At 37.7% G+C, this 144179-nt stretch overlaps 4 protein-coding genes across 18 annotated transcripts; 2 read left to right on the forward strand and 2 right to left on the reverse strand.

The window, feature by feature from the left end:
• The first annotated feature begins 34645 nt into the window (after positions 1 to 34645).
• On the forward strand, positions 34646 to 38183 carry LOC104088840 (uncharacterized). Of its 4 annotated transcripts, XM_070188705.1 has the most exons (6): positions 34646 to 34946; positions 36055 to 36226; positions 37042 to 37131; positions 37376 to 37462; positions 37546 to 37605; positions 37695 to 38183. In XM_070188705.1, exons 4-6 carry the CDS (start codon positions 37393 to 37395, stop codon positions 38090 to 38092), a joined length of 528 nt encoding a protein of 175 aa, XP_070044806.1. In that variant the 5' UTR covers positions 34646 to 34946; positions 36055 to 36226; positions 37042 to 37131; positions 37376 to 37392; the 3' UTR covers positions 38093 to 38183. The 4 variants fall into 4 exon arrangements, with proteins under 4 accessions (XP_070044806.1, XP_070044804.1, XP_070044805.1 ...); XM_070188703.1 differs by lacking the exon at positions 36055 to 36226 and having other exon boundaries at positions 36408 to 37131; XM_070188704.1 differs by lacking the exon at positions 36055 to 36226.
• A 1935-nt stretch (positions 38184 to 40118) lies between these two features.
• On the reverse strand, positions 40119 to 41215 carry LOC138902001 (uncharacterized). The gene is made up of 2 exons (XM_070189806.1): positions 40375 to 41215; positions 40119 to 40267 (listed from the first exon to the last, which is right to left on the reverse strand). Exons 1-2 carry the CDS (start codon positions 41213 to 41215, stop codon positions 40119 to 40121), a joined length of 990 nt encoding a protein of 329 aa, XP_070045907.1.
• Positions 41216 to 41275: 60 nt separating this feature from the next.
• On the reverse strand, positions 41276 to 42646 carry LOC138902002 (uncharacterized). Its single transcript, XM_070189807.1, has 2 exons — positions 41770 to 42646; positions 41276 to 41655 (listed from the first exon to the last, which is right to left on the reverse strand). The coding sequence occupies exons 1-2, from the start codon at positions 42644 to 42646 to the stop codon at positions 41276 to 41278; spliced, it is 1257 nt and encodes a 418-aa protein (XP_070045908.1).
• Positions 42647 to 44650: 2004 nt separating this feature from the next.
• LOC104106196 (uncharacterized) lies at positions 44651 to 82148 on the forward strand. 12 transcript variants are annotated; one of them, XR_011412412.1, is made up of 7 exons: positions 44651 to 47352; positions 47914 to 47988; positions 48087 to 48214; positions 48419 to 48537; positions 49093 to 49164; positions 81246 to 81416; positions 81894 to 82148. XR_011412412.1 is itself a non-coding variant. In XM_070188701.1 (5 exons), exons 2-5 carry the CDS (start codon positions 48492 to 48494, stop codon positions 81958 to 81960), a joined length of 252 nt encoding a protein of 83 aa, XP_070044802.1. In that variant the 5' UTR covers positions 47359 to 47988; positions 48087 to 48491; the 3' UTR covers positions 81961 to 82148. The 12 variants fall into 12 exon arrangements, 2 of the variants coding, with proteins under 2 accessions (XP_070044802.1, XP_070044801.1); XR_011412410.1 differs by having other exon boundaries at positions 47914 to 48214; XR_011412409.1 differs by having other exon boundaries at positions 48087 to 48537.
• The last annotated feature ends 62031 nt before the right edge of the window (positions 82149 to 144179 follow it).

Genomic DNA, 144179 nt, shown 5'->3' on the forward strand with positions numbered 1-144179 from the left:
ACCATTATCAAACTCAATACTCATAAATCACTACTTATCACACTCCCCAAAATACACCGCAACCTACTCCCGTTCCACAAAACTTAACTAATGATCACCCATATATCCAAGTTCCAGGAACTCATCAAAGCAATCCGATATATGTAGAAACCATACCCCATACAATGCAGCAAACCCTATACAAACCTGAACCGACTAAGAAGGACCTGCTCATTAGAAACATGGCGGAGGAACTCAAGAAACTCATAGGGAGAGCCTAGAGTGTTGAAGATGGGAAAGGCGTTTAAGGTTTGAATTACAAAGATCTGTGTATTCAACCAGATGTGGAACTACCAGAGGGTTACAAACCTCCAAAGTTCAAAATATTTGATGTCAATGGTGATTTGAAGGTGAATTTAAGAACATACTAAGACAAGCTTGCGGGAGTTGGTAAGAATGAACAAATCCGCATGAAGCTGTTCATGCAAAGTCTTACAGGAGATGCCTTCTCTTGGTATATCAGTCAAAACCAAGAGAAGTGGGAAAATTGGGTAAGTATGGCATCCAACTTCATGGACAGATTCAAGTTCAACACAGAAAATGCGCCAGGCGCTTTCTATATTCAAAACTTCAAGTAGAAAATGACAGAAACCCTCCACGAGTATGCTACTCGTTAGAGATCAGAGGCCGCAAAGGTAAGGCCAGCACTCGAAGACGAACAAATGAAGTTCTTTGTTAGAGATCAAGATCTGCAATATTATGAGAATCACAAGTTCTCAGACATCATCAAGTTAGGAGAGAGAATAGAAGAAAGAATCAAGAGCGGGATGATGACTAATTTTGAGGCGCTGCAAGCCATAAATAAAGCCTTGAATCGTGAGGTATTTCAAAGAAGAAAAAAGTGGGTGCTGTGATGGTAGCTCAGGGTCCTAAGTCTCCCCTCACATACCAAACACCTCCACTCACATATCAACCCTCACCCCAAAAATATCAAAACCCTGTCACTACCTACCATACCTACAACACCCAGCCTGCATATTACCATTCACCTCCACCCGCCCGCCAAAACTTCCCAAAGCCACGTCCAAATTTAGACCGCAAAACTCATAGAAAATATACCCCAATTGTTGAACCCATAGCCCAAGTGTATGAGAGACCTAAGGTCGTTGGTTACGTCACCCCTATTCCTGCAGTTGTTATGAAACATCCTTCCTAATGGATCAACCCCAACAAAACATGTGCTTATCATTCAAGCATGAAGGGCCATACCATTGAGAAAAGACGTTGATCAGCACTAAGGTTATACAAGCAAAGGAAGTTGCACCGAATGTATGCAAAACCCTCTCTCGGATCACAGAGGTGACAGAGTGAACGTGATAGAAACTGATGAGGTATGGGATCAGGAAGGGTCCATCGGACCCATTCGAGAGGGGGACACTCCTAAAACATCTCCGGTCACCCTCACGCCAGTTTTGGTACAAACTCAGGCACCATTTGAATTTGAGGTGGCTACACCTTTCACTGTAATGGTAGATCCCACACCATCGTACAAGTCTGATGCCATCCCATGGGATTATGTTGCGGAAGCAAGAAGAAAGGGAAAAGCTAAAATGGAAGAAACAGGTGCCGCACAAGGTATGACTAGAACTAGCAGAGTCTACACACCTGAGAATCTGGGTGGAACAAGTAAATAAGCTGCACCTAAACCGCATGTTGTTAAGACTGGCACTGACGACCTTTGGAGGAAGATACAAGCAAGGGAATACTCCGTTGTTGACCACTTGAATAAGATTCCTGCTCAAATATCTATTTTATCATTGTTGCAAAATTTAGACGCACTCAAGAATGCCTTGATGAAAGTGTTAAGCGAAGCTTATGTACCTGCCAGCATCACTAGTGGAGAGATGGATAACATGGTGGAGTAGGTATTGGAGAGTCACAAAATCACTTTCCACGAACATGAATTACCGCCAGAAGGATTGAGTCACAACAAATTGTTGAACATCACAGGGAAATTCGAGAACAAGTTCATTGCCAGGGTCCTGATAGATGAAGGTTCAAGTCTGAACATATATCCACTGACCACTCTGAAAAGATTGCATAGGGCCTGCACGAAATATGAATGGGAAGCATAAATGTGAAGACATTTGACGGATCTCAGAGAGCCACTATCGGGGAAATCAATCTTGATCTACAGATGGGTTCGACTTGGTTTGATGTTGAGTTCCAAGTGCTAGATATATCTTCTACTTACAACCTATTGTTGGGACGACCTGGATACATGCAGTTGGGGCAGTGGCTTCTACTCTGCACCAAGCTGTGAAATTCGAATGGAATCATTAGGAGGTGATCATTTATGGACACAGAAATAACCCTATCTACACCAGCCATACCGTTTCAATCCTCAAAAACAGGAGGAAGTTGGGTGGAGTAACATATCACCGCATTGAGAGGGTAAAAGCAATTGAAAATGATCGATGGTGGAACAAGAAGATAGAAAGCATATTGTTGCGGACTGGATATGAACGAGGCAAGGGTCTTGGTAAAAAGCTAAAGGGGATCACTAAACCCATACAACCACAATATCATGGCACGACCTTTGGACTCGTGTATGAATATACCATACAAGAACATCAGGATTGGATACCACCATGGTGCGCCCATTATCATCCGCTGGAACAACATATACCACCTCTGCACCAGACATTCCATCAGGCAGGCATGATGTGGGGATCCAAGGAAGATATGGACTACAGTGCAATTGTTGAGGAGGAGGAGAGGATGAAGACCTTACCATTCAGACAATGGAAGAAGGAGTTGTTCCTAAGAACTGGACCGTTGCACCATCCTGGGCTCACCGAGTTCCTGGGTAGCGTGGCAAATTAGCATGACTTGATTTCAAATTGTTTTGAGCATTTAAGACATTTTCAGTATTTTATTTTGAAATAATTACTCGAGCTATCGAGTCGTACTTCTTGACATTTTAAAGTTTTATTAATGCATTATTGCTTTCCATATTTATTATTATCTTTTAACATTCTTTTCAGCATAATTATTACATATCCTAATGAACCTACGACTGTAACATGTAATGCGACAACACAACATAAGGACAGTGATTCAGAAGATCTGGAAGATGATGTAATACCTGAGGAAATTGTCGAAGAAGTAGAGAATTTTGAAAACAAACCAAAGTCTAATTTGGAGGAAACTGAGGCCATTAACTAAGGGGAGTCTGAAACAGTCAAGGAAACTCGTATCAGAATTCATCTATCACCGTCAGAGAAAGAAGAGTATGCCAAGTTCCTAAAGGAATATAGGACATTTTCGCATGGTCCTAGGACAATATGACTGGGTTAAGCACATCCGTAGTAGCTCACAAGCTACCCACCAATCCTATGTGTCCACCGTTAAAATAGAAGCTCAGGAAATTCAAGCCAGATATGAGTTTAAAGATAAAAGAGGAGGTCACCAAACAAATTAAAGCCAAGGTTCTCCGAGTGGTCGAATATCCGACATGGTTAGCCAATATTGTGCCGGTTCCAAAGAAAGATGGAAAAGTTAGAGTATATGTCGATTACCGAGGTCTGAACAGAGCAAGTCCTAAGGATAATTTCCCATTGCCTAACATACACATATTAATCGACAACTACGCCAAACATGAACTCCAATCCTTTATGGATTGTATCGTAGGATATTATCATATCTGGATGGACGAAGAGGATGCTGAAAAGACTGCCTTTATCACACCATAGGGGGTATATTGTAATAAAATAATGTCATTTGGTTTGAAGAATGTTGGGGCCACCTACATGAGAGCCATGACGACTATCTTCCACGACATGATACACAGGTAAATAGAAGTGTACGTAGATGATGTTATCATAAAATCTAAAAGGATCTCATATCACATAACAGACCTGAAGAAATTTTTCGATCGGCTTCAAAAATACAATTTGAAGTTGAACCCTGCAAAATGTGCCTTCGGAGTCCCTGCTGGAATGTTGTTAGGTTTCATCGTCAGCCGCTGAGGTATTGAGTTAGACCCATCAAAAATTAAATCTATCCAGGACTTGTCAATGCCAAAGAATAAGAAAGATGTGATGAATTTTCTAGGACGCCTCAATTACATCAGCCGTTTTATAGCACAATCAACGGTGATATGTGAGGCAATCTTCAAAATGTTGAGGAAAGATGCTACAACAAATTGGACCGAAGTATGCCAGAAAGCCTTCTACAAAATCAAGGAGTATTTATCTAAACTGCCCGTATTGGTCCCGCCAGAACTAGGAAGACCTCAGCTGCTTTATCTGTCCGTGTTGGATGGAGCCTTTGGCTGCATTCTAGGGCAACATGATGAAACTAGGTAGGAAAGAGCAGGCGATATACTATCTGAGTAGGAAGTTCACGCCTTACGAACCATGGTACTCTTTGTTGGAACGCACCTGCTGTGCTTTGACATAGATAGCCCAGAAGTTGAGACATTATTTCTGTGCATACACTTCATATCTCATATCAAGGATGGATCCACTAAAATAAATCTTTCAGAAACCCATGCCTACGGGTAAGTTAGCAAAATGGCAAATATTGCTGAGTAAGTTCGACATCATCTATGTAACTCAGAAGGCAGTCAAAGGGCAAGCATTAACTGATCACTTGGCAGAAAACCCTGTAGACGGAGAATACGAACCATTGAAGACGTATTTTCCCAACGAATAGGTGTCATTTGTAGGAGAAAACATTATCGGAGCATACAACGGTTGGAGCATGTTCTTCGACGGAGCAGCAAACTTTAAGGGAGTGGGCATCAGAGCTGTCTTAGTATCAGAAACCGGTCAACATTACCCCGTATCCGCAAAACTCAGGTTCTCGTGCATCAAGAATATGGAAAAATATGAAGCCTGCATTTTTGGGCTCAGGTTGGCCGTCGATATGAACATTCAGGAGTTGTTGGTAATCGGAGATTCTGATCTATTAGTGCACCAGGTTCTAGGAGAATACGCTATTAAAAACACAAAAATATTACCATACTTGCATTGTGTACAAGAGTTGATCAAGAAGTTCATAAAGATAGATTTCCAACATGTTCCAAGGATTTAGAATGAGTTTGCAGATACATTAGCCACCTTGTCTTCCACGATACAAAATCCAGACAAGAATTTCATCGATCATATCCCAATAGGAATTCATAAGTAGCCAGCTTATTGTGCTCATGTTGAAGAAGCGTTTGACGAAAATCTGTGCTTCTACGACATCTAGGAATACTTAAAAAAGGGAGAATATCCAGAGAATGCTACACACACTCAGAAGTGCACGCTCTGAAGATTGGCCAATCATTTCTTTCAAAGTGGAGGAATTCTGTATAAAAGAACTTCTGACTTGGGATTATTGCGATGTGTCAATCCCAAGGAGGCATCTACATTACTCGAAAAAATACATGCTGAAACTAGCGGACCCCACAGGAACGGTTTCGTTTTGGCCAAGAAGATATTAAGAGCAGGGTATTTTTATATGACTATGGAAACATATTGCAACAAATATGTTCAAAAGTGTCACCAATGCCAGATATATGCTGATATGATACAAATACCGCCTAATGAACTCAATGCAACGAGTTCGACCTGGCCTTTCTTTGCTTGGGGCATGGATGTCATCGGACCAATCGAACCTGCTACTTCAAACGGACATAGGTTCCTTTTGGTGGCAATAGAAAATTTCACAAAATGGGTTAAAGACTCATCCTACAAGGCTGTAACTAAGAAGGTCGTAGCAGATTTTGTTCGGACCGCATTGTTTGTCAATTTGGAGTACCCGAGTCAATAATTATTAACAACGCCGCCAATCTTAATAGTGACTTGATGAAAGCTATGTGTGAAACAATCAAGATCAAGCATCGAAACTCTACAGCATACAAGCAGCAAATGAATGGAGTCGTAGAGGCTGCCAACAAGAACATCAAGAAGATATTAAGGAAAATAGTGGACAACTACAAGCTCGGGTATCGCACCACTGTTCGCACGTCCACTGGGGCAACCCCCTACCTACTAGTCTATGGTATAGAGGCCTTTATCCCTGTCGAAGTAGAAATTCCTTCCCTAAGGATCATACAAAAGGCCGATCGGAATGGGTACGGAACATGTATGCACAACTAGCTCTCATTGATGGTAAAAGAATAAATGCAGTATGTCACAGTCAACTCTACCAGGATAGAATGGAAAGAGCTTTCAATAAAAAGGTTAGGTTAAGGCAATTCACACTGGGGAAATTAGTGCTAAAACGAATCTTCCCACATCAGGATGAAGCAAAAGGAAAGTTCTTACCCAACTAGCAAGGCCCTTATATGGTCCATTGAGTACTATCAGGAGGAGCCCTTATACTTGTAGAGGTGGATGGAGAGATTTGGCCAAAATCTATCAATTCGGACACAGTCAAGAGATACTATATTTAAGGCTATGTTTGCACTTTCTATTTGATGTGACCTGAACTACGCCTGACCTGATTCCCGTTTAAGAGAGGATGCATAGGCAACCTTATGGGTTCTGTCACATCATAATAAAATCTTCCTTCCACTCTATGGTCAGAAACCGGGGCGAGATTTCGAGTTTGTCAGATCTTATTATGTCAAGGATCACCAAGAAGAGTATTGCAAGAAGTAAGCATTAAACTGGGGCAGAATTTTGAGGAGGGTCCTAAAAATTCCGAGTTGAGGAGGTTGCAATGTCTCAAAACGTGTCACAGTCTCTGATTCAAACATTATTTGCATCATCACACATTTTGAACGAACTGCATTTTTATATAAACGACTTATCACAAATGCATATTTTTTGAAAATTTCATGTTCTATAGTAGCTAGACGTTACCCAGGGTGACTCAAACAAGACCTCAAGACAAAACAAAGAATCAAAGGCACGAACCAACCTTTTCCCCATAACTCACGATTTTTCTTTGGATGCAGGCACAATGAACATAACAAGCACGTCCGCAAATATATACATACAATAAGATCACTATCTTCGCACCAACAGAAGTCACCAAGCACAAATGCGTCAAGCAAAGAATTATTTTCCCGGTAACATTTAATCATTACTCTTCCTGCATAGGGCTAAACACTTCCCCCATCATTGCATAAGGCTAAGCACTGCCTTCCCTTGCATGAGACTAAGCATTGTCTCTATTATTTGCATAAGGCTAAGCACCGCCTCCATCATTGCATAAGCCTAAGCATTGCCTTCCCTTGCACGAGACTAAGTATTGTCTCCATTATTTGCATGAGGCTAAGCATTGCCTCTATCATTGCATAAGGCTAAGCATTGCCTTCCCTTGCACGAGACTAAGCATTATCCCCATTCTTTATATGAGGCTAAGCATTGCCTCCATCATTGCATAAGGCTAAGCATTACCTTCCCTTGTATGAGACTAATTATTGTCTCCATTCTTTGCATGAGGCTAATCATTGCCCTCATTATTGCATATGGCTAAGCACTGCCTTCCCTTGTATGAGACTAAGCATTGTCTCCATTCTTTGCATGAGGCTAAGCACTGCTTCCATTATTGCATAAGGCTAAGCGCTGCCTTCCCTTGCATGAGACTAAGCATTGTCTCCGCTACACTGCATGAGGTTAAGCACTGCCTCCATTATTGCATAAGGCTAAACACTGTCTTCCCTTGAATTAGGCTAAGCACTGTCTCCATTCTTTGCATGAGGTTAAGCATTGCCTTCGTCATTGAATAAGGCTAAACATTGCCTTCGTTCACATATGGTTAATCATTTCCCTCATTATCTACGTAGGGCTAAGCACCACCCCCATCTCACACAAGGTTAAGCACGGCTTCTCTTCATTCTCGCATGTGGCTAAGCATTGCTTATTTCCTCTATCGAACAATCAACATCGCCACATCTTTGCATTTCATGGGCTGAAATATTGCCACATTGTTTGAAGTCATCATAGTCTGAAGGCATCATCCTCATAGCCCGAACACATCATGCCATGGCCAGAGGATCTCTCAAAATTGCATATTATTATTCAAAGGTATCATAATCCAGAGGCACCATCCTCATAGCCCGAGGACACCATTTCATGGCTTGTGAATCCCTTATCATTCGCTTCATGGCCCAGGACGTCATGGTCTAAGGACATTATCCTCATCGTCCAAAAGACAACTCTCATGGTCCGAAGGGAATCTACATCATGTTTAAATTTCCGCAATAACTATATATATTCACGTGCATCATGTTTTAAGTTTTACAGGTAACTCGGGAGGTACTTTCTACAAACAGGAGCAATTCTCACTCTGGTTTCCGTTCACAAAATTCACATCCTTCGATCACCTCAAACATAACCGATAATCAGTAATAGACTACCCCTTGTTCTATAACTGTTCAAATATCTGCCTTATACATCCGCACCGATCAAATTTGAATTCATAGCTCCTCCTGAAATCATCCGTTGATCACGAGAATATCGCATCCAAAAGGTCTTTTTGGAAACCTGCGACTACTCTTACAACAACTCCATCGGTTTCGTTCGTCGTTGGATCCAGAACTACACAAAGCCTGATTCCCGTAACAAAAGGGATATGTAGGCACTCAAGAACTAGGGTTCGGCCCCCATTATTTCAAAACACATCATTCTCCACTCATTTCGGATAAAATTGGTCACTATTTTCTTTACCCGACAACCCTTTCATCATTCCCGAGTAAAGAGGGGAAGTTGTTGATACCCAATTTTACCCTCATATTTTTATAATTGTCATATATGCTTTTAAAATATCATTCCTGCATCATCACCAATTTACAAGAGTCATATAAGTATTTTCTATAATTTTTCATAATTTATAAAGCTTTAAAATTGATTTTTCTTGCATTTAAATTACTTGAACATTTATTAATTAACCATTTAAATTATTTTATGATGAGTTAATCATCATAATTTAATATTTTCATCTACATATATGTTTCATAATATTTATACTTTATTTTATATAATTATATTGGTATTTTTTAAGCTATTGACAAAACTTTGCAATAATAGCCTATATGTTATGCATAATATATTTATTACATTATTCATGCTAAAATAGAATTTTTATATTTTTATAATGTTAAGTTATTATTTTTAATCATTTTATTGCATAAGTAATATTTTATTATTTATTAGTTATTTTATTTAAACAATTTTGTATATTTAATTCGTAGCCCAATTTTAGGCTAATATTCAGACCAAAAACAGGCCCAAAACATTTGGCCCATGCCCAGTTCACTCTTCAACAACCCATGACCAAACGACCCTCTTCAAAAATTGGTCGTGGCACTGTCACGATCCAAAATCCCACTACAGGAGTCGTGATGGCACCTAGTCTCTAAGACTAGGTAAGCCGATTACCATTGCATTTTTGAAGCCATTTTAAAAAAAAAATAAGTAATCAAAATTAACAGCGGAAATAATTACAATATACAACCTCCCAAGACTGGTAATACTGAGTCACGAACTCTAACTGAATACATGGAATGATCACAAGGATCGAACATACAATACTGTTTGATTACAATTTAACAGTACAATGAAATGAAAAAACTCCAAGGGACTAGGACGACCAAGCAGCTCTACCTTGAATCCTTACAATCCCACTTAAACTCTGCTCAAGTCCGTTATCTTCAATACCCGGCTCTGCACAAAAATGGGCAGAAGTATAGAGTGAGCACACCACAGCGGTGCCCAGTAAGTATCAAGACTAACCTCAATGGAGTAGAGACGAGGTACAGTCAAGACACTCACTAGTCTAAACACATGTGCAATATAATATACAAAAATAATAGGAAATAAATAATAATAATAATAAAGGCAGTATAAAACAACCAGTGATATGCACAACAGACAACAGGAATACCATTAGTATCACTCAGCAATTAATAAACACAATTACACTCAATTAAATCAAGCCTTCAAATAAATGTCTTTCACATAGTTCTTCCAGATAACTTTCTTTCAAATATAATTTTCTCAAATATTTATTTTTCAAATATAATTCTTTCAATAATATTTTCAAATACAATTTCCTCAAATAAATATCTTTCAAAATACAATTCTTTTATATGATACTTTCTAAGTAAAAATCCTTTCAAATAAATATTTTGAATATAATTCTTTCAATTAAAAAGTCACCATGTGACACCTCATTTCAAAATCATCAAAATACGGGTCTCAACCCATTTTCATATTTTTCGTAAATACGGGTCTCCACCCATTTTCATATTTTCACGGCACCTCGTGCCCATAATTAAATCATCATATTTGTCCGGCACCTCGTACCCTCATTTCATTTCACAACTGCACGGACAATTCACGTGCCAAATATTATTATCATTTCATCACAGCACCTCGTGCCCACATTTTATATCACAACTGCACGGACAATTCACGTGCCAATATCCCCATTTCATATCACCATTCATGGCACCTCGTGCCCACATTTCATTTTATAAACCGCCTGGCAATAGCCACAGGCTCCCAATTTCAACAAAATCAGATTATTATCAATTTACTAACAACAAGACAAGTTGCACAAGGTATAAAAATAAACACAAGAAAATTCACAACATCACATGAAAATTTTCAACACCACAACCCCACATCATCACATATCGTCCCTGACAATAGCCACCCTTATCGCTCATATTGCCACCCTTATCGCTCCTATAGCCATCCTTATCGCTCCGCCCAGACAATAACAATAGCCACCCTTATCGCTCCTATTGCCACCCTTATCGCTCTGCCCAGACAATATCAATAGCCAACAAACACAAAAGTGAAATGTCACCCTTATAACCACATAATATCAACGGTGAAATGCCATCCTTATATCCACATAATATCAACGGTGAAATACCACCCTTATCTCCCCAAAATAATAACTCACACAACACAATAATTTACACAGAAAATTATCACAACAACATAACAAAAATCAATTCATATCACAATTTGCCCAATGGCAACAACCAAATTCCAAAGCTACAACCAAGTCAATTAATTTCACAGCAAATAACCAAATGCTCCACACAATGTATACAACACTCAAAAACAATCAATAGAGATAGAAATTACTCAACATAAAGCAAAGTCTTCATAAAAGATCAAATTTTCAATAATTATATAAACACCTCTTCTTAAGCTCATTTAATTAATTATTTACAGAGGGAAAAAATCCAAAATGAAATTAAATTCCAATAATTATCAAGCCAGCAAATTCACGAAAATTTCATAAATAATCAAATAACAATCACATCAAATTGTCATATAACAATAGAGTCAACAACAAGGGTTTAGGCACAACAAGTAGATGATTAAATATGTGCCAACAATTATCCAATTTACTACACAATATGCTCAAGACTTTAACTCATTAAAATTTGTACATATAAACCAAGTATGTACTCGTCACCTTGCGTACATGGTTTTCAATTACCCAAGTTGCACATAAGACTCAATGCCTAAAGGGAATTTCCCTCACTCGAGGTTAAGCAAGACACTTACCTTTTGAAGTTAGGCCGATATTCCAAAATAGCCTTCTTGCTTGAATTTACCTCCGGAAAGCTCATATCTATCCAAATTAATTGTATAACTTCATTAATATTCATCGGAAACAATTCCAGATAATAATACGTCGACTTAAAAATTTATTCCAAAAAGTCAACAAAAGTCAACGCGGGACCGCCCTTCGGAACCCGACATGATTTTCATAAAATTCGAACACCCTTTCCGATACGAGTTCAACCATACCAATTTTATCAAATTCCAATAACAACTTGACTTTCAAATCTTAAATTCAAGTCTTTGAAGATTTCTACCATTTTCAACCCAATCTATACCCATTTGAACTCAACAATCTTTCTATAAACCTTATTGATATGTATAAATGATACTATTACACCCAATAATCATACTCTTAATCACCCATCTTTACTCAAACTCAAAATTGAAGACTAGGGGTTAGAACCTTACCTCTTGGGTGAAGATCTTGTGATATTTCCTCGTTGGATTTCAAAGCTTGAACAAGATCTTGATGAACAAAGTACTTGAGCTTCTTTCTCTCTCTAGAACACTCTCTCTTCTCTCTAAAAATATCAAATTTTTGCTCCAAAATGAGCTTCATGACTTATTTATCGAAGTTGGGTCGGGTTATAACAATAGAAGAATGGATACTGCAAAAATTCTGGACCAGGCGACAGGCCTGGCCTCGCCAGGCTAAAGCCTGGTTAAACTTGGCTTTTGGCTGGCCTCGCCAGGCTAAAGCCTGGTATTACACCTGGCCTCACCAGGCTAAAGCCTGGTTAAACCTGGCTTTTGGCTGGCCTCGCCAGGCTAAAGCCTGGTCTTACACCCGGCCTCGCGAGCTCTGTAGCAAGCTACAGGACAGCCTTTGGGTATTTGATCATAACTTCTTGTAGGAATGTCCGAATGATGAACGGTTTGAAGCGTTAGAAACTAGACTCGAAGATCTTTCATTTTATATGTAGATCATCACATAACTCCATATATATATATATATATATATATATATATATATATTCTCTTTCAAAATTAGGTCTTGTGCGAATTCACTTGAAACTTTAGTCTTATGAAATTTCCAACTTCTACATTCGATACTGAAACCTATCGAATCAAGTCCGATTGACCTCAAATTTTGCACACAAGTCATAAACTATATAATGGACCTATTCCAATTTACAGAATTGAATTCCGACCCCGATATCAAAAAGTCAATCCCTCGATCAAACTTTCCAAATTAAACTTTCGGTATTTCAAGCCTAATTCCTCTACGGACTTCCAAATAATATTTAGGACACATTCCTAAGCCCAAAATCACCCAAATAAGCTAGAGGAACCGTCATAACTCCATTCCGGAGTCATTTTCACACATTTCCAACTACAGTCAAAATCCTAAAACTTAAGCTTCCGTCTTAGGAACTAAGTGTCCCAAATCACTCCGAATCATCCGTAATTCAAACTCGAACACACACGCGGGTCATAATACATATTGTGAGGCTGCTCAAAACCTTAAGTCACTGAACGGGGCGTAAATTCTTAAAATGACAAGTCGGGTTGTTACACGACTTTAACCCGCTCCCCTTTTGATCTTGGCTGTTGATCTCAAATGATCAACGACCCAAATTAAGTCGACCCCTCTCCTTATATCCCTCCCCATTAAACCCTTGAGACGATTCCCGTCTCTGCCACCCTCAAACACTCCAAATCATTCTTCCCCCTAAGAAACCCTTGCCGCCCCCATCTCTAACCATTCTCCCATTCCGTCTTGGCAATGGAATTTCCTTGTGATTCATCTTCCTTATTAGTGTTACCGTCTTAGTGTATATGCAACAATGGTGTTACTTAGTACTTGCCTAAACATGGAAAATACTATCTCTCAAAATCGGGCCCGTTCAACTTCAATCTCTAAGATCTGGGCAATATCTCGTCCATATACACGGAAAATGGATTGATTTCTCACACCATCAGACTAATTTTCAAATATTCAACTCTAATGAGGGTTTGGATTTCAATTCCTCCCTTTTACCGGCTCTATTATTGATTACATATGATATTTTCTTTCCTTATTTGTGTTTGATTGATTATATTTCCTTGTTTGTTCGTTCAATTTCTACTACTATATAAGCCCCTCCCCATTCCCCTTCTAGGTCTCAACGACTATCATTAAATCACTGCAAATACTCTCGCACTCTCACTTATTCTATTGTTCTAAACATGAGACCTTGGACGGCTCAAAGCCAAGGCTATTAGAATTTGATTGTGTTCTTTTCTCAGTGTGAGCACTGCCCGGGGTTCACTTGAAACCCTTGGGAACTCTGACGCACTGGGATTTTTGGATTCTGCTGCTCTTTGCTACTAATAATTGAATTGTTGTTGGAAATTGCTCTTCTCATTTGCTTGTTCGTTAATTTGTAACTAGTAAGTACCTTTGACTCTCGCAATTATATTCTCTTTTTCTTATTTTCATGCTCTGCATATCTATGTCACTTAAGCTTTGGTGGACCAATATGCTACTATGTTGTCTCTGTTTGTGGTCCACTTTTCTTTGAAGTTATCATGTAGCCCTGTGTTTCCTAGTATCAGAACGTGCATAAAGCTCTAAGCTTTGATGTATGTCCATGACTTCTGACTATCTTAAGCCTGCTTAGCCTAGTGTGTTTGTGTATGTTTGAATGCTTATATCTGGTACATGTCATGAGTTCATCTCTCTGCTTGTTTCAGATTCTTGTGATAGACTAATTCGTGCCCAGAATTTGTTCTAATGTATTACTTCTTATTGAGTCATTCATGTACAACTTATTAACTTTCTTATGGTTGATCCATGCTCATGTAATTTCTAAATGCCAGTATTGCCTGAACTTCTAAACAAAAATGACATGTTGCTATTTGTAAATGCTAATGTGTGCTCTTTTGACTTGTTCAATTATGTGTTCTTCAAATATTGCCTAAGACTTCAATATATAGCCTCTTATTCTATATGTGGTTAACTGATATAAGTCCTGATGCCTGCCTACCCTATTAATCTAGAGTTTACATGTTTCACCTACTATGAGTTCTGGTAATGTTTATGAACTTTTGTGTTATGACTGATGCTCCGCGTGTTAAGTTTCCCATGTTCAACTAAGTTATTGCTTGTCAACCATTGTGGACTATGCCCACTAGCCTATTTGTTATGTTGTTTGTGATCATACCTTCACTAGGCACTCATGTTATAACTTCCATGTGAAGACTAATATTTCACTTGTTCCTATCTTTGATTCTGTTGGACCTTCATGTTAAAACTCTTATGTCTAAAGTCCTCTAGGCTAATTCTTGTAACGACCTGACCGGTCGTTTTGATTATTACAACCCCGTTTCCCCATTTACTGCTAAAATTGTACTTTACAGTTGTTGTATGACTTACCGGGGTAATTGGTTTGGGTTCGGTGAGGTTTTGAAATGAATTGGAACACTTAGTTCCAAGGTTTAAATCTAAAGTTAAAATAGTGACCGAATATCGACTTATGTATAAACGACCTCGGAATAGTGTTTTGGTGATTCCAATAGCTCTGTATGATGATTTTGGACTTAGGAGCATGTCCGTAAAATTATTTGGAAGTCCGTAGTGTAATTATGCTTGAATTGCCGAAAGTTGAATTTTGGGAAATTTGACCGGGGGGTTGACATTTTTATATCGAGTTCGGAATCCGATTCTGGAAATTGGAATAGGTCTGTAATGTGAAATGTGTCTTGTGTGCAAAATTTGAAGTCATTCCGGAATGATTTGATGTGTTTTAGCACAAGATGTAGAATTTGGAAGTTCAAAGTTCTATGATTTTCAATTGAGGTGCAATTCGTATTTTTGATGTTATTAGGTGTGATTTGAGGCCTTGAGTAGGTCCGTATTATGTTATGGGACTTGTTGGTATAATTAGTTGAGGTCCCGGGGGCCTCGGGTGAGTTTCAGATGGTTAACGGATCAAATTCGGACTTAAGGAAATATTGGAACTGCTGCCTACTGGTGTGATCGCACCTGCAAAGATTTTTGTCACAGATGCGAAGCCGCATGTGCGTGAAATAAGCCACAGAAGAAGCCAAGAGTGGGACTGGTCAGTGCTTGTAGGTTTGAGGAATTTGCCGCATCTGCGAGGCCGCAGGTGCGAAGGTATTGGCGCAGATGCGGACTGGGGCTGGCCTGGGGCAAACGCAGGTGCGAAGGGTTTGCGCATCTGCCAGCCTGCAGATGCAAGGTTTTGGAAGGTTGGCATTGTCCACAGGCACGCAATTTGTTCCGCAAATGCGGATGCGCAGGTGAGAGCCCAGGCACCGCAGGTGCAGAAATGCCTGGGCAGTGTTTAAAAATGAGGGTTCCAAGATTTTTCTCATTTTAGACATTTTGGAGCTTGGTTTGGGCGATTTTGGAGAGGAAGTTTTCAACACAACTTGGGGTAAGTGTTCTTAACTCCCTTGTGATTATATTCTATTAATTAATCTTCATTTTTGGTGTAAGATTATTGAATCTTCAAGAGAAATAGAAGGAAATTTCTGTAATGTCACAAAATGTATTTTTCAAGTTTGAATACCGATTTGGAGTCGGATTTGAGTGAAATTTGTATGGTTGAACTTGTAATTAGATGGGTTATCGTATTTTGTGATTTTGTGGGATTTCGAGACGTGGGCCCTACGGGTGATTTTTGGGGCGTAATTTCGGATTTTGTGGAAATTATTAGCATTTTGATATGTTCCTATAAATTGTGTGGACTGAATCAAATTAATTGTGGTAGATTCGAGTCGTTCGGAAGTTGATACGCGCAGAATGGAATTTCTGGAGGATTGTTTAGCTTGCTTGACATTCGATTCGGCTTGTTCGAGGTAAGTAACTCTTCTAATCTTGGAGCTGAGGGTATGAACCCTAAATATACGTATTATGTGAATTATTGGGAGGTGACGCACATTCTAGGTGACGGGCGTGTGGGCGTGCACTATAGAAATTGTGACCTAATTGTTTATGTGGAATTTTGTAGTTAAATAATCTTGACATTTTCATGCAGTTTTATGAGTTAAAGAAATTGAGCTGAAAAGCAGATTAAAAATCATGTTGAGGCTATGTGCCCGTATCATTGGGACGCACAAAGATCATATTGCAGTGAATTATTTGTTTTAAATTGAAAATTCATAATCAGTCATATTCATTTCAATGCATATCATATCTCAGTCTTTGTTGTTATTTATTGATACATCATATCATCATTTTTGGGCTATTTTATATTTTCATGACATTGTGAGCCCGAGAGATTGGAGAGATTGATGACTGAGTGAGGCCGAGGGCCTGATTGTGAGAATGATTATGTTGGATCGGGCTGCGCGCTGCAGTAAATGTTGGATCGGGTTGCACGCCGCAACAAGCCTTCGGGTCATGATATTGGATCGGGCTGCACGCCGAAGTAATATATGGATCGGGCTGCATGCCGCAGCAGTATTGGGTCGGACTGCACGTCCCAACAATATAGCGCTTGGGTTGTAGGAGCCCCTCCGGAATCTGTACACACCCCCAGTGAGTGCAGGTACCTACTGAGTGCGAGTGTCAAGTGCCGTGTGCCGAGTGATGAGTGACTGGGAGGCATGAGTGATTGTGAGATATGCCCGAGGGGCTGTTTATGAGTGATTGTGAGGTAAGCCCGAGGGACTGTATACGAATGATTGTGAGGTAAGCCCGAGGGGCTGTTCATGATTTTATCACTTAGTTGCATAGCATTGGCATGCACACATGACATACAGGCATAGAGATGTATTTTCCTCATGCTATACAACATCACATCATTCATGATTTCTCACACATTTTGACAGATGGGCATAGTGATGCATTTATTTTTACACGGGTTATCTGGAAGGATAATGAAACATCTCATTTATTATTGAAAAGAATTTTGGGAGAAATTATTATTTTCAAACGTATTCATATTTTGACAACTTCGGAAAATGATTTGGGTTTTCACTGATGTACTTGAAAGGAAGAACTATTATTTTTGAAATCATGATTTGGCTGAGCATTTTATCTCTGAGTTTCTTCTGATATTATTTGCTTTATATTGTTACGGACTGTTGTGAACTAGTGGTTTTGGACCCGACCTTGGTGGAAGCTCGTTACTACTTTCAACCTAAGGCAAGATTTGTTACTTACTCAGTACATGGGGTCGGTTGTACTAATACTACACTTCTGCACATTGCGTGCAGATATTGGTTGTCGTTGTTGCTGTGTTCGATGGTTGCCGGATTGGAAGATGTACCTGCATTCCGGTTGTTGCTGCCTCTTGTTCATGGTAGCCTTAGATTCATTAAAACTCTGTTTATGTACTTTTCAAATAGATGATGTATTATTTCATACCAACTTTGTATACTCTATTCTTAGAAGCTCATGATTTGTACTACCAGTTCTTGGGAAAATGTAATGGTTTCATATATTTTCTTTAATAATTGTTTTGTTAAGCTACATTGGAATTGGATAGTGAATAGTTGGCTTACCTAACCGGTTGGGTTAGGTACCATCACGACTAGTTGGATTTTGGATCGTGACAACGTGGTATTAGAGCTCTAGGTTCATAGGTTCTATAGGTCATGAGCAAGTGTCTAGTAGAGTCTTGCGGATCGGTATGATGACGTCCATACTTATCTTCGAGAGTCTACAGGGCATTTATGATATATACTTCCCATCTTTCTTTCTTTATCGTACGGGATTGATTCAGCTTGAGACATAACTCTTTGAATTCCTTCCACGTATTCGATTGCGCACATGAGCGCTCGGTATCAGCTGTGTATTGTCGGCTTGTGATTTTAGGGATGATGTGCGAGATGTGTATTCTATGTTTTGGTGATGGGCCATTCTGGAGGACTTGAGTCCATTGTTGGACCGCAGCTTAAGCTTGGTAGCTTCAGTGGTAACTTGTACATTTGGATTCATATGTTCGGTAATGTCCCTATGAGTGGAATTTGTGGCTCGATGAGCTGTGGAATGGCTTTTTGATGAGTATGATGTAAAGACGGGATGTGTTAAGATGATTTGAATATGACGAGAAGTGTTTCCTTGAAATGTAAAGGAAAGGCCATTGGGTGTTTGATTTTTGATTTGGTGTGGCATACAGTTTCGAGTATGAATGTTTTGAAGGATCTTTCACATTGTTAAATTTTGGGGTAAATTAAATTCTCATGTCTTGTTAATACGTTTGGACTAGGAAGGATTAAGTGATTGCGTAGTAATTGTGGCTGCGAAAAGATATAACAAGATGCCAATTTGAGGCTAGGAATGTGGGTTATCTCATGGAGAGTAATCTACGTAGGTGTGTTCCTTGTAATGTGAGTGAAGGGTTTCTTTTCTGCCAGTGGGGCATATGTGTGGAGATTGAAATTTGAATCTAGCTGAGAAAGTCGACTTAAGTGTCTTGGGAATGACTGCGAGCTTAGCGATTATTTGGGGTATTTTTATGGTTGGTGTTATATGAGCTTGAGAAGAATTTTGTGGCACGAACTACGGTATTATGACAATAATATGGTATGAGTATTGTGAATTATAGAGTGTTTTAATCTATGGCTATGAGCCAAGTGGGGGAGTCCGCTATTAACAACTTGATTTCATGGTTAGGTGTTAAATTTTAATTTTGGTCTGAGGCATACTTGTGGGTTGGTTATGACTTGCAGAAGTTGAGATCGAGGATGACTCGAATAAGGAAATTCCTGGTTAAGGTTTATATTGCACGTATGAGTATATGAAAATCGTGGGATGAGTGAGTTGTTTTTAGTGAATGATGTAGTGCGCACGGAGTATGAATTTGATATGTGGTGTTAAAGTAGAGTTACTTCTTCGAGTGTTGTTGTTCTAATGGGGCACGTATCTTTTGGCCCATTTGGGCGGTGCAATTAGATTTGAGCAAAGTGGGTGACTCCCGAGAAAATTCTAGTGGGTTTGAGAATTCTATATGGCAATTGAGAATGTTTTCGGACTTGCGTATGGATAAAATCTGAGATAGTCATTTGGTGGTGCCTGGACTTACGGAAATTCTGTATGACTATAGATTCTACATTTTTCTATAAGGAAGATAAGAATAACAATTATAAATTCACATAAGGTATTCTTAGAGTGAGAGTTACAGTTGTGGTATTTTTGAAGGTGCGTAAGAAGAATACAGTTGCTTATGGGTCGTAGGGCGTTGTGGTTCTATGCTAGGTTTGTGGGTGAGATGTGGCTAAAGATCGTGGCGTTTTAGCAAGGCGAGGTATCAGTCTGAAGACAAATTCGGAAGAAACCCGGAGAAATAAGACAACTAGGTAGTAGGTTGGATCAGTATAGTAATGGATAGGATCGGTTCTTTGGGTGCTTATGATGTGGGGGTTTTCTACAGGTGCTTTATGGCAATACACCAGGGCTTGGCGACCTGCGTGTCTTGGTTGATATAGAGAGGTTCACTCTGATGGCTTGATTATGTGCAAATATATTTCAAAGCATTCTCGGGGATTTCTAGCACGGGTTGAGATGGGTATTTTCCTACCGGCCTGAGGAGCATGTTGAGTATTGTAATTTTCTATCGGATGGGATCAAATGGAAGGCTTCTGGCTGATCGGATAAGTATTTTTCTTCTGAGTCAAAATGATTATGAGGTTCTCGTATATTTCAAATGATAGCATGATAGATGTGGTGTGTTGTGTGGGATTAAGGTTGGCTTGTGCAAGGTCATGATTTAGCTTTGAAAGGGAGGTCATAAATTCTTAGAGGGCATGAACAGTATTCGATATTTAGATGAATATTATAACTATTTGGTATTACGTTAGTAGAGGGTACATTCCAAAAAGGCACACTATGTTTTGAATTATGGATATTTTATAGGTATAGCAGCACTTTCCTGGTTGATCGACTGTTGATTCTAAGACGTTGCTATGTGACATGAAAGAATAGGAGAAATATTCCTCGTAGAATGATCGTGTATGAGAGATATGTAAGACAATCGGGCGATGGAGATGGAATCGAATAGGGTGATTCGCGTATTCTATGGATTTGGAGATTGGGAGTCCTCAGGAACATATTGTTTCCTGGTTGTGGACTGTGAAGTTGTGGCCGGAGCTAGCCAGATGATAGAATGTGTTGTGATTAAGTCATTATGGATTTTTCGGAGGGATTTTTATCTATTTGTGGGTAACTCAAATTGATTTGGGGGTCCATTGGTAGGCCCAATTAAGATGTGTCATCGGTTGATGTTGAACTTATTTGTGTTCTGAAATAATCTGTGAGTTACTCATTTATGCTACGAGGAGTTATGATTCATTGGTTATGTGCACAGGTGGTGCGGTTCTATTTGAGCCTTATAGCGGAATTTGAGCGTGATGAGTAATTGGGTATTGCATGATCGATAGCGTAATAGTTATGTCCTTTTAGGTTTCGTGTGGTATTTTTGTCATTTGCCTCTCTGTCATTATTAATTTGGAGCAGGGTGGCTCGGGGTATATAATATGGACCAACGTTTGGATGGGGTCATGCATTGCAGCAGAGTTATGTTAAGGTATGAACCTTGTGTTAGGATCGGGTGATGGTTCTACGGTGTATGGTGAATTTTCCACATTTCGTTGTGGTGGTACTTGTTAATCTGGCGGGGCAGTTCTCTCATTTGAGTCATTTTCCTTGACTGGGTACATTTGAATTGTTGCGTATTGGTGCACAGATGGCACGGGTTGTGGCTCTGAGTTATATTGGTGCGGCATGTCTGTGGAATAGTTGTGTTTAGTAATATAAGGCCATTAGACCTAGAATGGGTACTATCATGTTTGATTTCGGTATATTCAGGAGTATAATATTGAAAGCCGGCTCAGAAAGTGATTATGGTTCTGGTTGGGGCGAGAGAGCTCCGTGACTTGTTGATCTGGTAAGTGGTCATGAAATTTCGCATGTTTCCTTTATTATCAATAGTGTACGAAGGTTTTGGGATGAGGTTTGGTTCGATATGGGTTTAATACTAGTATGTGGTTGGTTTTGGAGTAGTCACTATGATCAGGAATGGTACTACGAGCATACGAGTTGTGTAATATGTTAGGTGATTATGTCAGTTGTTATGGTGATGGATATGGCTTGATACAGCTTGTTCAAACTCATATAGCGTGTAAATGTAAGATTCATGGCTTGAAAGAAATTTTGAAGGTTGGGAATTGAATTCCAAGGTTTTTGGACTAAGGTTAAATTAAGGACTTTCAGTTGTATTGTGTTGTCAGGCCTATATGGAATAGGGTGACGTGAGATCACCCCGGGTATGTGCGTGGTAAGGTGGAATAGAGATTTGAAGGTTAAGAACAACTCTTGGCACGTTCGAGGACGAACGTATGTTTAAGTGGGGTAGAATGTAACGACCCGACCGGTCGTTTTGAGTATTATAACCCCGTTTCCCCATTTATTGCTCAAATTGTACTTTACAGTTATTGTGTGACTTATCGGGGTAATTGGTTCGGGTCTGGTGAGGTTTTGGAATGAATTGAAACACTTAGTTCCAAGGTTTAAAGCTTAAGTTAAAATAGTGACCGGATGTCGACTTATGTGTAAACGATCCTGGAATAGAGTTTTGATGATTCCAATAGCTTCGTATGGTGATTTTGGACTTATGAGTGTGTCCGTAAAATTATTTAGAGATCTGTAGTGGAATTAGGCTTGAATTGCCGAAAGTTGAATTTTGGAAAGATTGACCGGGGGTTGACTTTTTGATATCGAGGTCGGAATCCAATTATGGAAAATGGAATAGCTCTGTAATGTGAAATGTGGCTTGTGTGCAAAATTTGAAGTCATTCCGGTTTAATTTGATGTGTTTCGGCACAAGATATAGAATTTGGAAGTTCAAAGTTTGATGGTTTTGAATTGAGGTGTAATTCATCTTTTTGATGTTATTAGGTGTGATTTTAGGCCTTGAGTAGGTCCGTATTATGTTATAGGACTTGTTGGTATAATTGGTTGAGGTTTCGGGGGCCTCGGGTGAGTTTCGAATAGTTAACGGATCAAATTCGGACTTAAGGAAATACTGGAACTGCTGTCTACTGGTGTGATCGCACCTGCGAAGATTTTTATCACAGGTGCGAAGCCGCATGTGCGTGAAATAAGCCACAGAAGCGGCCAAGAGTGGGACTGGGCAGTGCTCGCAGGTGCGAGGAATTTGCCGCATCTGCGAGGCCGCAGGTGCGAAGGTGTTGGCGCAGATGCGAACTGGGACTGGCCAGGGGCGAACGCAGGTGCGAAGGGTTTGCGCATCTGCGAGCCCGCAGATGCGAGAAGGGCGCCGAAGATGCGAGGTTTTGGAAGGTTGGCATTTTCCGCAAGTGCGCAATTTGTTCCGCAAATGCGGATGCACAGGTGCGAGCCCACGCACCGCAGGTGCGTAAATGCCTGGGCAGTGTTTAAAAACGAGGGTTCCGAGATTTTTATCATTTTGGAGCTCGGTTTGGGCGATTTTGGAGAGGAAGTTTTCCACACAACTTGGGGTAAGTGTTCTTAACTCCCTTGTGATTATATTCCATGTATTAATCTTCATTTTTGGTGTAAGATTATTAAATCTTCAAGAGAAATAGAAGGAAATTTCTATAATGTCACAAAATAAATTATTCAAGTTTGAATACCAATTTGGAGTCAGATTTGAGTGAAATTTGTATGGTTGAACTTGTAATTAGATGGGTTATCGTATTTTGTGAGTTTTATCAGATTTCGAGATGTGGGCCCCACGGGTAATTTTTAGGGCGTAATTTCGGATTTTGTGGAAATTATTAGCATTTTGATATGGAATTAATTCCTATAAATTGTGTGGACTGAATCAAATTAATTGTGGTAGATTCAAGCCATTCGGAAGTTGATACGCGCAGAATGGAATTTCTGGAGCATTGTTTAGCTTGCTCGACATTGGATTCGGCTTGTTCGATGTAAGTAACTCTTCCAATCTTGGAGCTGAGGGTATGAACCCTAAATATATGTATTATGTGAATTATTGAGAGGTGACGCACATTCTAGGTGACGGGCATGTGGGCGTGCACTATAGAAATTGTGACCTAATTATTTTTGTGGAATTTTGTAGTTAAATAATCTTGACATTTTCATGCAGTTTTATGAGTTAAAGAAATTGAGCTGAAAAGCAGATTAAAAATCATGTTGAGGCTATGTGCCCGTATCATTGGAACCCACAGAGGTCATATTGCTGTGAATTATTTATTTTAAAATAAAAATTCATACTCAGTCATATTTATTTCAATGCATATCATATCTCAGTCTCTATTGTTATTTATTGATACATCATATCATCATTTTGGGCTATTTTATATTTTCATGACATTGTGAGCCCGAGAGACTGGAGAGATTGATGACTGAGTGAGGCCAAGGGCCTGATTGTGAGAATGATTATGTTGGATCGGGCTGCGGGCCGTAGTAAATGCTGGATCGAGTTGCACGCCACAACAAGCCTTCAGGCCATGATATTGGATCAGGTTGCATGCCGCAGTAATATATGGATCGGGCTGCACGCCGCAGCAGTATTGGATCGGACTGCACGCCGCAATAATATAGCCCTTGGGCTGTAGGAGCCCCTCCGAAGTCTGTACATACCCCCAATGAGCGCAGGTATCTACTGAGTGCGAGTGCCGAGTGACGAGTGACGAGTGTCGAGTGATGAGTGACTGGGAGGCAAGAGTGATTGTGAGGTATGCCCGAGGGGCTGTTTATGAGTGATTGTGAGTTAAGCCTGAGGGGTTGTATATGAGTGATTGTGAGGTAAGCCCGAGGGGTTGTTCATGATTTTATCACTGAGTTGCATAGCATTGGCATGCACACATGACATACAAGCATAGAGATATATTTGCCTCATGCTGTACAACATCACATCATTCATGATTCCTCACACATTTTGACAGATGGGCATAGTGATGCATTTGTTTTTACACGGGTTATCTGGAAAGATAATGAAACATCTCATTTATTATTGAAAAGAATTTTGGGAGAAATTATTGTTTTCAAACTTATTCATATTTTGACAACTTCGGCAAACGACTTGGGTTTTCACTGATATACTTGAAAGGAAGAAATATTATTTTTAAAATCATGACTTGGCTGAGCATTTTATCTCTGAGTTATTTCTGGTATTATTTACTTTATGTTGTTATGGGTTGTTGTGAATTAGTGGTTTTGGACCCGACCTTGGTGGAAACTCGTCACTACTTTCAACCTAAGGCTAGGTTTGTTACTTACTCAGTACATGGGGTCGGTTGTGCTGATACTACACTTCTGCACATTGCGTGCAGATATTGGTTGTCGTTGTTGCTATGTTCGATGGTTGCCGGATTTGAAGATGTACCTACGTTCCGGATGTTGCTGCCTCTTGTTCATGGTAGCCTTAGATTCATGAAAACTCTGTTTATGTACTTTTCAAACAGATGATGTATTATTTCATACCAGCTTTGTATACTCTATTCTTAGAAGCTTAGGATTTGTACTACCAGTTCTTGGGGAAATATAATGGTTTCATATATTTTCTTTAATAATTGTTTTGTTAAATTACATTGGAATTGGATAGTGAATAGTTGGCTTACCTAACGGGTTGGGTTAGGTGCCATCACAACTAGTTGGATTTTGGGTCGTGACAATTCTAGATCATGCTTTACTTTGAAACTCTATTTGGAGTTGTTTGCTAGCTTATGATGTTCAATCATGTCACTTTGAACTTGTTTATGGAAATACAGCATGAGCCTACCTTATTTCGTCTAATCCTGTCTTTGTGACTTAGTATATAGTTGTCACTTGTATGATAAAGTTTGGCATCCATTTGGGTGAGTAAGTTATTAGTTTGGCCCTGGTATGTTGGGCTTGCCTTTGGTATTTTGGGTCTGAAGCACACTGTCTGCACCTGGAGTTTGAGCCTGCAGTTCACATGAAGTTCTAAGCATAAAGCTATAACGGTGCATGTACACTGCTGGAAATCAAAATCACTTAGAAAGTATGCTTATAGGACTTAACGGCTATAATGCTTCTTCACTCTAAAATTGTCCAGTTGCCTAAATCTGCCCGCGTGAATTTCTTGCTTATGTGTGGAGGTAAACTTGAGCCATTTGTTGTCTTTATGTGAAGTCCTATATGTTTTAAATACGTGATTAAATTTATCATTTTGACCATCCTAGGTAAAGTCTAGAATCACCCAATTAGAGGTCCAAAGCCTCCTGGACCGCAGGTATGGGACGGGTAGTGCACGCATAGGGTACGGTGTAGAATTGAATTAGAGTGCCTTTAAGTAACAACTTCAACATAGTAATTGGGTAGCAAGAGATGATAGTTTATGCCCGTTGAATGATATGAACAGCCTCTACCTTAAGGGAGTTGCGAAGTATTATTTATGTTGCACAAGGTGATCCTTTAGGCTAAAAACTTAGGACCCCCCTTTCTTTACATACTTGTTATTTACACTTAGTCACCTAACATAGACTACTGTAGTTGTATCCTTGTAATCATTAAAGATTTTTACCGATTCTCATGTGTTATGATAAAACTCTTCGGCTTCTATATTTTCCTTTGTTTATTCGATCACCCAGCCTAATCACATAATTCACATAGTTTAAAATTTGGTCGAGACCCACAGTTGTGGACCTCGAAGACTGCCTAACACCTTCTCTTTGAGGTAATTTGAGCCCTTACCCGATCTTTGGTGACACAGACTAGTCAAATAGAGTTATTTACAAATAGGTGCCCTAAGGCACCTTAAAAATTATTAGGTGGTGGCTCTTCTCTTTCAATAACTCCCTTTAAAAGAGTTGTCACAAGTCGAGCCCCGCTTTTCTGAGAAAACGGGGCGTGACATCATCTCCTTCTCTACTTAAATGATTACTTTTGTAATTCTACTTTTTGTTACTAATGATTCCCCCAAATGTTTTACCTACCCTGTTACCCCTCATATCTTGTCTTTTTCAGCTTTTTCACACTTCAATCAAGCACTTTTAAATTCCGTTTCTTATATGTCAAAACCTTTGACGAGCTAAAAACACAACACAAAATTATGCTCGCTAGTCGAATATAGTATAGAAAATATTATATCCACACGGATTAGATTTAAAAAGTATTTTCGTAGCTTCTAGTTTTAATTTCTATTCAAAATGATCAACAATTTAGAGTTGTGTTATTTAAAACTAAATTTTACTTAATGTCTAAACTATTGGCTAATGACAATCGCAATAAGAGTAAGCAAGAAGATATCAAATGGAGAAAATAGGGGTTGATTGGATAGGTGTAAGATACTTGTTTGGGAATTAACTCTAGTTACTTCACTTCTATGGTTCAAGTGAGTCTCTAGAATTCACTCTATTATGTTCAAACATTATATAGAAACTCCTCTCTCGATTAACTCTCAACCTTACGATATGAACTAAGTTAAGCTTGATGAATATATGCAAGAATTCGTAGTGGATTGATCCTTAGGAGAACCTCTTTCGATTATCCTCCTAACTAGATCTAAACAATAATTCAACTAGCCTCTTTCGATTACTAATAAGAATCAATGAATTCAACCAATAAGATAATGTAGAACATCATAAATTATGCCTCTTCGATTACATAAACAAATGAATATATATGCAACAATAAAAATACCCAAAATGATTCAATACATAAAACTAGAGTTAATATCTACAAACAATTCTCAAAACACCAAATCCATCAATCCCTAAGGAAGAATTACTCCATGGATATGGAGAAATTTATCACAATTAAGTTTAAGTCAAGAGAAAACATAAAACATCCAAACCCTTGTATTGAGTGAGGATGAATGGTGAAATCCTTGTGCTCTTGCTTCTCCCTCTTCTCCTTAGCTTCCTTAGGTCTAAATTATGTCAAAAGTCCCCAAAATAACGTTTTTCCATGTATATATACCAAGTAGGGTCAGGCCCAAACACATACACCTTCTCCTACACGAAAAAGGACACTTTTCTCGGACATGACATGCGCGGCCGCACACCTGGAAGTGTGCCCGCGCACTTGGCCCACTTTTCACACGGTTCTGCCCTATATGCACAGTCAGTGCGCGGCCGTGCTCTTTCCGTGCACTTGTTACCCTGTTCCAGTGGGAATGTAAAAATATACAAAACATAAAGTTGTATCCCTTTGAATGGGCTTTCCAACAATATATTGTGGAGCCCAAACAGAGTTCCGAACGAATTGTTATATGCAGTTTACTAGACACTGCGCAGTATACCTGCTCGATTCTTCGTTCGTTCTAAACTATCATCCGTTGATCCCCGAACACGATCCTAACTTAATTCATTAGGCTTTTACTCAGACTTCAAAGCTCCAAATCACTTGAATTCATTTCATAACATCTACATAGCTCGGAATCACCCCTACAAGGCATAAAACACAAAATTAGTGCAAAACACTAGCGATTAATGCTCAAACTCAACTAAGGTGCAATAAATTGGAATGTAATAATCGACTAAAATATGAGATTATAGCCTACCATCAACACCCCATACTTAAACCATTTCTCGTCCTCGAGTAATCAAACCACACTTTATATAGACACAACCTTACTAAGTAACTCTCCTAAATTATTACACCATGAATATTTAAAATAGACTAAGCAGAATAGTGTAACATCTTCACCTCAAGATTTGACTCACAAGTACCATGCATTATTCACAACCCTCTCACTTACTCTAACATAGAGGTCAATGACATTACCTTTCCTTCAATCATGTGCCCACACACAACAATAGAGAGTAGTTCACACACAATAAAAATTATGAACAATCAGGAACTCAAGATATAAAGAATTTACTCACTCTCAGAAATAATATTCATATGCCACAAAAGATGAACCATAAGCTTGCCCGTAGTGTACTACTCTACTAATTGAGCTCATTCAGTTAAGGATCAAGTAGGACTTTTAGCTGGTTGTAACGTAGGTTGCGGGACGGGTAGGATACATTTAGATATAAGAGTGACTATACCTCCCTAAGCACTTTAATACATACATTTCATTGTTCAAATCCCACACTTATGTCAAACCATACTCCACCTTTATATCAACATGCATTAACTCCCCAAATTATTTAAGCACCATTACATCAAGAGTTACCACTTATCAATGAATCTCGTTCACAACAATATAACTATTTTTTTTATTTTTCCTTTTCAATTCAAGTGGCTCTTATTTTTTTCAATTCATTGCACCTTTCTCCTTATTTCAATAGTTCCAATCAAAAGCCAAACCAACCACCCAACACTTCAAATTTTACAAAGTTCATAATAATTTCAAGTGCTCATGAGAGGTAATTGGTTCAAATAGAGGATCAATTCAAACAACTGGGTAAGGCTTGTAATGTGGTTGCCAAAGAAATAGGATTACATGCTCAATGGGGTTAACTACGATTCCATAACAATTTGGTGAGTAAACACATATATCTTGCTCAACAAAGAAATGCCTATATCACTTCTAAAACTGAATAAAACTACTATTTCGCTTCCCAAACACACGGGGCAAGTTCTAGACAACAAATGCAATGCACAGAATCATACAAACCTCCCATACACTTGGCGCATAACTCACTCAGGGTTGGACTCATCAAGACACACTAGTCAAAGCAGTTAAGCAAAGTTAAGATAATACAGTTTAAGGTACTTATACAAGAGTCAAAAGCAGAGCCTAAGCATCACAACTAAAGCACTTACTATTCTCAAGTCATGATCAAGTCAAGAGATATTGCTTCCATTTCAAATCATAGCACAAGGTTTTTCTACTTCTAAAAACAAAAAGCTAACTATACCCGGTTAAAAAAAAACCCTTGAAAAAGAACTGCTGCATAAAGAAAAATCAAGGGGTAATTAATACACTAACTACAAAAGAAAATCTTTTTGTATTTTTCTTTCCACTTAATTCCCTCAAGAAACCCGTCGAATGATATCCATCGTTGAGAAAAATAAAAAAAATTTAAAATATTTATGGTTGTTTTTTTAACTTTTTCTCACTCTAACTACTTAAAAGCACAAAACTAAACTAGCACATATACATACAACATACAAATATCCCCCATCCCACACTTTAAGTTGTGGCATGTCCCCATGATATACAATTAAAAAGCATAAGGTAAAGGAAACTTCCCTGAACTTTCTTCTTTTCCGAGAACTTATGAACTTCACCCCTAATTCTGAGTTCATTCCTCGTTTTCGCTCCTTGAGATTCTTTATGGAGCTCCTTAAACCCAATTCTTCCAAGGATACCTGCAAGATCCGCTCTTTTTTTTCTTTCTTGTCCTCATCTTGAGCGGTGAATTACTTGTTCATGATGATCCTTAACTTATTTCTGCATTCTTTCACAGGATCAATCCATACATATTCCTGTAAACCCCAAAAATAAAATCCATATGATCAAGGTTAGAATAAGAAAACAAAGAAGAAAGGTCAAGTGAATATTCCTCTAGTATGTCCAAGATTATTTGTTTCGCATTCTCTTCTACCAAATGTTGCAAATGTGGAAAGGTGGATGGAGGTTTGAACTCTTCTTCCGTTGCTTCACACTCAACCACATCCTTATTCTCGATCATGTCAGTTGAATCAGAGTCTTCTTGTACCGTAGAAATCTCCCTTTGTAGACGCTCATCCTCTTGAGTAGCTCATTCTCGCAAGGTATCTCCTCCATATATTCCCCGTTACAATGCAATGAGCTTTCTGAAAGTGTACTTATTATTTGACTCACTTGCATTGTTAGGTTATTAATGGCTTCATCATCTTGTATAAATCTCTCTATCGGCTTATTTATGAACTTATACACAAGCTCTTCCAAACTATCATTCTCCCCTTGAGGTGGTTGTGTCTAATTTCACTTTCACTATAATAAAGGTATTCATCCCAACCAGAGTCAAGATTGTGCCCATATGAATTCTCATACTTGTACGAACTAGAAGCAGAGTGAGACTGTTCAAAATACGAACCATAGGAAGAATACATACTTGTTTGATAGTCAACCCATAGATGATTTCCACCGTATTTAAAGCACATAGCAGACCATTGATAATATTTAGCTGCTAACTCATCAACCGTCTTCTTAGGCTGGTTGTACTCCATCTTCACACCATTTAGAGCTCAATATCTACAGTATCTTCTCCAACTTTTTAGGTACTACAAAACAAATCTTGAAAAGAAGTTAACAAATAATGAAAATAAATAGAAAGGGAAAAAGGAAAAAAAATAAAACCTAATTCCTGAATTAGCACCACAAACTATTTCAAACACTGTTGATTGCCAATCCCCGGCAACAGCGCCAAAATTTGATGACCTAAAAACACAACACAAAATTATTCTCGCTAGTCGAATATAGTATAAAAAATATCGTATCCACAGGGATTGGATTTAAACAGTGTTTTCGTAGCTTCTAGTTTTAATTGCTATCCAAAATGATCAACAATTTAGAGTTGTGTGATTTAAAACTAAAATTTACTAAAAGTCTAAACTATTGGCTAGTGACAATCACAACAAGAGTAAGCAAGAAGATAACAAATGGAGAAAATAGGGGTTGATTGGATAGGTGTAAGATACTTGTTTGGGAATTAACTCTAGTTACTTCACTTCTGTGGTTCAAGTGAGTCTCTCGAATTCACTCTATTATATTCAAACATTCAGTAGAAACTCCTCTCTCGATTAAGTCTCAACCTTACGATATGAACTAAGTTAAGCTTGGTGAATATATGCAAGAATTCGCAGTGGATTGATCCTTAGGAGAACCTCTTTCGATTATCCTCCTAACCAAGTTTAAATATAAATTCAACTAGCCTCTTTCAATTACTAACAAGTATCAATGAATTCAACCAATAAGATAATATAAAACATTACAAATTATGCCTCTTTCGATTACATAAGTAAGAGAATATATATGCAATAATAAAAATACCCAAAACGATTAAATATATAAAACTAGAGTTAATATCTACAAACAATTCTCAAAACACTAAATTCATCAATCCTTAAGAAAGAATTACTCCATGGATATAGAGAAATTAATCACAGTTAAGTTTAAGTCAAAAGAAAACATAAAACATCCAAACCCTTGTCTTGAGTGAGGATGAATGGTGAAATCCTTGTGCTCTTGCTTCTCCCTCTTCTCCTTAGCTTCCTTAGGTCTAAATTATGTCAAAAGTCCCAAATATAACGTTTTTCCATGTATATATACCAAGTAGGTTTGGGCTCAAACACATACACCTTCTCCTACATGAAAAAGGACACCTTTCCCGGACAGAACGTGCGCGGCTGCGCACCTGGAAGTGTGCCCGCGCACTTGGCCGCGCACTTTTCACACTGTTCTTCCCCATATGCTCGGTCAGTGCGCGGCCGTGCAATTATCGTGCATGTTTCACCCTGTTCCGTTAGGAATTTGAAAAACCGTAAAACATAAAAGTTGTAGCCCTTTGAATTAGCTTTCCAACAATATATTGTGGAGCCCAAACAAAGTTGCGAGCTAAAGGTTATGTACATGCTTCTAGACGCTGCACAATATGCATGCTCGATTCTGTGTTCGTTCTAAACTATCATCCGTTGATCCCCGAACACGATCCCGGCTTAATTTCTTGATATTTTACTCAGACTTCCAATCTTTAAATCACTTGAATTCATTCTATAATATCTACATAGCTCGGAATCACTCCTACAAGGTATAAAACATACAATTAGTGCAAAACACTAGTGATTAAAGCTCAAACTCAACTAAAGTGCAGTAAATTGGAATGTAATAGTTGACTAAAACATGAGATTATAGCCTACCATCAACCTTCCTCCTATTATAAATCTTCCTTACATCCAAGTTAGGTTCATGCTATGTCCAAAGAGATTCAAACTCTTGAAACTAACAGGACTTGGGAGGTGGTAGAATTACCTAAAGACAAGAAAGCTCTACCTTGTAAATGGGCTTACAAGGTAAAATATAAACAAGATAGGTCGCTTGAAAGGTATAAAAGAACGATTGGTTGTAAGGAAGGACATACAAATAGAATACATAGACTTTACCGAGTATCTTGTAATTCTATTTTTGTTACTAATGTTTCCTCCAGTTGCTTTACCTCCCCTATTACCCCTCATATCTTGTCTTTTTAAGCTTTGTCACACTTCAACAAAACATTTTTAAATTCAGTTTCTTATATGTCAGAACCTTCCTCCTATTATCAAACTTCCCCAGGTTAGGTTCAGGCTATGTCCAAAGAGATTCAAACTCTTGAAACTAACAGGACTTGGGAGGTGATAGAATTACCTAAAGACAAGAAATCTCTGCCTTGTAAATGGGTTTTCAAGGTAAAATACAAACAAGATGGGTCAATTGAAAGGTATAAAGCACGATTGGTTGTAAGGGGGACATACAAAGAGAAGGCATAGATTTTACCGAGACCTATTCACCGGTGGTGAAAATGACTACTACTAGGTGCTTATTGACTGCGACAATTAAAACAAAATTGGGAAGTTTTTCAACTAGATATTAATAATGCCTTCTTGCATGGTGATTTACAAAAAAGAATTTTACATAAAATTTCCCGATGGCCTCTCCCCTCCTCCGCCTAATCATGTGTCTAGACTCAAGAAGTCACTTTATGGGTTGCGACAAGCATCAAGACTGTGGTATGCCCGACTCATCGCAACCCTAAACATCAAAGGCTTCTTGCACTCACTCAATGATTACTCCCTTTTCTTTAAACATTCAGAGGGGAAAACAACTTTCATTACAGTTTACGTGGACGATATACTACTAATAGGGAATGATCCATTAGAAATTGCATCACTCAAATATTTTCTTGATTCTAAGTTTAGAATTAAAGATTTGGGTAAGGCTCATTATTTTCTTGTTTTGAAAATCATTCGGGAAACACAAGGAATAATTCTAAGTCAACGAAAATTCACCTAGGATTTGCTGACGGAATTTGGTTGTCTGGCCATGAAGCATATTTTTGCTCCAATTGATCCCTCTTGTCATAGTCGTATGGATGTTGTCCACTTCTTATCTGATCTCACATTCTATCGAAAGCTCATAGGTAAGTTGAATTACCTCACTCATACCTGTCCAGATCTATCCTTCACAGTACAGCTTCTCAGCCAATACATGCAAACTCCTCGAGTTCATCATTTTGAGGCTGCAATACGTTGCCTTCGTTTTCTCCTCACAGATCCGAGTTTAGGCTTGTTCTTGTTTCTTCATCATCGTTTACTTTGGTAGCTTTTCGTTACTTCGATTGGGGCACGGAAATCCATTAGTGGCTATTTTATTTCCCTAGGTAGGGTTCCAATCTCTTAGAAATCAAAGAAACAATCTTTGGTTTTTCTATCCTCCGCGGAGGACGAATACCACTCAATGTGTCGCGTGATTGTAGAGGTCACATGGTTGGTACGAGTTACATAAGATCTCTTCGTTTCTCCTTCTTTGCCAGTGTCTCTTCACTCTAATAGTCAAGCTACGATACACATCACCAAAAGTTCTGTCTTCCATGAATGCACCAAACACGTTGATCTCGACTGTCACTTTGTGCACAACAATACCTCACCAAACTTATATCTTTGTCGTATGTACTTTCGATTTCTCAGATTGTCGATATATTTACAAAATCCCTTTCTGGGACTTCACACAGATCCATTTTGGGCAAGTTGGAGATTGTTTCATATCCCTCCAACTTGAGGGGAAATGTCTGTGATATGACGTTCATCAAAAGATGAGGATAATTTGTAACCAAAACTTAAAGAGAAGGAAGGTGGATTTGTGAAGAATTAGTTTGATACAAACAAGGTTAAGTGAAGCTCTTGTCTGAAGAGGTTTTGATATTTAGTTTAAGCTTAATACAATCGGGTCAAGCAGTCATTGGACTCAAATTATTTCTCGTTTGGGGCCCAATACACTGAAGCCCACTCAGATTTTCTAGAAGGAATTAGAAGTATCTAACCAGAAAATAAATAGTATTTGTTTTTCTTTATTTCTGTATATATCTAGTAGGTACTTATATCTTGACAAATAAACATAGGACATGTGAATAGTTAATTATACAAAATATTCTTTCATTATTTTTCTACTATCTAATAAGAGGCAGCTAGCAGGCACCTGGACGACATGCCTGCCTCCCACTTAAGGGTAATATTGTCTTTCCATCTAATTTTTATTAGCTTCGCTTGGATTATATCGACCACTTTGGAAAACCTGGCAATCACCGCTTCTTTGGCTTCTGTCTTCTTGCTCTTCTTGTTCTTATCGGTGCCAGGCAGACACCCCCTTGAGAAACTTGGCAGATGCAGGTTCTCTGTATCAAAAACCAATCTAGCAATAGTTTAAAAGCTCCAGCGTCTGGAAATTGCAGCTTCCCAGTTCCACCTTTTCGTTCCTTGCAGTTCCTGATCTTATCTTAGCACTTTCGCCAATTTTTCTCTTTGGCTCATTGTTTCTTGTGAGTTTTCTTCTTCTTATCTTCTGTTTCTCTATTTAAATCTTTCATGGCATACTAAGGCTTTACTGCACGGAAAGTTTAATGTGTCTATCACCTTTGTTCTTTAGGTGTTCGACGCAATTCCTGAATGAACTACTATTGTTTTAGGTTTAACTACACCTAACAAGAGCTCCCTTCTCTTGTTCCTTTCGTGCACCCCAAATCACTAAGCTAAAGAAATTATATCGTTTTTGGATGACAAACAACTAAATGAACGTTGATGTGTTAAAGAAGAAGAAAGAAAGAAAAGAATAAATTGTGAACAATTTCTGATGGTAGGTGTGCTAAATGGAAGAAGACAAAATTCTACCTTACATTTGAATCATGTGGTTAGAAGTGAATGATTTTTTGGTCTTAATAAAAGAAAAGCGGAGCTCCTACGGCATTTGGGGCAGTTCAAAAGCAAATCAATTCCCCAAATTGAAACTTCTATTTCGTCGAATGGATCGAAGCAAGATTTTGATAGGTTCAATATGTGTCCATCGCCTTTGTTCTTTAGGTGTTCGAGGCAATTCTTGAATGAATTAGGCTTTTTTTTTATTTCTACTATTTTTGGGGGTATAGCTGGCTTAACTAAAGGGCTCTCAAAAGTGTACGAATTGAACTAAATTATCCATGCCTTGTGTCTTTTTCTCAAAAAGAAGAGAAATTTCAATATTAAGTTTGCGATAAGCACTTTAATTGCCTGTTTTCGCCACTTGGTCTTTGTGGGTGACACTTTGAAACTTAAAGTAACACCTGCATGTAAAGTTACCATCTTATTTTCGATGATATTGTGATATAGATAGAGCTATTTATTTTTGGTTCACATTGATAAGCTATTTCACTTACGTAGAAGATAATATTCAGAACGATGAGAAGAAGATGCTATTTTAGCCGTAGAAGCTACTAAATACCAATTTGAGTCTGGTAGCATCTTGATTTCTTGATATAGGACATAGAAAAGAAAAAACTAATTTCTCATGAAACACTATTCTGCCTTTCCTATAGATTACATGCATATACTTATTTTATGTACTTAGATCCTTTCTTACTTTTAGTTTTCTTGGCAATGTTTACGAATAAGCAGTGCTTAAACATCGTAAACTTGTTTACGAGCTTCTTATAAGACCAACAGAAGATTGGATTACATATTATGTAATGACACGTTTTAAATTGGCTACGTACCCAACTCTGAACGAAAAAGAGCTACCAAGATTCCAAGAGGATATCCTGATTTGAGAACTATATATTCATTGGAAGTAAGTAGTGTGTTGTTGTTTTAGCTCTTCCTGTTCTTATCTTTATACTTTGGTGAATTTTTCTGTTTGGATCGTTGCTTTCTTGTCATCTTCTGTTTCTCTGTTGCATTTTTTATGGCATGCTAAGGCTTTGCGCACATGAAGTTTAATATGTTAGTCGCTTTTGTTCTCTGTGCTTCAGAAAATTCTTGATTGAATCAGTCATATCATTGGCGGTAATTTTGATTTTGGATAAGCGGTGACACATTTTTTGGCTTGAATATTTCATGAAAAATTTGGGCTGAAAATATTTTTCAGATAAAAAGAAGTTGAACTTGTATAGCTGATGGATTCCAAAGAACCAAACAAGTGCTCTTACGCGGAAAAAAGAAAGGCTGCAATGCAACTCAAACGGCGTGATACGCAAAGCCAAATATCTGCTCATAGCGGGGAAGCGATGTTGCTATCGCGACGCATGAGAAGAAAACATTCTACTAAGCACAGCCTTCTTCAAAGCCCGTTTTTTGCTGTCCCACAGCAATCAACATCATCTTGGGACAAAGCAGGATTTCTAAAACAAACTGCTCTTAACATACGAGAACCTCCTTCACTTCCTGAAAAAGATTATATTGTTTTACTCATATTTACACACCATATATTATTAATGCAATGGTGCTTATGTATTTTGCTTGGAAACTTAGTATGATACCTTATTTATCTTATATGTGCTTATAAACTAAAATACTCAAACACTGCGTGGTCTATTGCACTTTATTTTGCACCTACAGAGGCTTCACTATACGTTTTTAAACGTCTTTGCTATTCTGTTTTTCTAGTAGTCGGCCATCAAGCTTGCACGCCTACATCGTGGGATAATTTAGAAAAAGGAAAGGGTATATTGGATCCCCCTATCATTTGTGAAACAGGTAACCATACGAGAACCCCTTTCGCTTCCTGAAAAATGTTATATGTTGTTGTACTCATATTTATACACTATTTATTATTAATATAACGATGCTTATTTTGCTTGGAGATTGGAGATTATCACAGCTTATTTATCTTATATGTATCTATAAACTTAAAAACATAAATACTACGTGCTCTTTTAATTTTGCATCTATTAAGGGTTCGTTGCACGCTTTTAAACATCTTGGCTATTCTGTTTACCAGCTGCTACCTTAGCCTGTATGCTTACATCATCTCCTAATTTAGACAAAGGAAAGGGTATATTGGACCCCCCCATCATTCGTGAAACAGGTAAACATACATTCAGATTATACTCTTTTCAGAATGACATATTGTTTATACATTACTGTAAATTGTGACTATTTGTATATTAGGGTCCACATCGGGTACATCTAACCTGCGTCATGTTATCTTGAACACTGTTCCAATCAAAGGTTTGCACAAACTTAATGTTACAATCATGTCCACCATACGTATGCCTTGGTGCTCTTTTTTTCCCTAATGATACTTCTTATATATTCAGCTCATAGGCGGGCCAGAAAGGTGTGCCTGGTCACTAAAGAGCAACGAAGTGAGTATGTTGCTCTAAAAAGGGTCCCAAACTGTCAATTCTGTCATGCAAAGAAGTTTGAATATGAACCTCCAGGATTTTGCTGTAACAGTGGTTCAATAAGGTTGACATCTCATAAAATGCCAACTGAATTATCGGAGTTATACTTTGGAAATACTGAAGAATCTGAAAATTTTCGAACTTATATTAGAACATACAATAACATGTTTGCATTTACTTCACTTGGTGTCAAGTATGATAAAGAGCTAGCGAGAAGAAATTGTGGTATCTACACATTTAGAGTCCAGGGACAGATGTATCATTTTATAGATGATTTAGTTCCTTCCAATGAAAAACCTAGGAATTTATAGCTGTACTTCTACGATAATGATAATGAACTAGCCAATAGGATGGCTTGTTCGACAAGAATTAATGAATCAATTGTGAAAAAGTTGATGGACATATTGAAGGTAAAATCATATATTATTTTTCTAAAATCTCTTTTAAATGTTCCCCAATTATCTGATTTCTATATTGCTCTTAAATGTCACTTAACCTTAGATCAACAAACATATAACTTACCCAGTACATAAGAGATTGCGGCATTATGGCTTGAAGAAAATCCTAGAGACACATCTGCACCACATATTTGAATTATTATTATGGATGTTACGATCCGTTGCAGTATCCATTATTATTTTCCTTTGGTGAAAATGGATGACATTGTGGAATTAAAAAAATTATTCAGACAAAAAATTCGAAACGTAGAGCTTACTGCGAACATGAACAATTGCCCAGTATATCAAATACGTGTTCAGTTGATGGATTCCTTGATATGGAAGATGAATCACTACAAAGAGGAAAACGAAAAAGAGATACAGTGTCTTGTCGAGAGTATTATTGTTACAAATTTCAACTAAGAAATAATGAAACAAATGAAGTGCTACATTGTGGGAGAATATTCTAACAATTTATAGTAGATATATATATATATATATATAAAGCTTAAAACGCAAAGATTAGACTTTTTCTCATTTAATCCAGATTTATTTAGAATTGAAGTCTTGCAAGGACTCCTTGATATTTTAAGATGTGGTGAAAGGGAAGCCTCTAAAATTGGAAAGAAAACATTCCTTCATGTTACATTTATAGGGGGACCAAGGGACATGCGACGACGATACATGGATGCTATCACATTGGTACAATATTTTGGAAAACTTGATTTCTTTATAACAATGACATGTAATCCTGCTTGGCTAGAAATAAAAGAATATTTATCGCTGGCTTGATGAGGTACAGAACAGACCTGATTTAGTTAGTAGAGTTTTCAGAGGAAAGGTAGAAGTATTAAAGATGGATATATTAAAAAGATAAATCTTTGGAAGAGTTGCAGCATTCATGTATACTATAGAATTTCAAAAACATGGTCTTTCACATGCTCATTTCCTTATTATACTTGCTGATGAACACAAATTATTGACTGCTGAATCCTATGATAAATTTGCCTGTGCAGAATTGCCTGATTCTATCGCGATCTATATTCACTTGTTATTAAACATATGATGCATGGTCCTTGTGAAAAGTTAGATCCTACAAATATTTGCATGAAAAATAATAATTGCAAATTCAAGCATCCAAAAGATTTTGCTGAACAAACATCAAAAGGGAATAATTCATATTCAATATACAAAAGGAGAAGAATCAGAGAAGCTGTAGAAATAAGAGGTCAGTTTCTGGATAATTCTTGGGTTGTTCCATACTAAGTTACTCGGATTCGGGTGCAGGTGTCCGACACGGGTGCGGATCCAAAGGTCGGATCTTTCATGGTCTAAATTTTAGGATTCAAGGATACGGATCTAGGTACGGGTACGGGTGCGGAGATTCAGCAAAAATAAGTTAAAAATCTAGAAATATAGTTATAGAGATATGCATAATTATGAGAGATTATATGGAAAACTTACGTGTAACTTGTGCTTTGTAGAGTGTAGTAATTGAGTCATTTAGTTTTCAAGTTGTAGGCAGGCACGTAGACACTCTCCAAAATGGCATGATTCATTAATTTTCCTACAACTCGCACAACAAAGTATTAAAATAAGTTATTATAAACTTGTTGAAATATAACAAATAAAAGTTATAAAGAGATTTAGAGATACAAAAGAAATGAAACATACCTCCAAAGCTAGAACTTAGAACTAAATAGACAAACATATATTCAAGAGTCACTATTCAAAAGTTTTAAATAATTAGCTATTCAAATTAAGTTACTCAAATAACCACCAAAAAGTCTTACAGAAATTGTAAGTTCACAAGTTCATAGACAAAAAATAAGTACATAGCATACACATTTAAACTACGCTAGATTTGTCACTTGAAACATTGTGCATGGGTACATTCTATTCAAAGGTCATCTTCCTCAATCTCTTCAATGTCAACTTCTTGCAAATCTTGAACTTCCTCTTCAAAGAAGACTCCTTCTAGTTGAGGTTCGTCTATTGACAATTCAACTAGATCATTGATACTTTCATCAATATTAAAATAATCCCCACCTAAAACAACACCAAAATAAATTTAGAAGATTGTGAAAGGAACTTATCATGCTAAAGAAATTACTCAAGAAATATCAAATCATGGATATGTATGTATACGGATATACCTAAATCCCAATATTTGCTTGGGCCATTTGTATACTTTTCCTTTCTTCGAGAGAGCAAGCGGAGATTATAATGGATAAAAACTAAATCTTCGGCTCTAGAAGTAGCTAGCTTGTTTCTCTTGATGCTATGAATCAATGAAAAAGTACTCCAATTTCTCTCGCAACAAGATGAAGAAGCTAGCTGGGAAAGCAATTTGTAAGCCAGACTTTGTAAAAGTGGAGCATTTACACCATGGTTAGCCCACCAAGATAAAGGCTCCTCATACCCCATAACATCAATTACATGAGGCTCACCAAAGTAACCATTCCCACAACAAAATGCCCCATGCTCCAAAGAAGCTTTCTTTAAATCATTCGGATTCTTGAAATATCTTTGAAAGCATTTGAGCCTATTTTGTGAAATTTCTATATCTTCATTAAGAGCAAATCTTCTTAACCCGTTGCTTTCACCTTTAAGCCATGACTCATGATAATATTTTGGAACCAATGAATGTGCCATGCAATGCAATGGAGTATTACTCTTATTCCACCTTGCCACAAGAATTCCTTGAATTGTAGCAAAAACATTCGATTGGCCGGTAATAAGATCTTTCCCCTCATGCTTAAATACAATCACCTTCACCTTTTCAATCATTGTATCCCACATGTCGTAAATAAGGTGCAATTTTGGACAATCAAGGTCGGCACTTCTAAGCGTGGATACAATTGGCTCTGTACACCTCAACAAGTATTCAATAGTATCCCACCATTCATCATCCATCACAAGAGATTTTATTTCGCGCGCTTTAGCTTCAATTACTTTATCTCCTTTATAATTCTTCCATTCGTCATCCATCACCATTTTTTCCAATCCCACATGTCGTAAATAAGGTGCAATTTTGGACAATCAAGGTCGGCACTTCTAAGCATGGATACATCTAAGCATGGATACAATTGGCTCTGTACACCTCAACAAGTATTCAATAGTATCCCACCATTCATCATCCATCACAAGAGATTTTATTTCGCGCGCTTTAGCTTCAATTACTTTATCTCCTTTATAATTCTTACATTCGGCATCCATCACCATTTTTTCCAATGACGATTTAACTCTATGAATACGAGAAGTCATAATAATATGGGAAGCAAATCTTGTTTCCGCAACTTTCAACAAAGATAACTCCGAATACTTTTGGAAAATGGCAAGCGCCATGTCATGATTCACCACAAAATTCTTTAAGCTACTCACTTGACCAATCGACTTTAATATCCATTCGCAAATTTTAAAGTGAGTTGATTTTTCTGAAGGTTGACACATACTTTTAAAAGCAAGATTCAAACAATGAAAAACACATGGTGTCCAAAATATGTGCGGAAAAATTTGCTCAACAATAGAACCGGCAAGCTTCATATTACCTGCATTATCAGTGATAACTTGGACAACATTCTCTGCATCGACATCTTCTATGACTTTAATAAATAACTTAGCAATATATTCACCATCCTTAATAATCCCACTTGAATTGATTGATTTTAAGAATATTGGTCCGCCACTAGATGCTCCCATTATATTTATCAATGGTCGCCTTTTAATATCTGACCATCCATCCGAACAAATCGACAATCCTTTTCTTTTCCATGTATCTTTAATAGGTTGTAGTTTTCTATTAATATGAGCCTTTTCTTGGGCCAAAAGAGTTGTTCTTAACCTATTAAAAGTTGGCGGAACATAACCAGGCAAAGAATTTGCTGCCAAAAACTCCAAATATTTTTTATAGTAAGGAGAAGTTGCAAGGTTAAATGATAAACTTGATGCGTAGAACATACGAGCCGCCAACTTGTCGGCAATGTTTCTGTTACAAATGTTAAAAGATTTCTCTAGTGCTCCACCATTTGAACCTTTTCTTTTTTTCAGTTGTGATAAGTCTGAGCCTTCCGGTAGAGATACATAATCTGCCTTTTTTCTTGCATTCAGTTGTGCGTCAGTTTTTTTCTTTTCAGCTTCTTTGTTCTCCATCTTCAATATTGCACATACATCATGAGTAATCTCTTTGCATATAGCAAAGCCATGACCAGAGATCTTTAGAAGATGTGCTTTAACTTTAGAATATGAACCAGTAACTTGTTTATTGCAAAAATTACAAGACCACACTCTGTTTCCACCTCCATTAGGAGGAACTGAAAGAACTTTAACATGATTCCATAAGGGTTTGTCATCAAAATCTGATGCAACACTTTTTGTTGGTCTTGAAATGCCTTTTCCTTTTTGTTTCACAGCTGTTGATGAAGCCATTTTAAGGGATATAGGGTGAAGAAAAATTCTAAAATTTTTCGGCTATGGATTCAAAGAAAGTCGAGATGAAGCAGAGAGAGTGAGAATGGCTTGTTTGTCTATGTTTTTGGACAAGAAAATTCATTCAATGAGAAAAAAGATATTCTGATGGAGAGATGGGTAGTTTACGATGACAATAGACTTATTGGACAAATAATTCATTAAATAAACAAAAAGGTATTATGATGGGTGGAGTTTATGATAATAATTTACTTTTTGGACAAGATAATTCACGTCACTTTTCATGGGATAGTAAAATATTGCATTAAATGATGTTTGTTCCATTTAGTTTTATCATTTTAATTTGGAAATATTTTTTAATTTTAATAGAAATATAATTATTAATCAAACTCCAAACCCTAAACTCCGAAACTAAAACCTCAAACCCCAAAATCATATAACCTTAAACATTATTTAATTACATATGATATTGTGTATATTTTATTATTGATTAAATTTGTCGATTAATGTGATTTGTCTGAAAGCTATATAACCTTAATCATGAATAATTAATTATATTTAAAGTATTTCAATAGATCAATATTAATTAGCTCGATATTCTAGAACTTGTATTGATAGAAAGATATTTCAAGCATTTCAATAGCTCAATATTAATTGTATAAATTAAGTGTTATTAAGTTCTCTCATTCTTTGTTTATTTTCTAAAATTCGCTAATATTCTTCTTTGTCATATTTCTAAAGTATTTCGATATTCTAGAACTTGTATTGATAGAAAGAATCAAACAATCTAACAAGAGGGATCCCTAATACGATAGTGGATATATCTTGTTATCGGTCAAATTAGTGAGATAAAGTCAATTGTTATTTCCAATCAAACATCTATTTAGATTTCAAGTATTTCGATAGTTTATAACTTGTATTTGATAGGAAGAATCAAATGATCTAACAAGAAGAGTTCCTTAGTCAATTAATGTGATTTGTTTGAAAGCTATATAACATTAACCATGAATAATTAATTATATTTCAAGTATTTCGATAACTCAATATTAATTGGTGGTGCTAATCAAATATAATTTAAGAATATTCTTCTTTATCATTTTTTAAAATTATTTTAGCTCATTCTCAAATCATGTAATTTATAATTAGTCTTAAAATATGTGTCACAACATAGCATATAGTGGAGAACTAAAGGGTCAATTCTATTATGTACAATTTATAAATTTTCATGATCTTCGCGAGAACGTAATTTGTCAAAAAATTTACATGCTAATAATTAATTTAGAAATTATCCCCCGTTTCTTTGAGAAAGAAAATATTTATAAATAGTATAATTAGGTAAATTAATAAAATTTGTTTATTTAGAGCATATACTTATTTAATATATATGAAGTTTACTCAGATAAAAATATGTGTCTTTAAAGCATATACAATTATATTTAGTTTACAATTAAATAATTATTTATTATTTTGATTAAAACTATAACTATTTTTGGTACAATTAAAACTGTAATTTTTATAAACAAAAAACTATTGAAGACATATTATATGTAATGTCTATCTCGGCAGAATATTAGCAAACATATACATATCAACTAGTAATAAAGTAATCAATTCCTAGTTAGTCTAAAGTCTTCTTTTTCCTTATTCTCTGCATTCCTGTCTTCTTCTTTGTCTGGTCTAAGTCTTCTTCTTCCTTATTCTCTGCATCGCTGTCTTCTTCTTCTTCCCCAACAAAATTTTTTCCATGTTTCTGCTTTTCTCCAGTAGAACAAGACCCGGGCCTTTCAAATAAGCTCAGTCCAGTAGTCCACCACCCATCTTCAACTTCTCTGCCCTAAAAAAAATATTATAGCTCTTAATTTCAGAAACCTGTAGCATGAACAAGAAGATTGATCAAGACAAAAAGTTTCAAAACGACTAGTATAAATTACTACATAGCAGTGTAATGGAAGGTATTTCGTTTTCCATCTCTTCAAATCTTTACTTAGGGAAATCAATTCTCAAAAATTTTCCAAAACGTTTGGTCAACACACCCGATCTCGTTTGACCGGATCCAACCCAGATCCCACACCCTTACCCGTGTCAGTGTCGTGTCGACACGGGTATGACACCCAAATTGCCAAGTCCGAGTAACTTAGGTTCCATATAATCCATTTTCCCATGCAAGTATAATTGTCATATGAATGTTGAAGTTTGTTCTGATATCAAAGTAGTGAAATATATTTACAAATATATTTGCAAAGGACACGATAAAATTGCATTTCATATACATGATAATGATACAGATACAGACATAGATGAAATAAAAGAATACCAATCTGCTAGATGGGTTTCACCTCCTGAAGTTGCGTGGCGACTATTTAGTTTTCCCATAAGTGAAATGACTCCAACTGTTTTTCACCTTCAGTTACATTTGGAAGGACAACAATTTGTCTCTTTTAAAAGTATTGAAAATATTGATAGAATACTTAGTAATCCAATGATTCGAAAAATAATGTTAACTGAATTTTTTGTTATGAACAGAACAGATAAAGATGCTATGCAAATGTTATTATTATATAAAGAATTTCCTGAGTACTTTGTATGGTCACCTAAGGAAAAAATGTGGACACGTCGAAAACAACGTACTGTAATGGACGTGTTGTAACATATCATCCAAAAAAAGGAGAAAGATATTATCTTAGATTATTGTTGATGAACGTTAGAGGACCAAAATCATATCAGGACTTACGTAAAGTTGACGGCAAATGTTGTAGTACATTCAGAGAGGCCGCAGAAAAAAGAGGATTGTTACACTGTGATAACAACTTAGTTGAATGTATATCTGAAGCTACAAATTATCAAATGCCATATAGTTTAAGGCGTTTGCAAGCAACATTATTGGTGTATTGTAATCCTGCTAATCCAACAGAACTTTGGAAACAATTTGAAGATTCAATGTCCGAAGATTTTAAGATTTTACCTAGCATGAATGCTAAAGATATTCGTTTTATGGCTTTAAATCATATCAATGATATTTTGCACTTGATGGGACATGATATTAATGAATATAATCTTATTCCTGAGAAAATTAAACCTTCAGTTGTTGCGAGAGAAACCAATGACTGTCAATTTGAAAGAAACATCATTGTTAGAAAAGAAGATTTGCTTCTAGAGAGAAAATTAAATACCGAACAGTGAAAAGCGTATGACACGATTCTTAATAGAATATTTTCTAACAAATCAGGAGCATTTTTCATTGATGGCCCCGGAGGAACTGGAAAATTTTTTCTATACCGTGCTTTATTAGCTGCTGTACGATCAAAAGGTTTTGTCTCTTTAGCAACAAGTTCAGGTGTTACAGCTTCGATCCTCCCAGGAGGACGAACTGCTCACTCCCGTTTTAAATTTCCTATTGATATCGATGAACAATATTCTTGCAACATTAGTAAGCAAAGAGCACTTGCAACTTTAATACGTGATGCAAAACTAATTGTCTGGGATGAAGTATCTATGGCAAAAAAGAAAGTGATAGAAACTTTTGATATTCTCATAAAGGATTTAATGGATACAAATGCTCTATCTGGAGGAAAAGTGGTCGTTTTCGGTGGTGATTTTACACAAACTCTCCCAGTTGTTAGGAGTGGAAAAAAAAAAGATTTTATTCAACAAAGCTTATTATATTCTGAAATTTGGAATCAACTCGAAAAACTACAATTATCAGAGAATATGCGTGCAAAGACAGATCTTACGTTTTGTGAATATTTGATGAGAATAGGAAATGGACAAGAAAAAACAAATATCCATGACAAAATTGAAATCCCTAATTGTTTTGTTATCCCTTTCATTTCTGAAAATCAATCATTAGATCTGTTGTTTAGAGTTACTTATCCAAATCTACATACATGTTTTTATGATGCATCTTCTATGACTTGTCGTGTAATTCTGACAACCAAAAATGACTTTGTTGATGAAATAAATGATTTGCTCATAGCTCAATTTCCTGGTGATCCTAAAACATATGTTGCATTTGATGAGACTATTGAGGCAAACGATCAAAGTCAATATGAAATTTTTTTGCATACTTTACATCCTGCTGGTTTACCTCCCCATAAATTAACCTTGAAAAAGTATTGTCCTGTTATGTTGTTACGAAATTTAAATCTTTGTGAAGGTTTATACAATGGTACACGACTTATATCTTGTGATCTTCGAAAACATGTTATAAATGCTAAGATTGCCACTGGGGACTTTAAGAATACACATGTATTTATTCCGAGAATACCATTTTTATCATCAACAGATGAAAAATTGCCTATTCCTTTCAAAAGAACACAATTTCCTTTGAGATTATGTTTTGCTATGACAATAAATAAAGCTCAAGGTCAAACGTTGGACTTCGTGGGAGTTTATTTACGTGAACCTGTTTTTTCACACGGTCAGCTCTACGTAGCGCTATCGAGAGCAAAAAGTTCCAATTGTGTAAAACTATTAATTAGACCACCTACATCAGATAGTGATGATGATCATTCAACTTACAATATAGTATATGATGTGATCATTCAACTTACAATATAGTATATGATGAAATCATTCAAAAAGCTTTTGCGTAAATAGTTCCACAGGATGGCCCCAACTTTTGTTGTTGTCATACGCTCACATAATTCATGGCAGGTTGGCTTGAGGTTTTGCATAGTCGTAGGAATAACTCTAGTGTTGTTGCAGAGGTATTTTTACCTTTACCTGTATGCTTATTGTTCGTTTAACGAATCTTGTTGAAACAACGTTTTTGCACCTCTACTATGCAATAACCAAGGATTAACGTATCTGCTTGCAAATCCTTGCAAAAACTTTTATGTTCTAAAAAAATGGAAAAGTTTTCTGATGTGCAACCAATAGATCAATGTTGTATCTGCTTGATTTTACTGTTTCTATGGTATTTATAGTCAGTTCCATCTCTGTCTCATTTTGTCCATCTATCTTGCTTTCTTTTTCTTGCTTCAATATTATTTGATAATCTAGATGCATTTTCTTGCATCAATAGTATTAGGTTCTTTCATGCCAATACTTTAGAATATTATAAGTGCTGCATGATGAAAAAAAATAAAGATTACTAACAGAAAAGAAAAAACAGTGTTATAGCTCATATATTCATATCATTTGGATACTTTCTTGGTGATGTACTTGAAAAACTTGGTGGTTGTTTTAAAATTTCTTTTTCTATCAGATTGATTGTCGCTTAATTGTTGTAGAATACTCTACATACTGATTCTTTTGTGAAAAACCAGAAAGAATTGGAGTTATACTATAACACAGTTAGTCCCAACTCCGGACAAAGGAGGAGCATTTACTGTCTCTTAAAAGTAAGATCACTGACTATATGTATATGTATCAAAATTCTTACCAACTTTACCTTTACTGTGACTAACTTCTACTTTCTTTTGTCTCATTTATTAATTAGGAATTGCATTGGCATTTGAACCCACTTAGCTCCGAAGTTGTAGAGATTTGAACAGTCAGAACATAAATAAGAGCTTTCATTGGTTGTGGATTAGCATCCTGCTTAACGTATTTGTGGACGAACTAAAGGTCTGTACATATACAATGAGTATTCATATTCTCAACGACATTTGTTATGTTGATTTTGCGAAGCTTTTTAGGTGTCTTTCTGTTGATGGTGCCAATCGTTCAATTTTTACTCTATGTTGTCGGGTCATGTTCTTGCTGAGCATGTAATTGTCTTATTCTATTTTCCTCAGAGATTGTTGATTCGCAGATTTTGTAATTTTGTAGATTCTTGCCTCAGCAAGTATCTGCCACGATAAAAAAAGGTAGTAAAAACAAGAGAAGAACATTGATGTGATCAATGTATTTGATGAAATTCTCCGATGAAAGGAAGATACTTCTAGCAAGTATGTTAACCTTTTCAATGTTAAACCTCAATATTTCTTCTGTCATGTTACTCTCAATATTATACTTCATATAAAAAAACATATATCTTGGATCAGAAAATGATGACCCCTAAGCTATACAAAATGCTTTTTGAATTTTACTTTATATTTAGGCCTATTTCATTGGGGAATTAACACCCGCACTACACCTTTATTTTATCAAAACACGTGTAGATTCATTATTTAAGATATAACTCATACTGTTGTCCAATTCATCTATTTCTCTCTCCTTCACTGCTCTCTATCATTTTCTTCTTGCTTTGCGACTTCAAGAGATCAAAGTTGTCATCTTTCACTGGGTGAATTTTTCAATTTTTCTGGGCTTCTCAGATTTGTATTTTTGAGTTTTTTTTATGTTCAGATTTCTCTCATGATTTTTTTATATTTTTGTTGCTATAATGTTCTACCTCTGTTGTGTTTGTTAGGTCTGGTAAGTTTTCTACCATGTTTGTTTCTTTCTTGTGCTGTGTTCTGGATTTCACTCCTGCAATTGCTTGAAAGTTTTGTCATTTTTAGGACCGCAAACTAAAGCTGGAAAAGATTTGAAAAGATCAACATATCTTTGTGATGTTGCTGACCACAACTCAGGTGAATTAGTAGTCAGATGACAATTTCAATGTTGGACTTGGGTGACCAAATCCTTATTTGGAACTACACTTTTCTTTATGAATCCTGGCAACAAAAGGATTATCAACGTTAGCAATTCTTCTTGAATTACTAATATGCAGAAGCCTTCGGTTGAATCGATTGTAAATAATTTAGCATACGGTGGACAAGGGCGGCCCAACCTCATCGGAGGCCTAAAGCAAAATCTTAAGAGAGCTTATATATATATATATATATATATATATATATATATATATATATATATATATATATTGAACATCGTTTTTAAAAATATTAGACAAGTGAGAATGTAGAATTAAAAAAATGAGAACTTAGTTTTATAAAATACAGAAAAATTAAATGAATTTAACGTTGATTGCATCACAACTGAAATGGGAGAACCCAAAAAACATAAGTGATTCCTTTTTTTTAGTAAGTCCCTTTCTATATTTGGTAACAATTCAACTTTAGATTTTTCTTTTTACCATTAATGAGATGATTTCTCGCCCAAAAACTTCTATGATTTATTTAAGATTATAAGTTTCAAAAGCCTTCCTTTATTTCATAAAATCCATGTGACACTTTCATATAAATTGGGACGGAGAGAGTATAATTTATGTAAGAAAAATAAATAATAAGTTAGATTATTAGATATAGTTACGTGACCAACTAATGAATAAAAAAATATAATTAAGTAAAATAAGATTGACAGAAAACTATTTTAGTTATATTAATTAGAGGAAGAAATCGAGTTATTAAAAATCAATATGACAATAAAAAAAATAAATTTATTAATAATAAAAAATAATTATATAAATAATATAAATATTAATAATTTTGAGGCCCTTAAATATTTGGGGTCTAAAGCAAGTGTTTCACTTGCTTTAGGATTGGGCCGCCCATGACGGTGGACAGGTAGCTGCTCAGAGCTTCTATAGTGTAAATTAGTTGATCATTCTTCTGTGTGCATCAATTTGACTTGCTATAAGTGCTCCATGCTTGTCATTGTGCATTACTCAGTTTGCCAACTTCTATTTGGCTTTTCCAGCACCTACGCTTTGTGTATCATTAGATGGTGTCATGGTATTTGTGTTAGTCCCGCCAATATTATTGTATTTGTAAATAATAATTCTGGAAAATATAAGTTATCGTAATGAAACAGTAATTAATTCGAGCCCACTGAATTCACAGTGTTTCCTTAAGGAATTTAATCCCCTCCTAGTACCTAAGGTTATGGATTATTTCCTCCCAGGATAGAACGAATAACACACTGGTGTAGCGGTACTTCAAACCCCAGTGTTTCAGCGAACACAAAGTTCGGTAGCAAATCACACTTACAGTTGCTTTGTTTGAAGTTAAAACAATGCAGAACAAAGTAGTAGAAACTCAGAAAATCGTATGGAAATGCTGAGAGGAAGGAGTGCAATGTATAGCCAAAGTTGAGCGTTTTCAGTTGGGTGTTTGTGTTGTGTTTTTGTGTCTTTCTTCAACAGCTGCTGCACATATATATAGCAACCAGCTTTGAAGATGAACGACCCTCCACCCTCCATGGTGGAGCATGCACTAGCTTGTTTGTGGAGCAAGCACTTGGCCATGGTAAGAAGAGCATTAGGCGGCTGCTATTGCAGCTGGTGTCAATACACGGATTGGAACATATCCGTTACAAATGCGGATAATCTTACGTTAATATTTACTATTAACAAATAAATTTGGTCCAAAAAATTAATCAATCAATCGATCATTTGACCAAATCTGAATCCGAATCCGAATCCGAAGCCGAATCCGAATCCGAAGCCGAAACCGAAACCGAGCCGAGCGAGCGACGCCGACGACGGCGCGAGGCTTGCTTTCTTCTTAACTCTTTAAGAGCTAAAAGAAGAGCAATTATATATATACCCACAAAAAATCTTTTCCTCTTCCAATATGGGCCAATGTCTCATTGTCAAGAGGGGGAAACTTAAAATTTTACTCAAAAATTTTATTTTTCCTCCATTTCTCATTCACCCTCATTTTAAGACTATTTCATAAAAACCTCAACAACCCCCCACATGAATGGGGAATGGCTATATCACGGAAGTATGCATGAAAAACTGTGTGATGCAAGCAAGGATTAATCGCATCTGGATAAGTAGGTTTCCCTTTGAACTTTTCGTAGTAAACTTATGTCGGATATACTCGGTCAATCGGTAGATTTGATATCTTTGAACCGTCGATCTTTGGTGTATACCTAGACAACCATAAGTCACACAATCAACCCTTAACCATCTTTGGTTCTCATTGTTGTGTTCGTTTCAGCCATGAACACCGCCTGGTTTCATAAGTGCATAGAGAATTGGCCTTACAAAGTTCTCCTTGAAACGGCTAACACTTCACACTTACATAGGTGATTCCTAAACGTGTCATCCTGTAGATACACTATTTGATATACCCCGTATCAAATTTAGAAATCATTAAAAAGCCTTAATGCTTTATCCTTGGTACTGAACATTGTCTCATCACGAGAACGGACTAAAATTTTATTTGACAATGTTGAACCGTCATTAATGACTTTGTTTGATCTCCTTGAACCTAGATCTTGGGATCTCCAGTCTTCTAGGTAGAGTTACCGCCACAATGACTTGTTCTCGGCCATAGCCCCATTCCCCTTGATGATTTCTCAACTACCTCTCTAGTTAGGCCTTTTGTAAGTGGATCCGACACATTATCACTTGACTTTACATAGTCAATCGTGATAATTCCTCTAGAGAGTAATTGCCTAACGGTTTTATGTCTTCGTCGTATATGACGAGATTTACCGTTATACATAACGCTCCCAGCCCTTTCAATTGCCGCTTGACTATCACAATGTATGCATATTGGTGCCAACGGTTTGGGCCAAAATGGAATGTCTTCCAAGAAATTCCGGAGCCATTCAGCTTCTTCACCGGCTTTATCTAAGGCTATGAATTCAACCTCCATTGTAGAGCGGGCAATACATGTTTGTTTGGACGACTTCCAAGATACCGCTCCTCCACTAATAGTGAATACATATCCACTCGTGGACTTAGAATCAGTTGAACCGGTGATCCAATTTGCATCACAGTATCCCTCAATCACCGCAGGGAATTTACTATAGTGCAAGTCAAAGTTCTGGATATGTTCTAAATATCCCAAAACTTGTTTCATTGCCACCCAATGAGATTGGCCTGGATTGCTCGTATATCGACTCAATTTACTTATAGCACAAGCTATATCTGGTCGTGTACAATTCATGATATACATTAAGCATCCCAACACACGAGCATAATCCAATTGTTATATGCTTTGGCCTTTATTCTTTGCTAATGCAAGATTCACGTCAATTGGAGTTTTTGCAACTTTAAAGCCCAAGTGCTTGAATTTTTCAAGTACTGTCTTAATATAATGAGATTGTGACAATGCCAGACCTTGAGGAGTCTTATGGATCTTAATTCCCAAAATTAAATTAGCAACTCCCAAGTCTTTCATATCAAACTTGCTATTGAGCATACGCTTAGTAGCATTTATGTTGGCAATGTCATTACTCATTATCAACATATCATACACATATAAGCAAACAATGACTATCTGATTTGTAAAATTTTTAATGTACACACATTTATCACATTCATTTATCTTAAAACCATTTGACAACATTGTTTGGTCAAATTTCGCATGCCATTGTTTGGGTGCTTGTTTTAGTCCGTAAAGAGACTTAACAAGTCTACATACCTTCTTTTCTTTACCTGGAACCACAAACTCTTCAGGTTGTTTCATGTAAATTTCTTCCTCCAACTCTCCATTTAAGAAAGCCGTCTTAACATCCATTTGATGAATTTCAACACCATACACTACAGCTAATGCTACTAACATCCGTATGGACGTAATTCTTGTAGCTGGAGAGTATGTATCAAAGTAGTCTAGACCTTCTTGTTGTCTATACCCTTTGACTACGAGTTTTACCTTGAATTTATCAATAGTGCCATCATCTTTGATTTTTCTCTTAAAAATTCATTTAGAACCCAAAGATTTATTTCCAGGAGGACGATCAACCAATTTCCATGTATGGTTGTTTAATATGGATTCTATTTCACTATTGACTGCCTCTTTCCAAAACAATGATTCGGAAGAAGTCATAGCTTCTTTAAATGTTTGAGGTTCATTCTCCAATAAGAAAGTCACAAAATCTGGTCCAAATGAAGTAGACGTTCTTTGACGTTTACTACGTCTTGGATCCTCCTGATTATATATACTTTCTTTTGTTTCTTCCCGAGGTCGTTTAGATCCTTCACCAAACGACTCACATTCCTCTTTATACGGATATATATATTTTCAAAGAACTCAACATTATCTGATTCTATAACCGTATTATTATAAATGTCGGGATTTTCTGATTTATGAACCAGAAATCGATATGCTTTACTATTTGTCGCATATCCTATGAAAACACAATCAACGGTTTTCGGTCCTATCTTTACCCTTTTGGGTTTAGGAACTTGCACTTTTGCCAAACACCCCCACACTTTAAAATAATTCAAGTTGGGCTTCCTTCCTTTCCATTTTTCATATGGAATGGATTGTGTTTTGCTATGGGGCACTCGATTTAATATTCGATTAGCCGTAAGAATGGCTTCCCCCCACAAGTTCTGTGGCAAACCAGAACTTATCAACAACGCATTCATCATCTCCTTTAATGTGCGATTCTTTCTTTCCGCAATCCCATTAGATTGGGGCGTGTAAGGGGCTGTTGTTTGATGAATAATTCCATATTCTAAACATATTTCTTCAAAAGGAGATTCATATTTACCACCCCTATCACTTCTTATCATTTTTACTTTCTTGTTAAGCTGCGTTTCAATTTCATTTTTGTATTGCATGAATGCGTCTATTGCTTCATCTTTACTATTCAGTAAGTAAACATAGCAATATCGAGTACCATCGTCAATAAAAGTTATAAAATACTTCTTTCCACCGCGAGATGGTATTGACTTCATGTCACAAATATCTGTGTGAATTAAGTCTAAAGGATTTGAATTCCTTTCAACTGACTTATAAGGATGTTTAACATACTTAGATTCCACACATGTTTGACATTTTGATTTTTCGCATTCAAACTTATGCAGTACTTCCAAGTTAATCATTTTCCGCAAGGTTTTATAATTGACATGACCCAAACGTACATGCCATAAATCATTTGACTCAAGTAAGTAAGAAGAAGCTGAAATATTATTATTGTTTTCCACAACCATTACATTTAGATTGAAAAGGCCTTCGGTGAGGTAACCTTTTCCTACAAATATTTCATTCTTACTTATGACAACCTTGTTGGACACAAAAACGCACTTAAAACCGTGCTTAACAAGAAGTCCAGTAGAGACTAAATTCTTTCTCATTTCGGGAACATGAAGGACATTGTTCAAAGTCATGACCTTGCTAGAAGTCATTTTCAGAAATATCTTCCCATATCCTTCAACTTTTGTTGTTGAAGAATTTCCCATATAAACTGTCTCTCCGGGTCTAGCAGGAGCATAAGTAGCAAAAGCTTCTCTAACTGCACAAACATGGCGAGTGGCTCCTGAATCAAACCACCACAATTTAGGATTTTCCACCAAGTTACATTCAGAAAGCATGGCACACAAGTTATCAACATCATCATGCTTTACTACCATGTTTGCTTGATCCCTTTTCTTGTCTTTCTACGGAGCACGACACTCCGTAGATTTGTGTCCGATTTTCCCACAGTTGTAGCAGTTTCCACTGAACCGCTTCTTGCTTGGGTTGTATTTGGGACCAGAAGCATACTTCCTCTTTTTGTTATCTTTAACAATATTTGCTCCCATTATTGTTGAATTTCCACGGCCTCTCCTTTCAGCAGCTTTATTGTCCTCTTCGATTCTCAACCGAACAATGAGATCTTCAAGGGACATTTCCTTTCGTTTGTGTTTCAAATAATTTTTGAAGTCCTTCCACAACGGAGGCAACTTCTCAATCATTGCTGCTACTTGGAATGCTTCATTGATGACAAGACCTTCAGCAAGTAGATCATGAATAATCACTTGCAATTCCTGAACTTGGGTAATAACAGACTTGCTATCTACCATTTTGTAGTCCAAACATTTTGCGGCAACGAATTTCTTCATCCCGACATCTTCAATTTTTTATTTCTTTTCAAGCGCATTCCACAATTCTTTTGACGTCTCCACGCCACTGTATACATTATACAGATTATCATCTAGTCCGCTAAGGATATAATTCTTGCATAAAAAATCAGAATGCTTCCACGCTTCAATCACGATAAAGCGTTCATTCTCTGGAGTTTTATCTGGCATATCAGGAACATCTTCCTTGATGAACTTCTGTAGACATAACGTAGTTAAGTAGAAGAACATCTTCTGCTGCCAGCGCTTGAAATCAATACCGGAAATTTTTCCGTGTTTTTCTGCCGGTGCCAACGCCGGTGTTCGGCTTGTCGATACGTTGGCAGTCAGCGTCGGAACAACTTGGTTTTCGCTTTCAGTCGTCATTTTTTCCTGTAAAAGAATGACACAAACAAACGTTTAATAAACGTTTTCAAACTGGAGTAAAAATCACGTAGATTTTAATCTCCAACAAAACGCCACAAAGGCTTTACTCTCCAAAACGGGAGTACACAAAACCACAAAGGTTTTAGTTTGCAGAATAATAAGAATAACTCAAATACAGAAATAAATATTAAATTTCTTAAGATTGTTAGTCCCGCAAATATTGCTGTATTTGTAAATAATATTTCTGGAAAATATAAGTTATCGTAATGAAACAGTAATTAATTCGAGCCCACTGAATTCATAGTGTTTCCTTAAGGAATTTAATCCCCTCCTAGTACCCAAGGTTATGGATTATTTTCTTCCAGTATAGAACGAATAACACACTGGTGTAGCGGTACTTCAAACCCCAGTGTTTCAGCGAACACAAAGTTCGGTAGCAAATCACACTTACAGTTGCTTTGTTTGAAGTTAAAACAATGCAGAACAAAGTAGTAGAAACTCAGAAAATCGTATGGAAATGCTGAGAGGAAGGAGTGCAATGTATAGCCAAAGTTGAGCGTTTTCAGTTTGGTGTTTGTGTTGTGTTTTTGTGTCTTTCTTCAACAACTGCTTCACATATATATAGCAACTAGCTTTGAAGATGAACGACCCTCCACCCTCCATGGTGGAGCATGCACTAGCTTGTTTATGGAACAAGCACTTGGCCATGGTGGGAAGAGTGGAGCAAGCACTTGGCCATGGTGGGAAGAGCATTAGGCGGCTGCTATTGTAGCTGGTGGTCAATACACGGATTGGAACATATCCGTTACAAATGCGGATAATCTTACGTTAATATTTACTATTAACAAATAAATTTGGTCCAAAAAATTAATCAATCAATCGATCATTTGACCAAATCTGAATCCGAATCCGAATCCGAAGCCGAGCAGAGCGAGCGACGACGACGACGACGCGAGGCTTGCTTTCTTCTTAACTCTTTAAGAGATACAAGAAGATAAATTATATATATACCCACCAAAAATCTTTTCCTCTTCCAATATGGGACAATGTCTCATTGTCAAGAGGGAGAAACTTAAAATTTAACTCAAAAATTTCATTTTTCCTCCATTTTCCATTCACCCTCATTTTAAGACTATTTCATAAAAACCTCAACAATCCCTCACATGAATGGGGAATGGCTATATCACGGAAGTATGCATGGAAAAACTGTGTGATTTGCAAGCAAGGATTAATCGCATCTGGATAAGTAGGTTTCCCTTTGAACTTTCCGTAGTAAACTTATGTCGGATATACTCGGTCAATCGGTAGATTTGATATCTTTGAACCGTCGATCTTTGGTGTATACCTAGACAACCATAAGTCACACAATCAACCCTTAACCGTCTTTGGTTCTCATTGTTGTGTTCGTTTCAGCCATGAACACCGCCTGGTTTCATAAGTGCGTAGAGAACTGGCCTTACAAAGTTCTCCTTGAAGCGGCTAACACTTCACACTTACATAGGTGATTCCTAAACGTGTCATCCTATAGATACACTATTTGATATACCCCGTATCAAATTTAGAAATCATTAAAAAGCCTTAATGTTTTATCCTTGGTACTGAACATTGTCTCATCACGAGAACAGACTAAAATTTTATTTGACAATGTTGAACCGTCATTAATGACTGTTTGATCTCCTTGAACCTAGATCTTGGGATCTCCAGTCTTCTAGGTAGAGTTACCACCACAATGACTTGTTCTCGGCCATAGCCCCATTCCCCTTGATGATTTCTCAACTACCTCTCTAGTTAGGCCTTTTGTAAGTGGATCCGACACATTATCACTTGACTTTACATAGTCAATCTTGATAATTCCTCTAGAGAGTAATTGCCTAACGGTTTTATGTCTTCGTCGTATATGACGAGATTTACCGTTATACATAACGCTCCCAGCCCTTCCAATTGCCGCTTGACTATCACAATGTATGCATATTGGTGCCAACGGTTTGGGCCAAAATGGAATGTCTTCCAAGAAATTCCGGAGCCATTCAGCTTCTTCACCGGCTTTATCTAAGGCTATGAATTCAGCCTCCATTGTAGAGCGGGCAATACATGTTTGTTTGGACGACTTCCAAGATACCGCTCCTCCACCAATAGTGAATACATATCCACTCGTGGACTTAGAATCAGTTGAACCGGTGATCCAATTTGCATCACAGTATCCCTCAATCACCGCAGGGAATTTACTGTAGTACAAGTCAAAGTTCTGGGTATGTTCTAAATATCCCAAAACTCATTTCATTGCCATCCAATGAGATTGGCCTGGATTGCTCGTATATCGACTCAATTTACTTATAGCACAAGCTATATCTGGTCATGTACAATTCATGATATACATTAAGCATCCCAACACACGAGCATAATCCAATTGTGATATGCTTTGGCCTTTATTCTTTGCTAATGCAAGATTCACGTCAATTGGAGTCTTTGCAACTTTAAAGCCCAAGTGCTTGAATTTTTCAAGTACTGTCTTAATATAATGAGATTGTGACAATGCCAGACCTTGAGGAGTCTTATGGATCTTAATTCCCAGAATTAAATCAGCAACTCCCAAGTCTTTCATATCAAACTTGCTATTGAGCATACGCTTAGTAGCATTTATGTTGGCAATGTCATTACTCATTATCAGCATATCATCCACATATAGGCAAACAATGACTATGTGATTTGGAACATTTTTAATGTACACACATTTATCACATTCATTTATCTTAAAACCATTTGACAACATTGTTTGGTCATTTCGCATGCCATTGTTTGGGTTCTTGTTTTACAACATTGTTTTCCTCCAACTCTCCATTAAAGAAGGTCGTCTTAACATCCATTTGATGAATTTCAAGACCATACACTACAGCTAATGCTACTAACATCCGTATGGACGTAATTCTTGTAACTGGAGAGTATGTATCAAAGTAGTCTAGACCTTCTTGTTGTCTATACCCTTTGACTACGAGTCTTGCCTTGAATTTATCATTAGTGCCATCATCTTTGATTTTTCTCTTAAAAATCCATTTAGAACCCAAAGGTTTATTTCCAGGAGGAAGATCAACCAATTCCCATGTATGGTTGTTCAATATGGATTCTATTTCACTATTGACTGCCTCTTTCCAAAACAATGATTCGGAAGAAGTCATAGCTTCTTTAAATGTTTGAGGTTCATTCTCCAATAAGAAAGTCACAAAATCTGGTCCAAATGAAGTAGACGTTCTTTGACGTTTACTACGTCTTGGATCCTCCTGATTACATATACTTTCTTTTGTTTCTTCCCGAGGTCGTTTAGATCCTTCACCAAACAACTCACATTCCTTTTTATACGGATATATATTTTCAAAGAACTCAGCATTATCTGATTCTAAAACCGTATTATTATGAATGTCGGGATTTTCTGATTTATGAACCAGAAATCGATATGCTTTATTAATTGTCGCATATCCTATGAAAACACAATCAACGATTTTCGGTCCTATCTTTACCCTTTTGGGTTTAGGAACTTGCACTTTTGCCAAACACCCCCACACTTTAAAATAATTCAAGTTGGGCTTCCTTCCTTTCCATTTTTCATATGGAATGGATTGTGTTTTGCTATGGGTAACTCGATTTAATATTCTATTAGCCATAAGAATGGCTTCCCCCCCATAAGTTCTGTGGCAAACCAGAACTTATCAACAATGTGTTCATCATCTCCTTTAATGTGCGATTCTTTCTTACCGCAATCCCATTAGATTGGGGCGTGTAAGGGGCTATTGTTTGATGAATAATTTCATATTCTAAAAATATTTCTTCAAAAGGAGATTCATATTCACCACCCCTATCACTTCTTATCATTTTTGTATTGCCTGAATGTGTCTATTGCTTCATCTTTACTATTCAGTAAGTAAACATAGCAATATCGAGTACCATCGTCAATAAAAGTTATAAAATACTTCTTTCCACCGCGAGATGGTATTGACTTCATGTCACAAATATCTGTGTGAATTAAGTCTAAAGGATTTGAATTCCTTTCAACTGACTTATAAGGATGTTTAACATACTTAGATTCCACACATGTTTGACATTTTGATTTTTCGCATTCAAACTTATGCAGTACTTCCAAGTTAATCATTTTCCGCAAGGTTTTATAATTGACATGACCCAAACGTACATGCCATAAATCATTTGACTCAAGTAAGTAAGAAGAAGCTGAAATATTATTATTGTTTTCCACAACCATTACATTTAGATTGAAAAGGCCTTCGGTGAGGTAACCTTTTCCTACAAATATTTCATTCTTACTTATGACAACCTTGTTGGACACAAAAATGCACTTAAAACCGTGCTTAACAAGAAGTCCAGTAGAGACTAAATTCTTTCTCATTTCGGGAACATGAAGGACATTGTTCAAAGTCATGACCTTGCCAGAAGTCATTTTCAGAAATATCTTCCCATATCCTTCAACTTTTGCTGTTGAAGCATTTCCCATATAAACTGTCTCTTCGGGTCCAGCAGGAGCATAAGTAGCAAAAGCTTCTCTAACTGTACAAACATGGCGAGTGGCTCCTGAATCAAACCACCACAATTTAGGATTTCCCACAAAGTTACATTCAGAAAGCATGGCATACAAGTTATCAATATCATCATGCTTTACTACCATGTTTGCTTGATCCCTTTTCTTGTCTTTCTACGGAGCACGACACTCCGTAGATTTGCATGCTTTACTACCATGTTTGCTTGATCCGTTTTCTTGTCTTTCTACGGAGCACGACACTCCGTAGATTTGTGTCCGATTTTCCCACAGTTGTAGCAGTTTCCACTGAACCGCTTCTTGCTTGGGTTGTATTTCGGACCAGAAGCCTTCTTCCTCTTTTTGTTATCTTCAACAATATTTGCTCCCATTATTGTTGAATTTCCACGGCCTCTCCTTTCAGCAGCTTTATTGTCCTCTTCGATTCTCAACCGAACAATGAGATCTTCAAGGGACATTTCCTTTCGTTTGTGTTTCAAATAATTTTTGAAGTCCTTCCACAACGGAGGTAACTTCTCAATCATTGCTGCTACTTGGAATGCTTCATTGATGACAAGACCTTCAGCAAGTAGATCATGAATAATCACTTGCAATTCCTGAACTTGGGTAATAACAGACTTGCTATCTACCATTTTGTAGTCCAAACATTTTGCGGCAACGAATTTCTTCATCCCGACATCTTCAGTTTTATATTTCCTTTCAAGCGCATCCCACAATTCTTTTGACGTCTCCACGCCACTATATACATTATACAGATTATCATCCAGTCCGCTAAGAATATAATTCTTGCATAAAAAATCAGAATGCTTCCACGCTTCAATCACGATAAAGCGTTCATTCTCTGGAGTTTTATCTGGTAGATCAGGAACATCTTCCTTGATGAACTTCTATAGACATAACGTAGTTAAATGGAAGAACATCTTCTGCTGCCAGCGCTTGAAATCAATCCCAGAAAATTTTCTGGGTTTTTCTGCCGGTGCCAACGCCGGTGTTCGGCTTGTCGATGCGTTGGTAGTCAACGTCGGAACAACTTGGTTTTCGCTTTCAGTCGTCATTTTTTCCTGTAAAAGAATGACACAAACAAACGTTTAATAAACGTTTTCAAACTGGAGTAAAAACGTTTAATAAACGTTTTCAAACTGGAGTAAAAATCACGTAGATTTTAATCTCCAACAAAACGCCACAAAGGCTTTACTCTCCAAAACGGGAGTACACAAAACCACAAAGGTTTTAGTTTGCAGAATAATAAGAATAAAACAAATACAGAAATAAATATTAAAATCCTTAATATTGTTAGTCCCGCCAATATTGCTGTATTTGTAAATAATAATTCTGAAAAATATAAGTTATCGTAATGAAACAGTAATTAATTCGAGCCCACTGAATTCACAGTGTTTCCTTAAGGAATTTAATCCCCTCCTAGTACCCAAGGTTATAGATTATTTTCTCCCAAGATAGAACGAATAACACACTGGTGTAGTGGTACTTCAAACCCCAGTGTTTCAGCGAACACAAAGTTCGGTAGCAAATCACACTTACAGTTGCTTTGTTTGAAGTTAAAACAATGCAGAACAAAGTAGTAGAAACTCAGAAAATCGTATGGAAATGCTGAGAGGAAGGAGTGCAATGTATAGCCAAAGTTGAGCGTTTTCAGTTTGGTGTTTGTGTTGTGTTTTTGTGTCTTTCTTCAACAGCTGCTTCACATATATATAGCAGCTAGCTTTGAAGATGAACGACCCTCCACCCTCCATGGTGGAGCATGCACTAGCTTGTTTGTGGAGCAAGCACTTGGCCATGGTGGAAAGAGTGGAGCAAGCACTTGGCCATGGTGGGAAGAGCATTAGGCGGCTGCTATTGCAGCTGGTGGTCAATACACGGATTGGAACATATCCGTTATAAATGCGGATAATCTTACATTAATATTTACTATTAACAAATAAATTTGGTCCAAAAAATTAATCAATCAATCGATCATTTGACCAAATCTGAATCTGAATCCGAATCCGAATCCGAAGCCGAGTAGAGCGAGCGACGACGACGACGACGTGAGGCTTGCTTTCTTCTTAACTCTTTAAGAGCTACAAGAAGAGCAATAATATATATACCCACCAAAAATCTTTTCCTCTTCCAATATGGGACAATGTCTCATTGTCAAGAGGGGGAAACTTAAAACTTTACTCAAAAATTTCGTTTTCTCTCCATTTCCCATTCACCCTTATTTTAAGACTCTTTCATAAAAACCTCAACAATCCCCCACATGAATGGGGAATGGCTATATCACGGAAGTATGCATGGAAAAACTGGGTGATTTGCAAGCAAGGATTAATCGCATCTGGATAAGTAGGTTTCCCTTTGAACTTTCCGTAGTAAACTTATGTCGGATATACTCGGTCAATCGGTTGATTTGATATCTTTGAACCGTCTATCTTTGGTGTATACCTAGACAACTACAAGTCACACAATAAACCATTAACCGTCTTTGGTTCTCATTGTTGTGTTCGTTTCAGCCATGAACACCGCCTGGTTTCATAAGTGCGTAGAGAACTGGCCTTACAAAGTTCTCCTTGAAGCGGCTAATACTTCACACTTACATAGGTGATTCCTAAACGTGTCATCCTGTACATACACTATTTGATATACCCCATATCAAATTTAGAAATCATAAAAAGCCTTAATGCTTTATCCTTGGTACTGACCATTGTCTCATCACGAGAACGGACTAAAATTTTATTTGACAATGTTGAACCGTCATTAATGACTTTGTTTGATCTCCTTGAACCTAGATCTTGGGATCTCCAGTCTTCTAGGTAGAGTTACCGCCACAATGACTTGTTCTCGGCCATAACCCCGTTCCCCTTGATGATTTCTCAACTACCTCTCTAATTAGGCCTTTTGTAAGTGGATCCGACACATTATCACTTGACTTTACATAGTCAATCGTGATAATTCCTCTAGAGAGTAATTGCCTAACGGTTTTATGTCTTCGTCGTATATGACGAGATTTACCGTTATACATAACGCTCCCAGCCTTTCCAATTGCCGCTTGACTATCACAATGTATGCATATTGGTTCCAACGGTTTGGGCCAAAATGGAATGTCTTCCAAGAAATTCCGGAGCTATTCAGCTTCTTCACCGGCTTTATCTAAGGCTATGAATTCAGCCTCCATTGTAGAGAGGGCAATACATGTTTGTTTGGACGACTTCCAAGATACCGCTCCTCCACCAATAGTGAATACATATCCACTCGTGGACTTAGAATCAGTTGAACCGGTGATCCAATTTGCATCACAGTATCTCTCAATCACCGCAGGGAATTTACTGTAGTGCAAGTCAAAGTTCTGGGTATGTTCTTTATCCCAAAACTCATTTCATTGCCATCCAATGAGATTGGCCTGGACTGCTCGTATATCGACTCAATTTACTTATAGCACAAGCTATATCTGGTCGTGTACAATTCATGATATACATTAAACATCCCAACACACGAGCATAATCCAATTGTGATATGCTTTTGCCTTTATTCTTTGCTAATGCAAGATTCACGTCAATTGGAGTCTTTGCAACTTTAAAGCCCAATTGCTTGAATTTTTCAAGTACTGTCTTAATATAATGAGATTGTGACAATGCCAGACCTTGAGGAGTCTTATGGATCTTAATTCCCAGAATTAAATCAGCAACGCCCAAGTCTTTCATATCAAAGTTGCTATTGAGCATACGCTTAGTAGCATTTATGTTGGCAATGTCATTACTCATTATCAGCATACCATCCACATATAGGCAAACAATGACTATGTGATTTGGAACATTTTTAATGTACACACATTTATCACATTCATTTATCTTAAAACCATTTGACAATATTGTTTGGTCAAATTTCGCATGCCATTGTTTGGATGCTTGTTTTAGTTCGTAAAGAGACTTAACAAGTCTACATACCTTCTTTTCTTTACCTGGAAGCACAAACCCTTCAGGTTTTTCCATGTAAATTTATTCCTCCAACTCTCCATTTAAGAAGGCCGTCTTAACATCCATTTGATGAATTTCAAGACCATACACTGTCGCTAATGCTACTAACATCCGTATGGACGTAATTCTTGAAACTGGAGAGTATGGCACACAATCTATCAGCATCATCATGCTTTACTACATGTTTGCTTGACCCATTTTCTTGACTTTCTTCGGAGCATGACACTCCGTAGATTTGTGTCCGATTTTCCCACAGTTTTAGCAGTTTCCACTGAACCGCTTCTTGCTTGGGTTGTATTTCGGACCAGAAGCCTTCTTCCTCTTTTTGTTATCTTCAACAATATTTGCTCCCATTATTGTTGAATTTCCACGGCCTCTCCTTTCAGCAGCTTTATTGTCCTCTTCGATTCTCAACCGAACAATGAGATCTTCAAGGGACATTTCCTTTCGTTTGTGTTTCAAATAATTTTTGAAGTCCTTCCACAACGGAGGCAACTTCTCAATCATTGCTGCTACTTGGAATGCTTCATTGATGACAAGACCTTCAGCAAGTAGATCATGAATAATCACTTGCAATTCCTGGACTTGGGTAATAACAGACTTGCTATCTACCATTTTGTAGTCCAAAAATTTTGCGGCAACGAATTTCTTCATCCCGGCATCTTCAGTTTTATATTTCTTTTCAAGCGCATTCCACAATTCTTTTGACGTCTCCACGCTACTGTATACATTATACAGATTATCATCCAGTCCACTAAGAATATAATTCTTGAATAAAAAATCAGAATGCTTCCACGCTTTAATCACGATAAACTTGGTTTTCGCTTTCAGTCGTCATTTTTTCCTGTAAAAGAATGACACAAACAAACGTTTAATAAATATTTTCAAACTAGAGTAAAATCACGTAGATTTTAATCTCCAACAAAATGCCACAAAGGCTTTACTCTCCAAAACGGGAGTACACAAAACCACAAAGATTTTAGTTTGCAGAATAATAAGAATAACACAAATACCGAAATAAATATTAAATTCCTTAAGATTGTTAGTCCCGCCAATATTGCTGTATTTGTAAATAATAATTCTGGAAAATATAAGTTATCGTAATGAAACAGTAATTAATTCGAGCCCACTGAATTCACAGTGTTTCCTTAAGGAATTTAATCCCCTCTTACTACCCAAGGTTATGGATTATTTTCACCCAAGATAGAACGAATAACACACTGGTGTAGCGGTACTTCAAACTCCAGTGTTTCAGCGAACACAAAGTTCGGTAGCAAATCACACTTACAGTTGCTTTGTTTGAAGTTAAAACAATGCAGAACAAAGTAGTAGAAACTCAGAAAATCGTATGGAAATGCTGAGAGGAAGGAGTGCAATGTATAGCCAAAGTTGAGCGTTTTCAGTTTGGTGTTTGTGTTGTGTTTTGGTGTCTTTCTTCAATAGTTGCTGCACATATATATAGCAGTTAGCTTTGAAGATGAACGACCCTCCACCCTCCATGGTGGAGCATGCACTAGCTTGTTTGTGGAGTAAGCACTTGGCCATGGTGGGAAGAGCATTAGGCGGCTGCTATTGCAGCTGGTGGTCAATACACGGATTGGAACATATCCGTTACAAATGCGGATAATCTTACGTTAATATTTATTATTAACAAATAAATTTGGTCCAAAAAATAAATCAATCAATCGATCATTTGACCAAATCCGAATTCGAATCCGAATTCGAAGCCGAAGCCGAGCCGAGCAAGCGACGACGACGACGGCGCGAGACTTGCTTTCTTCTTAACTCTTTAAGAGCTACAAGAAGAGAAATTATATATATACCCACCAAAAATCTTTTCCTCTTCCAATATAGGACAATGTCTCATTGTCAAGAGGGGAAAACTTAAAATTTTACTCAAAAATTTCATTTTTCCTCCATTTCCCATTCACCCTCATTTTAAGACTCTTTCATAAAAACCTCAACAATCTCCCACATGAATGGGGAATGGCTATATCACAGAAGTATGCATGGAAAACCTGTGTGATTTGCAAGCAAGGATTAATCGCATATGGATAAGTAGGTTTCCCTTTAAACTTTCCGTAGTAAACTTATGTCGGATATACTCGGTCAATCGGTAGATTTGATATCTTTGAACCGTCGATCTTTGGTGTATACCTAGACAACCATAAGTCACACAATCAACCCTTAACCGTCTTTGGTTCTCATTGTTGTGTTCGTTTCAGCCATGAACATCGCCTGGTTTCATAAGTGCGTAGAGAACTGGCCTTACAAAGTTCTCCTTGAAGCGGCTATCACTTCACACTTACATAGGTGATTCCTAAACGTGTCATCCTGTAGATACACTATTTGATATATCCCGTATCAAATTTAGAAATCATTAAAAAGCCTTAATGCTTTATCCTTGGTACTGAACATTGTCTCATCACGAGAACGGACTAAAATTTTATTTGACAATGTTGAACCGTCATTAATGACTTTGTTTGATCTCCTTGAACCTAGATCTTGGGATCTCCAGTCTTCTAGGTAGAGTTACCGCCACAATGACTTGTTCTCGGCCATAGCCCCATTCCCCTTGATGATTTCTCAACTACCTCTCTAGTTAGGCCTTTTGTAAGTGGATCCGACACATTATCACTTGACTTTACATAGTCAATCGTGATAATTCCTCTAGAGAGTAATTGCCTAACGGTTTTATGTCTTCGTCGTATATGACGAGATTTACCGTTATACATAACGCTCCCAGCCCTTCCAATTGCCGCTTGACTATCACAATGTATGCATATTGGTGCCAACGGTTTGGGCCAAAATGGAATGTCTTCCAAGAAATTCCGGAGCCATTCAGCTTCTTCACCGGCTTTATCTAAGGCTATGAATTCAGCCTCCATTGTAGAGCGGGCAATACATGTTTGTTTGGACAACTTCCAAGATACCGCTCCTCCACCAATAGTGAATTCATATCCACTCATGGACTTAGAATCAGTTGAACCGGTGATCCAATTTGCATCACAGTATCCCTCAATCACCGCAGGGAATTTACTGTAGTGAAAGTCAAAGTTCTGGGTATGTTCTAAATATCCCAAAACTCGTTTCATTGCCATCCAATGAGATTGGCCTGGATTGCTAGTATATCGACTCAATTTACTTATAGCACAATATATATCTGGTCGTGTACAATTCATGATATACATTAAGAATCCCAACACATGAGCATAATCTAATTGTGATATACTTAGGCCTTTATTCTTTGCTAATGCAAGATTCACGTCAATTGGAGTCTTTGCAACTTTAAAGCCCAAGTGCTTGAATTTTTCAAGTACTGTCTTAATATAATGAGATTGTGACAATGCCAGACCTTGAGGAGTCTTATGGATCTTAATTCCCAGAATTAAATCAGCAACTCCCAAGTCTTTCATATCAAACTTGCTATTGAGCATACGCTTAGTAGCATTTATGTTGGCAATGTCATTACTCATTATCAGCATATCATCCACATATAGGCAAACAATGACTATGTGATTTGGAACATTTTTAATGTACACACATTTATCACATTCATTTATCTTAAAACCATTTGACAACATTGTTTGGTCAAATTTCGCATGCCATTGTTTGGGTGCTTGTTTTAGTCCGTAAAGAGACTTAACAAGTCTACATACCTTCTTTTCTTTACCTGGAACCACAAACCCTTCAGGTTGTTCCATGTAAATTTCTTCCTCCAACTCTCCATTTAAGAAGGCCGTCTTAACATCCATTTGATGAATTTCAAGACCATACACTGCAGCTAATGCTACTAACATCCGTATGGACGTAATTCTTGTAACTGGAGAGTATGTATCAAAGTAGTCTAGACCTTCTCGTTGTCTATACCCTTTGACTACGAGCCTTGCCTTGAATTTATCAATAGTGCCATCATCTTTGATTTTTCTCTTAAAAATCCATTTAGAACCCAAAGGTTTATTTCCAGGAGGAAGATCAACCAATGCCTTCTTCCTCTTTTTGTTATCATCAACAATATTTGCTCCCATTATTGTTGAATTTCCACGGCCTCTCCTTTCAGCAGCTTTATTGTCCTCTTCGATTCCCAACCGAACAATGAGATCTTCAAGGGACATTTCCTTTCGTTTGTGTTTCAAATAATTTTTGAAGTCCTTCCACAACGGAGGCAACTTCTCAATCATTCCGGCTACTTGGAATGCTTCATTGATGACAAGACCTTCAGCAAGTAGATCATGAATAATCATTGCAATTCCTGAACTTGGGTAATAACAGACTTGCTATCTACCATTTTGTAGTCCAAATATTTTGCGGCAACGAATTTCTTCATCCCGGCATCTTCAGTTTTATATTTCTTTTCAAGCGCATTCCACAATTCTTTTTACGTCTCCACGCCACTGTATACATTATACAGATTATCATCCAGTCCGCTAAGAATATAATTCATGCATAAAAAATCAGAATGCTTCCACGCTTCAATCGCGATAAACTTGGTTTTCGCTTTCAGTCGTCATTTTTTCCTGTAAAAGAATGACACAAACAAACGTTTAATAAACGTTTTCAAAATGGAGTAAAAATCACCTAGATTTTAATCTCCAACAAAACGCTACGAAGGCTTTACTCTCCAAAACGGGAGTACACAAAACCACAAAGGTTTTAGTTTGCAGAATAATAAGAATAACACAAATACAAAAATAAATATTAAATTCCTTAAGATTGTTAGTCCCGCCAATATTGCTGTATTTGTAAATAATAATTCTGGAAAATATAAGTTATCGTAATGAAACAGTAATTAATTCGAGCCCACTGAATTCACAGTGTTTCCTTAAGGAATTTAATCCCCTCCTAGTACCCAAGGTTATGGATTATTTCCTCCCAGGATAGAACGAATAACACACTGGTGTAGCGGTACTTCAAACCCCAGTGTTTCAGCGAACACAAAGTTCGGTAGCAAATCACACTTACAGTTGCTTTGTTTGAAGTTAAAACAATGCAGAACAAAGTAGTAGAAACTCAGAAAATTGTATGGAAATGCTGAGAGGAAGGAGTGCAATGTATAGCCAAAGTTGAGTGTTTTCAGTTTGGTGTTTGTGTTGTGTTTTTGTGTCTTTCTTCAACAGCTGCTACACATATATATAGCAGCTAGCTTTGAATATGAACGACCCTCCACCCTCCATGGTGGAGCATGCACTAGCTTGTTTGTGGAGCAAGCACTTGGCCATGGTAGGAAGAGCATTAGGCGGCTGCTATTGCAGCTGGTGATCAATACACGGATTGGAACATATCCGTTACAAATGCGGATAATCTTACGTTATTATTTACTATTAACAAATAAATTTGGTCCAAAAAATTAATCAATCAATCGATCATTTGACCAAATCCGAATCCGAATCCGAATCTGAATACGTATCCGAATCCGAAGCCGAAGACGAGCCGAGCTAGCGATGACGACGGCACGAGACTTGCTTTCTTCTTAACTCTTTAAGAGCTACAAGAAGAGCAATTATATATATACCCACCAAAAATCTTTTCCTCTTCCAATATGGGACAATGTCTCATTGTCAAGAGAGGGAAACTTAAAATTTTACTCAAAAATTTTATTTTCCCTCCATTTCCCATTCACCCTCATTTTAAGACTATTTCATAAAAACCTCAACAATCCCCCACATGAATGGGGAATGGCTATATCACGGAAGTATGCATGGAAAAACTGTGTGATTTGCAAGCAAGGATTAATCGCATCTCGATAAGTAGGTTTCCCTTTGAACTTTTCGTAGTAAACTTATGTCGGATATACTCGGTCAATCGGTAGATTTGATATCTTTGAACCGTTGATCTTTGGTGTATACCTAGACAACCATAAGTCACACAATCAACCCTTAACCGTCTTTGGTTCTCATTGTTGTGTTCGTTTCAGCCATGAACACCGCCTGGTTTCATAAGTGCGTAGAGAACTGGCCTTACAAAGTTCTCCTTGAAGCGGCTAACACTTCACACTTACATAGGTGATTCCTAAACGTGTCATCCTGTAGATACACTATTTGATATACCCCGTATCAAATTTAGAAATCATTAAAAAGCCTTAATGCTTTATCCTTGGTACTGAACATTGTCTCATCACGAGAACGGACTAAAATTTTATTTGACAATGTTGAACCGTCATTAATGACTTTGTTTGATCTCCTTGAACCTAGATCTTGGGATCTCCAGTCTTCTAGGTAGAGTTACCGCCACAATGACTTGTTCTCGGCCATAGCCCCATTCCCCTTGATGATTTCTCAACTACCTCTCTAGTTAGGCCTTTTGTAAGTGGATCCGACACATTATCACTTGACTTTACATAGTCAATCGTGATAATTCCTCTAGAGAGTAATTGCCTAACGGTTTTATGTCTTCGTCGTATATGACGAGATTTACCGTTATACATAACGCTCCCAGCCCTTCCAATTGCCGCTTGACTATCACAATGTATGCATATTGGTGCCAATGGTTTGGGCCAAAATGGAATGTCTTCCAAGAAATTCCGGAGCCATTCAACTTCTTCACCGGCTTTATCTAAGGCTATGAATTCAGCCTCCATTGTAGAGCGGGCAATACATATTTGTTTGGACGACTTCCAAGATACCGCTCCTCCACCAATAGTAAATACATATCCACTCATGGACTTAGAATCAGTTGAACCGGTGATCCAATTTGCATCACAGTATCCCTCAATCACCGCAGGGAATTTACTGTAGTGCAAGTCAAAGTTCTGGGTATGTTCTAAATATCCCAAAACTCGTTTCATTGCCATCCAATGAGATTGGCCTGGATTGCTCGTATATCGACTCAATTTACTTATAGCACAAGCTATATCTGGTCGTGTACAATTCATGATATACATTAAGCATCCCAACACACGAGCATAATCCAATTGTGATATGCTTTGGCCTTTATTCTTTGCTAATGCAAGATTCACGTCAATTGGAGTCTTTGCAACTTTAAAGCCCAAGTGCTTGAATTTTTCAAGTACTGTCTTAATATAATGAGATTGTGACAATGCCAGACCATGATGAGTCTTATGGATCTTAATTCCCAGAATTAAATCAGCAACTCCCAAGTCTTTCATATCAAACTTGCTATTGAGCATACGCTTAGTAGCGTTTATGTTGGCAATGTCATTACTCATTATCAGCATATCATCCACATATAGGCAAACAATGACTTGGTGATTTGGAACATTTTTAATGTACACACATTTATCACATTCATTTATCTTAAAACCATTTGACAACATTGTTTGGTCAAATTTCTCATGCCATTGTTTGGGTTCTTGTTTTAGTCCGTAAAGAGACTTAACCAGTCTACATACCTTCTTTTCTTTACCTGGAACCACAAACCCTTCAGGTTGTTCCATGTAAATTTCTTCCTCCAACTCTCCATTTACGAAGGCCGTCTTAACATCCATTTGATGAATTTCAAGACCATACACTGCAGTTAATGCTACTAACATCCGTATGGACGTAATTCTTGTAACTGGAGAGTATGGCGCACAGGTTATCAACATCATCATGCTTTACTACCATGTTTGATTAACCCCTTTTCTTGTCTTTCTTCGGATCACGACACTCCGTAGATTTGTGTCCGATTTTCCCGCAGTTGTAGCAGTTTCCACTGAACCGCTTCTTGCTTGGGTTGTATTTCGGGCCAGAAGCCTTCTTCCTCTTTTTGTTATCTTCAACAATATTTGCTCCCTTTATTGTTGAATTTCCACGGCCTCTCCTTTCAGCAGCTTTAATGTCCTCTTCGATTCCCAACCGAACAATGAGATCTTCAAGGGACATTTCCTTTCGTTTGTGTTTCAAATAATTTTTGAAGTCCTTCCACAACGGAGACAACTTCTCAATCATTCCTGCTACTTGGAATGCTTCATTGATGACAAGACCTTTAGCAAGTAGATCATGAATAATCACTTGCAATTCCTGAACTTGAGTAATAACAGACTTGCTATCTACCATTTTGTGGTCCAAAAATTTTGCGGCAACGAATTTCTTCATCCTGACATCTTCAGTTTTATATTTCTTTTCAAGCGCATTCCACAATTCTTTTGACGTCTCCACGCCACTGTATATATCATACAGATTATCATTCAGTCCGCTAAGAATATAATTCTTGCATAAAAAATCAGAATGCTTCCACGCTTCAATCACGATAAACTTGGTTTTCGCTTTCAATCGTCATTTTTTCCTGTAAAAGAATGACACAAACAAACGTTTAATAAACGTTTTCAAGCTGGAGTAAAAATCACGTAGATTTTAATCTCCAACAAAACGCCACAAAGGCTTTACTCTCCAAAATAGGAGTACACAAAACCACAAAGGTTTTAGTTTGCAGAATAATAAGAATAACACAAATACAGAAATAAATATTAAATTCCTTAAGATTGTTAGTCCCGCCAATATTGTTGTATTTGTAAATAATAATTCTGGAAAATATAAGTTATCGTAATGAAACAGTAATTAATTCTAGCCCACTGAATTCACAGTGTTTCCTTAAGGAATTTAATCCCCTCCTAGTACCCAAGGTTATGGATTATTTCCTCCCAGGATAGAACGAATAACACACTGGTGTAGCGGTACTTCAAACCCCAGTGTTTCAGCGAACACAAAGTTCGGTAGCAAATCACACTTACAGTTGCTTTGTTTGAAGTTAAAACAATGCAGAACAACGTAGTAGAAACTCATAAAATCGTATGGAAATGCTGAGAGGAGGGAGTGCAATGTATAGCCAAAGTTGAGCGTTTTGAGTTTGGTGTTTGTGTTGTGTTTTTGTGTCTTTCTTCAACAGCTGCTGCACATATATATATCAGCTATCTTTGAAGATGAACGACCCTCCACCCTCCATGGTGGAGCATGCACTAGCTTGTTTGTGGAGCAAGCACTTGGCCATGGTGGGAAGAGCATTAGGCGGCTGCTATTGCAGCTGGTGGTCAATACACGGATTGGAACATATCCGTTACAAATGCGGATAATCGTACGTTAATATTTACTATTAACAAATAAATTTGGTCCAAAAAATTAATCAATCAATCGATCATTTGACCGAATCCGAATCCAAATCCGAATCCGAAGCCGAGCCGAGCTAGCGATGACGATGGCACGAGGCTTGCTTTCTTCTTAACTCTTTAAGATCTACAAGAAGAGTAATTATATATATACCCACCAAAAATCTTTTCCTCTTCCAATATGGGACAATGTCTAATTGTCAAGAGGGGGAAACTTAAAATTTTACTCAAACATTTCATTTTTCCTCCATTTCCCATTCACCCTCATTTTAAGACTATTTCATAAAAACCTCAACAATCCCCCACATGAATAGGGAATGGCTATATCACGGAAGTATGCATGGAAAAGCTGTGTGATTTGCAAGCAAGGATTAATCGCATCTGGATAAATAGGTTTCCCTTTGAACTTTCCGTAGTAAACTTATGTCGGATATACTCGGTCAATCGGTAGATTTGATATCTTTGAACCATCGATCTTTGGTGTATACCTAGACAACCATAAGTCACACAATCAACCCTTAACCGTCTTTGGTTCTTATTGTTGTGTTCGTTTCAGCCATGAACACCGCCTGGTTTTATAAATGCGTAGAGAACTGGCCTGACAAAGTTCTCCTTGAAGCGGCTAATACTTCACACTTACATAGGTGATTCCTAAACGTGTCATCCTGTACATACACTATTTGATATACCCCATATCAAATTTAGAAATCTTAAAAAGCCTTAATGCTTTATCCTTGGTACTGAACATTGTCTCATCACGAAAACGGACTAAAATTTTATTTGACAATGTTGAACCGTCATTAATGACTTTGTTTGATCTCCTTGAACCTAGATCTTGGGATCTCCAGTCTTCTAGGTAGAGTTACCGCCACAATGACTTGTTCTCGGCCATAGCCCCATTCCCCTTGATGATTTCTCAACTACCTCTCTAGTTAGGCCTTTTGTAAGTGGATCCGACACATTATCACTTGACTTTACATAGTCAATCGTGATAATTCCTCTAGAGAGTAATTGCCTAACGGTTTTATGTCTTCGTCGTATATGACGAGATTTACCGTTATACATAACGCTCCCAGCCCTTCCAATTGCCGCTTGACTATCACAATGTATGCATATTGGTGCCAACGGTTTGGGCCAAAATGGAATGTCTTCCAAGAAATTCCGGAGCCATTCAGCTTCTTCACCGGCTTTATCTAAGGCTATGAATTCAGCCTCCATTGTAGAGCGGGCAATACATGTTTGTTTGGACGACTTCCAAGATACCGCTCCTCCACCAATAGTGAAAACATATCCACTCGTGGACTTAGAATCAGTTGAACCGGTGATCCAATTTGCATCACAGTATCCCTCAATCACCGCAGGGAATTTACTGTAGTGCAAGTCAAAGTTCTGGGTATGTTCTAAATATCCCACTACTCGTTTCATTGCCATCCAATGAGATTGGCCTGGATTGCTCGTATATCGACTCAATTTACTTATAGCACAAGCTATATCTTGTCGTGTACAATTCATGATATACATTAAGCATCCCAACACACGAGCATAATCCAATTGTGATATGCTTTGGCCTTTATTCTTTGCTAATGCAAGATTCACGTCAATTGGAGTCTTTGCAACTTTAAAGTCCAAGTGCTTGAATTTTTCAAGTACTGTCTTAATATAATGAGATTGTAACAATGCCAGACCTTGAGGAGTCTTATGGATCTTAATTCCCAGAATTAAATCAGCAACTCCCAAGTCTTTCATATCAAACTTGCTATTGAGCATACGCTTAGTAGCATTTATGTTGGCAATGTCATTACTCATTATCAGCATATCATCCACATATAGGCAAACAATGACTATGTGATTTGGAACATTTTTAATGTACACACATTTATCACATTCATTTATCTTAAAACCATTTGACAACATTATTTGGTCAAATTTCGCATGCCATTGTTTGGGTGCTCGTTTTAGTCCGTAAAGAGACTTAACAAGTCTACATACCTTCTTTTCTTTACCTGGAACCACAAACCCTTCAGGTTGTTCCATGTAAATTTCTTTCTCCAACTCTCTATTTAAGAAGGCCGTCTTAACATCCATTTGATGAATTTCAAGACCATACACTGCAGCTAATGCTACTAACATCCGTATGGACGTAATTCTTGTAACTGGAGAGTATGGCACACAAGTTATCAACATCATCATGCTTACTACCATGTTTGCTTGACACCTTTGCTTGTCTTTCTTCGGAGAACAACACTCTGTATATTTGTGTCCAATTTTCCCACAGTTGTAGCAGTTTTCACTGAACCGCTTCTTGTTTGGGTTGTATTTCGGACCAGAAGCCTTCTTCCTCTTTTTGTTATCTTCAACAATATTTGCTCCCATTATTGTTGAATTTCCACGGCCTCTCCTTTCAGCAGCTTTATTGTCCTCTTCGATTCTCAATCGAACAATGAGATCTTCAAGGGACATTTCCTTTTGTTTGTGTTTCAAATAATTTTTGAAGTCCTTCCACAACGGAGGCAACTTCTCAATCATTCCTGCTACTTGGAATGTTTCATTGATGACAAGACCTTCAGCAAGTAGATCATGAATAATCATTGCAATTCCTGAACTTGGGTAATAACAGACTTGCTATCTACCATTTTGTAGTCCAAATATTTTGCGGCAACGAATTTCTTCATCCCGGCATCTTCAGTTTTATATTTCTTTTCAAGCGCATTCCACAATTCTTTTTACGTCTCCACGCCACTGTATACATTATACAGATTATCATCCAATCTGCTAAGAATATAATTCATGCATAAAAAATCAGAATGCTTCCACGCTTCAATCGCGATAAACTTGGTTTTCGCTTTCAGTCGTCATTTTTTCCTATAAAAGAATGACATAAACAAACGTTTAATAAACATTTTCAAAATGGAGTAAAAATCACCTAGATTTTAATCCCCAACAAAACGCTACAAAGGCTTTACTCTCCAAAACGGGAGTACACAAAACCACAAAGGTTTTAGTTTGCAGAATAATAAGAATAACACAAATACAAAAATAAATATTAAATTCCTTAAGATTGTTAGTTCCGCCAATATTGCTGTATTTGTAAATAATAATTCTGGAAAATATAAGTTATCGTAATGAAACAGTAATTAATTCGAGCCCACTGAATTCACAGTGTTTTCTTAAGGAATTTAATCCCCTCCTAGTACCCAAGGTTATGGATTATTTCCTCCTAGGATAGAACGAATAACACACTGGTGTAGCGGTACTTCAAACCCCAGTGTTTCAGCGAACACAAAGTTCGGTAGCAAATCACACTTACAGTTGCTTTGTTTGAAGTTAAAACAATGCAGAACAAAGTAGTAGAAACTCAGAAAATTGTATGGAAATGCTGAGAGGAAGGAGTGCAATGTATAGCCAAAGTTGAGTGTTTTCAGTTTGGTGTTTGTGTTGTGTTTTTGTGTCTTTCTTCAACAGCTGCTACACATATATATAGCAGCTAGCTTTGAATATGAATGACCCTCCACCCTCCATGGTGGAGCATGCACTAGCTTGTTTGTGGAGCAAGCACTTGGCCATGGTGGGAAGAGCATTAGGCGGCTGCTATTGCAGCTGGTGGTCAATACACGGATTGGAACATATCCGTTACAAATGCGGATAATCTTACGTTAATATTTACTATTAACAAATAAATTTGGTCCAAAAAATTAATCAATCAATCGATCATTTGACCAAATCCGAATCCGAATCCGAATCCAAATCCAAATCCAAAGACGAAGCCGAAGACGAGCCGAGCTAGCGATGACGACGGCACGAGACTTGCTTTCTTCTTAACTCTTTAAGAGCTACAAGAAGAGCAATTATATATATACCCACCAAAAATTTTTTCCTCTTCCAATATGGGACAATGTCTCATTGTCAAGAGAGGGAAACTTAAAATTTTACTCAAAAATTTTATTTTCCCTCCATTTCCCATTCACCCTCATTTTAAGACTATTTCATAAAAACCTCAACAATCCCCCACATGAATGGGGAATGGCTATATCACGGAAGTATGTATGGAAAACCTGTGTGATTTGCAAGCAAGGATTAATCGCATCTGGATAAGTAGGTTTTCCTTTGAACTTTCCGTAGTAAACTTATGTCGGATATACTCGGTCAATCGGTAGATTTGATATCTTTGAACCGTCGATCTTTGGTGTATACCTAGACAACCATAAGTCACACAATCAACCCTTAACCGTCTTTGGTTCTCATTGTTGTGTTCGTTTCAGCCATGAACACCGCCTGGTTTCATAAGTGCGTAGAGAACTGGCCTTACAAAGTTCTCCTTGAAGCGGCTAACACTTCACACTTACATAGGTGATTCCTAAACGTGTCATCCTGTAGATACACTATTTGATATACCCCGTATCAAATTTAGAAATCATTAAAAAGCCTTAATGCTTTATCCTTGGTACTGAACATTGTCTCATCACGAGAACGGACTAAAATTTTATTTGACAATGTTGAACCGTCATTAATGACTTTGTTTGATCTCCTTGAACCTAGATCTTGGGATCTCCAGTCTTCTAGGTAGAGTTACCGCCACAATGACTTGTTCTCGGCCATAGCCCCATTCCCCTTGATGATTTCTCAACTACCTCTCTAGTTAGGCCTTTTGTAAGTGGATCCGACACATTATCACTTGACTTTACATAGTCAATCGTGATAATTCCTCTAGAGAGTAATTGCCTAACGGTTTTATGTCTTCGTCGTATATGACGAGATTTACCGTTATACATAACGCTCCCAGCCCTTCCAATTGCCGCTTGACTATCACAATGTATGCATATTGGTGCCAACGGTTTGGGCCAAAATGGAATGTCTTCCAAGAAATTCCGGAGCCATTCAGCTTCTTCACCGGCTTTATCTAAGGCTATGAATTCAGCCTCCATTGTAGAGCGGGCAATACATGTTTGTTTGGACGACTTCCAAGATACCGCTCCTCCACCAATAGTAAATACATATCCACTCATGGACTTAGAATCAGTTGAACCGGTGATCCAATTTGCATCACAGTATCCCTCAATCACCGCAGGGAATTTACTGTAGTGCAAGTCAAAGTTCTGGGTATGTTCTAAATATCCCAAAACTCGTTTCATTGCCATCCAATGAGATTGGCCTGGATTGCTCGTATATCGACTCAATTTACTTATAGCACAAGTTATATCTTGTCGTGTACAATTCATGATATACATTAAGCATCCCAACACACGAGCATAATCCAATTGTGATATGCTTTGGCCTTTACTCTTTGCTAATGCAAGATTCACGTCAATTGGAGTCTTTGCAACTTTAAAGCCCAAGTGCTTGAATTTTTCAAGTACTGTCTTAATATAATGAGATTGTGAAAATGCCAGACCTTGATGAGTTTTATGGATCTTAATTCCCAGAATTAAATCAGCAACTCCCAAGTCTTTCATATCAAGCTTGCTATTGAGCATACGCTTAGTATTATTTATGTTGGCAATGTCATTACTCATTATCAGCATATCATCCACATATAGGCAAACTATGACTATGTGATTTGGAACATTTTTAATGTACACACATTTATCACATTCATTTATCTTAAAACCATTTGACAACATTGTTTGGTCAAATTTCGCATGCCATTGTTTGGGTGCTTGTTTTAGTCCGTAAAGAGACTTTACAAGTCTACATACCTTCTTTTCTTTACCTGGAACCACAAACCCTTCAGGTTGTTCCATGTAAATTTCTTCCTCCAACTCTCCATTTAAGAAGGCCGTCTTAACATTCATTTGATGAATTTCAAGACCATACACTGCAGCTAATTCTACTAACATCCGTATGGACGTAATTCTTGTTACTGGAGAATATGGTACACAAGTTATCAACATCATCATGCTTTACTACCATGTTTGCTTGACCACTTTTCTTGTCTTTCTTCGGAGCACGACACTCCGTAGATTTGTGTCCGATTTTTCCACAGTTGTAACAGTTTCCACTGAACCGCTTCTTGCTTGGGTTGTATTTCGGACCAGAAGCCTTCTTCCTCTTTTTGTTATCTTCAACAATATTTTCTCCCATTATTGTTGAATTTTTACGGCCTCTCCTTTCAGCAGCTTTATTGTCCTCTTCGATTCTCAACCGAACAATGAGATCTTCAAGGGACATTTCCTTTCGTTTGTGTTTCAAATAATTTTTGAAGTCCTTCCACAACGGAGGCAACTTCTCAATCATTGCTCCTACTTGGAATGCTTCATTGATGACAAGACCTTCAGCAAGTAGATCATGAATAATCACTTGCAATTCCTGAACTTGGGTAATAACAGACTTGCTATCTACCATTTTGTAGTCCAAAAATTTTGCGGCAACGAATTTCTTCATCCCGGCATCTTCAGTATTATATTTCTTTTCAAGCGCATTCCACAATTCTTTTGACGTCTCCACGCCACTGTATACATTATATAGATTATCATCCAATCCGCTAAGAATATAATTCTTGCATAAAAAATCAGAATGCTTCCACGCTTCAATCACGATAAACTTGGTTTTCGCTTTCAATCGTCATTTTTTCCTGTAAAAGAATGATACAAACAAACGTTTAATAAACCTTTTCAAACTGGAGTAAAAATCACGTAGATTTTAATCTCCAACAAAACGCCACAAAGGCTTTACTCTCCAAAACGGGAGTACACAAAACCACAAAGGTTTTAGTTTGCAGAATAATAAGAATAACACAAATACAGAAATAAATATTAAATTCCTTAAGATTGTTAGTCCCGCCAATATTGTTGTACTTGTAAATAATAATTCTGGAAAATATAAGTTATCGTAATGAAACAGTAATTAATTCGAGCCCACTGAATTCACAGTGTTTCCTTAAGGAATTTAATCCCCTCCTAGTACCTAAGGTTATAGATTATTTTCTCCCAGGATAGAACGAATAACACACTGGTGTAGCGGTACTTCAAACCCCAGTGTTTCAGCGAACACAAAGTTCGGTAGCAAATCACACTTACAGTTGCTTTGTTTGAAGTTAAAACAATGCAGAACAAAGTAGTAGAAACTCAAAAAATCGTATGGAAATGCTGAGAGGAAGGAGTGCGTGTCTTTCTTCAACAGCTGCTCCACATATATATAGCAGCTAGCTTTGAAGATGATCTTACGTTAATATTTACTATTAACAAATAAATTTGGTCCAAAAAATTTGACCGAATCCGAAGCCGAGCGAGCGACGACGACGGCGCGAGGCTTGCTTTCTTCTTAACTCTTTAAGAGTTACAAGAAGAGCAATTATATATATACCCACCAAAAATCTTTTCCTCTTCCAATATGGGACAATGTCTCATTGTCAAGAGGGGGAAACTTAAAATTTTACTCAAAAATTTTATTTTCCCTCCATTTCTCATTCATACTCATTTTAAGACTATTTCATAAAAACCTCAACAATCCGAACTTTTAAGTAATCCAAAACTATGTTCTATGGTTTAACTATTCCAACTGTAATACCATTTGATCATCTTCTTAAGGAAAAATAAATTTATGATCTGAGATATCTTAGAATGTAATGAGAACTATTTTTCATCGTTTACTGGGCATAGGTAATATGTTTACTGTAATAATACCAATCCAATGTAGTGGAAGAGGGGTTAGGTCGGGGAGCAGGGGAAGTGACCTTATTTTTCTTTTTTTATCTTGCAACATCTTTACATGTCACTTATAAAAAAATATTTTTCTTTGCATGTATGGATAGGTATTCTAACTAATGGTAGTTTCTATTTTGTCTATTCTTCATTCTTTGTGTGTCTTTCTTTATGATCTTACGTTTCTCTTGATCTTTTCTTTTGTCGAGACCATCTTTTTCTTCAATAAATTGAACCGTACACTAGGTAGTCATTAGATGAGAGCTGAACTTTCGATTTTTTGATAGCCACTGGCAAGCTATATCATGGCCATCACAGTTATTTCTGTTCGATTTTGATCTCTATTCGTTTTTCCAGTTGCTGGATTTTGTAGAAACATCAAGTTAAGCTCATTGAGCAGGTTGTCTTCTCGGATCCCTACAAAATGTCACAATATAATCACTGCACATCTCCTTATGTAGATGCTGATGCAAAGGCAGTTCGCAACAATAATGGTTTAAAGATTGAAGTTGCTGAGCTTAAATCCAAGTACGTTTGTGATTCTATCAGATGTTGCCTTATAGTCCATCTAATTCATGTGCTTGACTATTATTTGTATTGCTGATAATTTGATTGTTTTATTTGACTATACAACTGATGGTTATGAAATTTGTTAGGAAAACATGAATGGAAACCAATAGAATTTAAGTAGATCCTAATTTATGGTTTTACTCTCCTCTCTGCTAAGCCACAGACTATACATAAAGACTTTTTGACTACCATAGGAAATCACCACATGCAATGACAAACATATTAGATATATTGGGACATATAATCTTTTCTGCCTATCGAGTATGAAACAAAAATCTGATTCTTCTCTTTGAAGTCGATATGTTAGTTAAAGCACATAGTAGTTTAATATTTTCAACATGTCTGCTTAGGATTTACTGGATAATTTGGTTATTTCATCTTTCGATTAATATTACTGCTTTATTAGCTGACTCCTTGTATATTCCTTTTTCCAAGGCGACTACGAAACCAAAAAGCGCTAAATCACCAACTGGCTTTTGATTACCACTTGATCGACTACTAGTTGTTCAAGCAACTTCAAAGAAAGAAAAAGTACACATTACAGTTTACAAGCTTTCTGAATACTCCTACCAATCTGAATGTTTAGATGAAAGCTTTAGTTTATTTTGTAATTCTAATCTAAACATTGATAAAACTCAAAAGCAGATGTCACTTCTTTTTACTTAGGTACTGTTGTTTTAAAGTGTTTAATAGTTGAATCATTTGTACAATATCAGGTATCTATATCATTGATACTAAAATTGTTTTCTGCAAATACCTTCTACACAAACACACTGACCAATATATTCAAAGGGTATTATTTTGTTAGCCAAAGTTAACTGGTTTAAGATGTCCCTAGAGCCCACAGACAGTTGTAGTTTCTACTGGATGTCTTATTGCGCTTTGACAAATTTGAAACATTTGAAAATGAAGACTTCTCTTAATTATTTACAACTATGTATCAGCGGATGCTACGGGAAAGCTAGACATTTTTGGATGACATATGAATTAGAAATAAAAGGATTAGAAAGAGTAGCATTTTTGTAATAGCTCTGTAGTCTTTTATTTCACTGTCAAGTAACATCTTTGTAGCAAATCTGTTTCTTCTATTTCTCTTCTAGACACAAAACTTATTCCTTGCTGATAACAGTATAGCTTTGTTGATGTTGGGCCCGGGCTATGCCTCTACTAGTGTATATATACACATGACTTGTACAAAAATAATTGGGGTATTATCACTTTTAGCCCGCGCCAAAAATTATTTATATTTGATAGCCAAAAAAGTATATAAAATTTATATATTATTTGTATATAATATACCGAAAATATTATTTTAAGAGCGCCTATACAATATCATTTTCCCGAAAGAATTCAATTTGAATATACTAAAAAAGATTTCAGCTACACAAAATTCTCTCCTACGTCAATGAATTTTATTATGCGATCGATCAGAAAAGTTGATCTGTTAATGCTGAGGGGAAAAGTGGAGCAGAAAACACACAGGCATGTTGAACTGGTTTTGCCGGTACCAAAGGACGGCAAGGGAAACGATGGCGACGGCGTCAACAGAGGCAACGACGGAGGAGGAGAAGAGAAGAAGAAGATTTTTCGGAACAAATTGATTCGGAACTATGTTTTCCACAACATGTATTCGATCTATCTTAATTACTATACTACTTATTACTAATATTATCGACCGATCCTCTTTTCTCGATTTGTTCAACTTTTCGCGTTTGCTTAATTTCTGATCGAACAGCTTTCAGTGACTACTGCAGCACTGTTTAAACTTCCTCTGCGACTAGTGGTGGCAAAATGATTAAAAAAAATAGTTATTCACTAATATTATCCGCTAAAAAAATAGTTTGGATAATGAACTTTTTTAAAATGGATCAAATATGGGTAAAAACTATATTATCTATTTAGAAAATGAATAACTAATTGGTTTAACTTTTACATTTGTAAAGCCTAAAATTGGGGGTTGCTCAAGTTTGGGAGACTAGGAATTCTTCCAAAAGTAGGGATTGGCATAAAAATCGAAAAAACAGACCATATCAAACTAATTTGGTTCTTCGTTTTCGGTACGCTATTCGATATTGGTATATTAATATTTCGATATTTCAGTTCGATTCTCGGTATTAGGGTATCGATATTTCGGTATTTTGGTATATACCGAAATACCAAAATTTTTAAGTTACTACCTGAATTCTTTTGACTGCTCAAGCTTGCGGCTTCCCTTGATGTTGGATTCCATATCTGCAAACCCATAAAGAATTGAATCATCATGAGGAGGTTTTAGATTACCCTTGATATCGATCTTTATATTTATTTTCCTTTAATATTCAAAATCGCTTTCTCTTCTGCTAGTACGCGAGCCCTCTTATTAATTTTCTTGTTCTTATGGGTTTCTCTTCTGCGTCAGGCCTTTACTTGGCTTGTACGCTCTTAGTCTCTTATTGTCACTAATTTTTTTTCTCCTTTTTCTTCTTTTCTTGTTCTCTGATTTGTTACGGTATCACTAACAACTACTGAAACTTCCTAAAGTTAGTCTCAAAAGTAGAAAATGGAGGTTCCCAAAAGGTTTCAAATATCCACGCAATAGAAGTACAAAACAGTAGTATTTAAAATAGACATGATTCTGTTAATGTTTTAAATCAAAACCATACCGAACCAAATAAGAAATATTGAACCGTACTAAACCAAAGTTCAAAATTGTCACGACCCAATTCCCACTATAAGTCGTGATGGCGTCCAACGTAGTCGTTAAACAAGCCAATGGTGAACTATCAATTCAATTATTCATTTTTATTATTTTTGAAATCGTAAATTTTATTAAGTAAAGAATTCAATGTATTTAGAAATCATGAATACTTAAAATATTAGTAAGATATAAAGTAAAAGATGACAATATTGAAGCGAACCATAAACAATCACTTAGACATCCCAAAATCTGGTGTTACAAGTGCATAAACATCTGCTAAGGAGTACAATAATAATACGACATATGTCTGGAATATGAAATAGACAGAATAAAGTAAATAAATAAGATGGAGACTCTGAGGGTTGTGGTGTGTAGCATAGAGAGCAGCTCACCATAAAGTCTCCTCGGTAGCTACGCATACGCGCCAAGATGACCATCAAATGAACCTGTCAGATCCTGCACATTTAGTACAAAAGTGCAGCATGAGTACGTAAATCAATGCGTACCCAGAAGTATCTAGCCTAAACCTGAAGAAGTAGTGACGAGGAGTCGATATCGACACTTACTAGTAGTCCAATAATTAAAATGCAGGAATCATAAATAGGATTGAATTACAGCAGGATCAATAGAATAAGGAACAGTAGATAAAAAATCAGTTAACATCAATTATCTGTTAAAATGTCCACAAGGGCCACACGCTATCACAACAAATAGGAACCCTCAATTAGACTTCTGATCTCATGTCATAAAGAAAGTATTACGTAATCTCCATGTTTAATTAAAAGGGTAATCTCGTTGGTGCTCGGACTCTTAGCGATTTTACGCACGAATTATGCTGAGGTCGTTTGGCCCGATCCATATAGTAGTGTACATACAATGCCGAGGTCATACGACCCGATCCATGGATACATCCCATAATATATATAAATATCGATGAGGCGTGCAGTACGATCCAAAGGAATAGAGAAACTCTTCGAATTTGCGAATTATGTATTTACAACCTCAAGGTAAGCCCATAAAAGAATATAAATTCTCATAAATGATTAACAGTCCACCAGATCTCTAGATAATGAAGCTCGATTTAATATAATCTTTAACCAAATTCTTACTTATTAATTCAAGCAATTCAAACTAGAAAATTGAGGTCAAATAGTGCAAGTAATAGCATAAATAAGGACTACGTCTACCTGGACATAACGTGAATCTAGTTACGTACGGACTCTCATCACCTCATGTGTACGTAGAACCCACAACAACTAGCACACATCAAATACATCACCTAGGGGGTAGTTTCCCCCTCACATGGTTAGATAAGAGACTTACTTCACTCCAAAGTCCTAATCACCGGCTCAAATGCCTCTCTAGCTCCTCAATTCAAAAGCCAAATGATCCGAAACTACTCAAACAACATGCAAACTAATAAAAATATACTCCAACCCTCATATTTAATTAATTTGTAACAATTTCCAACTCCGCTAGAAAAGTCAACAAAGTCAAACCCCGGGCCCACGTACCCAAATTCCGAAAGTTTTCAAAGATAAACTTTACCCATAACATCACCAACTCAAATATATAATCTATTCTAAATTTCATGTCCAATTTCGTGGTCAAAATTCAAAATGCCAAATTTTAGGTTTTCTCTTAAAATCCCACAATTGCTGCAATAAGTGGGAATCACTTACCTCGTGTTGCTTGACAAATAACTCCTCAAACTAGCTCCCTAAATCCGGCCATCCAAGTGTAAAATGAGAGAAATGAGAGCTAAGTCCCGATTTAAAAACAAGTAAGCACAGGTCCTTCTTCTTCGCGATCGTGGGAATACCTTCGCGGTCGCGAAGGCCAAATTCAACTGCCCTAGATTTCCCTTTATGCGAACGCGACCAAAGCAACGCAATCGCGAACCTCTTACTCTCTTCCTGATCAGCCTACGCGAATGCGAGCCCAGCTCCGCGAATGCGAAGGCCAAACCTTCATGCCTCAGACCAACACCTTCCGCGATCGCGAACCTATCCATGCGATCGCGAAGAACAACCTTCCAATCCCAGGCCAACCCGCTAACACTTATGTGTTCGCGACCCTTGCCACGTAAACGTGATGAACCATTAGACCAAACTCCGCGATTGCAATCCACTATGCGCGATTGCGAAGAAGAGCTTCCTAGTCAATACTACGCGATAAAAAACCGAAACAGCTGAAACCAGCAATCACAAAACAAAGAAAAATGGTCTGAAACCATCTCGAGACACACCCGAGGCCCCCGGGACCCCGTCCAATCTCACCAACCAGTCCCAAAATATAACACGAACCTGCTCGAGGCCTCAAATAACACCAAACGACATCAAAACTACGAATCAATGATCGAAACCTTTCTTTAAACTTATAAACTTCGACGAACGCGTCCAAATTACACTTAAACATTCCGGAATAACGCCAAACCTTACGTACAAGTCATAAATCACGATACGAACCTATTCCAAAGCTCAGAATTCCAAACGGACATCTGTAACATCAAGTCCACTTCAAATCAAACTTAGAAAATTCTAAAACCTTCAAAATACTAACTTTCCACAATAAGCGCCGAAATGCTCCCAGGCCATCTGATACTCAACCCGAGAACACGCCCAAGTCCGAAATCATCATAGAAACGTATTGGAACCTTCAAATCTTGATTCCGAAGTCGTTTATCAAAAGTCAAACCTTGGTCAACTCTTTTAACTTAAAGCTTCCCAATTGAGAATTTTCATTGCGAATCAACTCCGAACTTCCCGAAATTCAATTCCGACCACATGTACAACTCATAGAATATGAAATGAAGCTACTCTAGGCCTCAGACCAATGAACGACGCGCTAGAGCTCAAAACGACCGGTCGGGTCGTTACATTCTCCCCTACTTAAACATACGTTCATCCTCGAACATGCCAAGAACCATTCCGGAGTTGCCCAAAATCATTATTTAACATTTCGTGCACCTACCCGTGCCACCACATCCCACATGAGCGCATTAGCTCGATCCAAACTGAAGACCCTTCCTTTTTTACCTTGGCCAACAAGCCTTAGAACCATATTCTATGAGACCCGATTCTAACATACGAACATCGTATCAGTCTTAACCCACTGTATCAAATATGATCATGCACCCATGCCGAAACAACGCAATGCACTGCGTGATTTATATGCCCATAATAACATCCCCCAACCACAATAGCTAAAATTTTACCAATCGGATGCCCGTAATACACCTCTTAATGCATATAAGCCCTGTTCCGACTCTCGTAATACAACCACGACAAATGAGACCCATAGAAGCCCATAATCGCTTGCCAAAACAATAAATTATGGGGTCTCTCTACTCGGTAAGAGACATTAACTCATTCTGAACTGAATAGTGATATTTTCTCTTTAATATACCTTACTTGAATCCGATCACACTGATCTCAGGTCCAATAACCCCGTCTCACCCAGTACAAGCTGCTTGTGCAACAAGCCACCTCAAACACTGTCTAAAATCTCATATGACGCCATCAATACGCTAACAAGCTACAACTCAAATATGAACCATAAGGAAAAACTAACTCTAGCAGGGAAGTAACGAGCCCACGTAGCGAATAAAACGGCCGAATAGATGCTATGAACATATCTGAGAGATGAGAAACAAGACACACAAAATAAGTATAAGGAACCGTACTCAATATCTCACTGTTGCGGCGTGCAACCCGATCCACACATGATTCCGTTGTGGCGTGAAACCCGATCCAAACATGATACTCTTGGCGGCGTGCAACCCGAACCGTACATAGCCATCAATAAGGAAGTACCTACCGAGCCAAACTATTCCTACCTACGAAAAGCCCAAATATGGACAACAAGCATGACAAGTGCATAAACACAACCTTGGGGACAGAAGCCAAGCTCGACTAAGGTGCATCAAATGGCCAACATCTTGCTCATATAATACCACAAGCTACGTCAAATCACCACACACACATGAATAATCAAGTCGTATCTCAACACATATGACATAAAAATAGTAGTATCTGAAATAGACGATGCTAGGAATATCATCCACTATGCCCGAAGAATCATCCACAAGCAATGCTATGCTGGACGGTCACATCTGACCTGATGTAGAGCATATGTTCACATTAGATCTACTAATGGACCTCACGGCGATTCCGATCATCCCACGTTGGGCCAATAACCTTTCAATAATCCACAATGACCTCATCCATGACAAATACAAACAATCATCCAATCCGGAACAAACTTCAACAGTCCACAACCAAAGGAATAAAGCGTCTCTCGATCATAACCTCTTTCACTGGCGACAATACCAAAATCCCCATACCCGATGTCAATCTCTAACAATCAAATGACTAACTCGTCACACCTATACGACCTTCTCGTGGGATATACTTCCACAACCTTTCGCACTGGGTAATGAAATCTGAACATCAATGGCCATCGACCATGCTATATATGCAGTGCCAAATTAAGAATCCACAAACCAATGCACAATGCCTCTCTTACAGAACACCTTTCTTAGGCGACATTAAGTTAACATCAGCTTACTCTGAACTTCTGAATCCTTTCCCCCGCTCCTCCAATATCAGGACATTCTTATCAAAACTAAACCATAACATTAATCCTTAACTTCCAATTTCCATCGCTCACTGCACCTATAATGCCGCTATGTGAGAGTCCAAGAATTTCATCATAACCTCTGAACCACCAGTAGAATAAACACTTCATTGGCTAGAACCCCTTTCACTCCGCTCACCCCAGAAGAACTATTGCAACTCGTAATCGAATTCCCACAACCATAGATAATACAAACCTCGAGTCGTAGTCTAAACCGCCATAACTCTTCTGGGATCCATTTACACATAACAAGGCCATCAGAATCGAAGACTTCCCAAATCAATCAAATTATTGTGACTGTCAAGCCTGCACATACAGCCACGTATCACCTATATAACTAATTGACTCAACTCCATTACTAATTGACTCAACTCCTTCCAATTTACTCTTGACTTGCCCTTGGAACAATAGTCCTATTCAAACACTTAACGGACCTCAAACAACACTCATCCCGAGTGACCAAAATCACGAGGCCACATCGTCTCGATACCCATAAGCTATATCATACCCTTCTCGTGCACTCCATAGTATCTTCAACTAATACACCCCTTCCGGAAGACATTCTGTGAATCCAAAGCTATTTCTCTAACACTGCACCATAGATCTGATGATAACATAAAAATTCCCCAAGTATTCTTCACCCTATGCTGAAAAATCCCCGGCTTTCAGCCACATAACGAACCCAAAATCCTTAGACACGTCACTTTAATTTTTGAACGCACTAGAACCATCGTTGAGAGTCACCCAATATGACCTAGTGTCGAATGTATAACCAAACACTGGTGCTCTACTAGCACATGAACACTTCCAAAGGAACAATCAGACTAATTATTTTACATGTACATCACATCCACAAGAAGCATAAACTCTGATTCATCCAAAAATCTGTATGGAAATCGATAGGGCAAAATGTAGCACACAATCATCAAGTCTTTTGCCCGAACTACCCTTGATGTTTTCTTTCCTTATTCATAACCAATCTACCAACGTACCAATAGCCCGATACTGCCAAGGCACACAATCATGTGACTTAATCACAGACGGTGGGATCCACCACTTAGCTTCAAGCCACAATTACATCAATCCATAATTCACAATGACTCTTCCTCCTCGGTTACCATGATTTCGCACTGTTGCTCCGCCAATTTCCTCGTAATATCTTGTTAAACTTGCACAACATTACTCGAATTATCATCTCCAATCACACACTTGACCTCCTGACCGCTACACCATCTTATCAAAGTGATCCCATCTCACATCGCAATACATACTTCATGTTAGACAGAAAGTAAAGTTCTTCTGAGGACCTTTACTAGAAATCACACAACTCCTAACACTTCATATGAGATAGCCCACCCGTGTAACCCCATATTGACATTTTCCAACTATATTGCCCTGATTACAGCCATCAAAAAATTAATTAATCCTCCTGAGTCCGCGATCGCCCAACAGCCAAAAACGCCCGCCCATTTCTATCAACATCAAACGAAGGTCCAGCGGCACATCCAAAACTCGAAGTCACATTACATCCCAAGCAACTCCTTTTGTCATATTCAAACTTCCGGAATATGAATCCACCATCTCAAATGATTTACACAATTTTAGTCATTATCCAACATGATCCCCAAATCGCACTAAAATTTCTCAAAGTATGTCGCTATCTTACCACGTAATTGGTACGCTACGCTAACATTCCCACTCTAAGTCAACCATCTTCCGAAGCACACTTTTCGACCTCTAGCAATTCAACCTCCGCGAGACACATCCCACCATGTCCTACCACATCCTTCGTTGCCCAAATACTCCCTCAAGTCATAATCCATCTCTATAGCACCCAAACTAGTAGATTGCTACCAATTCTAAGCCTCCTCGAAAATCATCTTTCTCGAGCCGTCAATATTAGAAATATTGATTCGACTCTGAAACCGCTACATATCGCCATCTGACAACCGCTGTTGATACTCAATTTTTTCCTCATATTATATAAATATCATATATACTTTTAGAATATCATTCTTGCATCATCACCAATTTACAAGAATAATATAAGTATTTTCTATAATTTTTCATAATTTTTAAGGCTTTAAATTTGATTTTCTTGCATTTAAATTGTTCAAATATTTATTAATTACTCCTTCAAATTAATGTGTGATGACTTAATCATCCAAATTTATTATTTATACCTACATATATGCCTTAATATATTTTACTTCATTACAACTGCATTTTTTAACTATTTACGCATTTATTACAATAATAGCATGTACTTTACAATTAATTACATGTTGTCATTTTATTCAGAGTGAAAATAATTTTTTTTATATTTTTATAACCTGCAGCTATTATTTTAAAATGTCAATGGTTATAAATAATATTTTTATATTTATTAAATTATTCTCCCTTAATTTCTTGTATTTAAAATCTAGTCCAATCCCCAAGCCAATATTTGGACCAAATAGGTAGCCCAAGGACCCCAGACCTTAGCCGAATAGCTCTCAGCCCAAACAAAACAAACCTCATTCACCTAACTCGGTTGTGACCCACCTTATTATCCACCCTACTTCTCCTTTAATCATGTTCGATGATCTTAGATGATCAACGCCCCACAATAGCCCTTCCCCATTCTTTATATCTCCCTAACTCAAACCCTGGAGACATTTCTCTCACCCATCCGCCTCTACATTCTCTCATCTCTCCACTCTCACACCAAACCCTAGCCGACCATGGAGATCCTTTCTTATTCTCTCCTTATACGTGTTCATAAGCGGGTTATACTTAGCTTTCCTGCTACTTTCACTCATTTATGGTAACTTTCATTACCATGGTACTTATGGCAAGCTCGATTCTCATAAATTTGGCTTTGATTCTATGGTTCTTGGTGCGTTTGTGGTTCTATACACTAGAGAAGAGAAATATCTCTCTTGTGTATAGTATATCTCCGTTGATTCCGTCGTGATTAGGGCTTGTGAACGATTCGCCCTGAGTTCGATTCTTACTAGGGTTTGGATTCCGATATTTTTTTACTGTTTCTATCATTGACTGCATGTGATATTTTCTTTCCTTATTTTGTGCTTAATTGAATATCTTGTATGTTTGTCCGTTCAACTTCTACCACTATTTAAACTCCTCCCCTAATTCCCTAGGACAAGGGGGTTGATTCACTGAAATTAACCATTACTACTCTCTTATTCTCTCATTCTATATTTATTCGAACTTTGGCTATTGGCTAGCTGAAAGCCAAGGCCATCGAAATTTGACTAGTTAACCTTTTTTAGTGCGATCACTGCTCGGGGTTCATCTGAAACCCTTGGGAACTATGATGCACTAAGATTATTTTAGGTTATGTTTCTCTATTGACATTTGAATTACCACTGAGACTATTCTGCATGTTTATTGGTCTGTCAATTGATAGCTGGTAAGTTCTTTGACCTTAGCATTTCTCCCTCTTGCATTTGTGTTCATATTTAGTATATTCATGCCATTGAAACTTTTGTGAATCAATATGTTCCTATGCTATCTATGTTTGCAACCTTATTAGCTCTGAAGATGTTTTATGACTCTAAACTCTCTTTCTAGCATTCAAACTTGCCTACAATTCCCAACTTTGATATATGTGTTCAGTATGAATGATTTCTGACCCTCTAAAGCATGTTTACCCTAATGTGTGTGTTCGAATGCTTATTACTTGCTACTCTTCCCGAGTTTATTCCTTACCTTTTTCTGCATCCTTACAATAAACCAACTCATGTGTTCTAATGTGTTTGATACCCTACTGCGACCAATTCTTAACTGTGATGTCATCCAATTGTGAGCTTTACTATGTTTTCCATGCTTAATTCAATCCTGTGTTATTTAATCATACTTATAGTCTATAAGATGAAATGCAATTTCCAGCCTTTATATGGCAATCTAGTCCTTAATATGCCCTTGATTATTGAGAGTTTGGGCTCTACTAAACCTGTTTAGTCTGCTATGTTATGCTGATGTTTGTTGTTTGCTTTCCCACATGTAATGGATTGTTATGTCAACCAAACTCATGCCTAGGAAGTCCACTCTTAACTTGTTACTCTGCTGATCATGTTGTTCATGAGGGCCTGTTATTATGTGTTTGTGAACCTATTGTGTATTTGCTAACTTTTTCAATCCTGCATTCCTTAGTACCAGTCAAAACCTTAGGAATAAATCTTACAGCTAACATTCTTTTACCACACATGGCCAAATAGTATTATATTTGATGCTTGCTTTCTCTTACTATTGAAGTTTGATATCATCTCTTATACTTTGATTAATGTTCAGTATGATAAGTTTCTCACGTTAAGTAATTACTCGACCATGAACCTACATTGTCAGTACTTATGTTAAACCTAATATATTAAGGTTGTTATCTGTTGATTCCCTAGCTTTCACGATTAGATCCCTTGTTTGAAAATGGCCTTAAGTTGTTTTTGACCATGTTAGTGTTTGAAACTTCTCTTGAAAGAGTCTGTTATCCTATGATGATCAATCATGTCCCCCTAAACCTTTAAAATACAAACATGAACATTCCTTATGTGTGCCCTGCCAGCATGCCACATGAATCTGTATGTATGTCTTAGTGATAATTAGTTTTACAGTCCTAAGAAATAAGTGGATGAATTTCCTGCTCTGTTTAGTTAATTCAACATATATTCTGTTGTTGTTAGGGTGTGATTCATTTGTTTGGGCCTGGTGTTTGGTTTTATATGATGTTGGTTTTGGCTGTTGGATTCCGACTTAATATATTGGTCTTATGAGGTGGGAATTGAGTCTATTGGTCATTGCAAAGGGAGTTGTCGAAGGCCCAGAAAACACTGGGTTATTTTTTATGGGGCCTATCATTGGGCCTATAGTTTCTCTTTCTTAAACTGCTCATATTTGGTTTGTATTGTTCCATTTGGGCTGTAATAACTTGTAATAACAAATAATAGGGAAATTATTAAAAAGGGGTTGGGGTACTCTAATATTTACATAAAAGGGTTAGAAAACAAGCATATATGGTCTACGTGTTTTGTTTGTTATCTTTTTCAGCATGACTTACATGTTATTTAGTATGTTGCATATTAATCATGTCTATAGGGATTATACACACCTCACTCGTACTCTGTTCAAGCATGTTAATCCAAGGTATTTGCCCCACTTGTTTCTATGTTACTACTATGCACTTAGACAACATTCTTATAGGTCGTGACGACATATTCTTTGTAAATCGAGATACCATGCCTATATGACCCCAATTAATCAATGAATCACTTGCTTCTGTTACGCTACTCCTTTAGATATCATGCATATAGGATCTTAATCAACAACTTGGTGACTTTTTCGCTTTACCATACTTAGACAACATGACAATAAGGATAAATATATTTCAACTGTTAGAAACCATGTCTATAGGACACTTTCATTTTCCTAAGAAGCATGCCTATAAATTGGTAATTCAGATCGTTTTACTGCCTCGTTGTGTAAACAAACCGAAATCATGCCTATAGGACCTGCAATACTTTAACCTACCTATACATTGTAGTATTGCCTATGTAATATTAATTAGAATCACATAGGAGCCATGCCTATAGGATTTAACAACCCAAATATGTCTTAACTCTGAAACTGTCTAACCAGAAATCTGAACGCATGCTTTTGTGCTTATGTGTGGAGGCTAATTTGAAACTTTCATTGCTATTATGTGCAGTCCTACCTGTTTTGAATGTCTCCTAGTTTTATCATTTTGAGCACCTTAAGTAAAGTCTATAACCACTCAAATAGTAGGTCCAAAGGCTCTTAGACCATAGGCATGGGACGGGTAGTGCATACATAGGATACGACTTAGAATTGAATTAAAGCGCCTTTAAGTAAACAACTTCAACATAGTACTTGGGTAGGAGGAGATGATAGTCTGTGCACGCTGAATAATATGAGTAACCCCTACCTTAAGGGAGTTGCGAATTATTATTTATCTTACATGGGGTGATCCTTTAGGGTGAAAAACTTAGAACCCCCTTCCCTTTATATGCTTGTGTTCACACTTAATCATTAAATATAGACCAACACAATTGTGTCCCTGTAACCTCTAAGACTTGTATTGATTTATTTTAACTCTTATGTTGTTTTCTTCCCACTTGTTATAATATAACTTCCAATTCCCACATCTTTCTTCCCTCATATGATCACCTAGCCTAATTATCCAATCCATATAGTTTAAAATTTTTCCGGAAACCACAGTTGTGGACCTCGAAGAGTACCTAACTCCTTCTCTTTGAGGTAATTTGAACCCTAATCCGATCTTTGTTGACGTAGACTAGTTAAACAGAGTTGTTTTTGAGTAGGTGACCTAACGCACCTTAAAAAGTATTAGGTGGCGACTATTCTCTTTTAATACCTCATTTAAAAGAGTTGTCACATGTCAAAACCCGAATGCGCGAGAAAACATGGCGCGACAGCATGTCTACTCTACTGGGGATACTTAGGCTCTTACCATAACGAAATTGGATGTTTGAATGGTTTCCTAGTAGTGAGTTCATCATCATATCGAAAGTAAATACTCACTTGGTATTAATCGGGCTGCGAGGCATCTACCCTTACACTCCTATAAGGGTAATGATTGAAAAAAAAACAAGTCATACCTCAGGTTTCCAACATGGTTCAGTACAAGGAAGATTTCAAGGGAGATGTCATCCCATTCAAGTTCGAAGCGCAACACATGTAGAACCAAAAGATCATCGTGGAAGGATAAACTATTGAGCCAGACAGGTATCACGCCGACCATATGTACTACTATCTTAAGATGACATAGCTGGGGACGTCAAACTAGGAGTCAATCTGAAGGATAGGATCATAGATGAAGTGGCTGAGGCACAGGTGAAGTACAAGGGGCTATGCAAAAGGGTGTTCGAACCCGAAGCTAAGCGTCTAGAACAACATAAAGTGAACATGGAGGCGATAAGGGAATGGAAAGAGATTGCCAATAAGTCGATAGTGAGGTTAGAATACTTGGAGCAAGGATTGATGGAGCTAGAAGGGAAGGTGAAGAAGAGACTTTGGGATTGTTAAGGCATGGACGATGATGAAGGAGGGAAGCTAGCGAAGGCTTACTTACTACTGGACATGCGCGATTTGGGAAATATGATTAATGGGGTTAAGAGATCCAAGCATGGATAAGGTCCTTCACGGACCAAGTAGATTAGGAGATGATATTCTTTACTGATTTCTAGCTTAGATTAGATTTCAAAGTAATAAGGCTTAATGCCATTAGTAACTTTATTATTATTATTATTATTATTATTATTATTATTATTATTATTATTATTATTATTATTATTATTATTATTATTATTATTATTATTGTCGATTTAGTGGAAGATTATTTTGGCTTGTTTTCACACTAATGAAATGAAGCAAATGTTGGCATCAATTTTCTCCAAGTGTATGTGTCACTTAGGCCTACCTCGGGCACCATGAGGTCCTCAAAATTAGGATGCGAATTATTGCATGACTTTTTGTGATACGTGCTTAAATATTGCAAACACTCTTTTACTTCGCCATACTGACTTGGTTACCTTTTATTGTTATTTCTTGTATTTATTCCCATTCCCGAAGGTTGATTCGCGCATACTGGCATCATCAACATACCACACTAGATTCAGAGGTCCTCCACCTCCTCTTCCACCTAGCGACCCAAAGAGCAAAGGGAAGATGGATGATTTAAGTGGTATTCGGAAAGATAATACTACTGCGGCAGAGAATGTTGAAACCTCAGATGGTAGAAGTACTCCCGAACATAATTAGTTGTTCTTACGTTTGGAGCAGAAAATCCTGGAGCTACAGGGTGAGCTTGAGCAGGTCCAAAATCTAGAAACCCTTTCCCTTACTCTAAATGTTCCTGACATCAACCAACAAAACCCAACCACTCAAAACCAAACATCATTACAAAACACACAAAATCTTAATCCACCACCCAAAGCTCCGAATCCTCCCGCACCGCACCAGTATCACCATCCTGCACCTCCCCAAAACCTTAACCCACCACCAATGCAAACTCCCCAACAACACCACCATACCCTAACTCAATATTCGCAAACCACCACTTATCACACTTCCCAAAATGCACCACAACCTACTCCCGATCCCAAAACCTCAATCAATGATCACCCATATACCCAAGTTCCAGAAACTCATCAAAGCAACCCGATATACGTGGAAACCTTACCCCATACCCCGCAAAAAACCCTATACATACCTGAGTCAACTGAGAAGGACCTGCTCATTCGAAAGATGGCAGAGGAACTCAATAATTGACAGGGAGAGTCCATAATATTGAAGGAGGGAAAGGCGTTAAAGGTTTAAACTGTGAAGATTTATATATCCAGCCAAATGTAGAATAGTCGGAAGGTTTTGAGATATTTGATGGCGCTGGTGATCCGAAGGTACATCTGAGAACCTACTACGACAAGCTTGTAAGAGTGGGTAAGAAAGAATCAATCCGCATAAAACTGTTCATGTGAAGTCTTACATGAGACCCTTTGTCTTGGTATATCAGTCAAAACTCGAATAAGTGGGAAATTGGGTAAGTATGGCATCAGATTTCATGGATAGATTTAGGTTCAATACAGAGAATGCGTGAGACGTTTTCTATATTCAAAACCTTAAGAAGAAGTTGATAGAAATGTTCCGCGAGTATGCTACTCGTTGGAGAACAGAGGCCGCAAAGGTAAGTCCAGCACTTGAAGAAGAACAAATGAACAAATTCTTTATTAGAGCTCAAGATCCCCAGTATTATGAAAGGTTGATGGTCATCGAGAATCATAAGTTCTCAGACATCATCATGTTAGGAGAAAGAATAGAAGAAAGAATCAAGAATGGGATGGTGAAAAATTTTAAGGCACTGTAAGCCACAAATAAGGCCTTGCAATCACGAGGTATTTCAAAGCAGAAAGAAGTGGGTGCCGTGATGGTAGCCCAAGGCCCTAAGTCTCCCCTTACATACCAAACACCTCCACCCACATATCAACCATCACCTCTAAAATACCAATACCCTGCCAACACCTACCATACCTATAACACTCAACCTGCATATTACCATTCACCTCCACCCGCCCGCCAAAACTGCCCAAATCCACGCCCAAACTTCGACCATAGAGCTCCCAAACAATACACCCCAATTGTTGAACCCGTAGCCTAACTGTATGAGAGACTAAAGGCCGCTGGTTACTTCACCCTTATTTCTGTTGTTGTTGTCGAGAATCCTTCCCAGTGGATTAACCCCAACAAAACTTGTGCCTATAACTCAGGCATGAAGGGTCATACCATTGAGGAGTGTCAAAAGTTAAATGACAAGATTCAGACACTGATCGACACCAAAGTTATACATGCAAAGGAAGCCGCACCAAATGTCTGCAATAACCCTCTCTCGGACCATAGGGGAGAGAGAGTGAATATGATAGAAACAGACAAGGAGCGGGATTAGGAAAGATCCATCGGACTTATTCGAGAGGGAGATACTCCTAAAACATCTCCCATCACCCTCACACCAATTGTGGTACAAACCCAGACACTATTTGAGGTTGAGGTAGCTACACCTTTCACTGTGATGGTAGCTCCCACACAATCTTAAAAGTCTGATGTCGTCCCATGGGATTATGTTGCGGAGGTGGGAAGAAAGAGAAAATCCAGGATGGAAGAGACAAGTATCGCGCAAGGTATGACTAAAACTAGAAGAGTTTATACACCTGAGAATCTGGGAGGAACGAGTAAAGAAGTTGCATCTAAGCCACATGTCATTAAGATAGGCACTGATGATCTTTGGAGGAAGGTACAAGTAAGGGAATATTCTGTTGTTGACCACCTAAACAAGACTCCCGCCCAGACTACTGCAAAATTCAGATGCACATAAGAATGCCTTGATGAAAGTGTTAAGTGAAACTTATGTACCCGCCGACATCACTAGTGGATAGAGGGCTAACATGGTTGGACAGGTACTAGAGAGTCACAAAATTACTTTCCATGAGGATGAGTTACCAGAAGAAGGGTTGAGTCACAACAAAGCGTTGCATATCACCGTGCAATTCGAGGATAAGTTCATTGTTATGGTCCTGATAGATGGAGGTTAGTCCTGATAGATGGAGGTTCGAGCCTAAACATATGTCCGCTGACCACTCTGAAAATATTAGGTAAAGGCCTACATGAGATATGAATGGGAAGCATGAATGTGAAAGCATTCGAGGGATCCCATAGAGCCACTATCAGAGAAATCAACCTTAATCTACATATAGGCCCGACTTGGTTTGATATCCAATTCCAAGTGCTAGATATATCTGCTATTTACAACCTGTTGTTGGGACGACCATGGATATATGCAGCTGGGGCAGTGGCTTATACTCTGCACCAGTTTGTGAAGTTCGAGTGGAATCATCTGGAAGTGATTATTCATGGAGACGGAAGCAAACCTATCTACCCCAACCAGGTCATTCCAATCATCAAAAATAGGAGAAAACTAGGCGGAGAAACATATCACCACATTGAGTGGGTGAACATGATTGAAAAGGATCGATGGTGGAGAAATAACATAGAAAGAATATTTTTGTGGACTAGATATGAACCAGGAAAGGGTCTTGGCCGAAAGCATCATGGGATCATAAAACCCATACAGCCACGTATCATGGTATGGCCTTTGGACTCAGGTATTAGGATTGGATACCGACGTGGTGCGTCAATACTATCCATTGGAACAACCTATACCACCTTTGCACCAGACATTCCGTCAGGCTGATATGATGTGGGGATCCGAGGAAGATGAGATTTTCCCCAGCATGAGGAAGTTGTTTCTGGATGATGAAGACATGGACTGCAGTGTAATTATGGAGGAGGAGGAGGAAGATCTTACTATTGAGATAATAGGAGAAGGAGTTGTTCTCAGGAATTGGACCGCCACACCATCCCGGGCTTACCGAGTACCTGGGTAGCCTGGCAAAATTAGCATAACTTTTTTTTAAATTGTTTTTGAGCATTTAAAACATTTTTAGTATTTTGTTTTGAAATAATTACTCGAGCCATCGAGTCGTACTTGTTGACAGTTTTAAGCTCTATTAATGCATTACTTATTTTAGTATTTATTATTATCTTTCTACATTCTTTTGAGCATAATATTACATTTTCTCATGAAACTACGACTGTGACATGTAATAAGACAACTCAACATAAGGACAGTGATTCAGAATATCTGGAAGATGATGTAATACCCGAGAAAATTATCAAAGAAGTAGAGAATTTTGAAAACAGACTGAAGTCTAACTTGGAAAAAAATGAGGCTATTAACTTGGGGGATTTTGAAACAATCAAAGAAACTCTCCTAAGCATTCATCTATCACCCTCAGAGAAGGAAGAGTATATCAGGTTTCTAAAGGAATATGAGGATACTTTTGCATGGTCCTATGATGACATGACTGGATTAAGCACATCCGTAGTAGCTCACAAGTTACCTACCAATCCCATGTGTCCGCCGGTAAAGCAGAAGCTCAGAAAGTTCAAGCCAGATATGAGTTTGAAAATAAAAGAGGAGGTTACCAAGCAAATAAAATCCAAGGTTCTTCGAGTGGTCGACTACTCGACCTGGTTAGCCAACATTGTCGGTTCTAAAGAAAAATGGAAAAGTTAGAGTATGTGTTGACTACCGAGATTTGAACAGAGAAAGTCCTAATGATGATTTTCTGTTGTCCAATATACACATTCTAATCGACAATTGCGCTAAGCATGAACTCCAATATTTTGTGGATTGCTTCGCAAGATACCACCAGATTTTGATGGACGAAGAGGATGCCGAAAAGATAGCCTTTATCATACCTTGGAGGATATATTGTTAAAACATGATGTCGTTTGGTTTGAAGAATGATGTGTCCGCCTACATGAGGGTCATGACGACTATCTTCGATGATATGATACACAAGTAAATAGAGGTGTACGTGGATGATGTTATTATCAGATCCAAAACGAGTTCAGACCACATAGCAGACCTGAAGAAGTTTTTCGACCGACTTCGAAAATACAATTTGAAGTTAAACTCCGCAAAATGTGCCTTCAGAGTCCCTACTGGAAAGTTGCTAGGTTTCATCGTCAGCCCCCGGTGTATTGAGCTAGATCCATCAAAAATCAAAGTTATTCAGGACTTGCCACTGCCAAAGAACAAGAAGGATGTGATGAGTCTTCTAGGATGCCCTAACTACATCAGCCGCTTTATAGCACAATCAACGGTGATATGTGAGTCGATCTTCAAGATGCTGAGGAAAGATGCTGCAATAAGTTGGACTGAAGAATGCGAGAAAGCCTTCGACAAAATCAATGAGGATTATCTAAACCGCTCGTGTTGGTCCTGCTAGAACCAGGAAGACCTTTGATGCTCTATCTTTCCATGTTGGATGGAGCTTTCGGTTGTGTTCTGGGAAACATGATGAAACTGGGAGGAAAGATCAGGCAATATATTATCTGAGCAAGAAGTTCACAGCTTACGAGGCATGGTACTCTCTATTGGAACGCACCTGTTGTGCTTTGACATGGATAGCCCAGAAGTTGAGACATTATTTATGTACGTTCACTATATATCTCATATCAAGGATAGATCTACTAAAATAGATCTTTCAGAAACCTATGCCCACGGGTAAGTTAGCAAAGTGGCAGATACTGCTAAGCAAGTTCGACATCATCTATGTGACCCAGAAGGCAGTCAAGGGGCAAGTGTTGGCTGATCACTTGGCGGAGAATTTCGTAGACGGAGAATATGAACCATTAAAGACGTATTTTCTGGATGAGGAAGTGTCGTTTATAGGTAAAGATATTAACGAAGTATACGACGATTGGAGGATGTTCTTCGACAGAGCAGCAAACTTCAAAGGAGTAGGCATTGGAGTTGTTTTAGTATCAAAAACCGGTCAACATTATCCGCTATCCGCAAAACTCAAGTTCTCGTGCACCAACAATATGGAATAATATGAGGCCTGCATCTTGGGACTCAGGTTGTCCATCAACATGAACGTTTAGGAGTTGCTAGTAATCAAATATTTTGATCTGTTGGTACACCAGGTACTAGGAGAGTGGGCTGCCAAGAACACTAAAATATTGCCATACTTGCACTATGTACAAGAATTGACCAAGAGGTTAACAAAGATAGAATTCAAGCATATTCCAAGGATTCAGAATGAGTTTGCAGATGCATTAGCTAGCTTGTATTCCATGATACAACATCCAGACAAGAATTTCATCAATCATATCCCAATAGGAATTCATAAGTAGCCAACTTATTGTGCTCATGTTGAAGAAGAGTTTGACGGAAATCCATGGTTCCACGATATCAAGGAATACTTGGAAAAGGATACCCAGAGAATGCTATACACACTCAGAAGCACACACTTCGAAGATTGAACAACTATTTCTTTCAGAGTGGAGAAATTCTATATAGAAGGATTTCTGATTTAGGATTATTGCGATGTGTCGATGTCGAGGAGGTGTCTAGATTCCTTGAAGAAATACACGTTGGAACTTGCGGACATCAAAAGAACGGTTTTATTTTGGCCAAGAAGATATTAAGAGCAGGATATTTCTGGATGACTATGGAGAAAGACTGCATCAAATATGTTCAAAAATATCACTAATGCCAGATACATGCTAATATGATGCGAGTGCCGCCCAACAAACTCAATGCAACGATTTTGCCCTAGCCTTTCTCTGCTTGGGGCATAGATGTCATCGGGCCAATTGAACACGCTGCTTCAAACAGACACAGATTCATTTTGGTGGCTAAAGACTTCTTCACGAAATGGGTTGAAGTCGTTTCCTATAATGTTGTGCTAAGAAGGTCATAGCAGATTTTGTTAGGGATTGCATTGTTTGTCGATTTCGAGTACTTGACTCAATCATTACTGACAATACCGCCAATCTCAATAGTGATTTGATGAAAGCTATGTGTGAAACATTCAAAATCATGCATCAGCATTCTACATTATACAGGCCGCAAATGAATAGAACCGTAGAAGCTGCAAAAATATATCATAAAGATATTGAGGAAAATGGTGGACAACTACAAGAAATTGCACGAGAATCTACCATTTTCTTTGCTCGGGTATAGCACGACAGTTCGTACGTCAATTGGGGCATCTCCCTATCTACTGATCTACAGTATTGAAGCTGTTATTCCCACCGAAGTGGAGATTACCTCCTTAAGAATCATACAAGAAGCCGAGCTTAGCGATGCGGAATGGATATGAAACTAGTATGAATAACTGACTCTTATTGATGGTAAGAGAATGAACACGAACGCGGTATGTCACGGTAAACTCTACAAAAATAGAATGGTAGGGCTTTTAACAAAAAGGTTAGATCGAGAAAATTCACACCGGGGCAATTCGTGTTGAAACAAATCTTCCCACATCGGGATGAACCAAAGGGAAAATTCTCACCCAACTGGAAAGGTCCTTACATGGTTCAGCGAGTACTGACAGGAGGAGCACTTATACTTGTAGAGATGGATGGAGAAATATGGCTAAAACCTATCAACTCGGATGCAGTTAAGAGATATTATGTTTAAGATTATGTTTGCACTTTCTATGTGATGTATCCTGAACTACACTTGACCTGATTTCCATTTAAGAAGGGATACATAGGGAGACTTGTGGATTCAGTTATATCATAATACAATTTTCCTTCCCCTCTATGGTCAGAAACTAGGGAAAAATCTCGAGTTTGTCAGATCTCATTATGTTAAGGATCACCAAGAAGTGTATCGCCAGAAGTGCTGTAACATCCAAATTTTTTACTAATATTTACATTTTCGATTGAGTATCTTTATAATAAAGATATATTTTACTTCGCACTTCCTAAACGTGAAATTGACAATACATGAAAATTCCTTACTTTAGGTTGTGTTAATATTGACAAAGAAGTTCCATGGTGTTGATATGTGTAACACTTAATATTATTTTGATGAATTGTTATTAAATACATTATATTATTAAGGTTTTGGGCTGCCACCCTTTCGTATTTATCTAAAGATATTTAGTAGGTTGGGCAGCCACATCTTTCATATTTCTCCAAACTTTAGATATTACTTTAGTTGACTTGCTTTTCCATAACCTCCTCTCATATTTTATTCTTTCAAGACAAAGAAAACCCCTACCCTCTCTCCTTCTTATCACTTGAAAAACTTCATGAAAATCATCATAAATTTTCACTAAACTAACCAGCAAAATCCGTTCTTAGTGAAACTCAAGTTGCTCCTCTCTTTTGTGGTAAGTTACTAAACCTGTTTTTATACTAGACAACTATTAGTCTTTCCTTCATATCTTTTTGTATAGAGATCCGTTTTAAGTGATCTATGACTTTATGAAAAGCTATTTCATAGATATATAACTCTTATTCAGGAACCAAAATTTAATTTTTCCGGTATATACCCGAAAAGGGATCGTGAAATACAGGGCAGGTGCTACCCAAATTTTTAATTTTAAAAATACTCCATGTACTACTGTTAGTAATGTTAGCATAAACTTTTGTACGAAATTGATATTGGGATGATTCAAGATGTTATGAAATTCTAAGACATATATCTACAACTTTAAAGATGACCATACAGTCTAGTTTGTCCTTTTTTATCTTCAAAACGGAGTCACAACACAAGACAGTGATACTGTCCAAAATTTCTGTTTCAAAACTTTTGGGCAATTTTCACCAATATCATGTTTAGTTTGACATGTTAAATCACTGAACTTATACATATATTTGATTATGTATTTAAGGTATATATACCCTTGTAAAATCTATGGGGAAGTGTTTGAGGAAGTTGACGGATTTGGTTTATTTATGGCATAGACGATTCGATTGTCCTCAAGTTATGGTTGAACTATTTTGTGGTAAAACACCAAGGTTTGTGTATAAATTTTATACTTTTTTACTTGCTAGAATACTTTGAAATAACCTTATATTTTATTTTTTTTGCCTTCAATTTATATCGTTGTATTCATGTTATATCAAGTATTGTAAGATATTCGCTAAATCACCCATGTGTACGGTACTTGATCATTTTGCATTCTTGTTAGGACTTTGTTATTCTTGTAGCTGTGAATTTGTCACTCATCTTGGCATGCCTCTTGATTTGGATCTTTTGCCATCTTGACTTTGGATTTGTAGTTCGTCTTAAATTATGGAACTTGTCTGTATTAAGTATGAACTAGGAAGCCATTTTTAATATGGTTCTTGATTCTCTTGACTATTAGGTTTTGACCCTACTTGATTTGGGGATTCGGTTCATCTTGATATCTGATTATGCTTAGTGTGATGGCATGATGTACATATTGGGCAAAAAATGGATATGGCAAACTCTCTTGAATTGATAGTATACGCTTTCTCGACTCTTGAACGTTGTTATTGATATTTTATACGTTTGATATATTTGTTCACTTGTTTTAAATTATGTTAAATTTGAGCTACCTATGACTAAAAAGGGGAAATTTAAAAATTTAATGGTTTCAAGCCCAAAGTTTATATGCCACTAAGCTTTATGCTTAGCGATATTTGTTTTCTATCGTAGATAATGTACGAGATGAAATTTGAAGATAGTCTTATGACGTAGTCTTTTTGGTAGCACTTATAGAGATCACATTTGCATATGCACATTGGTTTTGTATAAATTCAGCATATTACAAGACTTGAATTATTAACACACCCTAAAACAATAAAACTAGTTACCAAATTTAAGTTACAATATTTTGGTCTTAAGTACATACAAGACTTATATGTTATCTGGAGGCTTGTTGGATCTTAAGACCAAAATATTGTAACTTAAATTTGGTAACTTGTTTTGATGTTTTAGGGTGTGTTAATAACTCAAGTCTTGTATGTTATTTGGAAGCTTGTTGGATCTTAAAACCAAAATATTGTAATTTGAAGTTGATAACTTGTTTTGCTGTTTTATGGTGTGTTAATAACTCAAGTCTTGTAATATGCTGAATTTATACTTTGTCTTATAATTATATACAAAAGAAAAAATTATTTTTCCTTTTTATACCAGATAGTTTGAAATTTATGTACAATACAAACTTGCAGTGATGTGAAATGAAAGTATAATTTTGTTAGGAAGTTACTTTAAGGTGTTGATTATTCAAGAAGGGTTATATCACCTTATGTTGATATTTTGACACTGTATTTTATTTTAAAAATAAAATTAAGAAGTGTATTTTCAAAAAAATAAAAAAATAAAAAAATTTCATTTTGAACTTTATCGCATGGGCCTATTTCCACTACTAAATTATTCTGAATTTTTTTAAACTAATATCTTCTTAATGTTGTAAGTAGAAAATTAGATTTATTTTGTAAGTAGCACCCTCCCAAAGGGGTTGCTACAAGGTTTGGTATCAGAGCCTAGGTTTGTGATTCTAGGATTTTTGTTGTGATCGTACCTAATATTTGTTGTTATTTTCTTTCTTCAAAATGACTTGGAGATTATAAATTTTTGCATACTTGTTTATTGTTATTTGTTCTATTCCTTGTGCATATGCATCATGTACATGTCCCTAATGCAATGTGATCTTATCTTTTATAGGAATTTTAATATGGCCTCTTTTTTGAATAGAGTTATTGAATCCGTTGATGAAAGTCAGGCCCATTATAATGCTCCACCTCATCTCCAGGAAGGAGATGAGGAACCCTTGCCTAACCTAAATCATCATCGTGTTAGTGAAAATGAAGTGAGCAATAATCCAAGAGCAATGGGTCATAGTACTCCTATTATGACTCCTCCATTTCAGCAGATGATTGAGTTCTTTCGTCACTTGGGTGGGACAATGTCAGAACCTAGTGAATTGAATTTTGACAAGATGAGGAAAATGGGTGGAGTTGAATTTAAAGGCACTACTGATCCCACGGTAGCTGAACAATGGCTTGAGCGCATGGAGAGGGTCTTTGAACAACTAGAGTGTACTAATGCTGCCAAATTTAAGTATGCTATATCTCTTTTATAAAACGATGCCTATTATTGGTGGGTAATTATGCGAAATGCAAAAGCAAAACCTCTGGTGCTGACTTGGGATGACTTTGTGAAAGCCTTTCATGCGAAATATGTCCCCCCTGTCTATTGTGATGCTAATAAGAAAAAGTTTCTGAATTTAAGACAAGGGAGTATGTCTATTGCAGATTATCAACAAAACATTCTCAGGCTTTCTCGCTATGCTGGAAGTATTATTGATGGTGAAAGAGACAAGTGTAGAAGATTTGAAAAAGGTTTGAATGGTTACATTCGAAAGTCTGTGCCAATCTTGCAACTTTAGGATTTTTCCAAGCTAATTTCAGCTGCTCTTAATAGGGAAAGAATTGACAGGGAAGAAGCTAGTAGGAGAGAAAACATGTTTAGGAAGGGTAATTCAGATTCTGGCGGTCCATCCAAGAAGGGAAAGTTTGACTATTCTAAGACTGAAAGTGCACAGAAGTCATCATATCATAAGCAGAATAAGCCAAATTTCTCTACTTCTAGTACTCCAAGTTATGTTCAAGGCAAAACTTATACACCTACTTGTGCGCACAGTGCAGGAAGAATCACTATGGTGCCTGCAGAAGGGCTTCTGGTGCTTGTTTTAATTGTGGAAGTCTAGATCATAAAGTGAAGGATTATACTAATACTAATCCTCTTTGTTATACACATATAGAGGGCTCAGTTCAAAAGCCTGTCACTACTCATTCTCAAGCTAATAGCGGTGCAAGACCGATAATCAGGATGGATATAATCAGGCTAGTGGGTCGAGATATACATTTTCGATTGAGCATCTTTATAATGAGGATATATTTTATTTTGCACTTCCTTAACATGAAATTGACAATACATGAAAATTCCTTACTTTAGGTTGTATTAATATTGACAAAGAAGTTACATAATGTTGCTATGTGTACCACTTAATTTTATTTTGATGAATTGTTATTAAATATGTTATATTATTAAGGTTTTGGGATACCACCCTTTTATATCTATCTAAAGATATTTAGTAGGTTGGGCAGCCACATCTTTCATATTTCTCCAAAGTTTAGATATTACTTTGGTTGAGTTGCTTTTTCATAACCTTCTCTCATATTTCATTCTTTCAAGACAAAGAAAACCCCTACCCTCTCTTCTTCTTATCACCTGAAAAACTTCATGAAAACCATCATAAATTTTTACTAAACCAACCGGCAAAACTCGTTCTTGGTGAAACTCAAGTTGCTCCTCTCTTTTGTGGTAAGTTACTAAACCTGTTTTTACACTAGACATTTATTAGTGTTTACTTCATATCTTTTTATTTAAAGATCCAATTTAAGTTATCTAAGACTTTTTGGAAAGCTAATTTATAGATCTATAACTCTTATTCAGGAACTAAAATTTAGTTTTGCTTGTATATACTCGAAATGGGATTATAAAGTACAGGGCAGGTGCTGCCCAGATTTTCAGTTTTAAAAATACTCCATGTACTATTGTTAGTAATTTTGCATAATATTTTTTACGAAACTGATATTGGGGTGATTCAAGATGTTCAAAAACGTTAAGACATATATCTACAACTGTAACGAAGACCATACAGTCTAGTTTGTCCTTTTTATCTTCAAAATTGAGTCACAACACAAGATAGTGATACTGTCCAGAATTTCTGTTTCAAATATTTTGGGCAATTTTTACCAATATCATATTTAGTTTGACATGTTAAATCACTGAACTTATATAGATTTTGGATTATATATTTAAGGTGTATATATCCTTGTAAAATCTAAGGGGAAGTGTTTGAGGAAGTGGAAGAATTTGGTTTGTCTATGGCGTAGACGATTCGATTGTCCTCAAGTTGTGGTTGAATTGTTTTGTGGTAAAACACAAAGGTTTGTGTATAAACTTTGTACTCTTTTTATTTTCTTGAATACTTTGAAATAACCTAATATTTTATTTTTCTTGTCTTCAATTTATATCGTTGTATTCATGTTATATCAAGTATTGTAAGATATTCGCTAAATCGCCTACTCTTATGGATTTGCTTGACCATTTTGCATTCTTGTTGGGACTTTGTCCTTCTTGTGGCAGTGACTTTGTCACACATCTTAGAATGCCTATTTTTTGGAACTTCTTCCATCTTGACATTGGATTTGTAGTTCGTCTTAAATTATGGAACTTGTCCGTGTTAAGTACGAACTAGGAAGCCATTTTTAATATAGTTCTTGATTCTCTTGACTATTGGGTTTTGACCCTACTTGATTTGGGACTTCGGTCCATCTTGATATCTGAATATACTTAGTATGATGGAATGACGTACATATTGGGCGAAAAATGGATATTTGGCAAACTCTTTTGAATTGATAGTATACATTTTCTGGACTCTTGAATATTATTATTGATATTTGGAAATACTTCAAGGGTTGATATTTGATACATTTGATATATTTGTTCACTTGTTTTAAATTATTTTAAATTTGAGCTACCTATAACTGAAAAGGGGAAATTGGAGAATTTAATGGCTCCAAGCCCAAAGTTTATATGCCACTAAGCTTTATGCTTAGCGATAGTTGTTTTCTATCGTAGGTAATGTACGGGATAAAATTTGAAGACGGCCTTATGAAGTAGTCTTTTTGGGAGCACTTATGGAGATCACATTTGCATATGCACCTTGGTTTTGTATAGTTTTGGGACACGTACATAATATATATAATTCAAGTCCTGTAATATGCTGAATTTACACTTTGCCTTGTAATTATGTACAAAGGAGAAAACTAGTTTTCCTTTTTATACTCGATAGTTTGAAATTTATGTACAATACAAACTTGAAGTGATATGGAATGAAAGTATAATTTTGTTGGGAAGTTGCTTTAACGTATCGATTATTCAAGAAGGGTTATATCACCTTATGTTGATATTTTGACACTGTATTTCATTTTTAAAAGAAAATTATGAAGTATATTTTCAAAAAGAAATAAAAAAATAAAAATATTGCACTTTGAACCTTATCGCATGGCCCTATTTCCACTACTAAATTATTCTGAATTTTTTTAACTAATATCTTCTTAATGTTGTAAGTATTAAATTAGATTTGTTTCGTAAGTAGAACCCTCCAAAAGGGATTGCTACAAGTACGCATATAAACTGGGACAGAATTTTGAGGAGGGTCCTCAAAATTCAAGTTGAGGAGGTTGCAATGTCTCAAAAGCATGTCATAGTCTCCGATTCGAACATTATTTATGCATCATCACATATTTTGAACAAACTACATTTTTATATAAAACGATTTATCATAAATGCATATTTTTCAAAAAATTTATTTTTTTGTAGTAGCCAGACGTTACCCAGGCTCACTCAAACATGGCCTCAAGATAAGGAGCAAAGACGAAGCGAAGAATCGAAGACACGAACTAACCTTTCCCCCACAAATCACGATTTTTCTCTGGATGCAGGCATAAGGGATATAACAAACATGTCCACAAACAGATACATACAATAAGATCAATATCTTCACACCGACAGAATTTGCCAAACATAAACACGTCAAGCTAAGAATCACTTTTCCCTCTCACATTTAATTGTTGCTCTTCCTGCATAAGGCTAAGTATTGCCTTTCCCTACATGAAACTAAGTATTGACTCCATTATTGCATGAGGCTAAGCATTGCCTCCATCATTGCATAAGTCTAAGCACTGCCTTTTCCCTGCATAAGACTAAGCATTATCTCCACTCCTTGCATAGAGCTAAGCACTTCCCTCGCCATTGCATAAGGCTAAACAATGTCTTTCCCTGCATGAGAATAAGCATTGTCTTCACTCTTTGCATGAGGCTAAGAAATGCCTCCATTATTGCATAAGGCTAAGCACTGCCTTTTCTTGCATAAGACTAAACACTTCCTTTCCCCGCATGAGACTAAGCATTGTCTCCATCCTTTGCATGATGCTAAGCACTGCCTCCATATTGCATACGGCTAAACATTGCCTTCCTTGTATGAGACTAAGCATTGACTCCATTATTTGCATGAGTCTAAGCAATGCCTCCATTATTGCATAAGACTAAGAACTGCCCTTCCTTGCATAAGACAAAGTACTGCCCTTCCTTGCATGAGACTAAGCACTGTCTCCATTCCTTGTGTGAGGCTAAGCGCTGCCTCCATACTGCATAAGGCTAAGAGCTGCCTTCCCTTGCATAAGGCTAAGAACTGCCTTTCCTCGCATAAAACTAAACACTGTCTCCACTACACTGCATAGGACTAAGTATTGTCTCCTTTCTTTGTATAGGGCTAAGCACTACCCTCATCTCATATAACACTAAGACTTGTCATGTCTCGTTCTCGCATATGATTAAGCATTACATGTTCCTTCTATCAAATGATCGATATAGCCACATCTTGGCATTTCATGGGATGAAATATCACCACATTGTCCAAAGGCGTCATAGTATGAGGGCATCATCCTCACAGCCCGAAGACATCATGCCATGGCCAGAATATCTCTCGAAATTGCATATCATTATTCAAAAGCTCCATAGTCCATAGACATCATCCTTATGGACCAAGGACACCATTTCATGGCCTGCGTATCCCTTATCACACGCTTCATGGCCCAGGATGTCATGGTCTAAAGACATTATCCTCGTCATCCAAAGACAACTCTCATGGTCCGAAGGGAATTTGCATCATGTATAAATTTTCGCAATAATCTTGTATATTCACGTATATCATGTTTTAAGTTTTACAGGCAACTCGGGCGGTAATCGTTATACAAATAGGAGCAATTCTCGCTCTGATTTCTGTTCACAACATTCACATCTTTCAATCATCTCAAACATAACCGATGATCATAAATTGATTACCCTTTATCCCGTAACCTCTCAAATACTTGCCTTATACATCCGTAACATTGAAATTAGCATTCATAACTCCACTTGAAATTATCAGTTACTCACGACACTATCACATCCAAAAGATCTTTTTTTGAAATACACGACCATTGTGACTACTCCATCAGTTTCATTCGTCGTTGGATCCAGAACTACACACGGCCTGATTCCCGTAACACCAAAGATATGTAGGCAACTCAAGAACCAGGGTTCGACCCCTATTTTATAAAATGCATCATCCCCCACTCATCTCGGACAAAACGCATCATAACCCTTACGACCCGCCCCACTTCCCCTTTAATCATGGTCGTTGATCTTAGATGATCAACGGCCCACAGTAGCCCTTCCCATTTCCTTATATCTCCCTAACCCAAACCCTAGAAATATTTCTCCCACCCAGCCGCCTCTGCATTCTCTCATCTGTCAACTCTCACACCAAACCTTACCCGACCATGGAGATCCTTTCTTATTCTTTCGTTATACGCGTTCATACTCGGGTTATACTTACCTTTCCTGCTACTATCACTAATTTATGGTAACTTTCGTTACCATGGCACTTATGGCAAGCTCGATTCTCATAAATCTGGCTTTGATTCTATGGTTCTGGGTGCATTTGTCATTCTATACAATGGAGAAGAGAAAAATCTCTCTTGTATATAATATATCTTCGTTGTATCCGTCGTGATTGGGACTTGTGAACGATTCGCCTTGAGTTTGATTCCAACTTGAGTTTGGATTCCGTGTTTTCTTTTACTGGTTCTATCATTGATTGCATGTGGTATTTTCTTTCCTTATTTTGTCCTTAACTGACTGTCTTCTATGTTTGTCCGTTCAACTTTTACCACTATATAAACCCCTCCCCTAATTCCCTAGGACAAGGGGGGCTGATTCACTGAAATTAACCACTATTACTCTCTTATTCTCTCATTCTATATTGTTCTGAACTTTGGCTCTTGGCCGGCTGAAAGCCAAGGCTACCGAAATTGGACTAGTTTAACCTTTCTTATTGCGAGCGCTGCCCGGGGTTCATCTGAAACCATTGGGAACTCTGACGCACTAAGATTAGTTTGGGTTTTGTTGCTCTATTGACATTTTAATTACCGCTGAGACTGTTCTGCCTGTTTATTGGTCTGTCAATTGATAGCTGGTAAGTTCTTTGACCTTAGCATTTCTCACTCTTGCATTTGCGTTCATATTCAGTATATTCATATCATTGAAACTTTTGTGAATCAATATGTTCCTATGCTATCTATGTTTGCAACCTTATTAGCTCTGAAGATGTTTTATGACTCTAAACTCTCTTTCTAGCATTCAAACTTGCCTATAATTCCCAACCTCGATATATGTGTTCAGTATGAATTATTTATGACCCTCTTAAGCATGTTTACCCTAATGTGTGTGTTCGAATGCTTATTACTTGCTACTCTCCCTGATTTTATTCCCTACTTTTTTAATCATACTTACAATAGACCAACTCATGTGTTCTAATATATCTAATACCCTACTGTGACCAATTTTTAACTGTGATGTCAGCCAATTATGAGCTTTACTGTGTGTTCCATGCTTAATTCAATCATGTGTTGTTTAATAATACTTATAGTCTATAAGATGAAATGCAATTTCCAGCCTTTATATGGCAATCTAGTCATTAATGTGCCCTTGACTATCAATGGTTCTGGCTCTACTAACTCTATTTAGTCTGATATGTTATGCTGATATTTGTTATTTTCTTTCCCACCATGTCCTGGATTGTTATGTCAACCAAACTCATGCCTAGGAAGTCCATGCTTAACTTGTTACTCTGTTAATCCCGTTGTTCATAAGGACCTGTTATTATGTGTTTGTTAACCTATTGTGTATTTGCTAACTTACTCAATCCTGCATTCCTTAGTACCAGTCAAGACCTTAGGAATAAATCTTACAGTTGACATTCTTTCACCACACATGGCCAAATAGTGTTAGATTCGATGCTTGCTTTCTCTTACCATTGAAGTTTGATATCATCTCTTATACTTCGATTAATGTTCAGTATGATAACTTTCTCCTGTTAAGTAATTACTCGACCATGAACCTATATTGTCTGTCCTTATGTTAAACCTACTATATTAAGGTTGTTCTCTATTGATTCCCTAGCTTTCACGATTAGATCCCTTGTTTAAAAATGGCCTTAAGCTGTTTTTAACCATGTTAGTATTTGAAACTTCTTAAAAGAGACTGTTATCCTATGATGATCAATCATGTCCCCCTAAACCTTTGAAATACAAATATGAACTTGCCTTATGTGTGTCCTGCCAGCATGCCACATGAATTTATTTGTATGTCTTAGAGATAATTAGTTTTACAGTCCTAAGAACTAAGTGGATGAATTTCCTGCTTTGTTTAAGTAATTCAACATATAGTCCATTGTTGTTCGGGTGTGAGTCATTCGTTTGGGTTTGGTGTTTGGTTCTATATAATATTAGTTTTGGCTGTTGGATTCATACTTACTATACTGGTCTTATGAGCTGGGGATTTGAGTCTACTGGTCATATGAAAGGGAGTTGTTGAAGGCCCACAAAACACTGGTTATATTGTATGGTGCCTATCATTGGGCCTATAGTTGACTCTTTCTGAAACCGTTCATATTTGCTTTGTATTGTTTCATTTGGGCTGTAATAACTTGTAATAATGAATAATGGAGAAATTATTGAAAAGGGATTAGGATATTCTAATATTTACATAAAAGGGTTAGAAAACATGCCTATATGGTCTACATGTTCTGTTTGCTATCTTGTTCAGCATGACTTACATGTTATTTAGTATGATGCATATTAATCATGCCTATTGGGATTACACACACCTCACGCATACAATGTTCAAGCATGTTAATCTAAGGTATTTACCCCACTTGTTTCTGTGTTACTACTATGCACTTAGACAACATTCTTATAGGTCGTGATGACATATGCTTTGTAAATCTAGATACCATGACTATAGGACCCCAATTAATCAATGAATCACTTGCTTCTGTTATGCTGCTCCTTTAGATATCATGCCTATAGGATCTTAATCAACTATTTGGTGACTTTGTCGCTTTACCACACTTAGACGACATGACTATAAAGATAAATATATTTCAACTGTTAGAAACTATGCCTATAGACACTGCCATTTTCCTAAGAAGCATGCTTATAAATGAATACTGGTAATTCAGATCGTTTCACTGCCTCATTGTGTAAACAATCAGAAATCATGCCTATAGGACCTGCAATGCTTGAACCTACCTATACGCTGCAGTATTGCCTGGGTAATATTAATTAGAATCACATAGGAACCATGCCTATAGGATTTAACAACCCAAGTATGTCTTAATTTTGAAACTGTCTAACCAGAAATCTGATCGCGTGCTTTTGTGCTTATGTGTGGAGGCTAACTTGAGCCTTTCATTGCTATTATGTGCAGTCCTACCTGTTTTGAATATCGTCTAGTTTTATCGTTTTGAGCACCTTAAGTAAAGTGTAGAACCACCCAAATAGTAGGTCTAAAGCCTCCTCACTACAAGAAAAATGTGAATTATATGGGGATTTTCCTAAGGATTATACTGGATCGGATTTTCCTACCAAAAAGAATCTGATAGAAAAACCTTCGTAAGTAATTACTACCGGCGAAATTTAAAATCCCCAGGTACATTATCTAGCGATTTTTAATCCGTATGTAAATTACCTGCGGATTTTTCGCACCAAATACTAAAAATTCGCAAGAAAGTTTTGTTAAAAGTTTGTGAAAAAAAGGAAATTTCTTGCGGATTGTCCGCAAGTAATTCCCCATGAAAAGTTTCAACGAAATTTTGGCAAAATATTTCTGAAAAAGAGATTTATTATTTCATTTTCATAATTTAATTTATTTCATATTAATTCTTTTGTTACTAGAATATTTCCTAGATTAGATTAACACCAATATTCTCTTCCTTACTTCTCAATTATTAATTTCTATAATTATCTTGTAATTATAGTATGATGGATTTAATATATTAATAACACTAATATATCTTCCTCTATCAAACCCACCCCACGGAAAGATACCATGGCCCATGATATTCGTCACTCCCACAAATCACAATCCACAAACTCAATTGTCCGTGTTTAAATCCGATGTGGTAAAAAAGAGAGACTAAATTACTGGCAGCCATATCTCTTCCAAAATCAGGATATAAAAGTATTATTTTCTCTATCTTTCTTTTGTTTGAAGAAAGATACAGTAAAAACGAAATTTTCAAGTATAACCAAATGGATCAAAATAAGATAATTTTTAATGATTAATTGACATCTCATACCATGTGTAATTGTTTTCCTTCGAGGAACACAATTTTGGACATTAGAGGTCTTATATAGGAAAAATACATAATGGTACATTTATATACCTTGAGTAACACATTAAATTTTTTATATAATAATTTCTTTAAACAAGAAGTAAACACACTTTATATAATTAAGTAATTGGTAAAGATTATTAGCTAATTCTAACCATGTATACAAGATCCAGTTACTTCCATAATATTAGAAGTTAATCAAGAGGATATTTAGAAATAAAATTAGAATGTTACTCAATACTTAAGTCACACCTACAATATGTACAAATAAATATCATTTAAGTAATATCCTATAAGTAAATTATATTATTTTTAATACATGTAAAAATAAGATAACATATAAGTAAGATATACAGCTAAAATATTACTACTATTTTCCCTTGTACATATTGTCTATTCGAAGAGACAATTAAATTTCATGCCAATGATAATTGTAGCTGAATATGTTTTCTGCTTAAAAGTTATACTTAAATTATTTAACAATACCAAATTAAGTATATTTTCTAATGATATTAGCTAAACAATATTTGGATTTATGATAATTAATATGTTATTCAATTAGTAACTGGCGTCATTCTGTTGTAATATTCAATCCAAAAAATATTACACCATTGATCCTTGTATGAGATCAAGTTCTAACTACATTTATATTTAATAAAGAATGATAAATATGCAGGACATTGCCATCAATAATAAATATGATAAATTATTAATAATTCTATCAATATTGTTGCTTTAATCCTTTATCTTTTCAACAACTTTTTAGAGTGAGATTATTGCATAATAACTTATTTGACTTGAAAAAGGAAGTAAATGTATAAAAATAATATTCACTTGTGATATCAGTATCATTTTTTGATATTATTATAATTTAATTTCTTAAATATATTTTTTTAAAATTATTTTCAGGTAAATCTCCAGCTAAGTCAATCCCCAATAAATAATCTTCAGCTAAACTTGTAGCAGCAAAATCCCCGCGTAAATCAACAAGTAAATCCTCCAAAAAAGAAAAGAGCTCTCAAGTAAATGCGCAATAATAAAATCCCCAAGTAATTTTCAGGTAAACAAATCCCCAAGTAAATCCTCAAGAAATAAATCACCAGCTAAATTTGCATATTAAATTCTCTGGTACTATCATAGGTAAGTATATCCCCAGGTAAATACCCAAGGAAGTATCCCTAGCTAAATCTGCAGGTACATTTACCTAGAGATTTTCTTGCGAATTGACAAAAGAATTTATTTTTGTTCATTACTCGCGGATTTACTTATGAAAACGATACTTGCATATTTATTTCCCAAATAATTCCCCAGGTAACATTTTGCGCAAAATGGCGCCAAATTTACCTACGGATATTTCTGGGGAAAAACTTTTCGCATGTAAAATATTCTAAAATTTAGGAATTTCGTATTTTTGCATGAAAATTCGTAGGAAATATCTGCGAAAAGAATTCCCACGTAATTCGCACTTTTCTTGTAGTGTCTGGACCATAGGCATGGGACGGGTAATGCACGCATAGGATACGACTTAGAATTGAATTAGAGCACTTTTAAGTAAACAATTTCAACATAACAATTGGGTAGCCGAAGATGATAGTCTGTGCCCGCTGAATAAAATGAGCAACCCCTACCCTAAGGAAGTTGCGAACTATTATTTATGTTGCAGGGGGTGATCTTTTAGGCTAAAAAACTTACGACCCCCTTCTCTTTATATGCTTGTTGTTCACACTTAGTCATTAAATATAGACCAACGCAGTTGTGTCCCTATAACCTCTAGGACACGTATTGATTTAGTTTAATTTTTATGTTATTTTCTTTCCACTTATTATAATAGAACTTTTAATTCCCACATCTTTCTTAACTCATATGATCACCTAGCCTAATTATCTAATCCACATAGTTTAGAATTTGGTCGGGAACCACAGTTGTGGGCCTCGAAGAGTACCTAACCCCTTCTCTTTGAGATAATTTGAGCCCTTACCCGATCTTTGGTGACGTAGACTAGTTAAACAGAGTTATTTGCAAGTAGGTGCCCTAACGCACTTTAAAAATCGTTAGGTGGCTACTCTTCTCTTTTAATACCTCATTTAAAAAAGTTGTCATATGTCAAAACCCACTTTCGTGAGAACATGGGATGCGACAACCGCTTCTTAGGCACCATTTCACAACACCCTGTCCCGAAGGCAAATCAAAGAAGACTGTAACATTGACGGGCCTTAATGCGCCCCAACAAGAACGACGACACCACACCACAGTGAGAATTCCATCACGCTCGAAAATATCAAGTCTCGTAATTCCGCAAACCAAGGCTTGAACACCCAGAGTCCCTTTGATTTTCCTTCCCTGGAATTAAATGTCAAACCTCTAAACCATGAACCAAGAAATACTCCTTTCGACCATTCATTGTCGCGACACATACATAAGCACTCTACTATTTACACTAGTACAATGCGATAACAACTCACAAACATCATAACATACTGTGCATAGGCTCGAAACTGTAGGCAAGCCCAAAATTCCACCACAGGCGTCATGATGGCACTTAGTCTCTAATACTAGGTAAGCCAATTACAATTACATTTCAAGCCATTTTTTTTAAAATATATAATTTAGTACATGTGTCGTAACCAACAACGAAAATATTCAACAAACAACCTCCCAATACTAGTAATACTGAGTCACGAACTCTAACTGAATACATCAAATGATCTCAAGGATTGAATACTCAATACTGTTTGAATAATAATTAACAGTATAAGAAAATGGAAAGACTCCAAGGAACTACGACGACCAAGCAGCTCAACCTTGAATCCTTGCGATCTCACTCTAACTCTGTCTGAGTCTGATATCTTCAATACCTGGCTCTCCACAAAAATATGCAGAAGTGTAGTATGAGTACACCACGGTCGGTTCCCAGTAAGTATCAAGACTAACCTCAGTGGAGTAGTGATGAGGTACAGTCAAGACACTCACTAGTCTAATAATATGTGCAATATAATATACAAAATAGTAGGAAACAAATAACAATAAAGGCAACACAAATCAACTAGTGGTATGCACAGCAGGGCAACAAGAACACTATTAATATTTCTCAACAAATAATAATTACAACTACACCCAATTAAATCAAGTCCTTCAAATATAAATCTTTCGTCTATATGCTTCTCAAATAATACTCTTCAGGATATAATACTTTTCAATAAATATATTTCGAATATACTCCCTTCAAATAAATATCTTTCAAATATAATTCTTTCAAATAAATCCTTTTCAAATATAATTCCTTCAAATGAATATCTTTTGAATAAAAGTCACCCCGTGAAACCTTATTTCAAAATCATAAAGTACGAGTCTCAGCCCAATTTCATATTTCCACAGAACCTCATACCAATTTCTCTATCACAACTGCACAGACAACTCATGTGCCAAATATCATTATCATTTAATCACGGCACCTCGTGCCCACATTTCATATCATAACTGCACGGACAATTCATGTGCCAATATCATCATTATTTACTCACGGCACCTCGTGCCCACATTTCTCTTCATAATCCTCCTGGCAATAGCCATAGGACCCCAATCTCAATATAAATCAGATTGTTATCAATTTACCAACAATAAGACAAATTGCACAAGGTATAAAAATAAACACACGAAAAATCATAACATCATATAAAAATTACCAACGCAACAACTCCACCCTATCACATATCATCCCTGACAATAACCACTCTTATCTCTCCTATAGCCACCCTTATCACTCCTATAATTGCCTCACTTATCCCTCCGCCCTGACAATATCAATAACCACCCTTATCGCTCATATAGCCACCATTATCTCTCCTATAGCCACCATTATTACTCCGCCCAAATAATATCCAACACACATAACAGCAGTGAAATGCCACCCTTATACCTACATAATATCAACAGTGAAATGCCACATTTATATCCTCAAAATAATAACTCAATTACACCAACAATTTACACGGAATATTATCATGGCAACGTAACAAAATCAATTCATATCACAATTTTCTCAATGACCACAACCAATCCCAAGGATATAACAAAATCAATTAATTTTACAACAAATAGCCCAAGGCTCCACACAATATATATAAACCCTCAAAAACAATCAACAGAGATAGAAAATAATCAGCCTAGGGCAACGCCTTTATTAATCCAAATTTTAATAATTATATTAATACTTCTTCTTAAGCTTGCTTAATTAATTATTTGAAGAGGAAAAATTCATAATGAAATTAAATTCCAAGAAATATCAAACCATCAAACTCACAAAATTCACATAAATATACAAGTAATAATTACATCAAATTATCATATAAAAATATGATAATTTGTCATGACCCAAAATCCCACCACAGGCGTTGTGATAGCACTTAGTCTCTAAGACTAGGTAAGCCAATTACAATTACATTTCAAGTCATATTTTTTCTTTTTAAACATATAATGTAATACACGTGTCGAAACCAACAGCGGAAATATTCAACAAACAACCTCCCAAGACTGGTAATACTGAATCGCGCACTCTAACTGGATACATGAAATGATCTCAAGAATCGAATACTCAATACTATTTGAATAATAATTAACAGTATAATAAAATGGAAAGATTCCAAGGAACTGCGATGACCAAGCAGCTCTACCTTGAATCCTTGCGATTCAACTCTAACTCTGTCCGAGTCCGATATCTTTAATACCTGGCTCTGCACAAAAATATACAGAAGTGTAGTATGAGTACACCACGGTCAGTATCCAGTAAGTATCAACCTCAGTGGAGTAGTGACGAGGTACAGTCAAGACACCCACTAGTCTAATAACCTGTGCAATAGAGTATACAAAATAATAGAAAATAAATAACAATAAAGGCAACACAAATCAACCAGTGGTATGCACAACAGGGCAACAAGAACACCATTAATATTGTTCAACAAATAATAATTACAACTACACCGAATTAAATCAAGTCTTTCAAATATAAATCTTTCGTCTGTATGCTTCTCAAATAATATTCTTTAGGATATAATACTTTTCAATAAATATATTTCGAATATACTTCATTCAAATAAATATCTTTCAATAAATGTAATTTGAGGCATGACAAATAGATGATTAAATAAATGCCAACGATTATCCAATTTATTACACAGTATGCTCAAGACTTTAACTCAATAAATTTTACACATATAAGCCCGAGTACATACTCGTCACCTCGCGTACACGGCTTTTCACATTTCACAAATGGCACATAAGACTCAATGCCTAAGGGGTAATTCCCCCACTCAAGGTTAGACTAGATACTTACCTTTTTGAAGTTATGCCAATATTCTGAAATTGTCTTGTTGCTTGAATTGACCTCCGGACAGATCAAATCTATCCAAATTAAACGTATAACTTCATTAAAATTAATCTGAAATAATTCCGAATAATAATACGTCGACTTAAAAATTTATTTCAAAAAGTCAACAAAAGTCAATGCAGAGCTCGCCTCTCGGAACCCGACATAATTTTTATGAAATCCGAACACACATTCCAATACGAGTTCAACCATACCAATTTTATCAAATTCCGATAACAACTCGACCTCCAAATCTTAAATTTTTATTTTTGGAAGATTTTGCCAAAATCTTGATTTCTTCCATTAAAATTCGAATTAAACGATGAATATAATCATATATTCATGAAATATAAACACTTTAGGATATAGAACCCTTACCCCAATCCATATGGTGAAAATGGCCTCAAAATTCGCTTCAATCCAAGCTCCATAGCTCCAAATATGTTAAAAATTGCTGAAACCTCGAAATATAGCTACTGCCCAGGTATTTACTCTTTGCGATCGCGGAAAATGCTTCCCGATCGCGAACCGCAACTTTTCTCAGCCCAAAATTTGCCTATCGCAATAGCGGAAAATGCTTTGCGATCGCGAAGAACAAGTGCCCAGCTCTTCCAGACAGCCTCTAGTATAATGGTCATAACACTTTGTATAAAACTCCAAATTGCAAATGGTTTAACTTTATGAAAATTATACACCAAGGACTACAACTTTTATGCTTTTCTCATCTCCTAGTTCCTTTTGTCTTGCGAGATATAAGCTACCAAAGTTAGCCTTGTGCAACACAAATTTCTTCTTAGCGATTTCCAAACTCTTCCCAGACAGCCTGTAGTATATCAACCATACCTTTTTGTACATAATTCTAAATGCCAAATGGTTTAATGTTCTGAAAACTAGACACGACGAGCTATAACTTTTATTTTCGGATCATCTCCAAGTTCCTTATAGATTGCGAGATATAAGCTTTCAAAGTCGAGTCAGTGCAGCAGGAGTTTCCTCTACGCGATCGCGAAAAGTCTTCCGCGATCGCGATTCACATTGTCCAAACAACAAAATTACTCTTCGCGATCGTTTGTCCACGATTGCGATGCATATCTCTGTGGCCAAAAACAAGCAACTAAAAATGGCCTAGAAATAGTCCGAAACCACCCCGAAACTCAACCGAGCCACTCGGGATCCCGTCCGAACATATCAACAAGTCTCAAAACATATTACGGACTTAGTCGAAACCTCAAATCACATCAAACAATGCTAAAACCAAGAATCATACCCCAATTCAAGCTTAATGAAACTAAGAAATTTCAACTTCTACATTCGAGCTGAAACCTATCAAATCAAGTCTGATTGACCTCAAATTTTGCACACAAGTCATAAATGACATAACGGACCTATGAAAATTTTCAGAACTGGATTCTGACCGCGATATCAAAAATTCAACTCCCTGGTCAAACTTCCAACTTAAATTTCTTATTTTCGCCATTTCAAGCCTAATTTAACTACGAGCTTCCAAATAATTTTTAGGATACACTCCTAAGTCCAAAATCATCATACGAAACTATTGGAATAATTAAAACTCTATTCCGGGGTCGTTTACTCAAAATTCCAACTCTGGTCAACTCTTTTCATTTAAGTTTCAAAATTGAGAATTGTTCTTTCAATTTAATTCTGAATCATCCGAAAACCAAACTCGACCATACACGCAAATCATAATACACATTACAAAGTTGTTCATGACCTTAAGTTGTTGAGCGAGATGCTAATCCTTAAAACAACAAGTCGGGTCGTTACAAACAACAACAAAAAACCCAGTGTAATCCCATAAATGGGGTCTGAGAGGGTAGTGTGTACGCAGAGCTTACCCATACCTTATAAAGGTAAGCTCAAAAAAGAATATTATTTCTCATCAATGATTAACAGTCCGCCAGATCTCTAGATAATGAATCTCAGTTTAACATAATCTTTAACCAAATTCTTACTTATTAATTCAAGCAATTCAAACTAGAAAATTGAGTTCAAATAGTGCAAGTAATAGCATAAATAAGGCCTACGTCTACCGGACATAACGTGAATCTAGCTAGGTACGGACTCTCATCATCTCGTGTATATGTAGCTCCCACAACAAGTAGCACATATCAAATACATCACCTAGGGGTAGTTTCCCCCTCACAGGGTTAGACTGGAGACTTACCTCACTCTGAAGTGTCAAGTGACAATAACCGATTCCAATGCCTCTCTAACTCCTCATTTCAAAAGTCAAACGATCTGAAACTAGTAAAACAACATGCAAACTAATAAAAATATACTCCAACCATCATAATTAATTAATTTATAATAATTCTCAACTCCGCTTAAAAAGTCAACAAATTTAAACCTTATCACGACCCGAAATTTCCCATCGACGGGACTGTGATGGCGCCTAACATATCACTTGCTAGGCAAGCCAACGTTAGAGAATTATTAAACCAATTCCTTATTTCCATTCAGTAATTAACAATAATTAACTAAGATAAAATATAATACGTGCGAAATATCATAAAACTGTATTCATTACTACCACCCGGATCTAGAGTCACAATTCACGAGCATTCTAGAATTTACTACAAGTAATAGACTGAAAGAAATACAACTGTCTGAATGAAAGAAACAGTAGAATAGAAAATATAGACAGGGACTTCAAGGTCTGTGAACACCGACAGATCTATCTTGAGTCTCCGGATAGCGGATCGATAGCAAAATCTCAATCAACCCGAGCCAGTATCAAAATCTGCACAGAAATTGCAGAGTGCAGTATCACTACAACTGACCCCATGTACTGGTAAGTGTCGAGCCTAACCTCGACGAAGTAGTGACGAGGCTAAGGCAAGGCACCTACAATTCCACCTGTTCAATTTAACAGTGTATATACACATAACAGAAATGAAGAACTAAACAGGAAATGTCGGGAGGGGAACATACTGAGGGGAATACAAGATAAAGAACTACGACAGAATAATCACCGGAGCAGTCAATATACCATGAATCAACAGGAATAGTGAATACAGTAAGGAAAAATGCACGGCATCACCCTTCGTGCTTTTACTCTTAATCTCACCATAAAATTAATAAAAATGGCACGACATCATCATTCGTGCATTAACTCTCATATCATGACACGGCATCACCCTTCGTACATTAACACTCACAATATGGCACGGCATCACCCTTCGTGCAGTAACACTCACAATATGATACTGCATCACTCTTCGTGCATTAACACTCTCCCTTACCATAATGCAATGCATAAATAACAACAGGGAGATAGAATAACAAGTACAAACCTTACTTCAATATTTGGTTCCATAATATCAATCTCAACTTTGAAATAAAAACTCAATTATCACCAGAAAATCCGTAAACATGATAAGAACGATAAATTGAACAACACTAGTATAACACGTAGCAATTAGGCATAGGAATGAGACAATATAAGAAAAAAAAATAGAGAAACATGGAAAACAGGTAAATTGGCGGCAATTTAGGCATCGAGCCTAAATTACCTGCTGGCAATTTAGGCATCGAGCTACATAGGCAACTATGTCTTTCTTCATCCTTCTTCACTAATAATGTTGCCGCAGGTCCTGGTATATCTTGCCAGCGCCCGGGTGAATAGAATACAGAGAACTGTGAGCCTCATCAAGGATCAACTCACGAAGCCCATCCACATTAGGCACACAAATACGAACCTGCATCCTCAAAACTCCGTCATCTCCAACAGTAACCTGCTTGGCACTATTGTGCCGCACTGTGTCTCTAAGGACAAGTGAATGAGGATCGTCATCCTGCCGATCTTTGATACGCTCAAACAAAGAAGACCGAGCAACTATACAAGCTAGGACACGGCTGGGCTCAGAAACATCCAACCTCACGAACTGGTTGGCCAAGGCCTGAACATCCAATGCAAGCGGTCTCTCACCAACTGGAATATATGCAAGGCTACCCATACTGGCGGACTTTCTACTCAAAGCATCGGCCACCGCATTGGCCTTCCCGGGATGATACAATATGGTGATATCATAGTCTTTCAATAGCTCCAGCCACCTCCTCTGCCTCAAATTGAGTTCCTTCTACTTGAACAAATACTGTAAGCTTCGATGATCAGTGAATACCTCACATGGCATGTCGTAAAGATAGTGCATCCAAATCTTCAGCGCGTGAACAATGGTTGCCCGCTCTAGATCATGAACATCGTAATTCTTCTTGTGAACCTTCAGCTGTCGTGAAGCATACGCAATAACCTTTCCACCCTGCGTCAACACCACACCCAGACCAATATGAAATGTGTCACAATATACTGTATAAGATCCTGTACCTGTGGGTAATACCAATACCGGTGCCGTAGTCAAAGCTGTCTTGAGCTTCTAAAAGCTCGCTTCACACTCGTCTGACCACCTGAACGGGGCACCCTTCTGGGTCAATCTGGTCAACGAGGCTGCTATGGATGAAATCCCCTCCACAAATCGACGGTAATAGCCCGCCAAACCCAGAAAACTACGAATCTCTGTAGCTGATATGGGTCTAGGCCAGTTCTGAACTACCTCAACCTTCTTAGGATCCACCTGAATACCCGTTGTTGATACAACGTGACCCAAGAAAGCAACTGAACTCAACCAAAACTAGCATTTTGAGAACTTAGCATATAACTGGCTGTCTTTTAGAGTCTGAAGAACGATCCGAAGGTGCTGCTCATGCTCCTCTCCACTGTGGGAGTAGATCAAGATATCATCAATAAACAAAACCACAAAGGAATCCAATTAGGGTTTGAACACTCGGTTCATCAAACCCATGAATGTTGCTGGGGGCATTTGTCAGCCCAAATGACATCACTAGAAACTCATAATGCCCATACCGAGTCCGAAAAGCTGTCTTAGGAACATCGGATGCCCCAATCCTCAACTGATGGTAGCTAGATCTCAAATCAATCTTTGAAAACACCTTGGCACCCTGAAGCTAATCAAATAAATCATCAATCCTCGGCAATGGATACTTGTTCTTGACGGTGACTTTGTTTAACTGCCGATAATCTATACACATCCTCATCGATCCATCTTTCTTCTTCACAAACAGCACGGGTGCACCCCAGGGCGAGACACTAGGTCTAACGTAGCCCTTATCAAGAAAATCTTGCAACTTCTCCTTCAATTCTTTCAACTCTGGCGGGGCCATGCGATATGGCGGAATGGAAATAGGCTGAGTGCCCGAAGTCAAATCAATGCAGAAATCAATATCCTTGTCGGGTGGTATTCCCGACATGTATGCAGGAAACACCTCTAGAAACTCTCAAACAACCGGCACCGAATCCATGGAAGGAACCTTTGCACTAGAATCGTGGACATGAGCCAAATAAGCTAGACACCCCTTCTTGACCATATGTCGAGCCTTCACATAAGAGATGACCCTACTGGCAGAATGGCTAAGATTCCCTCTCCACTCTAATCAAGGCAACCCCTGCAAGGCTAAGGTCACCGTCTTGGCATAACAATCTAATATAGCATGATAAGGTGACAACCAATCTATACCTAGTATGACATCAAAATCAACCATGTCGAGAAGTAGAAGATCTACACGAGTCTTAAGACTCCCAATGGTGACCAAACACAAACGATAAACACGATCTACAACAATAGCATCTCCCACTGGTGTGGACACATACACAGGAGCACTCAAAGAATCACGGGGCACAACCAAATAGGAAGCAAAATAGGATGACACATAGGAGTAAGTAGATCTCGGATCAAATAGATCTGAAGCATCTCTACTGCAAACTAAAATAGTACCTGTGATAACATCGTTAGATGACTCAGCCTCAGGCCTGGCTGGGAAAGCATAACACCGGGGCTGGGCCCCACTACCCCGAACTACATCTCTAGGATGACCTCTAACTGGCTGGTCTCCACCTCTAACGGTCTGACCTCCACCTCTAACAGTCTGGCCTCTACCTCTGGCTGCCTGACCCTTGCCTCTGGTTGGCTGAGCAGGTGGTGTAGCAACTGGTTCCGGGACCATGGCACATGAACTCTGATGTTGTGAGCTGCCCGTTGCTCGAGGGCAAAATCTAGCAATGTGCCTCGAATCACCATAAGTATAACATAACCTCGGCTGTTATGACTGCTGACCCAGAAACTGATCCTGTCGACCTGAATAACCACCCTGATAACTCTGGAGTGGAGGTGAACTAATATGAGCTGGTGGTGCACCATAGGCTAGCTGATCGGAATAATGCATTTGAGGGCCACGACCACCTGAGGCACCGTGGGATGCCTGGAGTGCTGAATGAAACGGCCTGGGAGGATGGCCTCTACCAAAAGTACTCCTTCCTCTAGATGAGGCACCGCTGAACTCACCAGAATGATGAGGTCTCTTGTCAGAACCCTGACCTCCTTGAGTAAGAACCATTTCGACTCGTCTGGCGATATTAGTAGCCGCCTGAAAAGAAATCTCACTCCCAGTCTCCTTAGCCATCTGCAATCTGATAGGCTGAGCAAGTCCATCAATAAACCTCCTCACCCTCTCTCTCTCAGTGGGAAGCAGAAGAATAGCATGATGGGCCAAATCCACAAAACGGGTCTCATACTAAGTAACAGTCATACTGCCTTGCTGAAGATGCTCAAACTGACAGCGACACTCCTCTCTCAATGTGATAGGCAGAAACTTCTCCATGAAGAGCTGAGAGAACTGGTCCCAAGTAAGAGCAGGCGACCCAACTGGTCTGGGAAACAAGTAATATCTCCACCATTTCTTAGTGGAACCAGTCATCTGAAGTGCAGCAAAATCGACCCAATTGGTCTCCACTATACCCATGTTTCGTAGAACCTCGTGACTTCTGTCAAGATACTCCTGGGGGTCCTCTGAAGGAACACCACTGAAGTGAACAGGAAAGAACTTGGTAAACCTGTCCAATCTCCATAAAGCCTCAGAAGACATAGCTGGCCCATCCCCGACCTGTGCCGCAATAACCGGCTGAACTAATCCGATTGGCTGAGCTGCTGGAGCCTGATACTGGGGAGCTATCTGCTCTGTAGTGGGAGTGGTGGGAGTCTGGGTTCCTCCTCCAGCCTGAGAGACTGCTAGTGCCATGGAAAATGTGTCAGTCTGGGCCACACTCTCCATAAGACCCACCAAACAGACCAAAGCGTCTTGAAGTACTAGGGTGGCAATGAACCCCTCCGGAACCTGTGCTGGTCCAGTAGGAACAGTCTGGGCTGGAACCTCCTCGTCAAGCTCTATCTGAGGCTCCACTGCTGGGGATGCTGCTCGGGCCCTAGGCTAAGCACTGCCCCTGCCTCGGCCTCTGGCACGGCCTCGGCCTCGACCTCTGCCCCGCATAGGAGCTGTCACTGGAGGCTCTGGCTGTTGCTCAGCTGAGGAAGTGGTACGTGTTCTCGCCATCTGCGAGAGAATAAGAGTAGAAGAGTTCAATCAGTATTGAGAAAGAAATTTCGCACGACAGAGAAGAATATAAGTGAAACTTGTTCCTAAACTTCATAGCTTCTGGAAGATAAGCACAGACGTCTCCGTACCGATCCTCCAGACTCTACTAAGCTTGCTCGTGAATCGTGAGACCTAGGCAACCTAGTGATCCACAATTTTCCACCGACGGGACCGTGATGGTGCCTAACATTTCATTTGCTAGGCAAGCCAATGTTAGAATAATATTATCCATTTTTAAAATAATTTTTACATTTGTTAAACAAAGAACAAATGCGAAAGTAATGTCTAAAATATAGTGAATAATCCATAAAAATAACGGTGTCTAAATACCATCCGAGAATTTGTGTCATAAGTGCCCGAGCTTCTAGAATAAATACAAATAAAGGTCTGAATAAAATAAAGCTGTCTGAAAATAAACACACAGCTAAAGTAAAATAGACGGGGACTTCAGAACTGCGGAAGACATGCAGTTATACCTCAAGTCTCCTCTGGTAGCTGAAATCCGAGCAAGTCTATGGCACACCGCTAGGACCAACTCCGAAATCTGCACAAGAAGTGCAGAGTGTAGTATCAGTACAACTGATCCCATGTACTGGTAAGTGCTGAGCCTAACCTCGACGAAGTAGTGACGAGGCTAAGGCGGTTCACTTACATTAACTTGTACGCAATATTAATAACAACAACAAATAATAGAAATAACTCAGGTAACTCATTTATAATAATTGAAGCCAACTCAGCAGTCATAATCTATTATTAATTCACCCAATTCTGTTGCAGCGTGCAACCCGCTCTCACAATATATTCACATTCAATTCTGTTGCAGCGTGCAACCCGCTTTTCCAATATTTTCCTTTTAATCAAGTCTGTCATATATTTATTTCAATCAAGTATATATATAGACTTTTAAATAAGTCTATTGCGGCGTGCAATCCGATCCCCCAATTGACTTTTAATAAGTCTATTACGGCGTGCAACCAGATCCTCCAATATGGACTTTTTAATAAGTCTGTTGCGGCGTGCAACCCGATCCACCAATATTAACTTTTAATAAGTCTGTTGCGGCGTGGATCCCGATCCTCCAATATGGACTTTTTAATAAGTCTGTTGCGGCGTGCAACCCGATCCTCCAATATTGACTTTTAATAAGTCTGTTGCGGCGTGCAACCCGATCCTCCAATATGGACTTTATTATAAGTCTGTTGCGGCGTGCAACCCGATCCTCCAATATTGACTTTTAATAAGTCTGTTGCGGCTTGCAACCCGATCCACTAATATTGACTTTTAATAAGTCTGTTACGGCGTGTAACCCGATCCTCCAATATGTACATTTCAATCAATTCTTATAGAAGATATTTTCCCAATAAATGCAACAATTAATATAAAATTATAAGACAACAAGCATACAACAATTATGATTTAATTATGAAACAAACAATGACAAATAGCAAATTATTATAGAAATCAGGAAAAAAAATAGGCAGTTTAATATTTAATATGCTAAATGTCAAGTAGCAATTAATACATATAATTCAAATAAGATGTAACAATTAATTCAGGAATTCAAGAATTATTATTTGACAAAGAATAGGAGTGAAACAATTATTATAACAATTAATTCATGATTTAAAATAATTTATAATTTTTCAAGTAATTATGCAAACAATCAATTTGACTACGTATAGATACTCGTCACCTCGCATATACGTCGTTCACATGCATTTCACATAACAAATAATTTAAGGGTTCTATTCCCTCAAGTCAAGATTAACCACGATACTTACCTCGCTTTGAAACTTTCAATCAATTATTCAACCACAACTTTTCCTTTTAAATTTTCCTCTGAAATCTTCAAATCTATTCACAAACAATTCGATATATTCAATACTAATCATAGGAATTAATTCCATATGAATTTACTAATTTTTCGGATAAAAATCCAAAATTCAATTAAATATTCGACAGTGAGACCCATGTCTCAAATCACAGAAAAATTCATGAAATTCGAACACCCGTTCCAATACGAGTTCAACAATACAAAAATTGTCCAATTCCGATATCAAATAGACCTTCAAATCTTAACTTTTAGTTTTTGAAAGATTTTATAAAAAGTCCAATTTCTTCCATCTAAATCCGAAATAAATGATGAATATAGATATGGATTTTTGAAATATAATCACTTTTGGTTAAAGAACACTTACCCAATTCAAAGTCCTGAAAATTCCCCTTGAAATCGCCCAAATCCGAGACTTGAAACTCAAAAATGAGTAAAAATGGCTAAAACCCGATTTTATGTATTCTGCCCAGCATTTTCGCATCTGCGGGCTATATTTTCGCACCCGCAGTCACGTATTTGCGAGAAAAATCTCACATTTGTGAAGTAGGGCTGCCAGGCGAGGTTCCGCATCTGCGGACATTTCTATCGCACCTGCGACGTCGCAGAAGCGACCAAACGACCGCAGAAGCGATGCAGCCTTCGCAGAAGCGGTCGCGAATTTGTGCCCTATTTCTCCGCAGAAGCGATGCAACTGGCCAGTGCCCAGGTCCCAATAGCGACCAGCTTCTCCCAGATGTGGTTGCGCACCTGCGATCACCATTGCGCAGGTGCGATTACACTAGGTTCTGCCAAGAACCTGCTGCTTTCAACATGCTCTAAACAATCCGAAATTCGTCCAAAACTCACCCGAGCCCCTCGAAACCTTATCCAAGTATCCCAACAAGTCCCGTAACATAATACGGACTTACTCGAGGTCTCAAATCATATCAAATAACATCGAAATTGCAATTCACACCTCGATTCGGACTTTGAGTTTTAAACTTTTCAATTTGCAAACCTCGTGCCAAAACATATTAAATGAATCTGGAATGACTTTAAATTTGGCACAAAAATCATAAATGACATAATGGAGCTGTTCAAATTTACAGAATCAGATTCTGGCTCCGATATCAAAAAGTCAATCCCGTGGTCAAACTTGAAATCTTTAGCCTTTAAATTGCTAGTTCCGTTAAATTGTCATAACTTGAGCTAGGGACCTCCAAATTAAATTTCGGGCATACACTCAAGTCCCAAATCACGATACGGATATACTGAAACTGTCAAAATACTGATCCGGGTCTGTTTACTAAAAATGTTGACCAAAGTCAACTTAGTTGAGTTTTAAAGCTCTATTTTACATTTTAATCCATTTTCACATGAAAACTTTTCGAAAAATTCTACGGACTGCGCACGCAAGTCGAGGAATGATAAACGGTACTCTTCAAGTTCTTAGAGCACAGAATTACTTATTAAATTTAAAGATGACATTTTGGGTCATCACATAAAGTCGGTCGAAAATCAGTCGATTTTTTCAATTTTCTGACCGATTTCGGTCGGTATTTCTGAACGATTTTAGGCAGTTTTCTAGTAGTGTCAGTTCTTTATTTATGTATATAATCTTTTGATAAATTTAATTTATTGGTCTATTGCATGAATGATTGACTAAAGATTTACGTGCAACGCACGTACATAAAGACTAGTACTATATTAAAAGTACGAAGGTCGTTAGCGAAATGTCGTTTTCCTTTTTTACCCTTTAAAAAATCGATTTCACACTAGAAAAAATAGTCATTTAACTATTTTTCTAATTTTTTGGAATTTCAAATCAACTAAAATTTGATTATTAAAATCTTTCCTTACTAGAATAATGTAAGTATTCCTGATATTTAGACTTTAAAATCAATTAAGACTTACAAATATCCTTTCCAACTATGTAACAATAACTATACTAGAAGTAAGGAAAAACGTAAAAATATCAAAAATAGAAGATCTAAATAATAAGGAATATAGAAACTTTTAACCATTCTAATCAAAAAAATAAATTTTAAAGAAAAACATAAAGCACATACATAGTATATTTCATTCTACAATATCAATATGATAACTTCATTTTCTTAACTAAAATATTCATCATCATATCCAACTAGAATTCCTTTTGCCTAATAACCCTCAAGATGTATGTAACGACCCTACCGGTCGATTTGCTTTCTAGGTCCCCGTTTTTCTAATTAAGACTCCTGGTATGTGCTTTTACTGTTTTATGACTTGCGAGAATGGTTGACTTGGGTTTGGAAGGGTTCGGGTTGAAATTCGAACACTTGATTCCTTAATAGTGGCATAAGATGGCCAAGTTTGACTTGAGTCAACGCTTTTAGTAAACGATATCGAAATCATGATTTGACGGTTCCAATAGGTTCGTATGATAATTTTGGACTTGGACGTATGTTCAGATTAGTTTCGGATGACCCGGGAGCGTTTCGGCGCCTAATGTTGAAAGTTGGCACATTGAAGGTTTATAGTTTTTTAAATTTGGTTTGGAATAGACTTTAGTGTTATTGAGATCTGTTTGGGATTAAGAGCATGAGAATAGTTCCGTACAGTGATTTATGACTTGTATGCAAAATCTGGTATCATTCCGAGTAGTCTAAGCATGATTCGGCACGTTCGGAGTAAGTTGAAAAGCTTAAAGTTCATAATTTGATTCAATTGGGTTTTGGGGTGCAATTCTTAGTTTTGATATTGTTTTATGTATTTCGAGAGTTTGAGCAGGTCCGTATAATGTTTATGGACTTATTGGTGCATTTAGACGGGGTCCCGGGTGGCTCGGGAGAGTTTTGGACCTCAGGGAGCTAAGTCCAAAAATATGGTATTGCTGGTTTTGGTTTCCTTCTTCGCGATCGCGAAGGATGTGTCGCGTTCGCGGAGAAGGAAAATATGGGATCTATGGTTTCTCTTCATGTTCGTGACCCCTTGCCCGCATTCGCGAAGGTCTCGTACATGTGGCCTTCGTGTTCACGTAAGGAAAAAGGGCATGGGTGTGGGTTTCATTTCCTCTTTGCGTTCGTGAGTTGGACCCCGCATTCGCGAAGTTCTGGTATGTCAAGCCTATGCGTTGGCGTTTGGGGCCTCGCATTCATGTTGCCCATTTTTCTGGGGCCTGGGCAGCTTGACTTCGTGATCGTGAGACCTCTTCCGCGATCGCGAAGAAGAAATGGCGGGGCAGTGTTGTTTTAAAAATCAGGACTTATGCTTATTTGGTTCATTTCTCTCAACTTGTGGCCGCCGATTTTAGAGCTCTTTGAAGAGGGTTTCTCATCTAGCACCTTGACATTCGTATTTTCTACACAATATGAGTTTAATACAAAAATTATGGGTAGATTTTAACATAGAAATTATAGAATTTTTATGATTTTGTTGAAAAAGCTAGGTTTTGATAAAAATGGGATTAGAATACAAAAATAATTATGGAATTGAGTAGAAATTATATAATTGAGTTCATGAGGTTATGGGTAATATTTATCTTCAAAAATTTCCGGAATTCGAAAACATGGGCCCGGGGGTAAAATTTAGGAATCTTCAAATTGAGTTGAGTAATTACTCTAATAGCGAAATTATGAACTTTTGAGTATATATTGATAAATTTATACAATATTTGACTAGTTTTGGATTATTCGGCACCGACTTGAGGCTTTTAAGGTGGTTTGTGGACTGAAAAGGGAACTTAGGAACGAGGTAAGTCTCTTTCCTAACCTTGTAAGAGGGAATTTACCCCATAGATGTTTAAAATACTATTTGCTACTAATTGTGGGTGCTACGTACGCGCGAAGTGACGAGAGTCCGTGCATAGCTAAAAATCATATTTATGTCCGAGTACTTTTAGGACTCTATCATGTAATACTTGTATTATTTGTACTCTACTTGTTAGTTTAAGTGATTAAATTATATTAATACTCGATAAAGGATTCGTAATGACCAAACTTCATTTACTTTGAGTTTTGGTGGGTTACTTGACCGTTAGTAAAAATTGTGCCTCCTTGTGTATTATTGTTGTAGTAGCTGTTAAATCATAGTTCATAGAGTATTCTCTCTTCTTGTGGATCTGGCCGAACGCCTCGCCAGTATAATAGATGCATCTATGGTTCGCACCGCTTGACCCTTGGTAGTGTACACACTATTTTGGATCGGGTCGTACGACCTCGGCATAAATCGTGCGTGATAATGCTCGGAGTCCGAATTCACTTGATATTACTTTCATGACTTGAGAAATTATAATTTACTTGATAGGTCTTATTTGTTGAAGTTATTATGTGTTAGTTGGAGATCGTAATTGACATCTAGTTAAAGAATCACTTGTTTATTGTCCATTATTGCGTTATTAATATTGATGTATTCTATGCCTATTTAGAATTTATGTACTTTATTTATTGGCCCATAGTAAGTGTCGATGTCGACCCTTCGTCACTACTTTTTTGAGGATAGACTAGATACTTATTGGATACATGTTATTTGTGTATTCACGCTACATTTCTACACTAATCATGCAGGATCTAAGGTAGGTGCATCTGGTGGTCATCCAGGCGCGTACCCCCGTTACCCCGAGGCTTAGTAGTGAGCTGCTCTCTGTGCCCGTCCTGCAGTGCCCGCAATCTCTCTTTTGTATTAATTTGTTTGTCTATCTTACTCCAGACAGCAGTATAGGAGATCTTTGTATATTTTACTAGTTGCTCATACACTTGTGACAGTGGGTTTTGGGATTAGTCTAGTAGACATTTTATGATTTTGAATAGTAAATTCACTATATTACTCTTTCGCTAATTTATGCTTTAATTAACTATAACATTCTATTGATCATCCTTTTAATAAATAAAATCAACTACTTTAAAAAATTTAAAAAGAACAATTACATGGCTAGTTCACTGTTGGCTTGCCTAGCGGCAACGTTGGGTGCCATCACGGCCTATAGTGGAAATTGGGTCGTGACAACTTGGTATCAGAGCTCTAGGTTTACGTAAGTCTCACAAATCATGAGCAGGCCTAATAGAGTATTGTGAATCGATGCAGAGACATATGTACTTATCTTCGAGAGGCTATAGTGTATTAGGAAACTTCTCTTTCTTCATCTCCTATCATGCAGTTGATGTTGTGCTAAGTATCATTATCTTATTCTCTCACAGATGGTCAGGATGCGTGCGGTAGATGTTCCCGACCGTAGAGGAACTGCTCTCCCTATTACTAGAGGCTGAGGGAGGGCTCCAGCTCCTGCCAGAGAATGAGGGCGTCCTAGAGTTGCTCTAGTTATGCCACCAGTGGAGGATCATGTTATTGAGGAACAGGGCGAGGTACCTGCAGCTGAGCTGGCCCTAGCAGATTTTATGTCTGCACCAGGATTCCAGGAGGTCATGGGCCGTATGTTGTGGTTCATGGAATCTATGACACATACTGGTTTATTTCCAATGGACCAAGTCACTTCTCAGGCGGGAGGTGGAGCACAGACCCCTACTGTTCAAGCTCTAGGGCATGCTGATGCCATATATTATACCCGGGTGCACTACTCGTAGGCAGGGCTAAGCCAGTTGCAGCGGCTATACTGGAGCCCAAACCAACCGCGACCAGCGAGCCGCAGGAGCTATTGGATAGATGGACTAGGTTACATCCTCCTGCCTTTGACGGTGAGAGATATGAGGACCTCTATGACTTTATTTATCGTTGCAGGGACATACTGCACAACATGGGAGTATAGGAGTACCACGGGGTGGACCTTACCACCTTTCATCTAGAGGGCAAGGCTCGTAGATGGTGCCAGTCCTATCTTCTCAGCATACCAGTGGGTTCTCCTCCCTTGACTTGGGACCAGTTTATACATCTCTTTCTCTAGAGATATATCTCACCCTCTCAAAGGGATGAGTTACGGGGTCAGTTCGAGCGGCTTTAGCAGGGTCAGATGTTTGTGACTAACTATGAGGCGAGATTCTCTAAGTTGTCTCACCATGCACTTATGATACTCCTCACTGATGTAGAGAGAGTGCAGAGGTTTATTGCAGGCTTGCACTATGGTATCCAGGTCACTATGGCCCGAGAGATTGAGATGGGGACCCCTTATGAGCATGTTATGGAGATAGCTCAGAGGATCGGGTTTTTTCTCCAGCATAGTCGAGAGCAGGTGTCGAGGGACAAACGGTCTCGATATTCTGGAGGGTCCAGTGGTGCTCTGTCTGGGGGGCAGTGATCAGTTTGTGAGGGGCCAATCTAGCAGGTCAATGTATCTGACATCGCCTCCTTCTTGGGGTGCTCTAGTGCGGCCCTATTTCAGTGCCATTCCAGAGAGCTTCTACCGTCCACCAGCTATTTTGGGTTCTTCTAGTGGGCGTTCAGGTTCCTAGAGCAAGATTCAGGGTCAGTCATCTTCCGCACCGAAAGGTTGTTTGAGTGCGAGGAGCTTGGTCATGTGAGGAGATTCCGCCCCAGGCTTCTCGGAGAGGTAGTACACCAGGGTCATCAGCTAATGATTACCTCACCAGCTGCCGCACCAGCCGTCTGGCCGCCCAGAGGCAGAGGGCAAGTGGGTAGCGTTACACCTTGTACGTCCCAAGGTAACGTATAATGAATATGAGACTTGTTAATCATGATTTAAATGATTTTAAAGTCATAATATGACTATATATGATGTCTAGATAAAGCACATAAAGTTTGAGAAAAATCGGATTAAAGTTGCGGAAAAACCAACTAAGAATTTGCCCTGTAATAGAGCTTTTTGATAAATAGATTTCTTGTTCTATATGAGGTCTTTTTGGGACATATTATATACCAAATTGAAGGTCTTAGAATATAGTTTCCAACGCTCTTAACCGTTTATTCATACAATATTCGAGTAAAACAATATAAGCATCGGAAGATGGGAAATCAGAGGGTGCCAAGCTAGCAACTTTTGACTTTTAAAAAATTGATAAATTCGTTTCCTAATAGTTAGACCTCACGAGACGGTGATCGGAAGTCGTGAGTTCACGTTATTTGATTTGTAATAGACTGTTTTGTGTTGCTTTTGGGCTGTCTATTGTGCTGCTGATTTATGGAGTTTGGAAGGATAAAAATGGCATGGAGAAATGCCACATGTGGTAGGGTAGTAGGTTGGTCGCTCGTCGTTGTAGTTGCAGGCTAATTGATAATTTGTTGATTGGGTGTATTACGGTATATTTGGGGGTTTTGTTGTATTGAAGGGCTCGGATTGTAATTAGATTGGTTTTGAGTTGCTGATTCTATTATGTTTGTATCTCGCCTATAGTAGGCTTGAGGGAGCAGTAAAATCAAGGGAAATGCTGCCCGTTTTATTTTAGAATCGAGTTATTGTTTGAGATACGTAATATACTACCGCAATCTAAATTGTACACGTATTTCTTTACTATAGGGTTGGTGCGCTAGTTGTCATAAGCTTGTTGTTGAGTTGCATTGACGACTTGAGGTATGTTAAGGCTATCCTTTTTTTTGGCATGATCCAAATGATACAAACGAAACGAGCAAAATACGCAACGTTCATAAATGACTCTATTCATAGAAATACTAGAGGTGTCTATATTCTTGATTCCCCATGTGAAGTATTATTATATCCTCTGTTCATGGGTCTCAGAAAAATACGTATTTGATAAAGTTTGTCCGAAAGGCATATTGACTTTATGATATTCGAGAAATCTTATTAACATATTTATTATGCATTTCATGCCTTTATACATGTACATTGACCCGTGACCAGAAGGCGTTATATACGCGTATATTATATGTATATGGGATATGGGAAAAGGTTAAGGCGTTATATACGCACCACCACCTGATCAGCTGGTATATGTTGATGATATTGCCCACAATGGCCGAGATGATATGATGGGATACCCTCAGAGGCTTGATGATGTTATGTACATCTATACCTATGCATGATACGACATTTACACGCACGTGCATGATATTATAAATGTTTCAGAATTCACAGGTGGAATTCTTTACCACATGTTTTATCTATGTCTTTTATGTACTGATTTTCATGCTTTACATACTCAGTACATTATTTGTACTGACGTCCCTTTTTGCCTGGGGACGCTGCGTTTCATGCCCGCAGGTGCAGGTAGACAGGCTGACGGTCCCCCTTCTTAGGATCCTTGATCAGCGAGAGTTGGTGTGCTCCATTTGATCCGAAGATGCTTTGAGTTTTGGTACGATGTGTTTACATATATATATATATATGGGTAAGGCAGAGCCCAGTCTCGTCCTTTATACAGTTGTACACTCTAATAGAGGTCTGTAGACAGACATGTATAGTTAGATAGTATGTGGCCTTGTCGGCTAGCCCTACCGTATTCCATATATATATATATATATATATATATATATGTCTTTTGGGCATGTTTTCTCACGTAGGTAGTTCATATGAATTAGTAGTTTATTTCCAGACTTTATACATGACCTACACTTATTTCATGTTTATATCTTAGACGAATGCTTAGGGGTGTTCGATAGGTAGAACTCGGGCACTCGTCACGGCCCATCGGTTTGGGTCGTGACAAAAGTGGTATCAGAGCAGTTCTGTCCTAGTGTTGTCTACAGACCGTGTCTAGTAGAGTCTTGTTTATGGGTGTGTTGTGCACCACACTTATAGACAGGAGGCTACAAGATATTTAGGATGGTTACTCTTCTTTCTTATCTTAGATCGTGCGATATAAGAATTCATTTTTCTAACGACATGTTATATTTTCAGCGATGCCCAAGAAGGCTACAGCCACCTAGAAGGGCAAGTCCGTGGATGATGAGACTACAAGTAGAGCGCCACGAGTTACCAGGTCTCGAGGAGAGTCGCATAGTGAGACTCCATCTCAGACTTCACATACCCTGCCCTTTCTAGAGGAGATCCGAGGGGCACCAGCTCCAACACTCACTCCAGTACCCCCAGCTCCTCATCCAGATGCACCGGGTCAGGAGATGAGAGATGTTATTTAGTTATTGACTTGGTTAGTGGCCGCACAAGCTCGACGTCAGAAGGTTGGTATTGGTCATGCTAATAGGGTCATTAGTTATAGGGTTCCTGATTTCATTAATTTAGACCCTCCGATATTCACTGGAGCAGATCTAAATGAGGACCCTCAGGTATTTATCGATAGGATGTAGAGGACTTTGAGGGTAATGAAGGCCAATGCGACTAAGTCAGTTGAGCTAGCTTCCTATAGACTTAGGGATATTGCAATTAATTAGTACGAGTCTTGGGAGTTGTCCAGAGGTGAGGATACCCTTCCAGCAGTATGGCAGGATTTTACAACGGCTTTTCTTCATCACTATTTGCCACTAGAGCTTAGATGGGCCAGAGTTGATAGGTTCTTAACCCTTCGAGAGTGTAATATGAGTGTTCAGGAGTACAACCTTTAGTTTGATTCTTTGGTGAGGTATGCTCCCACTATTGTAGCTAAGATGGAGGATCGGGTTCACCGGTTTGTGATAGGGTTGGAGCCGCACCTGCTCAATGACTGTATGTCGGTCTCACTTCATCCATGCATTGATATTTCTTGTATTCACGCATACGCTCAGCGTGTAGAAGAGCGTAAGCAGAAGCAGAGGGCCGATTGTGAGCATGATAGGGGCCAGAGTAAGAGAGCGAGATCTTCAGGTCCTTCTGGTGAGTTTCGAGGTGGTCAGAGATAGCAGTACCTGAGGTATTCAACTCAGCCATCAGCTAGTTCACCCCCTCAGTTTTCCGGTAGGAGATTTGATCATTCCACATATTCAGGGCCCAGTCAGAGTTCCAGGGTCTCTCATTCTCAGTATAGGGGTGAGTCAAGTCAGATGAGGCCACCCATGCCACGATGTGCTCAGTGTGGTAAGCATTATGTCGGGCAGTGTCTCGTGGGGTTGGGTGTTTGTTACACTTGTGGTTATCCAGGCCACGTTATGAGAGATTGTCTGACGAGAGGTGGTGCAGGTATAGTTCAGTCAGTGAGATATATAGCTGGTTCGTCATCATCAGTACCCCCCCTCCCCCGGGCAAGGTAAGCACCAGTTGGTCGTGGTAGAGGCAGAAGTGGAGCATCTAGCTCGAGCGATCCTCAGAATCGCATTTATGCATTAGCGGGTCGACAGGATCAGGAGTCGTCACCTGATGTTGTTATAGGTTTATTATCAGTCTCTTCATATGATGTATATGCATTGATTAATCCAGTTTCCACTTTATCATATGTCACTCTGTTGGTTGCTAGCAATTTTGGGATAAAACCTGAGTTGATTAAACCTTTTGAGGTGTCTACACCTGTTGGGGATCCAGTGATAGCTAGACGGGTATATAGAGATTGTATAGTAGGAGTTCTTAGTCGTTCTATAGTAGCGGACCTGATTGAGCTAGATATGGTAGAATTTGATGTTATAATGGGTATGGATTGGTTGGCTTCTTGTTATGCTAACGTTGATTGTAGATCAAAGATGGTTCGGTTCCAGTTTCCAGGGGAGCCAGTTCTAGAGTGGAAAGGTAATACTGCATCGCCGAGAGGTAGATTTATTTCCTATCTCAAGGCAAGAAAGATGATCAGAAAGGGCTATATTTATCACTTAGTTTGGGTACAGGATATGAAAGCAGAGTCACCGACCCTTCAATCTATTCTGGTGGTTAATGAGTTTTCTGATGTTTTTCTCGATGAGCTTCTAGGCCTTCCGCCAGAGCGGGAGATTAAGTTTGCTATTGACACATTACCAGATACCCAGCTGATATCTATTCCTCCTTATAGAACGGAACCTGCAAAGCTGAGAGAGTTGAAAGAACAACTGAGGGATTTGCTTGAAAAAGGCTTTATCAGACCAAGTACATCACCGTGGGGAGCATCTGTGTTATTTGTGAGAAAGAAAGATGATTCCTTGCGGATGTGTATTGATTACAAACAGTTGAATAAGGCGACGATCAATAATAAGTACCCACTCCCGAGGATTGATGATTTATTTGATCATTTGCAGGGTGCCAGGTGTTTCTCAAAGATAGACCTGAGGTCGGGGTACTATCAGCTAAGGGTTAGAGAGAAGGATATTCCGAAGACAGCATTTAGGACCAGATATGGACACTTTGAGTTTCGTGTTCTGTCATTCGGTTTGACTAATGCCCCAGTGGTATTCATGGACTTGATGAACCGTGTGTTCAGACCCTTTCTAGATCTGTTCGTGATTGTATTTATAGATGATATTTTGGTTTATTCTCGTTCAGAGGCTGAGCATGCAGATCATTTGCGTACTATGCTCAGAGATCTACAAGAAAGGAAGTTGTATGCAAAGTTCTCTAAATGTGAATTTTGGTTGAATTCTGTAGCCTTCCTTGGTCATATTATTTCGGGTAAGGGTATCTGGGTCGATACATAGAAGATTGAGCAGTGAAGACTTGGCCTAGACCCACGACACCGATAGAAGTTCGTAGCTTCCTAGATTTGGCAGGTTATTACAGGAGATTTGTAGAGGGGTTTTCTTCCCTTTCAGCACCATTGACAAAGTTGACTCAGAAGACAACCAAGTTTCAGTGGACTGATGCTTGTGAAGTGAGTTTCCAGGCATTGAAGGACAAATTGACTTCAGCACCGGTTCTGACACTTCCAGAAGGGACCGATTGTTATGCTATCTATTGTGACGCGTCGGGCATTGGATTAACTAGTGTATTGATGCAGCATGGTAAGGTTATTGCTTATGCTTCTAGAAAACTAAGAAACCATGAGAAGAATTACCCCACCCATGATTTAGAGTTAGCCGCGGTGATTCATGCACTAAAGATGTGGAGGCACGATTTGTATGGCATTCATGTTGATATCTATACGGACCATAAAAGCCTTCAATATATATTCAAGCAAAAGGAATTGAATTTATGTCAGAGGCGATGGTTGGAGTTACTAAAAGACTATGATGTTGATATTTTATACCATCTAGGAAAGGCGAATGCAGTAGTCGAGCCCCTCAACCATAGATCTATGGGTAGCTTATCATATTTATAGCCAGAGAAGAGTGATGAGATTCATCAGCTAGCTAATCTTGGAGTTCGATTATTAGATTCAGGTGGTACTGGAGTTACTATTCAGGACACGACAACATCCTCTCTAGTAACTGAAGTGAAGGAATGCCAGTATGAAGATCCTGTGCTAGCTCACTACAGAGATACAACCCCTCAAAAGGAGAAGACACCATTGGAGATTACAGGAGATGGATTCCTCAGATATCGAGGTCGATTATGTGTTCCTAATGTAGCAGGGTTGTGCCAGTAGGTTATGGGAGAAACTCACTATTCTCGTTATTCCATTCATCCAAGAGCGGCGAAGATGTATCATGATATTAGGGGAATATACTGGTGGGACGGAATGAAGAAGGATATAGCAGAGTTTGTTGCTCAGTGCCCAAATTATCAGCAGGTTGAAACCCGGTGGATTATTGCAGGCTATAGAGATTCCGACTTGAAAATAGGAAGTGATTAATATGGATTTCATCATAGGCTTATCTCGTACCCAGCGTAAGTTTGATTCTATATGGGTTATTATTGATAGACTTATAAAATCAGCCCATTTTTTGCATGACGGGACTACGTATTCAGCAGAGGATTATGCAATGATTTAAATTAAGGAGATAGTATGACTTCATGGTGTCCCTTTATCTATTATCTCAGATAGAGGTGCTCAATTTACATCCAATTTCTGGAGGTCCTTCCAAAAAGGATTGGGGACTCAAATAAGTCTTAGTACAACATTTCATCCCCAAACAGACGATCAGGCTGAGCGTACTATTTAGACACTGGAGGATACGCTACGGGCTTGTGTGATGAACTTCAGGGGTAACTAGGATGATCATCTCCACTTATTGAGTTCGCATATAATAATAGTTATCATTCCAACATTCAGATGGCTCCATACGAAGCTCTTTACGGATAAAAGTGTAGGTCACCTATCGGATGGTTCGAGGTTGGGGAAACTAAGTTAGTAGGACCAGAGTTGGTACAACATGCAGTTGAGAAGATTAAGCTTATACAGGAAAGGCTATTAGCAGCTCAGAGTCGACAGAAGTCATATGCAGATAATCGACGATGAGACTTGGGGTTTTAGGTAAATGGCTGGGTATTCCTAAAGGTATCATCGATGAAAGGCATTATGAGATTCGGTAAGAAAGGAAAGCTTAGCCGTCGGTACATTGGACCTTATAAGATCATACGCAGAGTAGGCCATGTAGCATATGAGTTAGACTTGCCTTCCAACTTGGAGTCAGTACATCCGGTTTTTCACGTGTCTATGCTCCGCAAGTGTGTTGGAGATATTTCTAGATTTGTTCCAGTTGACGATATTCAGGTCACAGAGCATCTATCATATGAGGAAGCTCCCATTGCTATTCTAGATTGACAAGTTCGGATATTGAGAACTAAAGACGTATCTTCGATTAAAGTACTTTGGAGGAACAATAATGTGGAGTAGATGACTTGGGAAGCTGAAGAAGATATGAAGTCTAGGTATCCTCACTTTTTTCCGCTTTCGGAGGAGGATCAGACTGAGACATCACAACCTTAGGTACGTATATGGTA

Source organism: Nicotiana tomentosiformis, chromosome 11, assembly GCF_000390325.3.
Source record: "Nicotiana tomentosiformis chromosome 11, ASM39032v3, whole genome shotgun sequence".
Lineage (NCBI taxonomy): Eukaryota > Viridiplantae > Streptophyta > Magnoliopsida > Solanales > Solanaceae > Nicotiana > Nicotiana tomentosiformis.

Coding starts and splice junctions, on each gene's coding strand:
- LOC104088840 (XM_070188705.1), top strand. CDS start 37,393: ATGCTTACATCATCTCCTAATTTAGACAAAGGAAAGGGTATATTGGAC. Junction 37,463..37,545: donor CCCCATCATTCGTGAAACAG/GTAAACATACAT, acceptor TTTGTATATTAG/GGTCCACATCGGGTACATCT. Junction 37,606..37,694: donor GAACACTGTTCCAATCAAAG/GTTTGCACAAAC, acceptor TTATATATTCAG/CTCATAGGCGGGCCAGAAAG.
- LOC138902001 (XM_070189806.1), bottom strand. CDS start 41,215: ATGGTGATGGATGACGAATGGAAGAATTATAAAGGAGATAAAGTAATT. Junction 40,268..40,374: donor AAGCAAATATTGGGATTTAG/GTATATCCGTAT, acceptor GTGTTGTTTTAG/GTGGGGATTATTTTAATATT.
- LOC138902002 (XM_070189807.1), bottom strand. CDS start 42,646: ATGGCTTCATCAACAGCTGTGAAACAAAAAGGAAAAGGCATTTCAAGA. Junction 41,656..41,769: donor AGTTATCACTGATAATGCAG/GTAATATGAAGC, acceptor GTCAACCTTCAG/AAAAATCAACTCACTTTAAA.
- LOC104106196 (XM_070188700.1), top strand. CDS start 48,492: ATGTATTTGATGAAATTCTCCGATGAAAGGAAGATACTTCTAGCAA. Junction 49,165..81,349: donor TGTTGCTGACCACAACTCAG/GTGAATTAGTAG, acceptor CTCCTTATGTAG/ATGCTGATGCAAAGGCAGTT. Junction 81,417..81,893: donor GTTGCTGAGCTTAAATCCAA/GTACGTTTGTGA, acceptor CCTTTTTCCAAG/GCGACTACGAAACCAAAAAG.